Source organism: Argiope bruennichi, chromosome 4, assembly GCF_947563725.1.
Source record: "Argiope bruennichi chromosome 4, qqArgBrue1.1, whole genome shotgun sequence".
NCBI lineage: Eukaryota > Metazoa > Arthropoda > Arachnida > Araneae > Araneidae > Argiope > Argiope bruennichi.
Genome location: NC_079154.1, coordinates 129,675,568 through 129,797,661, shown reverse-complemented (window position 1 = coordinate 129,797,661; position 122,094 = coordinate 129,675,568). Strand labels below are relative to the sequence as shown.

The following is a 122,094-nucleotide window of genomic DNA, read 5'->3' as shown; positions in this document are numbered from 1 at the left end:
AAAAAAAAAAGAACGATTATTAAGCAAAATTAGAAGAAATAAATTTGGTTAAATTATTCTAATATACCTTTGCTGAATTTCATTTTCCTGTGTATGATGTATTCCTTCGTGCGACATAGGATTCAATTAAATTGCATCTGGCATTTTTAAAATTTGAGTACAAGTATGTTCAAACATAATTTTTCGGGGATTTTTGTTTAGCAATTACAACTTATCAAGGAATGTTAACATTTTCTCTTATTTTAAAAACGTGCTAATGCAACAAGAAAGCAAGAAAAACTCAAGGAAATTAATATATCAAATTAAAAGTCTTTTTAACGAATACCATGAAGAAAAGACGTAATTATGCTACTTAATAAAAGAAAACGGAAATAAGAGTATCCATAGATACTTTGTGAACATATCTGAAGTGTTTCGAGGGAAGCGGAGAGAAGGTGTTCTATACTGTTGATAGACATGGAATTTCGATGCAGTGGTCGCCATTTAATCGAATATTTTGCAGTCATCACACAATATTTTGTGCAGTTGTGACCAAAATCAATTTCCTTGGAAAAATTCTGTATGTTTGACAAATTGAACTCGCAGCCCGTTTGTTTTTGAAAAGTATTTTTAATTCCGAAATCAATTTTCTTTATTGAATTGTTATCAAATTTGAGAGAGATGTAGATACAAGCAGAACAAACAGTTTTATTTTGAACAGTTCTACAGATGCCTCCACATTGACTCACGCAGGTGGTTTGTGACACCACTTACAAAATCTGTACAGGCCAATACCGACAAGGATGGCGAGGATTAAGCAGAAGATTCCTACCAAGACTTTGGTTGCTGGGGAGAGAACTAGAAAAAAAAAATAACATTATATAGTACAGGGCGATTCATGAAGAAGTGCATAATTTCCATGCTATAAAACAGTAACCGTTAAAGACACAAACCACCTTAGCGAATCATAAGGTAGATGTTATCTTAAAGTTTGTGTATCGCCTTGGCGGAAGTCACATAGACTGTAGCATGTTTGTCATGCGACTAGTTCAGTCGAAATTCTGAAATGGAGAAGGTTTTTTGTTTTCTTCAATTTAGCAAAATGGATTCTGCAAGTGCTATGTAATGGCATTTCCATGGCAAAAGAAGTTCCAATTACAAAACATCTCCATCAATGGCATGAAATTTTTTAACTACGGGCTGTTCGTGCAAAGGTATAAGTCCTGAACGACTGACTGTGTCGCAAGAGGTCATCATTCAACGAATCCCGGAAAAATCAACGCAGAGGGTGAGTTATGAAACGTAGATTTCGCAGCCCACTGTCTAGAGAATTTTGAAAAAGAAGCTGAAAATGATTTCATACGAAGTGCAGATGTTGCAAAATCTGAATGACTTTGGGGAAAAAAAAAAAATGAACTTTGTGCCGATATGCAACTTTGTTTTGAAAATGATGATTTTGCCGATCACTTAGTTTTCATTGATGAAGCAACATTTCATGTAAGTGGGAGGATACACAAGCTCAATGTTCACTTTAGGGGAAAAGAGAATCACAAATTCACAGTGCAACACATGCGAAATTCCCCTAAGATAAATTTGTTCTGTGCAATATCCTGTGCAAAGTGTACGGCCCCTTGTAAGGGGTCACACATGGAACATTTACGACTGTCTCAAACAAAACTAAAAATAACCCATACAGTTCCGTTACAGGTGACATATAATACCTTATATTGTTCTTGATTTATAGTGCATTGAAACTATATACTTCTTTATGAATCACTCTGTACTTTAGATTAAATAAGAAAGAGCCAGATAATATATAAATATAAAGAAACTAGAATAACAAAAATGCTTATATCGAAGGTATTCTATTTCATCGTATTCTATTTCAGTTTCTAGAGCATAAGTTTGCATATCATAATTCACAATAATTTCAGAATAAAAACGTTTGTATTGTCAACAACAAATAGAGTAATCACTATCAGATATAATGCCAGATAAGCAGAATCAAAATATCAAAGTTCAGGTCACAGTGGATAACAAGTTTGTGTTGAAACAAATTTTAATATCTTCATAATAGTGCGTTTTGGGTATATTTATTTTATATGCTATCCACATTCGAGGACCAGCTCTTCTACCATCATGTGTATATCTAAAATAAGAACATATTTACAAGCATTGCACCGATTTCGGCAATTTTTAATTCTTAGGAAATTAATGCCCCGTAACCATATGAATTTCATATCACAATAATAATACCCTTCTATAAACATTCTCCATTTCCAAGAGATATTTCAAAATCATTATTTTATTGCATATTTGCTATGAGAGAAAATCTTCAGACAGTTCACCAGTCACAATGACTCAATAAAATATCTATAGTTCAGATTTTGCCAATTTTTATTTCGTATGAAAGCTAACGACTCTAGTTAACGTCATTGAGATACGTCATCAAGGATCTTCTGTCCGTACACTTCGAAAATTATAGATAATATTGTTACGAACCTATAATATTGCTACCCGGCACGAATAGAGTCATCGTAAGAAAGACCGTTGTACGATCGGTCCTGTACGTGCTGAGATCAATGAATTTAGAGCTTGGCGACAGACTTGGCGAGCATTTGGCGGCTTGGCAATAAATTTGGCGAGTTTGGCGACTAAATGGATAGTACCGGAAAGTTCGAGAACTTTCAAGATCCATCCACTAACAACCGAGATGCAGCCAGGTACGCCCTGATTGGTCAGAAGATTCTAGCCCCGCCTCCCGGAACTATAAAAGACGGGCACTCAGAAGCTACGTCAGAAATTGATTATTCATTTTTTGAGCATTGATTATTTATTATTCATTATTCGATTCATATTGATTCGTTCAGATGATGCCGGACTAGTAAGATGTCATTTTCAGATTCGTTACTGAGTCAAATGGATACGCCGTACACAGAGAAACTTCTTCTCCAAGTAAAATGCCCCGCTTGCGGGAAGCTTATCCCAATCCACTTTAGTAGAGGATTCTGCTATCATTGCAAGCAACCTTTTCCAAAGAAATTACTAGAAGAAGTCGGATTTGATTTCTCGAAGCTCCAAAAAACCCCAACCCCTGAAATAAACATGGACACCACCCAAGACAACAGCACAAACTAGGCAGATAGAACCACACCAACTAATCGGATCTCCAATTCCCTTACACCCACCTCAGCTCGCCACATCCCGACTGAAAATCTCAATTCTCCTCCTACTTCAAACCCAGATGTCACTATGATTTCTCCTTCATCCCAGATACAAAAAACCCCACAAAACGACTTTCAGTTTGTCTCGCCCAAGAAAGCAGCCAAAAAGCCCCGCACCGAAGAAAACTTCAAAATAACCACGGAAAACTCCTACTCCCATCTACAAGAAGAAAGCGATAGGCCACCTAAATCAATAGCATCGATCAGCTTAGTCATCAAAGAAAACTACAACCTTATCCTACAAGAGATAATGAGAAGATATCCCGAAACAGAAAACCACTTTCAAAGAGGTCATATCCAAATTAAACCTAAATCAGAAGAAACCAGACAAGAAATAATCACCCTACTCCAAAACCAAAAACAAGACTTCATCATCAACGAAGCTCCTGAAGAAAGACCCATCAAAGTTGTAATTAGAGGCCTCCCGATCTACACCACAACAGATGTCATTAAAAAAGAACTCGAAGCAAACAACTACCAAATCCAAAGAATTAATCAGATGAAAAACTTCAGGTTAAAATCCCTCCTCCCATTATTTCTCGTTGAAGTCAGGAAATCCGGCAATTACAAAAATATCTTCAATCTCAATCACCTCTGCTTCCTGTCCGTGAAAATAGAGCCATACAGGACAAAAAATACCGCTACCATTTGCTATAACTGCTCCGGTTTCCACCACTCTGCCAGAAACTGCCGAATTCAACCCAGATGTATCAAATGTAACGGTAACCATCCCACCCGAGATTGCCAAATTAAAGAAAAAATAGAAAACCCTGTCTGTATCAACTGCAACGCAACCGGCCACCTAGCAGCCTGGAAAGGATGTCCGGCAATACCAAGAGCCCAAACCCAAACTGCAAACTACCCCAGAAGATCTTATGCCGAAATCATCAATAAAAGCAATAGCCAAAACACCAATCCTACCCTCCCAAGAAGCCAAGAAGTCACCTCCCAAAGACCAAATAACAGAAGACCCCAGCCTCCCCAACCCACTTTAATTGACGAATTAAACGACATTAAAGAATTGAAAAACCACCTCAACGACCTAAAAGAAATCAAAGAACTCCTGATCGAATTCCCCAACATTCTAAATGCCATCAGACTCAGCAAAAAAGCCAAAAGTAAACAAGAAAAACTTCTCATTTTCATAGACGCTCTCATCGCCGAAGAACCAACTCCTTGAAAACCACGCCCACCGCCGAGACCAAGACGCCTGATTCGCCCGCCCACCCACCCCATCAATTGTACTTAAGCCGATGCTCCTTGCCACCAGTCTCAGGACCCTTCCTCACTCATGTTCAAACCATCTTTCGTCCTGCAGAAAGTATTTGTCGATCGGAGATGGCGCTCCAAATTTTTTCCTTGTGTCCTTGTGCTACGTCAGAAGTTGTTGTTGTGTGGATCGTCCGAGTCGTCGTGTGTATCGTCACAAGTGGTGTGAGAGGAGTCGGAGTCGCCGACACGTAGAGAAACTGGAGGATTAGAAAGCTGCTGAACTACAGCAATTAAATGTGCTGCGCTATTGCAATTGATTAGCGGTATTTGTTGTAGAAGAAAAAATTTTGTAACAATATTTAATAATACAGTACATATAATTTCAAAGAATATTAATACTGCAATATAATGCTTAGGGAGGCTTCCTAAACTTGAACAACAGGACAGATAGTGCTGAATTCAACCCGCTTAATATCCTCAATTTCCATTTAATTTCAATTCATTACGTATTTATTTCAAGACATAAATGCTCTTAAAAGGCGTCATATCTCACTGGCATGGTTAAACAAATAACGTAAAAAGATTCATAAAACAGATAAGACTCAAATGTCAGTTTAATAAATGTCTATAATGTAAACAACTGGTATTCTTTCTAGTATATTATTCTCTAAAATGTTAGGCTTCGCTGTGTAAAAATGAGAATCAAGCTCTCATTGAAGATAATCGCATTCACATTGACTTATTGGGGTGGAAATTGGATGCAGATTTACAACTCAAGTCGCAATTCAAATTTTAGTTTCCAGTCTGTTGTGTTTTCAAATTATAGCCCTCAAATGTAAGTGAAGAGGTAGGGTAAGTCTACAGAATATTTTTTTTTCAAATTATCTATTATTATTTATTTTTATAAGCAAAGCATACCCCTACCTCCAGTCCATTGCCTAAATTTACTCTGCTCCTTTTCCCGGCAACATTATGGGCAAGAACGCTTTAAATCCAAACTTCTCTGCAACAGTTTTTTCTGAAACCCAAATGAGCTGCGATCACGGATGAATGGAATATTTCGAAATGGTGTTTTGAAAAGGATTAAACAGTTCGACATATTGCGTGTTACAAAAATTAATTCCACTTAATATTTTTTATCCGATTATTAGTTCCAGTTATGAGCAATTAATGAAAATTAAAAGTCAATGCGACAATTTTAATTAATGGTTAATGTTTTTGAGATAATTTTAAATAATGGTTTATGGCTTTGCGGTAATTTTAAATAATGGTTAATGGCTTTGCGGTAATTTTAATTAATGATGAATGGCCTTGCGGTCATTTTAATTCATGATTAATGGTTTTGCGATAAATTTAATTAAGGGTTAATGCTTTTGCGGTAATTTTAATTAATGACTAATGATTTTGCGATAATTTTAATAAAGGGTTAGTGTTTTTGCGATAAATTTTTTATCCGAATTGAAAACTTTGCATCAAAAATTATTTGGAATTTATTTCAAACTTTCTTACCACCCCATTGATCTGATGCAATTGCCACTTTTCCTCCACGACCGCCACTGAAACTGAAAAGGAATGGCTTTCATTAAAATACATCAAAAACAGAAAATATTTGAATATTTTTCACTGTCATCCATAATAAAAAAAGGGTATGTGTCAATGTAGGGTTTTAGTTCTATTCATTGGTATTTAAGCAACAAATTTAGTGCAAACAAATTTTAAAGGGCGGGAATATGCGGAATCTTTGAAGTAATTTAAAAACTATTAATTGAAGGTTAATCAGTTAACTGTTTCGAATTCTTTGGAAAATACATCTCTAAATTCTATCGCAAATTTTAGCGAAGACGAGTATGCTCGTCAGACACAGAATATGTACAATATAAAATTATGTTGTAATGAAATGACTTTTATTTTTTTATTTCAACAATCACATTTATTTATTGAAATTAAAATACAGTTTTTGCACATGTACGAAAAGAAACATTAAAAATTAATTTATTATTTTAATTTGCTGTTAGAGAATGGTATTGGGCATGGTACCACGCATAATAATTTTTTATTTGTTCCTTTGATTTCGACTTGACCTCAAAATATTTTAAACAACTTGAAATTTACGAATATGTTTGAGTTTTTACTAAAAATGTAATTCAAACTGCAAATTGTCTCTATTTATTACTCCTGACGAATGAACTCGTCATAACGCAAAATGTTGTACTTTTTTCATGAAGAATATTCTCGTCAAAAACATTTAACTGGTTAAAACAATTTTTTTTCTCTCTCTATAACTTCTATAATTACTATCAAACAAAAATTATTTTTATATTTTCTTAAAATTCAAAATTTTATTTTTCCTTCTGTACCGATTTAATTGCTGAAGAAGTGATTGTATTATTAATTAGTATACTGTCTCTGTTAAAGAGAGTGATAATTAGATTTAGTCTTTAAAAAAGGGAGTTTTAGAGGCATGCTACTTTTAAGGAGTGGCGGTGATACACAGAATGCGATTCTCTTAATATGACTAACTGGGATGTCCAGTTCAGTTATGTTAACGTCCCGTTTTCTAAAGCAACACTAGGGGTATTTTGGGCCGGACTTTGTAATTTTGACTCGCGAAGGGATAACGAAGACGACACCTGAGCTGGCACCTCCCTCTCATAACTTCTGAACAATACTAGCGGAGGACGTTTGGTCCCGACGGATTTAACGTGTACCAAACCCGCTTACACAATGGTTCTTCAGTGGAATCTGTTCTCGAACCTGAAACCCATCCATTCCGAGATCCTTACCACCGGGCCACCGTGGCTTTCTAAGTAAAGGGTATGAGTGAGCCCGAAGAGAATGCAAACTATTTATGATTCCTGTTTTGATCTGTTCTAGACTTTCCAAAATTATATATTTTTTAAAAACAATTTCTTATTTAATGCGGTTTTAGAGGTTAGAGGAATTATCTAATTCCATGCGTATATCCACTCAGCTTTCATGACTTGTAAGGCGTTCTACAAGTCATGAAAGCGTTCCTGACTGAACCTTAAAAAGCATGAATTTCAGTCTGGATTCTTAAAGACTGAAAATTTAAAAAAATCTGCTTATTTTAGTTATACAAGGTTTACAGTGTATGAAAGCAATTTATTTAAACATGACGTGATAGCATTTAATAATGACTTTGAGAGTAGTAATAGTTAAGTAACTTGATTAAATAATATACTATAATAAATAGTTCATATTTATTTAATCTCGAAAAGCATTAAATGTGAATCTGGATTATACTGAAAACTAATTTTGGATGCAGTTTGAATGACAATTTCAATTTAAGGTTGGTTTCATTGATACTAGTGGCTAATTTTCATGAGATTGAACAATTAATTTAAATTTATCAAAAAATAGTTGATTTGATGAAAGCATTTACTTACATTGCTACTCCTCGTGGCTCAGGTGACGCTGAATCCAGTAAGGTCCAGATAAAGTAACCTAAAGAATTAAAAATACTTCCAATGAACGCTAAACTCTTTTACATATAAGAACACATAGGAATCTCTTAATAACGTATTGTAGGAATATGGGATGCATACTACCCCGTTTTCTAAAATATGTTAATACTTTTTTACTGAATTTTTTTTAGTCAAAACAAAATCTTCATAAAAAGCTAGAATTCAAAATAAGACTATTTTTTTATGCTTTGACAATAAAAACTTTAAACGATTATTCATAATACCATTTAGTTAGAATAAACCTTTTTGAGTTTCACTCGAAATCTTCCTTCGTAGGTAAATGCAAAAGAAATGAACTCCTCTTGCTTTTCGTTGATTTTAGTAATTGAACACAAAACGATCGGCTACCTTAGAAAAGTGAGTTTTAAAGAGGCAATTCCTTTAGAAAGCAGTAAAGTTAAACGTTAAATCCCGTTCCGACTTGAATTCAATGCATTTTGCCCTCTTTCCCCTCACTAGTGGTTCATTGAAAAAAAATACAAGTGACAAAATCGAAGTCTTTTTGAAATGCATGCTCAATTTTGTGATACTCAAATTTAGTACTTCAGCATCTGGATCAATCTGGATTCTGTCAGATAGTAGAAGTTCAGTTCTATACTAAGCCATCTGCCATACTGTGAGGGATAATGTGGGAGTGAATATATTCAACCGAAAATGCCTTTCCTTGTCTCATCAGATCCACTTACACTGATTACCATCTCGCGTTGGCAACGAGGGTAATGAGATTGCTAACACCCTGACTAAAGCGGGAGCTAGTGATGTCTCTGTACCTACTGAAATTCTTATCTATATGGAAATTTTCTCGAGAGCTAAAAGCCAAAATAAATGAACTTGACTTGTTCTGCCAGTACATCACTGGTATAAGAATAGTCGTCGGCTCTTGATTGTCGGTTCTCTGGCTCTTGATTGTAGTAGAAAGGATCAGATTACTCTTACTCGCTTTCTCAGTGGGCACCTAAGAACTATGAAATATTCTGAAGGCTCTAAGCACTTTGAAGTCTGCCCCGTGCTCGAAAGAGGCTTCATCTGATCACATTCTTATTTGTGCGGCCCTCACCAGGCAGGGTCTTATTGACAATCCATTGTTAGTATTGGACTTCTTCAGGGTGCCCAATTTCATAGATTTGATATAGAAGTTCTGTTGTTCTTGGGGGTGTGCAACAGCAGTACATCAGCATACAAATTTATCAATTAATTCATTATCATTTCCTCATTTTTGTTTCCTTGCTTAATACATGCATTAATTAATTCTTAATATATTCATTACTCATAATTCATTAATACATTCGTTTTAACATTTTTATAAGTATTAAATCTAGGAATATTTTATGTTGTTATTTTATATTTAAAGAAAAATATGTATGGTGTTTGCAATCATAACCTCGCTTACGAACATCTCCCATAAAGGGAGATTTGTATAAGAAATAAACAAAATATTAAAAAAAAAAAAACCCGACTCTTACCGAACGATATCTAGCTGAACGAGTGACGGAGAGACATCGTGACGACACATGCAGGATTGAACTAATACTGCATGCTACAGTCTGTGATGCGCAGTTATTGCAAGACAATTCTCATTTCTGGATGGAAGAAGCTTTGGGTGGATAGGGTTGTCGAATGCTATTTCGAAAGGTTTGAACAAGTACATGTGAAGTTTTAATCTACTAGATTGAGTCTCTGACCAAGATTGTGGGACTGTAGGTGGATAGCAACGAAATCAATGAGGCCCAGGAGGAAATAATCAGAGCTATCGAAGCGCTTTTGGAGATATATTCTAGGACAGCAAAAAGTTTCCTACGAGATTTAGTCAGAATAGAAGGAAATAATTGCCTCAACAGAGCAACAGCGGCCGAGATGAAAGTAGGTGAAATCAGTGCATTGTTGTTGTTGCAGGTGTTCATTCAGAATCATCATCTTAATAAGGCAGTAGCTGCGCGCTTTACAAATTCATTTGATGATAATGCTACCTATTTTCGCCAAATTTTGAAGCCAAAGATAAATGTCTTTAGAAAACTTTTTTTTAAAAAAAGTAGTATCATTTTAAATAATAACTACGTTATCAGAAATTTGTTTATATATATATATATTTCACTGTGCTCGATTTCAGGTGATAGTGTACTTACAATTCGAAAGTTGCATGTTTAAACAATCAAATGAACGAGATTTCGGTTGCAAATGTATTAATAGCGACAAAACAATGCTTTTAATTCACTGCGGGATAGCTAACAATTGGCATCGTGCCATGGGTATTCTTTTCCGCGTTTAATTCTGTGCGGGGCGGGGAATAAGAAGCATCTTGAGTAAAAATGAAGAAATTTTAAACATTCTTATTCGACTCTCTGTAGTTATTTATCTTATTTTGCTCATTTAGTATAAGTCAGCATTTACGTATTATTCTTTGTAATATACATTTTAAAACTTTATTACGGAAAAAAGAAAGCTGAAAATAAAAATGTTAGACACGTTTTAAGCTAAATTTTATAATCTTTAAGTTGATTTCAGAAAACACAGAATATGCATTGTACTGTACGCCGCTTACACTTTTTTAAATATCATAACAATAATGTAAACATAATGCTATTTAAATGATTTCTCCTTTTTTTATGGAGAATAACGGAGACTGACAGCAGTTCTGCAATTCGCTGACTAAGGGAAATCCGTCAATCCGTCCCTATGTAACACTCAACAATCCAAGGAGCTATAATGGTGACATTTGTCATATGCTCTTATAGTTCACAAATTCTGTGCCTAACTCCGCCATCAGGAGATTTTCTGCCGGGTCGCGTAAGAGCGATGCGATTGTCTAGATTGGTATGTAACGTAACTGAATATTTATAGATGCTTTTGGATAACTTTACAATTGTAGACTTCTATAATGTTTTGGTTATACCTTGTGGTAAAGCAATTTTGAATCCCACTTAGTACCTCATATGTTAATGCATTTTTAACAGTTTCAATCTTTAAATGAAACTGTATCATTGCCTGAGCCCTTCAAAGTATGCACAGAGAAAGTCAAGCACTATTAAAAGTGGACAGTAACTTGTGAGTATAAGAAGAAAAAAATGCAAAGCGAACTCTTTTTATAACCTTTTGTTCTTAAGCATGGACTCTACCTTAGATTGAGTCAATGTATATATTTATTTTTTCCTCTTTATTTATTTATTTTTCATCTATTTTTTTATATTTTCCCTTTCCTTTAAAATTCTTTTATTTTCTTTTTATTTTTCTGTTTTCAAAATTTAAACGGCCAATTTTTGGCAAATTTTATTACTTACTAATTATGTTTCAGTGGTACTGTTACAGTGGAATATTATGTAGATCCTTCTGCTTGAGCCATTTAGACCTTCCCCACTTTTTCTTTTTTATGCTTGCTTCTTTTAATTTTTGTTCCTGCTTTTTTATTTCCTTTGGCTGTTTTGAGCTTCTTTTGCATCTAGTACACATGCGTATGAAAGATTTTTCTTGAATGGCAAGTTCTTTGACGACTATTTAAATTCTATTTTTTATTTTAATTATGAGTTTTTTACCGGTGTGACGCCACTTTTGGCACGCATCTAATTATCAGAATGCATCAGAATAACGTTTTTGGAAACAGATCGAATTTAGTTCAAAGATCGAAAGTGAAAACTGGATTCTCTTCATTCTCAGGTTTCTCGCTAACAGTGCTAAGAGTTTTTTAATGAGTTGCAATGCTTTTGTTAATGAGTGCATTCTCTGCAAACGTATTAAAAATTATACTGAGAAAAATAATTGAACGAGAGTAAATATAGCAACAAAACCCGATTCTTTATTTCAAAGTATAAATGGTAGGAGAAAAAACAGAAAAATAATTGAATGAAAATAAAGATAGCAACAAAATTTAATTCTTTATTATCAAAGTAGTAATGGAAGGAGAAAAGGCATAACATAACGCCATCTTATGCACCCGTTGCCTATAACACTGAGTTATCCAACTAGTTGGATGAGCACAAGGTGGTAAGAAAAGAAAAGGAAAAAATATAGAAAGAAAAGGCAAATCATCCAGGGATCTCCACAGAGAATCCCATCGGTGTCAAATCCTGCACAGCTATATTTAATGTTTTGACGAAGTAATAAACAATGGGTTGAACTTACAGGGAAAAGTTGATGCTTACAGACGCAACCTCTTCACATTTTTGAAGCCGTTAGCTATGAGTAAACTATATAGAATTACTAACTGAAGAGGGAAAAAATGATAAATAACATTGTAAACTTTTATATGATATGTATAAACATATAAACAAACATTGTGGAATCAGAAATCCGTAGCTACTGTCTGGGTATTATAGTTTTGATTTCCTTTGTGAGAGTAGTTCGTGGTTCGCTGGTTCTGTAGAGTATTACAGTTATGAGGGAATAATTTAGTCCCTCTTTTGACATTTTAGCTTTGAGTGGTCTTGAAGAGGTTTTGGCATTTATGAATAGGATTTACTATAGCGTGGATCTTGCTGCGAAAAAGAACAAAAAATTTTATCAAAATATTAAAATTCAATTCGATCTAGGATGCTCAACAATCATTGTAAAGCATTTGAAAAGCACCCAATGAAAAGTTCTAACAATGTAAACATAAACACGTTTCAATGAATTCAGTGTGTGCGAATCAAAATAGAATCATTAGAGATAAAATAAATTACTTCTAATAAGAATTACACAAAATCGGAGGCAAAAAAAAAATCATTTTTGTATTATTTATCAAAAATGCTCTAATATCTAAAAACTTAATATGAGCGCACTTTTGATCAGTTTTTGTCCCAAATAGTAAAGAAAGTTTCTGTATAAGTGTTGAGTAAATAATTAGTGGAACATATTGATTTATTCAAAATATACATACTACCATTTTTTATTCGGTAATTTACTTCCGAATTATATATATTTTTTTCACCAAATGTGTTTTTTAAGCTCATTTAGGAGAAAATGACAAACAAAAAATGTGGGATTTGTAGCATTTTTAATTTTTAAAAAACTGTCACAAAAGTATATTTTTAAGAGATCGCGTGAGTATCTTACAATTATAAACCTAATGCTGCCATTTCAAGGTAACATTTTTGTTTTCCCTTCATACCGGCAATAAAATGTATTCGTTTCGAACTTATCATTCCATTCGATTTCTAGATCTCCAAAGTAGTCAGTTAAAAAGAAATATCTATTGACATAAAATTACAGTGATGTATTTATAGTCCCGACATTTAGGTTCATTTAATTCAGGGTAAGATACGCGTCCAGTCAGAGATTTGCTGGAATCAATTCGAAAACTTGAAATCCAGTAAAAATTAATAACACCAGTGACCCTCCCAGAATTCCAAAGGCACTGTCTTCAGTGCGTGTTGTGATTTGACCCTGTGAAATCAATCAATATGTCTTTCCCACCGGTGCAGGTCTGCTGTATGAATATGTTATAAAAATGTTAGACGGTAAATTTAGTTTTTCTTGTCATGTGACTGTGATGTTATTGTATCTCTACTAAAATCTTAAATCCAATCAAATAGTGTGTGTTTTCTCACTTAGACTATTAACTTCTTTAACATTATTAAGAGACAAATTTTGTGAAAACCCGGAATATATACATATGCACTAAAAATAAACTCAATACTTCTTTGATATGACAAAATAAAGTTACACACTTTTGTTTACAATATGATTAATAACTCTTTATATGTATATCTAAATTTTCAATAGTTACTTGACAGTTTCCTTGCACCAATCAAGCCATTTTTGGCTCTCTTTTTAATCCAATAAACATCCGTATAACACAGAGCATTAAAGAATGATTAATCTTCATTAGAATGAAATATGTCAATTTTTGAAATGATTCTGTCACTAAAAATGGATTGAAAAGTAGCAAATTTTCAGTATTATCATAATTTTCCTTTCCTACCACCTTCATATTAAACATAAATTAAACGCAATCCCTCTAAGAAAATCGCACACTTTTTTCTGATTTATATATCATCACTATACATGCATATATCCCATTCCATATAGAGAGTTTAGTTTCCATTGCCTAACAATAACCAACAAATTCTGCTCACGCTGAAAAACATACACGTCATTAAAAAAATAATACTAAATAAAATATGTTTTTATTACTGTACAAAAAGGTAGATTTTTTTATTGTTACTTCTTTGTAATATTATTTATAATTCCTTATGGAATTTCAAAATCCATATTTAAAATTCATAATCTACTGGTACCTATCGTATGGAAATACAAATTTACCTTACAATGCATCGTGTAGCCATTTGGCTATACATTTTTATTTCCATTTATAAGCTTTATATGACTGTTTTAAAGGGCAACAACAAGTGATTGGAAATCCTTTTTTAAATGCATTTTAATAAACATTTGTAAAAAATACCAATATATGGTAAGAATGGAACTAGAATCAGATTTAAACCAGAAACTTTAAAAAATACCACGGTGTATGTTGTATGAATAATTCTACCATAAAATATGCCATCAAAATATTTTATTCCTCTTGTAAAAAATATATTATTAAAAACTTTTATTTTTATTGCAAAATTGTTATAATATGATTTGTGTCACTAGGATATTGTTTAATTCCTAATGCAGCAAATTCACACATTATAAATGCTTTGTTAAAATTTCTCCAGAAAAAATAAACCATTTTTTAATAATTTTCCTAAATTATATACAGGTATTCAAAACACGTGCATTTTTTTGTTTTGTAAAAAAATATAAAAATCATGCATTCTAGAGTTAATGATAATAAAATTCGGAAAAGATAAAAAGAGCATATAGTTATCGACAGTTCATCGTATACAAAATTTCAAAGCTCTAGTATATTAGGAAGAGTGTGAAAAGTCTGCCATAAAATTTCATTGTTGCTAACATAAATCTTTTTTAGTTAAAGAAAAGCGTGCAATGACTTAAATCTTTTGAACTTTATAGTATGATATTAAATTTTCGTGATGATTTTTTTTTCATAATAACTAATGATCATTTCACAAGTTTAGAAATCAAGTTGAAAAAATTAAAATCACAATATCCCCTAGATTTTTATGGCGTTCTCTTCATTCTTATGTACAAGGAAAAGAAACTGACCTGTAAATTGGAGACTTGGGTTGTACACGACATGTTCCATGATTTTTGGAAGATTCCGCCATCTTGAAACCGGGATAAACAAGACGCTGATAATAATTTTGCTCTGAAAAACTCATCTGAAAGTTCAAGTGTGAGGAAAAAGGGGATATCTGTTAGACCTTCAAGAGTAAAAATAAAACCAGCTGGCTCCTTCTGGTGAGAGTTTTTTTTAACTTTTCTCTCGCCTTTTTACTTTTCTATACTTTTTCTTCTTCTTCTTTTTTTTCTTTTAACATTTTTCACTTGATTTTTTTTCCTGGGAGATATTTATAATCATATCATCTTTTTCAAGGTTTCTGAAAGAGTTATTTTCTTCTTAAGTCAAATGCAACGATTACTTAATATTTTTAGACCGAAAAACAACTCAGTAATTGGAAAGATAAGTGAAATTATATATATATATATATATATATATATATATATTAAATAATACAATAAATAATTAATTAATTATAAATATAATAACTAATCAAATATTATATAACTATAATAATTGTTATTGAATAAACACGTCATGCATTTTCCATGAAGAATATACTCGTCAATAACAGTTAACTGGTTAATATGCTTTCGCAAAAGCATACATGGTTAAAACATGCTCACAAGAGTAGACAGTAGAAGAATTTCTTGTGTGAAATGCTATTGCTCCTATAAATATTTGAACATGCAAAATGCTTCTAATTCAATAATTCTACCATTCAAGACAAATATTTCAGTATAATTAGGTTAAAGGCATGCAAAATTTTTAATTCTTAAAAATTAAATAATATTTTAATAAAATTCCAAAGTTTTTAAGTCGTTACATTAATTTTTTTTAAATTAATTTTTGTCGAAAGTGTCAAAAAAATATAGGAATGTTGAAAGAAAGTTTGGCAGTTAAATTAAGTAGGAATATTTCTTTTTCCGATAAATAGGCATTTTCCTCACTTTGTGATGCTAATTAGGAAAATTATAAATTTGAAACAAAATGTTTCAGGAGCTAGAAAAACATTCGACAAATTAACTAACAGAATTCATTAACAAAACCATCAAAAACATTATAGTTTGAGGAGTTTCAAGCGGATTTTGCTATAATAAAATGCTAATGCAGGAATTTCTTCGTGATCGACTTTCTGGAATCGAAAACATTTCATTTTATATGAAAAACGACACGAACTGGAAAATATTGTCCCACCAATAAAAAATTAGCTTGTTGTTAACTCCGCAAAATGTTGTTATTATTATATTTTAATCAATATAATTTTTGTGAAGAATAAAATGTCAGTTAATAGAAACCTAACCTTAAAAAGCTTTGAAGTTGTGCCAAAAATAAATAAATAAAAGAGCGTTATGTCTGAAATAATTCACATTCAAAAGGAAATTTATATTACTTATTTATTTTGCTCAAAGTTAAAGCCATTGCATTTCATTTGCGTTGTTTTCTTTTTTTTATGGAATATTTATTTTTTTAAATTAAGGGTTAGTGTCCGATTTTCTATAATTGAAAGTATTTTGTTGTACTCTATTTTTCTAAAAATGTGCTCAAACAACTATTCTTTATGGATGCATTGTTTAGAGAATTAATGCCAAAAAAATAATACTAAATTTTGTTTTATATTTGCTAAATTTTATAATTTAAGCTCACCAGCAAATAATCTAAGTCGGAAATTTGTCACTAATTTTACATGTTTCTCGCCTATTTTAATTATAAAGATACAATAAGAATACATCTTATTTCTCATAATTTCCGAACGTGAAATTCAAACAAATAATTTATTAATGCATCCTCTTCCAATACATGCAGATCACATCGCCGTAAGCGATACTCTTCACATTTATTTTCATATCCTCTTTAAAATTTCTGGTGTTCAGAGGCTGTTTTTAAGTTGGTAATGGAATGGGAAAATTCCCATTGATGAGAGATGAGAGTCTTTATACTTTCATTATGAGTTAGATGAAAATAATATAGTTTCAGGAACAGATATTTAATTATTTTTCTAAGTTCCACATTTCACAAGACAAAACAAGCACGACCACGAAAATACACGACTCTCACTTAGAATATCATCTAATAATGGTCCCGAAGAAGGATAATGGGAAATATATCTTGATGTTAATAAAGTAATGCCATCTGTTGTATCAAAAGAAAAGTTAGAGTTATGTAACCGCTACACTATGAAAAAAAAAAAAAAAAAAAAAAACTGTTTCGCATTACGAGTGAAAAATATACTTGTCAAACTAAGGTCCACTGTAAACGCGTAAATCTAAATAAAATATTGAATGTAAATAAAAAATAAATTCTTAAAATGTGTTTGTGCAACTTACTATTCCACTTAAACACCAAATCTATTTTATATCATGACAACAATCTATTAGTTCCAAAAATTGTCCATTAAAAAATCACGCTAACTCATACTCAAGATTGTGAAAAGCAAATGAAAATACCGCATTATTTCGCGTTTTCATGTGTTTCCTCCGTAGAAGAAAGATGCTAGAAAGTTCATTTGGCAATAAACGCATCCGTAACTCCGTTCATTAAATATGACAGGGCTTAATATGCGCGGAGAAACGAGAAAAATAGAACCATATCGCCGAGGATTTAGGAATGAAAAGACTAAATCCTACACAGTGATTAAAGATTTGACAGAATTCCATGAGTCAAAAAAGTTTTCTAACAACGATAAGAAAAGTAAAATTTTAGGGATTAAAAAAAATGAAGTATTTAGAAATAATTATCAAGGATGGAAAGAAAGAAAAAAAGCAAGTAAACTTCAATGCGGAATGAATTCAATTAAAGGTACATTTTTAAAGGTAAGTATGTAGTTAATAAGCGATTTGTTGCCTCTGAAAATGAGGGAGATAAATATCGACTTTGAGATCTATCTCGCGATTGCAAAGTATCATTGATAGAGAGCAATTGTAACATCCTTACTCATAAATTAAATCTAGAAGGCAAAATTGCATTATTTATTAAATAAATTTTCATCAAGCACTTTTCATTAAGGTGGGTTTACACTCAGCCAGCTACAAACTATCTAGTAAGACCACGCATGCGCAGAAACTGTACAGTAGCAAGTACTTGTTCCGTGAAAGAACTTGCTCTCGGCGCATGCGTGACTTAATTGTATCTTATAACTGGCTGAGCGTAAACCCGCCTTTATGTAAACTGGTTAATAAAAGTAATACATCTTTGATCAAAAACTTAAAATGGAATTTGCTAAAGAATAAAAGTTTTTGTTATTTTTTTATTTACTATAAGCTATAAACAAAAAGGAAATGCAAAATTTTAATGAATTATTTGCAGAGATATCTTGAATGACAATTCAGTTTCGTTCTTAAAATATAAACAAGCATTTTTTTAAGTAAGATTATTAAATTAATAATCTTATTTAATTTTCTTTTGCAGATGGCTAACAAATGTCATTATTCAGAAATGAGAACTCTTTCATAGGGAACACTTTTTAATCCTTTATAAATGCCAAAATCTTTCAACTTGTCTTATTTTCCAAAATTAGGAAAATGTTTCTTGACTTCCATTGGTGCAAATTGAAAAGTGTCATCATTTAATTTCGTCAATGCTTTGATTTTGTCCAACAAGGTGCCTTTCTTTGGAGCATTTTTCGTCTCATGAAACAGAGACAGAAACAGCGGTTCATCTAATAGATATTTTAGATAGGTCATTACATCTTCCTTCGTGGTGTACATTTCAAAAATTTTCGGCAGGATGAGGCCCAATTTGTAGAGCTCCACAAGATCTAGTTTAGTTTCTGGATCATCAACATTTGCTTTCTTTTCTTTCTTTTTATTAGCAAGAATGGCATCCATGAAGAAGTCCTTCTTGGCAGAAGCAAGGGCCTCTTTGTACACGTCGGTCATGCCTTTGTAGAAATTTTCAAACTGAGCCAAAGATGCCTCCTTTATCGCCAATTCAGTTCTCTTGACGTCTGTTGTTTTAGGATTCATTAATGTTTTTACACTGGCTGTGTTCATATGAGTAGACCCTGTTTCGTTTGTTTTCACTTCTGCTCGGAATCCTCCCTTGTTGGTCATATACTCGATCAACCGCTTGGAACCCTGATCCTCAACGATACCGTAAATGGCCCCGGCGTCTCCTTCCTTTCCATTATATTGCTGTCCGTGTTTGTACAGTTCAGGCGGGAAAAGCTGCAAACAGAAAAAAGGAATGATTCATTCGCGGTTTGTTAACATGCAGTAAGTATGGTTGATAAAAACCAGTTTAGAAGGAGAATTAGTTTAGTTTAGTTATATTAACGTACAGTTTTAAATCAGCACTAGGACTATTTGGGGACGAACATAGTAATTTTGAACCATAGCCAGATGACGAGAAGGACATTTGAGCTGTCACTCCCCTCTCCAAGCTACCACACCACACTATCGGGAGAACAAATTGACCAAGACGGATTTAACGTGCACCAGACCCATTTACACGACGGTTCTTTGGTGGCATCGAGTCTCGAACCTAAAACCCTCCCGTTCCGAAGCCAAACCTTAGAGGGAGAACCAACGCGGCCTTGTCGGGGCGGAGGGAAGCAGGGAACGGATGAAAACCAAAAAGGGTTGCAGTCCCAAAAAATGAATGAATGAAACTAATTTCGTTGATAATGTTTTCATGTGAAAATTTTGTTCAGCAGTTGAATTAAAATTTAAAATTTTGAATTTTTTTTTAGCTAAAAGATTTTTTTTACAGGCACATAAATTTGTCTTAAAAGAATTTTATACGCACAGATACAGCAAAAACGATCGCCCCGAAACTTTCTAGCATACTCTCCAATAAAGATCTTATCCATCCCCCTTATAACTTTGTGGACATAAGTTAAGGATCAATGCTTTGCAAGGCATTATCGAGCAATAGTTACGAAATAAAGATTTTTTGCCTGAATCTAGTATTTTTACAATGGTGTGAATATGCATTTGGTGTGAATATGAAATATACTGCGCATTTTATGGCTGTGAAGTATTTTGTTCTCAAAAAAAATGTTTTAATTTATCATTCCTTAAGTGGGAAAGAAGGTATTCTAATATATGTGTTAAGAATATTGACACTAATAACTAATTCGACATCAGAACAGTTCAGCATTGCTTCTATGGGAAATATGTGTGCGTTAGTTGAGGATCAAAGATAGATACTTAGATTTAATTTTATTTTATTCCCCTTTTGTATTATAAGCCTTTTTATTTAGATTCCACCCGCTTCCCATTACAAAAGGAGGGGGGGGGGAATTATGCCCAACTATGAAATCGTGAAATGCTCCAATTTCGGCATTTCACGATTATCCAAATTCAGAAAAACGAAGCCAAACGTGAGTGGCAAGCAACACTCTGTTTACGGTTCGATAGGCACTTAAGGTAACAGAAATGGCATTTTCGACCTCAAAAAATCACAGCGAGTGCTTCGTTAAAAAAAGCCTTGCGACACATTTGAATGCTCGCACTGCCTTCATGGGTGGTTGCCGCTTTTCGACATGCACCATGACAGATTGACCACTAGGTATTTTCAACCTAGATAAGGTTGACAGTGAAGGAGATAAAAGGTAAATAAGAGGAACCAATATACCTTTTATATAAATTCTGATTTTAAAATTTTTAAGAATAAAAGATGCGATTTTTCAAAATAATATCTTTTATTTTATCAAAAAATATGGATATCTGAACAAAACCGTGAAATCATAAGACTTATTCTAAGCAAACTGGAATTTTATATACATTTATAATTTATTTTTAGCGAATATTTAGATATTTATTATCTTTACGCTAATGTTTCCTCACCTCAAGAGCTACTCCAATATTTGTCATATTTATAATTTATTTTATCTACACCAAAAGGCAACTTTCCCGTGCTATTACAAATTAAAAATCGAAAACATATTTTTTTCGTTCCACCCTAATGAACATTTCTAGTTCTGTTATGAGAATCTTTTTCATAAGAAGATCACATTTAATACCACGATAAATCTGATAATAAACCCTTTAAAAATTAGAAATACCTTTAAAATTTCATTTGCCCATTTACTAAACTTTAGGGGCACCGAAATCGTTTCATAATTTCAAAAAAATCAATTATTAGAGCCACTAACATATTACTTCGAAAGCTTCGGAGAAACAGGGGTATGGTGTGCTATTCTCACAATTGCATTAATTGATTACCAAATGTCGTATATTGTCAATGCGCCTAATATTACTGACAAAAGTAAAGTTTACAATGTGGTAACCATTCCGACGCTTAGAGCATGTAGCACTAGTTAATGAGATAGCGCAAATGTGACCTTCTTCATACCTCGCATCATTATAAGTGCTGTAAGAAAAAGCAGTAATATTGTGCAACGTCTCAAGTACCGCTAGGATGAGCGATCGAATTATTGTTTTTATTTAATGCTAAAAAATTCATTTATAACTAGTGTTTCAGTAAACTAAATGCCTAAGTTCCTTTTGCAGTTGTTGTACATTATTTAATTTATTATTCATTTACGAAATTATTATATTTTCTTTGAAAATATTGAAGCGATTGACTCCTCACACATGCCACTAAGAAAAACAAGAAAAATATAGCATACTTTAGAAATAGGTTTTAAAAAAACATTCTAATTTTTACAAAGATGAGTATGTAAATTCAAATGTGTTAACAGAACTAAAAGACAGTAAGACATTTCAGATAGTCTTTTTTTACATATATACTTACCTCAGAGACAGGAACTAGTGAAGAAGTCACAACACAGACAAAACTCAGGAGTAAAACCTTCAGAGCGAAAAAGGAATTGTTCAACTTCCAGCTAAGTATGATATGCATCATTATTTTACGTAATATGATTTTAATTCTACAAAAAAATATTACATATAAATTATTTCATACATTTTCTAACATGTTGCAATTTTCTCAAAGTACTTTAAATTCCTTTTTTTTTTTCTTTAAAAAACTTAATATCAAAATAAATTTAATATTTCATTCATTTCAAAAAAATAGTCTTAAAAGATTAAAAGCCTAAAAAATATCCCAAGAATAAAATTTTTGTAAAAGATCAATGTATCAAACTTGGTCCATATACGAAGGAGGAAAAATCGTCTGTTCGTGACGTTGCTTTACTTACCCCAGCTGATGCTGGATTCATGGTGACTCCACTCATTTGCCAAGGGTGCTTCTATGGTATATTTCCAAATGGCTCTTTTTATATCACATCGAAGAAAAAGTAATAAATTCTATTTCCCGAATTTTAATACGAAACGAAACTAAAATGAGCGGCATTTTATTATGAAGTATTTCAGCAGCAGTTGCAAACAAGCGGTCATTGAGAAACTGTGAGCAATTTTCAGTGGCATTACGTTTCTAAATTTTTTTACAAAAACTGCAGTTGTTTGTTTGTTTGGTTTTTATCGCAAACGATTATTTTCGTCAATTTCTCTTGATGAAAGAAAATAAAAGGCATCGGTGTTATTGAAGTCAAAGGACCGTGACAAAAACAGAGTGAAATAATGGGTCGATATTATGCAAAGAATGTTATAATGATTAGAATGACCTAAGAATAAGAAACTCTTTGAAAACGAAAGAATAATTGTTATGAAAATTATCAAAATATGAAAAAATACATAATAACAATGTTATTAGTTTAAATTTTGAATTGGTAGTTCAAAACAAGACTCTAAGTGCACAAAATTTGCAATTTTAAACTTAAAGAAAAGTACTTTTCGTCCAACGCGTATTCGATTTCAAGAAGATATACATTCCATGAATTCCATATCTGGAGAAGTATTTCAGATGCACATTCATTCCATTTACCATGAATGAAAATATTACATATGCTTTTAATTTTTCAATTATTTAGTTACTTTATATTCATAATATTAATAAGAACATTTATATTTTTAATTGTTATTAGAATAATCCTGATGCAAATATAAAATTTTACAAAATTTGTCAATATGTTAATTATTTTAATTGAAAAAAATTACTGCAGTTTCCACATACAGTACATTCCCGAGTATGCGGCCTAATATGCCGGATGATTGGCAGGGTAACAAAAAAGCCGGATTGGCCAGAATTCTATGAATTCATTTCTTTGCCCACCAATACCAGAAGACAAAATTTTTATACCAAAACTCCACTGTTAAAATATATATTTTCTCACTTCTTATTGAGTATTATGCCCACCATTTATCTCAATGTGAATGTAGCTGTGGCTCGGGAAATATAGAAGCAGTTGCCGGTAACATATCGAGTTAAAATAAAAGGCTCTTTACTGGTAGTTTATACATGTTAAGGCAATGCACTGCAAGAATTTATTACAGAAAAAGTAAGTAAAAGAAAAGGTTAACATTTTAATATAAATTCCATAATTGCTACTTAAATGCAGGACACAAACAAATCATTAACGTAAACGTAAATCGTAGACCTAAGTTTTAAGAAAACTGACTGAAACTGATTTAATTTTTTTCTGATAAATCATAACATTGATAAGAAAAATTAACCTTAAGATAAGAGACAGTTTTTAGATTTTGGAAAAGTCCTTAATAGATGACGTAATACACACCTTGCTTTCCACATTTAATTACGATAAAAGAAAACTAAGCCGGATAGTACGGTAGACGGATAGTCGCGAACCGGATACTTATATTTGGCTCAAATCCGCCCTTCCTCCCCTCCTTCGTAAGAGTACTTGAATGAATCAAGATGTGTTTCTCAGTGCTCACGAAAATGCAATTTATTACAAACATTCCTTAAAAAATATGTAATCCTCAAACAGCAATTCTTGAGTCTACTTAGCTAATTATCTGGGTTGATTTTTATATAAGATAATGCCGATTTTGGTAGAATAATTGACTTGATAATTCATTTAGATACCACACGATTTTTTTAAATTTAATTCGGCATATAATAGCTCAATAGGAGGAAATGCGAGATGGATATTTGTATACTAAATAAGTTCAAGTCTATTTAGACCCATCGATTGCTATAATGGACAGCATGTATTTAATAGTAATTTAAATATCAGATCTTCGATATGGTGTTATAATTTTGAAATTCCAAACAGTTGCATCAGCATGCTTTTAGATTTTGATGTTAATAAAGCAAATAATGTGTGCTTTGACATTAAATTCCACAGAAATATATTCATTAAATCTTTTTTTAAAATTAACCCATTTATTATTATGAAATTTATTTAAAGCATATCTAATTATGCTTTCAACTCATTTATTAACAAGGTTAAAACTAAATTATTAGTTTAATTTAGTTATATTAACGACCCGTTTTAAAGCAACACTAGGGCTATTTTGGGGTGTAATTTTGAACAGAGGTCAGATGACACCTGAGCTGTCCCTCCCTCACCAAGCTTCCACACCCCATCAATAGGAGAACGTTTGGCCCCGCCGGATTTAACGAAATTACCTCTTTTGGGATTCTGAATTAAAAAGTTAATGACATGGCATAGTTATTATATGAAAATTTAGATAATTATATAAAAGTATGATTAATTAAGAAATTTTGGAGCAGTCAGAGTTCAGGTTCGAGCCGCAGTGATCACTTGGAGAAATGAAAAGACTTAATTTAAGGACAAATTTTATATTTTTAGAATTCCTGCACGGTAGAAGTTTTATATTCACCATAATGATAAATTTGGCATGATATTTAAATTTATTTTGAAAGTGTAAAAAAATTAAGAGCTATTGATGTTTTAGTATTAAAAAATATCTCATAAACCAAAATTATAATGCATTATCTTAGCTTCGATTGAGGACAGATATTATTTAATTTCAGAAATGTTTTTATTTAAAACAAAATGTTTTTTTTTTCTTCAAAAATCCCAGAATATGGATTAAAGAATAATGAATAACAATTAATAAAAACATCATATGTCCTCAAAAAATATCAGAAAATGTTCCAAAGAATCGGACTTGGAAGGGGGGGGGGCTGACATTACTTAAGCGAATGCTCTACTGAGATGTTGTTTCATTTGAATTCGTTTCTAACATAAAGGAGATCAGAGATAGATTTCTTATTAGGCATTTTATACAAACATATGAAAAATAAATAAAAAATTGATAAAAGAAACGAATTTAATAATTTCTAGAAATAAAATCTTTTATTTCGAAAAATTCAAACTTGAAAGCAGTAAACACCTTTCAACTTACACATGATTTATTACAAATATATACGTGCATTTTTCAGCAACTAAAAGGGTTATTGTTGCAGTAAATTAACTCTTTTGTGTGTATGATTGAACGATAAGAGAACAAGATGAGTATGACGTCCAAGAGCAAGTTCCATAATGCCAGTTTGTTTATGCCATTTGTTATAATAAAATAGGTTGTAGGAATATTACTGTTCCCACTGTGGAATCTAAAATATTGATGACAACTGGGAACGAAAAAAAAAAAGATGATACGATCCTGGATGTCTTACGAATCTAAATGATCTTAGCATATACGGCAGGTGTTCCATGTCATCAGTTTTTCTCTTTTGACGAATTCAGGCTCGACGGAAGTCCACATATCACAATGAAAACACACGCCATCGTTTGCCATTTTTGAGGCAATAACGTAAGAGACACCGCACTTCGGACAGTCGTATGTCAGAGGATCTCTTGCGTGATTTTTCCGCTGTCTTCGACGGATCTTCTTGCTGTTCCTCCTTCCTCCATTCTGAGACCTAGAGGTATCTACAACATCTTCACTCTTTTCGACGCCATCCTCTCTTGTTACTTTATTACTCCTTCCTGCCTGTTCTGGAGTCTTGCTACTTGTTGGTCTCGGATACTGAAATTGGCCTTTCAGCAGCTGTCCGCCGTCGTTGTTGTCCAAGTGCGTGAAAAAAGTATCGCACAAGGACGTCTGCTCGTCCGGACTATTCAGAGTGTTCGAAGAGGAGATTTCAGAATCCGAACAGGTGTAGTTAGTTTCAGATGAGGTTTCTAAAGAGGCACTGGAAGAGTAACCAGCAATGGAATTTGTGAAAATCTCGTTGCTTCTAAATTCAGGGCTGGCGTCGGGACAAGAGATGTTGTAAGTGGAGCAGTCTTCGAAAATACCATCACTTTTGCTTCTGATGGCTAACTTTAGACTGTTTCTACCTGAATATTTAGGTTTTGAAGTAGCATCATCAATACTACCAAGGTCTTCTTGTCTTTTATTACTATCGTTTTCCTTCAAAAATTCCCCACTGGCTTCGAAAGTGCCACTGACCTCAAAATCAGGCAGAGGCAAGTATTTTGATTCATTCTTTTCAGGTGATTCCCTTTCGGGAATTTGTTCTGGTAATTTTGTTTCTTCCGAATGTGATTTTGACGAGCTAAATAAAGAGCAGCTTTTTTCCAGAAATTTCACTTCTATATTAGGTTGGCTGAGGTGAGAAGTTTCTTCTATGTGATTGTATCTTTTCTGATTATTAAGAACCTGTAGAAATAAAAAGAAATTAAGAACATATTATTATAGAATGAATTAGATTTATATTTTAAAAACTTTCTGCTTTTCAATGTTAATAAATAAGAAATGTTGTAATTACGTGTCTCTCAAATTTATTGCCAGATACCATCACTCGTATGAAGTTAAAATTTAATTATACTAATCGATAAACTGATAATTAAATTCTGAAAAGACAAATGAATTATCATCGAAAACACACAAGTGTACTAAATTTAAAGCTTTAATATACTAGAAAGTGAGATAGAAAATTGAAATCCGCTCCAAATATAACCATTACTTCTTTTTTAAAACTCTCCGAGCAGTTGTGAAACATGCTGTTTTCTGCTTGCTCTAACTAAAATGAGAAAAACGGTTGGCAGCATATTGAAAATTTCTTAAGTCGACTACTCTTTCTTGATGGTTCTGTCAGTTTTTGCTTTTTCTATGGTTTTCGGCTGAGAAATAGTTAAAAACCGATTTCATTTTTGCTTTTTCTAAGGTTTTTAACCTAGGGGCAATTAAAAAATTTATTTCATTTTTGTTTTTTCGGCTGTTTTGGTCAATTGAAAACGGATTTTTGTTTGTTTGTTTGTTTCCACTGATTGGATGGCTTTGGACAAAGAACCCCACAACCACATATATCACGTCTTTTAATTACCATCTTATGGCAGGTCAGCGCCAGCTATCGATCAACTTTTGAACTTTTTTTTTTTCTTTCTCAAAACAAATTTGTGTTGCTTTACGTATAACCCAAATAAAATACCATGCCATTCTTACCAGTGTTTCTTTTTTCTACGACCTTTCAAAAGCTCATCTTTAATTATAATCACTTTGTACATAAAAAATAATAAAAAGATAATTATTTTCTCTTTTCCTTAAAAATTATGAGTTGTTTAGTTTTACTGATACAGAATCCTAATATTTCCTCATTGATATGATACCTATTTTTTAAAGGTATGACTCGATCTCTTTCTCAAAAATCAAATTCATTTTTTCAGTACCTACAATGATGCAGGAAAAAAATATGCATCGATGCACAGTGTCATTCAAAACAATATTTTACTTGAGATCAAAATATTGGCAATGATGCACCGAAATTTGATCAAGATTCTTAACAACAATTGTGCAATGATGCGCTATGATTTAAATTTTTTTAATATTCAATCATTCCTGCAATGATGCAGGTATAACAATGAAAAAAAATAAACTCAAATAAATTTTAAAATGTACAAATACAAAAATGATGCATAAATCAAGAGAATTAATTTTGCCACCCTATCTTTGAAGCCATAGCACATCTGCCTTCCTTTCCGCCAATCACTTCGTCCTTCAAAATATTTCTGGCATGCCGATTCATTGCATCGTTGAGCAGCATTTTATATATGTTGTAACATTTTGCAGATGTTGATGCCTAAAGCTATTTCAGTCAACGGGATTTATGAACATCTTTTATTTACGTTATCTTGCTAACCCCCGGGGGACACCTCGAAATGAGGATGAGATGCTTCCAGCATGGTGGTTGGATCTCGCCACCCTGGAGGGTACACTAATAGGTGGGGGATCTGACTCCTCCCATCGATGACGGGATGTACTTCCTTCGGGGAGGGTTGTACCGTGTCCGGTGACGGCACTTAGGACTCAACCACAGTTCTTGCCAATGTTGCTGTTGCGGCGGTCCGGTCATTCATTTTTTATGGTTTAAATATGTGTGCCTTCCTGGCGGGTCGGAGAGTTAGATGGTTGACTTACGTTGTCTTGCTTAAGCTAATATTTTCCATGCACATTTAAATTACTGCAAAGAATTTCTAAATAAATCTAGAATAATAATCATTCTAGATCTGGACATCTCTTTCTTCGTCAGCCTTCGGGAGTTCTACTCTCGTCCTTCATCTCGTTTCTTTGCATCAACTCCTCCCATTCCTCCACCCCTTGTTCTCCACTGAAGTCTGGGGGTGGAGGGAGTTCGTTGATCTCTCTGCTGACGAGCGCGCTTCACAATTGTTAGTTTTTCATTCCTTACTTTTTGGATAAAATTTACTTTGTTTTATCAAAAAATCCGAATATCAGTTTATTACCTGCTGCTTGTAAAAATTTACCCCATTTTTCCCATGGCATACTCTATAGAGTAATTTGTGTAGCAATTGTAATAATGAAATTTATAAAGATTTTATAGATACTGATAAAAGACACATTATGTCAGGGAATTTAAAGATGACCGAACCGAGTACATTAATAGAAATGATAGAAAACTGGAAAAAAGATAGATTGGTGGAAAGGTTAAATATTAAACTGCCAAACTAACTGGTAGCCAAAGGCGGCTAATACAGTGAATAATTCGTTTCAAATCCAATGAAATTTTCTCCAGTTATCGCATTATGTCTATATATATCGTGTTATCAATATGTTTCTTAAAAATATTATCTACGTCTTACACAAAGCCCTCCAGCATGACAAAATGATTGTCACGCTAGAAGACTTCCAGCATGACAATCATTAGTTAGGAGTTACTTTTAGTTAAGAATTAGTATTAATCATTAGTTAAGAGTTAATGTGACTAGTAGCACAAGTGCTGCGTTGATTAATAAAATGGTAATCCTTAGCCCATGCACATGAACTCGCTTAAAATATATATTCTATTGTCAACAATATGGTCAAAAAGCCCAGCTTATAAAATATTGTAACCCTTCAGATAAAACTTATCAGTGTACCAATGTACCACTTATTTATCCAGTAATATCTTATTCCCATAAAAAAAGGTGATTTTTCTATCATTGAACTGTTATTAGGTAAAGAATATGAGCAACGAGCCACACATACACACGCGCGCACACTCAAACCAACAGCTACACATTTACACACACATACACATCAAATTATTCAGTAATGAAATCTCGCAGCTGATTTATTTCCAATCTAATCTAGCCTAAGAAAAAAAATATTTTACGAATTTCATGCAGCATGTTTAATTATTTAACTAATTAGTAGAATTTTCAAATTTTTTAATGGAAACTTTTTTCTATTAAAAAAAATGTCTTAATGCTTAATTAAGATTGTTGGAGGAAATTAAACAATGAGAATGAACATTATTACTTTCCATAACAATGTTTCCATTTTGTTTCAATTTAAATAGAAGAAAATTTTTGTGTTGGTCATTGTTTCCGCAAAAAATGTCTAACCTGAACATTGTTTCACACAACACAGTATTAACACTGTTATAGGTAATAAAAAACATTGCATGTCATTATTTTAAAGACGTATCTTTGTGAGTGATCTTTTGCGTTTCTTGGTTGAAAAAAACTTTTGATATTTTTAAAATGAATCGAAGACTTTTTTTCAAAAGGCTTCGAAAGTTTTTTCGCAGGTACATCTGCTGCACCAGGGCTGACGATTTCTGCTCTAACATTTATGTTGGGGAGGATCTTTATTACTTTCCAGTTCCTCAGCCACCCATTCAACCCTGGTATGAACTCATAACTTTATATAAGGCACCCTCGGATTTACAACTTGAACCAGAACCATTTGAAATAGATTCCTCTTCATCCTCTGAATACTTTACCTGCCCCGAAGATAACAGCTCAACTTCATCTTAAAACAAATATGTGTCTTACATTTGAAAACAATAGTACTTTCAATAGCCCTTACTACCGATCTTACCCAACATATATGTTAGAGCAGAAATGTTTGTTTAAAATGTTAGAACAAGCCAGTCTGATTGAGTACTGACAAGGGAATAGATGGCTATATTTCCAAAGAGACAAATGAAGAATGTCGGTTTCTTGACTGGTTCGCTGAAAATCGTGATGATTTCTGGAAGATAATGAATTTTTTCGACTACAAGTGCCAATTCTGATGCGATAGTACCTTTCCTACTGAAATTCTCTGAATAGTTATCAACAAGAGATGGAAACGCTGTGCTAAAAGCATTGGTCTGTTAGTTGTAACACAAATGTCAACTTTTAAAACTTTCAGCGATCAAGCCTTATGACAAATCCGTGCCAACGTAATGACAATGGAGTTATGTGGTTTCCATCACAAAGAATGCCATAAACAGACAGAGAGGATGGAAAAGCAGTGAAAATAAAATTCTTTTACCCTGCTGTGTTGGTTGTAATCCAAATACCAATATCTGAGACGCATCCTTTCAGCCAGCAAATCTCAAAAGAAATATCTTTCAAGCTTGTAGCGCAAGAATAAAAGAAATCTGCTTTCCATCAAGTCGAAGAACGTCATCTGATATCTGCCGATCTTATCATTCTGCCGACCTATTCTGAATATTTATATGCAAGAGATAGAAAATCAGTGCTAACAACATTGATCTGTTGTTTTTTAGTATCACAAATATCAACTTCTGAAATGCAAACTTTCAGCGAGCAAGCCTTATGGCAAATCTGTTTCAAGTTGTGACATAGGAGTAGAGAAATCTGCTTTCCATCAAATGGAAGAACTTCATCACATCACTGTGAGTTTCCGTGCATGAAGATGTTGAGTACGGAGGGTTGATTGAAACTTAAAATACGTAGCTGAAGTATGTTGACTGAAGATTGCGGAACAAAACTAGCAAAATGTGAATATCATTTCAAGCAAAGGGGATGAAATTGAAATAAATTTTGATTCTTGATTCGTATGCCGAATTTAATTCTTTGAGCAGAAAAAATATTTTCAGTAATAAAATAACAAATGGAACATCAGTTTCATATTGAAGCAGTCTACCTTCTTCAGACATTTGCAACCAAGTCAAGGATTCTTTTAAGAAATTAAAAGTTTTCTAATAAAGCGAGGAAATCTGTTTTCTATTTCTTAATATCATAGATTAAATCTGCTCATATACAGATAACATTATGAGGATGGAATCTTTACTTATGATGCCATTCATGGTCGTCATACGCTGGATACATTAAACTGGGAGGTGGCACTATGTTCTCTTAAACCAAACGAAATCAGATTTCAAGAATTCTTCAAAGATGGCCGAAAGATTGAATTAATTTCTTTTCGTGAATATACAAATTGTGTCATTTGAATTTTTTTTCTGCTGATGTGTTACTTAATTAATATTTATGAATTATCAAGCATATCTTTTTCAAACTATAATGGCTTCGATTCTTTCAAATGAAAACGTCTTCGATTAGACATCTATAAATACACTATATCGTGACTTTGAATTCTTCACGAAACCGAAACGTCTATTATGCAATTCTATCTAATATCTAAAATGGCTCTATCCAAATTCTCGCTTCTGAAAGCGAACAATCATATTTTTTGTCAAACAAATCATTTTTCGCTTCTTCAGGGGAGAAATGAAATATAAACTTTGTTTGATTCTGAATTGATATGAAGTTCATGCTGACTTTTTTGATTGGCTTTCATCGATTCAAAGGATTCAAGATTTGGTATGTTTTACTGAACTCAATGAGGTGCACTTCAATCATTGTGAATTGTTTCCATGTACGATAGCTCTGACTGTTTCCATGGAGATGAAGAGAACTAAATAATCTTCAATATTTTTGCAAATAAAAAAGAAAATATGTATTCAAAATTTTCAATAAATATTTTCAAATGGAAAATATTATGAATAAATATATTCAATAAATATATTCATACCGACGATATTTTTTACTTTTGAAAAAAAAAAATCAATTGTTTTCGCAATTTTTTTTCTCACAATTTCAAGTGTGATGTGTGCTCAATTTCAAGAGTATAAGGGGTTTGAAGTGGTTTCCTTAAAATTCTCGACTATTTAGCATTACGTTAATTTCGGAAACTTGTCTTGAAAGACATGTTTTTATTTTATATTATGAACCAATTTATTCATGATAGAAAATGTAGCATATAAAAACATATGCTACATTTCGCATCTCTTCGCATAAAGAATTGTTCTATTATGCGAATTAAATTAAATTCTTTCTATATCTTTAATAAATTATTCTGAAATTAAATGTGTATATTATTATTTTTTTGTACCTAGAAATTTTCATTTATTTGTTTTTGGATTCGATTTGGAAGTTTATATTTACAAACTGAACCATGAAAAACATGGCTGTATTATAAAATTTTATAGCTAAGAGCCTTTTAAAGATGGGGATGTTTTAAATTTCTCTTATTTGAATTATTGAAGTACTGTAATTGTCGAAGAATTCATAATCCAGATTTTGACGAATCTTCAAATTTTAGATCTCCTTCAGTTCGAAAAATACTTGCTTAGCATAATGTCTGTCTCTCTTTGACACAGATATCTCAAAAATACTTTGAACTAAACAGGTGATATTTCTATATGATTTTTCGTATATTTTTAAATGTCGTAGATATTAAATTCGTTTGTTTCTGTCAAATTTTGAGGAAAATCCATTCGCAGAAAGTCAGTGTGTCCGACTGTTCGAATTTAAGTTAACACAATAAATATAAAAAAAAAGCTAGATGGATAAAATTTGGCATATATATTTAAAATCTATGATGTGGACACCTATCAAATTTTGAGCGAAATTCAGTAAGGGGTTGGCCGTTTGTCTTTCTGTTCTTTCTGAAACAGTATATAAATGCGATAGCTGAAAAACCATGATGACTGAAATATATCAAATTTGGTATGAGATTTTTTTTAACTGCAATTCTAGTTCTGCGTAGAATTTTTATATTTCCGTTGAAAAAAATGGCCTCTAAATCACAAATTCGATTTTTAGTTTTGTTGACAAATTCGATATTTAATTAATCGCATGCCAGGGTGTAATAGAAAAAAATAAACAAATAACTCATCAAGGATCATATGTTAGATATCGTCGAAATGCTAAGTTCCCTCCTCCTCTGTTTGTTGATGTTGTTGTTGTTTGTTTGTTAAGAATTCTTTTTCCGAAAGGGGGCGCTGCGTCGCCTCCCAAATAATCCCGATTTTTAGAAATGTATCATTCGAGTGTGTTTGTGTGTGTCGGTGATGACTAAAATAAAAGCCGTTAGCGGAAATGGTGTTTCCTGTTCTTCCCTCGGTAACTGTTGGGGTGAGTTTTGGTTTCTTATAACTTAATTGCAAATACATTTTTTGGTGTCAGAAGTGGGAAATGTTGAGTGTGGTGTTTTTTCGGTTGTTTGCATTTGAGTTTTGAGCTTGTCGTGGTATAATTTGTTTTGATTTGTGAATTTTAATTGTGTTTTTTAGAGGTTACTGGTCAAATTTATATGGTGATATTTTGAGCGTCTGTTTGTCGGGTAGATTTTAGCGATTTTATTGATAATATTTTTGAGTAATAAGTGTAGAAAATGTCGTTTGGTAATTTGAGGAAGGACGAGTTGAGGTTAGTAGCGGGGGAGATTCGATTGGATGTGACGGGGGACCTAAAATTAATTGATTTGAAAAAATTAATCGAAAGGAGAGAGGTATTTAAGAAAGAACCAGATTTTGTGTAGGGTGTAATTGATAATATAATCAAGGATAAAAAAATTAAAGAAGGAAAAGGGAAACGAGATAAAAAAATGAGGTAAGGAGGGTGGAAATGAAACGGGTAAAATTGGCGCAATTAGAAAGACTGTTGGAGATGTAAAATGGGTTGAATGGATCAGGCCAAGGTGATTTGTATGCATCAAATCAAAGTGTTGAGAATTTGACTAAAAGTATCAAAACGTTGACCATTCCCGTACTTACTAGAGCAGAGACAGCTGGAAGAACAAATTAAAGGACACTGCTCTAGTAAAAAGTGTTTAAAACCAAAAACGTGTCAGACGGTTTGAAAGCGGAGATCTTGTTAAATATGTTAGGAGAAAGGATTTCAAATTTATTGGTTTATACAACTGAGGAAGACATTACGAATTATGATAAACTTAAAGATATCGTTTTGAAGGAATTTCAGCACACATCCCAGAAATGTTTGGATCAATTTCACAACTCGAAAAAATTTCCAACAGAGAATTATGTGCAATACGCATCTCGATTAAGTGCTAATTTCGAATATTACTGCAGCTTGAGAGCAGTTGAGGATTTTAAACCGTTATGTCAATTGATAGCTTCTGATAAACTATATAGTGAACGTGATCGCGAGTTAAGAACTCATGTGGCCTTAAAGCAGGTAGAGTCATGGTTTAGACCTCTGATTTTAGGCAGGGAATGTGATATTTATTTGGCTTCAAAGAGTAAACAAAAAGTAGAGTCTACATCTACGAGACCATATTCAGATGTTGGAGGTGGGAGAAGTGAAGTGTCTTTGGCTAACAAACACCGTAATTATAACAGTAAAACTGTATCCAATGTGTATCTATCTAGTACGAGGAATGTGAAGTGTAGATTTTGTAACACTGGGACCCATCTGTTATCTAATTGTATAGGGTTTAAAAGACTTTCAGTGAACGATAAAGTAAGCTTTGTGAAAGGTAATAATTTGTGCATCAAGTGTTTTTCTTTGGAATGTTGTGCGAGAACTTGCAAATCAAGAAATTGTTTTTGTGGTGGTCCGCATCACACGCTTATTCATTATAAAAGAGATGGTAATGAGGGTAAAAGCACGCAGTCTGATACTGCAAAAAGTACGCAGTGCAATTCATTTGTAACTAGTACAGGTGTACCTACAGTTCTTTTGCTTACATGCAGTGTTTATGCTAATAATTCGGAATTAAATTTGAGTAAAATGATAAGAATATTGTGTGATAATGGTAGCGAAAGATGTTGGTGTACGAGATCATTGGCTAATTGCTTAAAATTGAAATCGATTCGGAAAAAAAGGTTGTCTATTTTTTCTTTTGGTTCTGTCGAACCTGTGGAGAGAGCATATGATGTCGGAGTAATAACCCTCATCGGCCGATACCTCATTTCCCTGATAAGCTAATTTCTGTAGAGGTACTAATAGCCAATGCAATTACTACAGCTCCTGTGGCTATTCCCAACGCAGATGTCTGGAACGGTATGCAGTTGCGAGGCTTAAATCTTGCCGACACGTGTGAAAACAAGGCAAAAATTGAGATTTTCATTGGAGGGGATGGAGGCGGATAATAGATGCATCTCATCTCTCATCTAAAAATTAAACAATTTTTGAGAATTACAGGGAAAGCGGAAGTAGTGGTCTTTGTTCAGCAAATTTTTTAGTGTCTGCGTCAGATGTTCAGGTGCTATGAGACTTGGAAACATTGGGCATCAGAGATGAGACTGAAATGAGTGTAACCGACAGGGAATAATTTGACCAATTTAATAGGGACCTAGAATTTAAAGATGGAAGATATGAGGACAAGTTGTTGTGGAGGACTGATTCTAGAGAATAGGAGAACAACTTTAATCTGGCCAAGAGGCGATTCGTCGAATTGAAAGAGGAGTTCAATAAAAATGAATGGGTAGCTAGTGCTTATCGCGAAATAATTAGGGATCAGGAAACTAATGGAATAATTGAAGAATGTGGTAGGGATAGGAATGAATTTTCATGCCTCATAGAGCAGTGGTCAGAGCGAATAAGGAAACAACTAAAGTTCGCGTGGTTTTCAATTGTGGCTCCAAATCTGGACAAAACTTGTCACTTAACGATTGTTTAGAGGCTGGTCCTATTTGAATCCTAACATTCTTGAGGTAATAATGAAATTTAGGATATTTAAGGTTGCATTTCATGGGGACATAGAAAAGGCATTTTTAATGACAGGAATGGCTCCTGAAGATCATAAACTTTAAAAATTTCTTTGGAATGGAGGTAGCGATCATGAGGACTATAGGATTATGCATATGACTAGACTACTGTTCAGATGCAAAACTTATCCGTTTATTTTGAGTGTAGTAATTAAACATCCCTTGCAAAATTCGAAGTCGAAAGACCCGATTCAGTGTCGATGCTAAATTCTGGTTTGTATGTAGATGATTTGTATTTTGGTTCGGATAGTGTGATGGAAGCGTTTGCGTTATCATCAGATGCTGTGACAATTTTGAGAAGTGGTGGGTTTAATTTGAGAAAATTAAGATACAACAATAGTGAATTGAGAGCTTTGTGGATCAAAAACGGATTTTGTGAGAGTGAAGAAGGCGTTGAGTTGAAAGTGCTGGGGCTAAATTGGAACCCCGACAAAGATGTTTTGTCGTTGGAAGTGAAAAGCTTGGTGGATAGTTTGGGAGGTTTGAACAATACCAAGCGTTGTGTTTTACAGACTGCAGCGAGAATTTTCGATCCTGTGGGATTGATTGTACCCTTTGTTGTAAGAATTAAGTGTTTTTTACAAGAGATCTGTGAAAGGGGTATGGACTGGGATGACAATTTACCAGAGGATTTACGACTTAAGTGGATTACATGGTGTAACGAAATTAGAACGGTGAAGGAAATAGTTATTCCTAGGAATTGTTTATAGGATTTTGAGAAAGGATTGGCAGCAATTCATATATTTTGCGATGCATCGCTCAGGGCCTAAGGGGCAAAATCCTATACAAGGTATGTCGATAACTCTGGGAAACGTAAAGTGTCCTTTTTGATGCCAAAATATAGAGTAACTCCACTTAAAACATTAACGTTACTAGGTTGGAATTGATGGCTGCTGTGATAGGGGTTAGACTTGCGAAATTTCTAGAAGGTGTTTATTATAAAATTGTTGGGAAATTCATATTTTGGACAGATTATCGGTTAGTGTTGTATTGGATTAGAGGAAATGCTAAAAGGTGGAAGCAGTTTGTGGCGAATCGTGTTGCAGAGGTGCAGGAAAAGTCGAATCCGACTGATTGGGGTTTTTTTTTGTCCATCGGCAGATAACTCGGCAGATTTGTTCACTAGAGGAGTTTGTTGAAAATTTGATATCCAGTCAAAAAGGGTGGTATGGACCCAACTGGTTGTTGCAGAATTGCAATTATTGGCCGGAAAAATCAGTCAAGCAATCGCAGGATGTGGGTAATTCAGAAATATTGAGGGAGCAAAAGACAGATTCGGTTGTTTGTGTTTAAGGTGGATGTTATCGAGGAGCTTTGGAATAAAATTTCAGTTTGGAGTAGATTGCAAAGTGTGGTTGCATGGCGTTTGAGATTCGTGGGAAATAGTAGAGAAAATAGGGTTTCGACACCGTATTTGGAATGTTTAAAGATAGGATTATACATTTGGTCAGAGGATTGCATTTTCGACCGTAATTTCCGTACTAGAGGAAGGAAATGTGTTGAGTGCAAGTAAATTAATTCAGCTTAATCCATTTTTGGATAATAGGACTTCTCAGGGTTGGGGGAAGAATTGGAAACTCCAGTTTTCCAGCGAGTGTAAAGCATCTTTTGATATTACCAAAACAGCATCCAGTAACAACTATGATTATAAGACTGTACCATTTAAACTATCTTCATGCAGGAATTCAATCAGTTCATTCTGCAATTAGACAGGTCTATTGGATTTTGGGAGCCAGATCATCCATAAGAAAAATCGTGAGAAACTGTTTAATCTGTGCGCGGTTTCATGGAGAATTCTCGAAGCAAATAATAGCCGACTTGCCTGCGTCCCGTGTCATACCAGGTAGAGCGTTCCTGAGAGCCGGTATAGATTTTTGTGGGCCATTTCTGATCCCTCCTCGTCGTGGAAGATGTGTGAGACCCGTGAAGATGTACGTCTGCGTCTTCGTTTGTTTCATCACGAAAGCCGTTCACCTGGAGCTCATCAGTGACCTGAGTACTGATGCGTTCTTGCATCTTTCAAGCGCTTCGTTGGACGCAGAGGGAAACCCGCCGAGATATTCGGTGACTGTGGGACCAATTTCGTCGGGGCTAAATATGTGCTGAAACTATGGATCTTGGAGGCGATTGGTCGGTATTTGGCCAACGAAGGTGTTGTCTGAAGAACAAATGTTCCATTGGCCCCACATTTCGGTGGACTCTGGGAGGCGTCTGTGACATCGATGAAGTATCATTTTAAACGAGTTGAATCCTGATGGTTCATGGATGTCAAATCCTGACTAATGTAGAGTTTTCAACCATTCTAGTGAAGACCGAGGCAGTATGAACTCCAGACCATTGGTTGCTGCTTCGGATGATCCCGATGATTTTTCAGTGATTACGCCTGGCCATTTCCTTATAGGTTCAGAATTACTGAAAATCCCGGAGCCTGATCTGACGGATCAAAAGATCTCGATTCAAAATAGACTAAAATTGATAAGTCAGATTTCACAGTCCTTTTGGAGATCCTGGTCCAAAGATTATTTAACCCAGTTGCAAGTGGAAAACTCCTTGTGCAAATTTAGAGGTCAGCGATTTGGTGTTGATAAGAGACGGCAATCTACCTCTGATAAAGTGGAAAATGGCAAGAGTCTTAGAGACTTTTGAGGGAACTGATAACTACATTAGAGCAGTTAATTTAAAAACTGCAAATGGAGGGTTAAAAAGACCCATCCATAAACTCGTCAAACTTCCTATTGACATTACTTGATTCATTTTGTGTATTTTTTTGTATTTTAAAATATTTTAATGTATGTTCAATCCATTTTTGTAATCTGTTTAATTATAAGTGTTTGACCTTTTGATCACATTTGTCATCGGGGGCCAGTGTTAAGAACTATTCTTTTTCAGAAAGAGGGCGCTGCCTCCCAAATAATCCCGATTTTTAGAAATGTATCATTCGAGTGTGTGTGTGTCAGTGATGACTAAAATAAAAGCCGTTAGCGGAAATGGTGTTTCCTGTTCTTCCCTCGGTAGTTGTTGGGGTGAGTTTTGATTTTTTATAACTTAATTGCAAATACAAATAGTATTTTTTTAAATTTTACAATTGATGCAAATAAACATATTTTTAATATAAGCATTCAATTATTATTAATTACATATCGATTGAGCATATGATCGAAAGATGAATTTAAGGAAAGTAGTAAAACATCCTTAATTAAGTAGACTTGACGGTGTTCTGTTGAATATGTGTATCTTTATTGTGATGAATGAATGTGTGTAAGTCTATGTGCCTTTGTCTCTCTCCATGTGTCCGTCCGTCCGTTCGTGTGTGTGTGTGTATGTGTATTAGCACTCAATGGACAAGACCGCTTAATCTACGGCGTACCAAACTAAGTACATGAAAATTTTGAAGAGTGGAAATATGCACCGTTGTGTAATTTTTTTAAAATTTTAATCGGAATATTATTTAATTAAAAATTGAACTTAAATTTTGCGTTTTTCACACGAAGAATTTCAGAAATAGTTCAGAGAGAAACAATATTTGCATTATTTATAATCTAGAAAATTGTCGTTTCAAAAATACATTTTTTGTAGTATTATTCTTCTTCTAGTTTTAAGCAATTTTTTAAAATGTGTGTGTATTGTCCAACAATATATTTCATTGCTGAGATGAAACAACTCGAATCGTGTTTATTGCTGTTACTAATAAGAAATCTTAGCTTCTTTTCTATTGTTGATGAACAAAATAGCCCATTCGGCCAATAGCCAAAATAGATTCGGCCCATTTTTTAATGCCATATAGGTTTCTATGCACGGTTTAATAAGTTTCAATAAGAAAAGTTTTTTATAATGACGATTTATTTCAGCATCAGGCAGAAACAGAACTTTAGGGAAACGCATCATAATGAACAAGATTTTGAGGGGCTTTTAAGATAGTATGAGTCATCTGTCTATCAACATTTAAAGTTTGAAAATATTTTTCTGGGAAAGCTATTAGGACACAAATATTATATATAACGTTTCACTAATCATTAATCCATATCACCTGGTCTCTAAAGGCTGCTATTACAACAGATAATTCTATTCAAATGCAATGAGTTTTACTCCAGTTATTGTGCTAACAAGAGATTTCCTTAAAGAACACTATGTCGCCCAGTGCGTCCGAATGAGTGAAAATACAATCCATAAAATTAAAAGCAACATTTTATGAAACTTTCTTTAGGAAATAATTTCTGAGCAAGAAACTTTAAGAGAAAGAAGATAGAAGTTTTAATAAGAGAGGGTTTATTTATATTGAAATTATTTTCACATATGAAGATATGGTTTCTACTCTATTAGCACAAAATGTCAAACATTGTTGCGATATCATCACGATATTAATGGACATCGTGGAGATATCGGAAAATAAATTGTTCCAAAAGGGAATTTTTCTCTTTGGATTTTATCCTTCAATTTAATTCTTGTCATGACGATGCACTTTGACCAAGCGTTGTAGCGTTTTCCTTAAAGGCGGGACTGTTAAAATTGAATAGTTTCACCTGTATACTGGCGTAAGTCTAGTTTTTTTTTTTCCTTAAAACTTTGTGAAAATCCTATTTTAGGATATTTTGATTTAACTGGCAGGCTTTTTTTGCAATTATATTTGATTTTCAAACTGCTCGGTGCTTATTACAACGAAGGTATCTCTGACTTGGATAACATTTGTATTTATAACGAGTTTATGAGTTCAAAAAAAATTTGAATAAAGAAAAGCATAGATTTATAAAACTAAGAGATTTAAAAGAGGTAAAGGTGAATAGGTGGCGATGATGATATTATATTTGAGGAATTTCTTAAATATTGAAATCTGGAACATAACATTATTATAATTACAAAAGATTTTTTGGCCAAATCTATACTTATAATAAAGCAAAGTGTGTGTGTGTGTGTGTGTGTGTGTGTGTGTGTGTGTGTGTGTGTGTGTGTGTGTGTGTGTGTGTGTGTGTGTGTGTGTGTGTGTGTGTGTGTGTGTGTGTGTGTGTGTGTGTGTGTGTGTGTGTGTGTTGGCGTTTTACAGGCCAGACCGTTTGACCTACAACTACCAAATTTGGCACGTGCATACTTTGGAGGTCGGGAATGTCTCAGTACGATTTCTTTAAATTTTAATTAATTAAAAATTAAGCCACATTTTTTTGTTTTTCCGCTATATCTCCAAAAAATATAACCACACAAAAATGAGTTTTACATTATATTGAAGATCAAAAAATTATCTTTTTAATGATAGTAATATCTTAGCCAACAAATTAAACTTCTATTTTTAATGAATTTAAAAAAATTATTTTATTTTATTTTTTAGTAATTCATTTCTCACAAAATAAAAGTAAAATTTAACCTGCACTAGCACGTAAATGGGGAAAAATTAGCTTTTATCAACATGTTCCTATAAAATTGTCATAAGATCAAATTAAAAAAATAAATCAACTATTATTGCAAATTAAACTTATAAAAATGAAATTTCCAGCACGTGTCCGTATGAAATAAAATAAATATGAAATATGATATTTTCTAAACAGTAAATGCAATACAAATTTTTCTATGACTTTTGCAACATCTATATTTTTAATTCAATAAATCTGCTTTAATTTAGATAAACTTAGATTAATATATATCTTTCAATTCAAGCTCAACGGTCAATTTGTAAACCTTTAATAATATAAATACATGTATTAAAATGGTCTAAATGATCATATGATATGTAACTTGAGTCTGTAAATATTCTAATAAATGACGAATGTTTAGCTTTTATCTTGATTCTGAGGTCTGTGAATCATATATAGCAAAACACTCTTGAGACACTAATATTTTAAATAAAGAGTTGCACTCCAGTCAACTAAATCAGGCATGCAGACTGACTGATTTATGAATATTTGAATATCACTATTCAATGAAAACGGATGCTTTTTGACCACTTCATCGACCGTCTCAAAGATCCTAACCCTAATCATCGTCCAGGATTTCTCAAGACTGATTGGTCTAAGGTTTTGAAAATACTGATTATTTTAAACTATTCTGTTCAAAACTTCATAAATCGGTCAGATTTGATAGCAGAAGATAGAAACGTTTATTTATTTATTTAAAAGTTGAAGTGTCAAGAATATTTCGCTGAATATGGTTCCTTAGTACCAAAGGACTGTATAAAATTTAGACTTCGTAATTTTTGGAAGTATATTTATAGATTGAAACAAAATAAAATTTTGTTATTCAAGTCATTTAAATTCGTTTGAAAGTAAAACAAAAAACTAAATCTTATGATGAACCTGAGAAATTTTGTTCAATAATTCTTGAGATATTACATAAATTATGAATGATATTCTGTAGTGCACATAAGATTTAAGCTCTGATTCTGTTTTCAGTACACATATTAAAAAAAAAGGTTTCGTTTCAATAAAAGATGTTTCTATATTAACTGCAATTTAATCATTTCCACTTTCATTTAAAAAAGAAAATTTTATTAGAGCAGACAGAAAATTAGAGAGATACTTAGTACATTATGCTTTAAGGTCTTTATAATAGTATGAATGAATCATTTACTATCAAAACTTGAAGCTTAAAAATATTTTGATGAAGAAGCTATTAAAAGACAAGTTACATAAAATATTTAATTGAAAATTTGAACGAACATTAAGATTGGCGAACCGGCTGGTCACCAAAGGCGGCTAATTAAGAATAAAATTAAACGCTTATTAATAATAAATTTGGGGGTTTAGGATTTCAGAGAGAGCCATTATGACATATTTTTACAAAACATTAAATATAAATTTTCATTAATCTAATTTTAACAAACCAATTGGTCTCCAAAAGCGACTATTACAGCAAATAATTCGATACAAATCTACTGAAATTTACTCCAGTTATCGCACTAATAAAATTTATTTTTAAACAAACTGTCTCCCCCTAGAGAGAGTAGTTCTATATTCTAATTTTTTTTCCCAACTAAAGTTATTCTTTCAAATTTTTCTCTTTAGACTTTATTTAGACTCAACAGATGGCACTGAGGTCATTTAATTTAATTATTGTCATGAGGATGTCCTTTGACGAAGTGTTGTAGGCGTTTTCAATCTTCAAAGTGAAAGAATTCAGATTGGATACCTACCCTTGCATTCAGGAGTACCTTTAGTTTTCCTCCTTGAAATTTTGTACAAATCTTATTTTATGACATTTTGATTTAACTGGCATGCTTTCTTTGCAATTACATTTGATTTTCAAACTTATTAGTGTTTAATATGGCGAATTGTCAGTATTTATTTTTGTGATTTAGATAACATCCGCATTTATAACCAGTTCAGTGTTTTTAAAGTCTTTTTGGGTAAGTCAGTCAGGCATCTGACTCTCCGACCCGCCACGAAGGCGCACGGATTTAAACCATAAAAACTGAATGACCGGACCGCCGCAACAGCAACATTTGCGGGATCTGTGGTTGAATCCTAAGTGCTAACACTGACAACGGTTCGATGGGAGGAGTCAGATCCCCCACCTATTAGTGTACTCTCCAGGATGGCGAGATCCAACCACCATGCCGGAAGCCTCTCATCCTCATTCGAGGTGCCCCCCCCGGGGGTTAGCCTTTTGGGGTAAAGAAAACTCTAGATATATAAAAATAAGATATTTCAGAGACATAAAGGAAGGGGTGGCAATTATGATATTATATTTAAACAATTTCTCAAATATTTCAATCTGGAACAGAAGGGTGATAACATTCTTAAAATTAAAAAGGTTCTTTTTATCCTTAGAAAAAATAAAATTAAATGGTATATTAATAATTTATTTGGAGATTTAAAATTTGAAAACTCTTTCATTACATTTAAAATTGCAAATCTAATAAAATTTAAACTCAAATTAGGAAGTAAACAACACACTACATAAATATTTAAATGAAGTGTATTGTGCAGTCAGATTTTTAACTACTAATTTTGAAAACCTGGAAATACCAAAAATTATGCATAACAGTAAAGAATTTTTTTTCCTTAAAAGTGCAATACAGATGACTCGATAGCTTTTGGTTATCTAGCAATATGAAGAAAACGAATTTGTATGTATAATTACTAGAGCAAAAATTAGGTAAAATAGATAAACGCAGATTGTAACTGTAATAATGAAAATTATAAAGATTTTATAGATACCGATAAAAGACATATTATATGAGAAATTTAAGGATTACTGAACCAAGTACTTTATTATAACTAATGGAATGTGGTAAAAATTTAGACTGGAAGAAAAGTTAAATGTTAAACTGCCAAAGTAACTGGTCGCTAAAGGCGGCTAATATAATGAATAATTCGTTCCAAATTCTATGAAACTTTCTCCTGTTACCGCACTATGTCTATTTGTATCGTGCTATCAATTTGTTTCTTAAAAATAATATCTGGGTCTTACACTATACTTTCCAGTGTTAACAAATTATTGAGTTATTGTGACAAGTAACAGTATTACTGCGTTGATTAATAAAATGAGAATCCTTAGCCCATGCGCACAAAGTGTCTTAAAAATATTTCAGTATCGGCAATGCGGCCAACAAATCCACCTTATAACTGATGTACCCTTCGTATAAAACTTATCACTGTACCAGGAAAATATTTGTTTATCTGGTAACATATTATTTTCATAAATAAGATTATTCTTCTGTCACTGAATGGGTGTTAGTAGAGATTGCAATACCGGTATACCGGGATACCAGTATTATGAGCCATTTGTACAATTTTGTAATACCGATATTCACAAGTTTAAATACCGGTTTTTCGGTACTTACTAGAAATTTTTTTAAATTGTCTCCACTATATGTTCAGGGATCGCGAACATAGCAAAATGTTTTTTTTTTTAGTTAACGTTTTTTTATGTCTCCCTAACGGGCGAAATTAATTAGCTGATTAATGGCTTAATTAACTGCTTAAATCTAAATTAGCGAAACATGGATTATCCTTGGAAGAAGATATTTTATCCATAACGACTAATGAAATATTAACCCATTCGGAATTGCTTTCTATAATTTATAAATTTCGAAAAATTGTTAAGATATTTAAACGTCCCCCTATAAAAAAGATATATTACTAAAATATATACTAACTGAAAATAAAACAGAATATATGTTAATATTAGATTCTAAAACACGTTGGAACAGTTTACTTCTAATGATGGAACCATTTTTGAAACTGAGAAATCCAATCCAACAAGCAATAATCGGCTTAAACCTGTAAATTAATTTTTCAGATAGTGAATTCGACTTAATATCCAGAACTATATCAGCTCTACTTCCAATAAAACTGACTATTGAGGCATTATGTCGGAGAGATTTTAATTTATTAACAGCTAATGCAACAATAAATTTCATGTTGCAGTTATGAAAGAACAGCACACATCACTATCTGAAAAATTATATATTACATTGAAAAATCGCACAGAAGAAAGGCATACCAAAAAAAAAATGTCTTATGGTATTTACATAATTATAATGACTTTAAAAATGAAAATGAAAAAGAAGAAAAGAAAATAATCAATTCAAATCTGATTAAATTTATAGCAAATTTTCTTAAAATTTTTTACCCACAAACCTATCCACATTCAGAAGAATTCGGTTCAGTTATCGAAGATTATGATGACACTACTGTCGATAGTGAAAAGGAATTGTCTCTTGAACAAAAATTAGAATTAGCGATAAATAAATAAAAAAAAAATTCAACGAACCAAAATACAATACAGAAATCAGCTATATCCAAAACCATCCGACGAGAAATCGATTTATTTGAAGATGAGTGATTTAGAGGTAAATACTTGGAACAGTATCACCAACTAGCGTAGATGCCGCAAGAGCGTTTTCGACTGCTGATAATTTTTACACAAAATTACTTTTCAGGCTTAAAGACAGTACAATTGATGCATTATGCTTTTTAAGATCACATTTCAAAAATGTGTAATAGTATCACAGACTGAATAGTGATATTTACACTTTTTTTATGATTTAAATAAATTTGTTCCTTTACTTTTTTGTGATTCTTTATATAATGTTACAATTTATAAGTTACAAATTATTTTTTGTGATATTTACACTCTCTAATAAAAGCTGGCAAATAAAACAAAGAAACAGCTGTGTTTTCTTTCTTTTTCTAAAATTTCTAATACCGGTATTAAAACCGGTATCCTGGTATTAAGATCTAAAAAATACCGAATACCGGTATTGAAATTTTGGTCCGGTATTGTAATCCCTAGGTGTTAGGTATATATCATATGCAAGGCGCCACATACACACACAACCATACATTTACACACGCACGCACACAGGACACACACATCGAGTTTTTCAGTAATGAAATCTCGCAACTAATTTATTAGCAATTTGAACAAGATTAAGAGAAAAAAAATTATTCTAAGAATGATGTTTAATTATTTAACTGGTTAGTAGAATTTTAAAAAAAAATTCACTTAGAAAAATTGCTTTAATGCTTAGCTATGATTGTTGGGGGAAATAGAACAATGAGAATGAACATTATCACTTTCCCTAACAATGTTAATATTTTGTTTTAATTTAAATAGAAGAAAATTTTTGTGATGTCATTGATTCTGCAACAAATGCCTGAGCTGAGTATTGTTTCACACAACACAGTATTAACACTGTTATAGGTAATAAAAAACATTGCATGTCATTATTTTAAAGACGTATCTTTGTGAGTGATCTTTTGCGTTTCTTGGTTGAAAAAAAACTTTTGATATTTTTAAAATGAATCGAAGACTTTTTTTCAAAAGGCTTCGAAGGTTTTTCCGCAGGTACATCTGCTGTACCAGAGCGGACGACTTCTGCTCTAACATTTACGTAGGGGAAGATCTTTATTACTTTCCAGTTCCTCAGCCACCCATTCAACCCTGGTACTACGAACTAATCACTTTGTATAAGGCACCCTCAGACTTACAACTTGAACCAATACCATTTGAAATAGTATCCACCTCATCCTCTGAATACTTTACCTGCCCCGAAGATAATAGTTCAACTTCATCTTAAAATAAATATATATCTCATATTCAAAAACAATAGTACTTAAAATAGCCCATAATGACGATCTTCCTCAACATAAATGTTAGAGCAGAAATGTTTGTTTAAAATGTTAGAACAAGCCAGTCTGACTGAGAACTGACAAGGGATTGGATGGCTATGCTTCAAAAGGACAAAAGAACATCATCGGTTTCTTGACTGGTCTGCTGAAAATCATGTTGATTTCTGGAAGATAATGGATTATTTCGACTACAAGTGCAATTCTGATGCGATAGTACCTTTCCTACCGACTTTCTCTGAATATATATAAACAAGGGATACAAAATCAGTGCTGATAACATTTATCTTTTGATTGCAACACAAATATTTATTTCTGAAACGCAAACTTTCAGCGAGCAAGCCTTAAGGCAAATCTATTTCAGAGTCGGACAAAGGAGTGGAGAAATCTGCTTTCCATCAAATGGAAGAACTTCATCGACAGTTTCCGTTGATGAAGATGTTGAGTACGATTCTTGAAGATGAAACTGCATTATAATTGCATCGCTTCGTGACTTAAACTCTCTAGGAAAGTGATAAACATCAAGAAATACTAAACGTTTATGATGAATTTTTACACATAAGAGTTCTAACAAAATGTCGCTTCTGAAAGGAAACAACTGTATTAACTGGGAAACATGTTATGCATCTTTAGGGGAGAGAAAGAGTATGAACTTTATTGCTTCCTGTATTAATATGAAATTACACACTGCCATTTTCGTTTGGCTTTCATCGATTGAAAAATGTCAAGGTGTTCACTGTGACATTTAGTATGTTTAACTGAACTCAAAGAGGTGTTCTTCTATCATGACGAGTTATTTCCATGTACGATCACTCTGACTATTTTTACACACATGAAGACATATGAAGAATATTCAGTAATTTTGTATATAAACTGAAAAATTTGTGTTCTAAATTTTAAATAAATATCTCCATCTGGAAAATATTAGTTTAAATTGTGAATAAATATATTCATACTGACTAGATTTTTTTTTTAAGCAACTGTCTTTACAGTTCTACTTTTTCACAATTTCGAATGTGAGGATTCAGCGGCTTGAAGTGGCTTAGTATTCCCGACTTTTTAGTATTACGGTGATTTGCAAAACCTGCCTTGAATAGCCTTGTTCTATTATATGATGATGAATGAATTTTTTTTATTTTAATTGTAAGGAAGAAAAACAAATTTAGTGTCTAAATTACTTAACTGTACAAATGAAATTTAATTGTTTTAATAAACTATTCTTTAATAAATTATTCTAAAATTGCTATGTATTCGCGATTATTTATTTGCACCAAGAAATTTTTTAATTTGACTTTTTTTATGTAAAAAACATGGCTGCACTAAAGTCTTTCGTAGTTAAAAGTCAATATAAGTTGAAATGTTTTGATTTCTCTTATACGAAGTATAGAGAATGCATTGTAATCGTTAAAAATTCCAACTTGAGATTTTGAAAACTCGATACGTTTTAGATCTCCGTGAGTTCGAAAAACACCCTTTTTGGCATTTTGCCTGTCTGTAACCAAGATAACTCAAAAACGCTAGATGTAGGAAATGCGGAATACAATATTTACATCTAATTTGAAGATTCTATTCATCTTCGGGCAAAGTGTATTCAGATGAATTCTGTCTGTCCGGCTGTTCGAATATAAGCTAACACTATAATTACAAAACGAGGATAGCTGATGTGAAAAATACTGTATATAGTTTTAATTTTTACATTGTATTGATATCTTTTAAATTTTGAGCCAAATGCAGTAAGTAACTTATGAGCTAGCTTCTTTTCTTGCAAATAGTTTCTGTAGTATGAGGTGTAAACTTTAATGGAGAGTTGCGTTGCTATTATTCTGGTGTTAATTTACTGCTCTTTTAATTTCTTTCTTAGTTATTTCAGCATATGAGAGTCCTTCTTTGTTTTGGAATTTAGAATACTTTTTGCATAATTTCTAGCTGCTATATACTCCTATTTTCATTGCAGTTACTACAGACTGGTTCTTTCACCTTTTCTTAAATTTCACAATTCCCAATGATTAGCGCACCCCCACCCCACCCGCATTTGATGCATTTCCCTGGATCTTACAGTTTCTCGCAGTGTGTGAAAACAAATCGTAGTTGATGATTTCTTTCTAAATGTTTTTCATTTTTGTTCTGAGATGTAGTAATGCTTTTTCATTGTAGATGTTGAAAACATGTGCCATTTTCTTCAATTCTAGGAAGGAATTCTGATTATTGCAAGTTCACGAATGCAGAAATTTTAGTTTATTAAAGATGTCCTTTTTAAATCACCTGGCTGGTGTTTGCACTATGGTGATAAATATATATCTTAATGGCGTGAAGCACGCCAATAGAGGCGACAAAGCTCCCTGTTCACTTGATATGCGATTTCTTTTCCTTAGGTGATTCATGAAAGAGAGAGTCTACATTGAACTGCTTTTTATTATTTGCCAGATACATAATTGAAGAGGTATTACTTCCATTGTTCCGGATTTGTTAAACAAAAAGTGGAAAGAATTGGACTTTATGCTGAATGTGTGCTATACTTCAAAAATTGAACGCATTGAGCATTCCTAACAAAAACTAGATTAGTTTTACCTTTAATTTCATTTATAATTAATCTAAATTAAGTAACTAATCTAAACTAAACTTTTATAATATGCCATAAAACCTGGAATATTCTTCTATAGACATCTTGTAAATAAATCGTTTGCAGTGCTTTAACCAGATAATTAATTTATATAAAATAAATGCAGAAAGTAATATTAAGAACTGTATACTCGTTTCAAAGATAATAATGAATTAAAATGGTTACTTAATTTCGATTGTAAGAGATGGCGACGTCAATCATGTGAAATCAGATCTTGCTGAATTTTAATATCCAGTGAGGGAAGTTCACGCGTATATGATGTCAGGACGCCTAAAAGGTTTCTAAGAAAAGAACACTCGATTCTTCCGTCGGGAACGGACGCTGTTTATGTGCTCCGTTTTAAAGAACAAACGGAAGTAAATCCCTCTTTAGGCCTTGGCCATTTGAGTATCCCCCATGTCACACGCACTCCATGCTCTTCATTTAATTTGTTTTATCCCCTTTCTGTAAACAGTAATATTGTAAACAGTGAAATGTTTAATCTGAATAAATTAATTGTTTGTTTTATTCGATTATTATTTTTTTTCAAAATCCACTTTACCCTTATACATCGCCCTACATAAATTAATTACGTTATGACAAAAGTTATTAATAAAAATAAATTAATACACTTCTCGCAATAACGTCATAAACTTAATTGAAAAATTAAAAATTTCGAAATAAATTATAAATAAATTAATGGCAGTGTCTGAATGGAAAGAGTTCTTACCGAGGAAGAGATGGATCGTAGAATGGACTCCCTCATGAGTTCTACGGAAGAAACGTCCTGCAGTTCCCGGTAAGCATCGCAACTGCCGATGGAATCCCGCCTGGCCACTTCCTGTCCTGTCAAGAGAACTCGATCATCAGGAAAGAAATGAAATATAGAGGAAGCTTTTTGTATGGAATCGATATTTAAAGTGTAAAGGCAATTTTAATCGATTATTAGTTGTAAGATGCACTCAATAGAATTAGTAGAAGCTAATTACATTGAAACGAAATTCATGATAATTATACAAAAACTTATAACTACATTTACAATGTAAAGGAAATTTTAATCGATTATTAGCAAGATGCACTCAATACAATTAGTAGAAACCCAATTAGAATCTACAATTAGTAGAACCAATCCTTACATTGAAAGGAAACTCATGAAAAGTTGTACAAAACCTATAACTACATTTCAATGCAAAGGAGATTTTAATCGATTATTAGCAGCAAGATGCACTCAATGCAATTAGTAGAAACCAATTACTTTGAAAGGAAACTCATGAATAATTGTACAAAAACTTAACTACATTTACAATGTAAAGGAAATTTTAATCGATTATTAGCGGCAACATGCGCTCATTACAATTAGTAGAAATCAGTTGCATTAAAACAAATAAAAAAGAATCCTTCTGAGAAATATTCTGCCGCAATTATGCGTGGTAAATATTTTTAGGAGAGCTTTCGCAACAGCATAATGAATTTGTAATTAATAAATAAATGAATGAATTATAAGTAATAATAAAAAGTAAAAATTAAAAATTCTCAACCTCTCCAACTTTACGGAGACAATCAATAATGCTTTTTAAATTTTCTACCATGTTGATTGAAATACTTCGAGATTTTCAAAAATGTTAAACTTATAAAATATATTGTAGTTTGTTTTCCATTACATATCATGACCAAATATTTCCTATGTGAGATCCTGATTTCTCAATACATGTATATTTTTCCAATATTTTTGCTTTTAATTTTGCATTCGCCATGGATTACTTATAGAACCTATCAAAATCTATAATTCAAAGAATATCTTAAAAACTAGGAGTAATATAAATATTTATTAAAACATTCAATATAGTATGCTAAAACAATTCATAAAAGGACACCCTAGTTTTTTTCATGGGCGAATAATAACTTACCGATTACGGGAGCCATTGGCACCAACTATGAAGTGAACTTATGGTAAATTTAGAAAACGACAGTATATAATCTTCACGATTTCCCAATGAATTCCCATTATCACCAAACGATTCACCTTATCTCTGTTCTCTTATCTTAACGTTGTTCCACATAAAGGAGATTAGTACACAAATGAGTACTTTCTCTGGTCTATTCTTTTCTCTAAAATTTTTGTGATACAAGAATAAACAGAGTTTAGAATCATATGCCTGATTATCATGGCACAAACAGGATTCTGAGTGTATCTGATTAAACTACGAACGGAGTCCATGAGTTTTTTTTTTTTTTATGTTCTACAAAAAGTAAAGTAAATATAATAATAAAATAAATTCTATACTGAGATGTAAGAGAGAAAAAAAAGAAAAGAAAGAAACTAGAACACTATTTGCGCATATATGCGAAATGACGCATGCAGGCGAAATAACATTTAGTTTTCTCTCTCTCTCTCGTTTGTGCTTTTGTGTCCACAGACAGATAACATTCCAGAAAAAATTGTTTTTATTTAGAAATCTCGTGGTTTCGTAATTACAATACTCTATCTTTGCGAACTTCTTGTATGAAATAACTAAACTGTACGTTGTATTTTCGTGTGCAAAGTTATGCACTTCTTAAAAGAAAGTTGTACACACGGCAAGAGTGAAAATAATGCTCCTTCTCATTAATATACATATATAATGCAGTTCTATAAAGGTTGCGCAAATGAAAAGTGGACACTTGCGATTGCGTCAGAATAACTGCAACTATGGAAGCGTCACCAAACAGGGATATAAAAGGCGGAAGGAGGTGTACACTGTACACGGCCTTTAACACTGAAAGCTGTTCGTAGCAGAGGAAATTGATCGAAAGTAAAGTCATACTATACATGGATGCGTCCAGATCGAATAACGCGCATTAATACGGTTTCTGATTCTCCAACTGCCATGGACCATTCTTGATTGACTTCCTGTCCCAAGGGAGCACTATCAATTCAACACACAATACTGCGATACTTTTACGAAACTACAGAAAGCAATCAAAAGCAAACGTCCAGACCTTCTCACATAATAAGTGATCCTTCTCCATGTCAATGCCCCCTCACACGTCTCCAGACGACTTTAAAAAAAAAATCCGTTTGGCCGTATTGGAACACCCGTCGTTCAGTCTGGATTTGTCATTCTGTGACTTCCACATCTTTGGGCCACTTAAAAAGAACACGTTTCCATTCGGACGACGAAGTGAAGGATGCTGTGCAGGAGTTCCTCAAGAATCAGCCACCATCTTTCTACAGCAAAGACATAGACCTGCTACCTAAGCGATGCCACATGTATTACAACGCCCATGGCAATTTCTTTTGATTTCCAACAAAAGTATTATTTTCATTCAACTTGTCCACTTTTCATTTAGGCAACCCTTACACAATGCTAATGAAAATCAAATTTCACACTTTTTAGTCATATAATTATTTACTAGCATTCAAATTTCATCTATTTAACCATTATGAGAAATTGTGTTCACATATATGTGAGCGCAAAAAATTTTAAAGACGAATCCAAAGGAATAGAGAAAATAATTTTATCATCGGATTTGTAATTGTAAATAGAAATTTTGGTCAACAATTTAACAGTCTTGTCCATTGGTGTATTTGTAAAAATGATGATGAAAAAAAAATTAACAAGCTAAATGGAACCATTTTATCATAGTATGTGTTGTAGATCTCTATTTAATTTTGAACAGTCTTCTGAAAAATAAATTAATTGCTTGTTTATATTTTCAAATGTCTTCGAATATGATAATTTCAAGCACAATGAGCTAGATGGTTGATGTTATATCATCGAAATTATAGATGCATATTTGAATGGTGAAACTCGTGTGACATAAAATCCACAGGACATCTACGACTGCGCATATCTTCTGAATGTCACCAACAATTGAGTGGATGAATGGTCCGAAATTAATGTATTGGGTTGACTACATTTCGTTCGCTATTTCAAAAATATGGAATGAATAACTTTTCCACAGTATTTACTACTTATATATTTATAAATATATCTAAATTAAATTTTGTTATATTTTCATAAATATGAGTTTTATTCATTTTTTTTTCTGTGATAGAAAGAGCTTCACTTATTTGTTTTGAATAATACTTTTGCGGTTTCTATTCTTATTCCTTCATTTCCTACTAAAATGCTAGTTAGCTACCAAGTAAGACAAATATTTTTCTTTTCATATTTATATATAAACACTTTACATTTTTATACCATTTATTTCAGTATTTTGAATCGTGTTTATTATTTTCAAACCAAAATGTATTATATAAAATCATAACGATGTTAGTATTCAGTTATTGTTCGAGTTCAGTTTAGTAGTTCACTGTATTATTACTAAATTGATAATTTTGGCGAGTCAAGTTTTTACCGTTAGAAGACATTGTATGCAAGCATACTGTAGAGACAATCCTCATCAAATAAAAACTTTCAACTGAGTGTCTGCAGAAAATAAGTTTTACATTACCCTTTTCATTATTTTTGTTAGTTTTATTGATTATTAAAATCTACATAATATTTTCACAAATATAACTCTATTATATTTTTATATCTATAATCTCGTTTAAATGGATTTTTATATTAATTTGAAGGTAAAAGAAACTTAGATATCACTTTTAATATATCTTTAATCTCTTACCCTGGATACCAATATAAGGTAGGATTGTGTATTAAAGGGCCCTGGCGCACTTCCACGTCTTTCGATGGGAGGAAAATTGTGATGATATTTTAAATCTAATTTAAATTTTAATTGATTTCCTAATCTTTATCTTAAATTAACTCATATTACTTTATTCTAAAATGTTCTCTTATTCTACTTTTTTTTATATTTAATTCTTTCTAACAAGCAATATAAAAAATTGATGCCGTGCAATTCTCACACTTTAAGGGAAAGTTTAAATATCCATAGCATTTACGCATTTTATTCAAAGATACCTAAGATTCCCTCCCCTAAGTTTACACTTGTCAAACAAATCCTCATCGGAATCTCGTAATATGATCACTAAACGGAAAAATTTTTCTCTTTTACTCTTGTAAAGTGATGTAAATGTCGGTTTAAAATTTTTTCCTACGAATCGATCTTTTGGACTTGGTTTGAATTGGTGTTCAATCCAAGGGGGATAAGCAGCAACGCAATGTATGAATGGAAACCAGTTATTATAGCGTAAATATTCTCTACACTGCCGGTTTTGTACAGACTATTTGTAGAATGAGGTGAGGGTAACTTGAAAAGGAAACTAAAATCTAAATTTCTGCATCACAGGTGTATTGCTTCATCTTTCTAAACCTGACCAGAAAATAATATTTGTAACCACTAAACCATTCTGTATACACATTTTCTCAAAAGATGCCAGAAATGTTGAAAACGGAGTTTGCATTGTTCTGCCAATAGGCAGGAATTTCGATTCCATGCAGGATAAATCGCCAACATATCCAGACGTTCTTTGTTACTAAATATGTCATTTTTTTTAAGCACAGAAGTGTCGGCAAAGAATTTTATTTTCTTATTGGGTGTTAAATATTTTTTTTCTTTACCAATGCGTCACATTGACGAGCTCCCGTTCTAGGATTGCACTTTTTATAATTACGAGGGTCATGACTCACCAGAAACAGAATTGGAGTATGAAATCGATCATATACGGTTGGTAGTGGGGCTATTTCATGCTGCACTGCAATTGGTAATGTTCATTAGCATTGGCTTTTACATGCGGCATTCCAGCAAGAAAATAAAATTATTTGTACTTCGATATATCTTAAGACCGCGGTGGCTTGGTGATAAAATCTCGGATTCGGAACAGGATTTCAGGTTCGAAACTCGATTCCACCAAAGAACCGTCGCGTAAGCGGGTCTGGTGCACGTTAAATCCGTCGGGACCAAATGCCCTCCCGCTGGTGTGATGTCGAAGTTTGGAGAGGGGAGGGGCTATCAGCTCAAGTGTCGTCCTCGTCATCTGATCCCGGGTTCAAATTTACTAGGTCCATCCCAAATAACCCTAGTGTTACTTTAAAATGGGAAGTTAATATAACTAATCTAACCCAAGATATCGTGATTTTCAGTTTCTTCTCCATTATTGAAAGTCAAAGTTGCAACTAACAAAGATAAAAGCATTAAGCGTGATTAGTGAATTTTTTTGAAGTCATTATAATTGGATGATGTAGACAAATATTTATATATGAAAATTTTTCTGCATTCAGTAAACTTGTTTTAATAAAATGAATGTTTTTATTTAAATTTACAATTAGTTCTAAACACGAAAAAAACTTTTATCTCAGAAATTCTTTAAATAGAAATGTGAAGTTTTGTGAAGGCATAGATGAATGTTAATATTTTCATAACTGACACTTTTGCAATACGGTGCATAAAAATTATATTAACTTTTTTTTTTGTTATTTACTTTTTTAAAAGCCAGTTTTTCATGCAGTTTCCCACTTTATTTAATGAAACACTTTGTACATTAGTGCTCATAGTTTTGGAGCGGGCGTTTAATCTAAGATTGCATCATACGTAAATGACAATGTTTTAAAATTGCACGATTTAAGCAATAGCTTCTACGTTGCTTCTAAATAGAGCATTCATCTACCTTTTTAAAACAAATATCAGATATTTATTATTGTTTCTCAAAAAGGAAAGGAGAAAATATGGGTATGTATGCAAAATTCAATGTTTATGCATTCGTATACATTGGATTTATTAGGTAGTATAATTGTACTTTAATCATGTGCAAAATAAATCAGTACATCCAAGAAAAATATTAGAAAAGAGCAGGTAAGGTAAGATACTATATCAGATGATGCTTTGTATCAAGTATATAATACGCCACTCAATAAGTCTGGTCTGGCAAAAAAATGTGGCAACACTGTTGGCAGACCCATAAGATTTTTGGACAATAACAACCTTCAAAGATTACATGTCAAAATTTCATGACATTCTGGCAATTAGTTTGCAAGTTACAGAGGTTTCAGTGGTATATTTTGTAACTATGGGGGGGGGGGGAGATTGTGTGTTGATTAAACACTTTTTTTTTTTTTAATGGAGAAAAATACCGTGGAAGCCAAACATTGGCTGGGTAAGCAATATAAAGTCTGTGCCAGGGAAATCAACTATTTTTGAGTAGTATGCTAAATTGAAATATGATCTTAAAAACGCGAATACTCTGATCGCGTAGAATAGGCAGTTGTTCGGGGGGGGGGGAGTGCTCAAAATAATTTTGAAGGCTATAAAGTGAATTAGCGTGTGGATAAAATACCATGGATGGAAAATTTTCGATAAAATCTTGATTAATAGAGTCTATAGAAATTAATAAATCTAAAACCTTACACGTTTTTGTTTGTAGAAAATAAATATTTTATGATCTGCTCAGGATACAGACTATTCATTCTCAAAGATGTTTCTTATAAAATCTTTTATTATTTTACTTTACAGTAAGTTGTTGCTATATAGTATTTAATTTCAAGTACATTTCATTGCCATGTCGTTAACTCTTGCACTTCAGTTCTAAATGGGAAATAAAAAAAATAAAAAAAACTGCCAAGTCTAAGTGCTCCAATCCAGACTCCCAAGTCATTAGTTGTTTATTATAAAACAACCCAAATAGTTACACTTTCAAAAGTAGATACATAAAAGAAAGTGAAACAGAATTACCTAGTTTTGTCAAAACGATGTCATTTTTAATCTTCTTTGAATTTGAATACTTCAACCCAAAAGTTCACAGCATCAATATTTTCAATTCCCATTTAAGATCACTGAATAATTATTTGATAGTTTGTTTTCTTTGTCTAACAAATCCTCATTAATTAAAATTATATTTAACAATTATCAAACTACTTCATTAAAATGATGAAAATAGTTGCTTCACAATGTACAGCAGGATTTAAACCATTAAACTTAACGAAGATGTTTCTTTAGAGATCAAATTTGAATAAAAAATTGCAAACAAAATTTGTCCAATTCTATAAAGAATATTGTTTTTATTATACATATCACATGACTTGCCATATTACATTTCAAATTAATTAAACCATTTTATAACAGATGAATTACATTTTTCAAAAATTATAGTTTTTAGCTAAAACATTATTGAATTGTCAAGTTAATATTTCAAAAGCCATAAAAGAAGAATTCTAAATGGTCATTATTGTAAAAGTTGTATGGATTTGAGTTTTTGATATTATTGTAAATGTTTACATAAATATATTACTATGCAAATGTAAAAATTAATAAATGCTTCGTTATTCTTTGAAGTGTTGTTCTATTCAGATTACAACTTTGTAAACTGTGAAATAATAACAGGAAACTATTTGAAATTAATTTAATGGAATATAATTTCAAATACAAATAAATAAGATGGAGAACAATATATTTTCTAGAAAACTGAGCATAATTTCTTGCACAATTACTTCTAGAGAAAATACTGTAACATTAAACTGCAAAAAGAACAAGATCATTTAAACATTTCTCATCATTAAAATGGGTTGCAATAACAATATCCGAAATTGTACCAGTTTTAATATTTGAAAATAGTGCAATAGATTCATAGAAGCAAGTAAAAAGAATCATTTTTTTTTTTTTTCGTTCCAAAATGTATGAAAACTTACAGGCGACGTGCACTTGATTGTATAAGATGCAATATCACAAAAGTATTAATGCAAAATTAGAAAAACATTGGTAATAAAATTATTAAATGTTTCAAATCATGCTAAAAGAAGTCATAAAATTTCTCAACAAGAATATCAAGTACAAAAGGAAATGGTTTGTCAATGCACTGCATTTGAAAACAGCCACCAATCATTGATAAATACTAAATACTGTTCTGCAACACTCAAAATACCCGATATATATTAATCTGCAAATGTAAAAATCAAACAAATGCTTCTTTAATCTTTGATATATTCATCTGTCCAAGATTTGTTCAATGCCTTACTTACAGCCCTTGTAAAAAAATAAACAAAGAGAAAATTTTCTCAAATAAATAACTCTTACATAGCAATGAACAGAATTATCACAAAATCTCATCTCGATCCACTGTAACAAAGGTATTTACAAATATTCATTATAAACCAGTACTCTAGAATGGAGACAACACATGTTTCATCTACTATAAGTTAGTCCTCTGAATTACATGAATTTCATCTACTTGAGTCTTGACAGCTGAAAATTATAAAATGATAAGTTAGGAAAAATATAGGTAGCCATTATAAAATCTATGCAGAACACATATCCCACAGTTTTGGTCAGTTTGCAGGCAGTGACACCCTGCGTGGAAATGAAAGAGCAAGCTTCAGTCCGTGGCCACTTTAGGGACCGATCTGTGTTGCCGCTTCCACAGACGCTTGTGGTGGCTCTGGGCCATGGAATTCACGATTGACAGCACATAATATAAAATCATTAAGATGACAAATTTCTCAAATATCCATGCGATCCAAGTGCCTTCCTGATAAAAGAAATACAATCATGATTATGAAGTAGACAACAAAAGTCAATATAACTCTTTCATCACAAAAGAAGATGTGTTTTTCAAAAATATGCAAACATTAGAGATAAAATATTTTTCACATAATAAAAATATGATAGTATGTAAAAAATACAGCTACATAAATATTTTAGCTCAATAAAAATTTATCCAGATAATTCTAAAAATAAAACAATCTGAAAGCTTAGAAAGGTAGTTCTTTTGGAATTATTCAGTTTTCTAGTGATAAAACAAATGAAAAAAATATATCTGAAGAAAAATTCCCTTCGATTAGAGTGATTGAATTTTAGTATTTACCGGTTAAGTTAGGAAACTCCTGATAATTCTCACATGATATTTCTACATCTGAAGCAGCAATTACTTAAACTAATGATTATAATTCTTGTAATAAGTAAGTGATCTGCTAATGCTTTTATGAAGACAAGAGTTGAATACACAATGTACATTTAAGTAGCAAGCAATATAATTTATGAAAATAATTTTAAATTATTTATATTAAAAACAGGATTTTTCTTAAGGTCTTCTTTAGTAATTAAACAAAGAAACTGAGTATTCCTACAATGAATTTAATCAAAAAGCATGATACAATGCACAATAATCTAAATGAATTTTGGAAGTTATTCACTAAAGTCAAATTTTGAAAGCAATCAATGAATATAAAATTTTGCTCAAAAAAGTAAACTTGGATGTTAAAAATAAGAAAGCCACTTCATTTTATATTCTCTTTTTTCTTTTTCTTTCCTTTTTGAAATAAATTTACATTTTAGAGAATATTGAAAGTAATAATATTAAAAAAAAAAAAAAACTTTTTAATAGTAAGAACCAGTATTTCAAGCAACATAAAGCTTTAAATAACTAGATATTCAATACATTAATATAATGAACAGATTTTTTTCCTCCTAAACTAAAAAACAGCATAATTACTGATTAATGCATCAATGAAATATAATATAACTTACTGATACTCCAGGTGTTCCAGGTTTTCGATGTAAGTTAGCCTTTTGCTTAGCCAAAAATTCCTCCAAGGGGTACTGGAGATATTTCCCAACATATGGTATGTATCTAGAAGAAAGAGAATAAAAGCAATCAGTAATAACATTTTATAGCTTTTAACTTCATCTCGATATTAAGAAAAAATGATGAATGTAATAAAATAGAACAAATCCTTTTATCTCAAATTAGCAATTAAATGCACTCTGTACATTATCTAGGAGAGATAATTTTCATATTTTTGAAACCTATATAAGTCATGAACTGTTGTATCTTATAATCATAATTTACCACTTTAATACTATGGGAGATATTTCCATATTTTCTAAGAAATATGATAATTTTTAATGACTAAAGAAATAGTAAAAGCTATAAAACTGAAGAACATTTCACTCAAAATGAGTAAAATGTTAAATTATGCAGGTTAATAAAATGAAGATTTTTTTCAGAATGAAATTTAGGATGCAAGTTATAGAAAAAAGTATTAAATATTAGTTTTCAAACTTAATATCATCATACACAATGTAGCTTGTTATTGCTAAATGAAAAGAAAAGTTATATCCCCACTTGATAACTGAAGATTAAAACAACATTGGCAGCATCTTAATTTTTTTATATCTTAATCACAAATTTCTTATTCAATATTATAAAAATTTGAGACGTATTGTTTCCCACAAATTCATTTTCAGTTGGTGCCACACTTCTGGAATCAAAATTTCAATAAATTAACTGATAATTAATATATTTTCATGAAAAAAGTGCACAAAATCTTAAAACTTTATATCATGAATAATAAAAGGAGCAAATAATTATAAAATTTTATCTTTTTTTTGGAAATAAGTAAAAAAATAAATAAATAAAACATACATTCAAGATATATCATACAAAAATTGCATATAACAATTGCTAAATCTACCAAAGTCCTAAAAGAGAAAACACCAGACTGTGTGTATAAATAAAAAGTACTTAAAATTTAAACACTTCCAGGAGCAAAAAAGTGATATTAAATATGCTATTAGTTGTGATATATCAAACATTTCCTCATAAATGCTATGTTTAATATATTAAAAAAAATTATTAACTGCAAATTATCAAAATCAAATGAAATTACTTTTAGAAAGTTACATATATATAGCATCAAATAATGAAGCTCGACATCTTATTTTAATTCCTAGGTCGCATTTTTTTAAATAATATAAAAATTAAAAATTTAAGATAAAATTAGTAAAAATTAAATTAGATAAGAGGAGTTTCGTATTTTTAAAAATTAATAAATAATAAAAGGTGCTTTTCTTTTTCCCACAAATGCCAAAATAGTAGGAATATGAATGTGCACCTACATTAAAAATGTTCCAATTCTTAATTTGTTACCTATTTAGCAGAAACTGCAATTATTTCATGTTAACTTAAACCAATAATTCTAAAAAAAAATGTTATCTGATTTTATAAATGAAATTTACATCTCACTATAAATTTAAATATTATATATAAAGTTATGATATTTCAAAAATTCTATTTATTACATCTCACTATAAATTTAAATATTATATATAAAGTTATGATATTTCAAAAATTCTATTTATTACATCTCACTATAAATTTAAATATTATATATAAAGTTATGATATTTCAAAAATTCTATTTATTACAAAAATGATGTTATATTGAATAATAGTCAAGGACAAATTTACAACAATTTTCCCAGGTTTCTACAAAGACGTAATCCTTCTAATATAAACTATGAAGCAGGACCATTTTTACTATAAAATGCAAATAGTTAAGAAAACTTCATACTATTTAAAGCACCCCCCCCCCCACAATACAAAAGTTTTCAATGAAGCATAAACAATTTGGAATTTTTATGAATAGCTTCAAATCAGTTTACATTACAATAATATATATTATATGATTCTACAAAAATATCTAAACTTGTAATTAATGAATGTTTTTTTTTTTTTTTTAATTTTTACTACTAATACAACAAACATATTTATTGCATGGTTTTTTTTTTTTCAAATTTTGGAAACAAATGCCCTTTTTCTCACTTATTACCAAAAATACACTAGTTCAATATTCACTAATTAGACCAAAGAGAAAAAAATGATAAATATACATTTTTTAAAATTCTTAAAAATTGCTTTAGTGTTTTCTCAGTTTTCTCAGTCTTATCTTCAAAAAATTTCATTATTTGATTGGCATTATATTCATATGGAATTTAAAATTTAATTTCCATCTCGCATTATGCTCCCCAAAATTTAAAAATTTTTTACACACAAATTGTATACTCAAAAATTCACTCACTTCATTTTGAGGACCAGGTCATGAACTTGGCGCTCATTGAAAGCAACAATCACGAAAAGCTTTTGAATATGCATTTTTATAATGGCTTTTCCTATGAGAGTGGCTCCAAAAAACGTCCAGAAAGGAACTAAGAAATGGCCACAGGTGATGCCAGCCAAGTCAAACAAAGGGTTTGGAATCTGCAAAAAAAAAAAAAAAAAAGTTAATCTGTATGTCATAACTGTATGTCATTTGTCATAAGCATCTGTTTAATATTTTATCAAACAAATATAGACATTTTCATTGCAGCAATTACTCACTATTCATTAAATGTGATAGCTTTTAATATCTTTAAGACATATCTTTATTGTCAAGTTACAATATTTACACTATACTTATTTATTATGCCTCAAATGGAATATAAGTATAGAAATTAGGGATCATGAAAATATCAATTGCAAAGACTTCAGTCAGATTCCTTAATGCTATAAGCAGAAACTATTAAAAAACCACCTTGATTTCAAACATTTGATGAAAATCAAAATAACAGCACATTCATTCAGGGTTTTTTTTTTTTTTTAAATCATTAATTTAGGCTCCATTTTTGCTTTTCGTTTCACACGAACACTTAGAATATGGGAAATTTTAGCATTCAAATTAAGCATGAATTTTTTTTAAAAAATCTGCAATTTTAAATTTTGATATATGAAGTTCTTATATATATATCCATAAAGATAATTTTAATTTAATAATTATAAGATTTTGATTTTATAATATTTTTTCAAGAAATAAAACCAGACAACAGAATACAGCATATGACATTATCATATAAAATAATGCAAATTTCAAGCATATTTAAACAAGCTAATTTTTACAAATAATTGCTTCAAAACACTGAAATATACTTACGGATGCACATGCCAGAATACCAAAAAAACCAACTCGTTCAACGAGATTCTGTATAGTCAATTTGGCTCTGTCATAGAATGACTAAAAAAGAAAAGGAAGAGAAAGAGTTACAAAAACCAAAATGAATAGATAAATAAAAGAAATGGTATAATAAATTGCAACTGGAAAAAAACATTTTTTAATATATTTATTACAGCATAACAGTATTCATTGCCATTCATTCATGCAAATTCACATCTGGATTTGACATTTTGCATTACATTTGGCTACATATTAAGAACAGAGTCAGAAAGATAAAGTAGATAAATTCTTCACATATAAATGAAAAAAAATTCAAATATTAAAAACAATAAACATCAATAATCAAATAAAATTTTACATAAAGGAGAATTTATACGCATTATTCAAAATTACTTCCAATAATACCTATTGACCACAGTCATTTCAACTTGTGAATGAGCAGTAAATAAATTTCAGAAGGAATATAATATATATCAGAAGAATTTCCTCAAATTATACACTAAATATATCCAAACAATACACTGAATAGCATACTGAATATTTACAAGTACACTGAACAGCAATATTTTATCTAGGTCTTAAAACACTATTATAGGCACATTATTGGGTGACAGATACAAAAGATGCAGGATAACCTAGATTGAATCTATCTGAATCTGAATTATGCATTCAGATTCACATAGCATGCCATTTATAAGAAAAATACTCAAGGCAGCAAGATTTGCTGTTGTTGGATTCTAATTTATTTATTGATATAACTGAATTAAATATTTGAATCATAAGCATGCTATGCTAAGTGCAGGTAAAATAATCCAAAAACTTTTCACAAAATAGAAATTCTAGTTACTTGTTCTCCTGGTTTATTTCTCTTCAGTTGCAACAGCTCTTCAAAATCTTCATCATCAGGGTCTTGACCAGATAGTCTTGCTGCAAAAAGGTTTAATATAGATAAATGAAAGTGTATTATAACTTTTAGTATAAAATTTATGTAGAAATGCAATTGACAGCTATGTAGAAAATACAAGACATGAAAAATACCAAGTAAATAAATAGTACCTGCTTTTGCCATGAAATAAGGAGGTAATTCACCAAGGGCAGTACCAAGACCCTAAAAAATTAACAATCTAAGTATCAAATAAATGATTATTTTGAAATTAGACATAAATGAAAGCAGATAATTTTAAATGTCACATAAAAGTGTATAGAACAAAAATTTATTGTAATACATCAAATGAAATGTGTTACAATTCAATTTTTGAAAGCGATTGAAATTAAAAATGTTTACGCTTAAAAATCTAAAGTTTCTCAAATTAGTTAATTTGCTAAAAGCAACTTGTGTATGTATTTTATAAGCTTGCATTGTTAGAAAATTTCAATTTTACAGGATTTTCAATACTACAATTAGAAGTTATTCAATTCAGAAATCTCAACAAAAAAAAAATTAACAGCAGAAATATGGTAGCAGTAGCGATTATTTTCTTAAGACATGTATTCAGTTAAGTATAAAATTTGCAGCTTTAGATACATATCCCACAATTAAATAAAAATCCTATATGTTAGAATGTTACTGCCATTCAAATTACTGGGTTTTAACAAATGTCAATGAAACCTGTATAAAGAAAAATGTGACTATCAATTTCTGAAAGCAAGTAATTTTAATGGGCAATGAATAGCTTGTAATAATGCTTATAGATTTTTTTTAAAAAATATTACATTCACAAAATTAATCTTCAATGCATTTGCAAAAAGAACAAGTAATATTCTGAAGCTAAAAATTAGATACAAACAAAACTAATGCTTGAAAATCATTTCATGATACAGTTATAATAAAATAATCTTAATGAAATTTCAGTCTGCAAATTATATATAGATATGCCTTCAAAAATAGTATTAGTAATATCAAAATGAAGTAATGATCTCCAAGATGAATATTTGGAAACAGCATTTACAAAAAAATTTCAACTTGAGAGCAATTTTTTTTTTTTAATTTGATACTTTGAAGAAAGTGGCAAGCACATAAGTGGCAAAATTGACAGAGTTAACAAAAAGATAAAACACTACAGATCACTTAAAATTTGAAATAGTTAAGGAAGTTTTAAAATTGCAATGTAGTAAACCATTTATTTTATTTGCTTATTTGCAAAGATTTGTTGAATACTTTATCAAGCATAAAAGACTATACACATTATGAAACATTTAAATAAAATATTCTTGATAAAAAGAGCCATATTAAATTAAATTAAATAAGATCATCATGTTGGCTCGCATAAGAACTTTTCAGTAATTTTGGTGCCTGGAAACATGTCAAAGAACAAATTTGAATTGTCTTATAATTTAATTTCTCTGCATACACATCAGTTAGGCACTGTGAACTTGTCAAAATATTGTGAAGATGCAATGAATTATCCAGCAGCATTATTTTAAACTATTCAGTCAGTTGAAGATACCATGATAATTGCGACAAACTTGTTTGCTTTTCTGCTCTCCTCCCAAAAGAGAAAAGACTGGTGATCAACAACATTTTTATATCAACATCCTTTTTTTGTTGGTGTAATTCTCAAGTTAAAAAAATATATATATATTAACTTTTATCTCAAAAAGTAATGAAGGTATACATCTATTTCTCAAGGACGAAAAATGTAAGACCTTTTTGAACAAACAAAATAATTTATTTGTAAAAAAAATTAAATACAAGGAATGTTCAAGGCTTATAGAAATCGGGCTGCAATGAAAATATTAAGAGAAAGAAAAATGGCACACTCAAGTTAGCAAAAATATAAAATAGTTGATTTAAATGGCACTTTATTATAGTAAATCCATATTTTATATTAAGGAAACATTTCATGTACATATTTGATATACTATATCAATATTCAATTTTAAAGCAACTGCTATTTGTATCAAACAGATGATGCAAGCATCTCTCTTTGGAATGTTTCCCCCATGATAGCAGACTTATTGTGAATTGTGCAGTTACAGAACTTCAGGTTACGATTCCAAAACTCCTTTTGTCTTCCGAAAATCATCTTTTGTCAGCAGATCACCACAGGTGGCAAGAATTATATGTATTAGCAACAAACTTCATGAATCATTTGTATTCAACTTAATCTTTAAATATATCTACATGAAGGAGATATATTTTAAAGATTAAAAGTAGAAATAAGATCACCAGAAAGGAGTACTGTAGATTCAGGTAATATTCTTTTTAATTGAATGGGACACTTAATTATTTTTTGTTATATCATGGCTATTAAATTCGTATTTTTAAATCATTACGCTATCAAATTCCAGATTTTCACTCTACATTCTTGCTATTCAGAGGTAAATTTTAAAAAATAAAAATGCTGAATCAGTCAGCCACATTCTTTTTCTGATATTTTTTTGAAAACTTTTAAATAAAGCAAATTTTTGAACTTTACTCTTTTAAATATTAAACAATGCCAATTATTTTTCAAAAAGAACACTGTAACAAAATGAGTTATTTAAATGTTACCTAAAAGTTTAAAAAAATAATAGAAAATTAAATTTTGCATTATCTTATGCATAAAGTAAAAATTAACATTTTAATTTAAAATGCTAGCTCATATTAAGAAAATAAGATTTGAGTACATAAATAAAAGAAATTTTTTAAAGTTTTTTTTTTTTAAATAAAATTTTTTGAATGAATAATAAGACTCACCCACATAAATGCTTCTAACCTCACTTTGCTCATGATGGCTAAAATTGATATTATATTATTGCTAGAATCGCCTTCTGGACAAATGATTCTAAAATAAATATAAAATTCTTTATCAACTCCCTTTAAAAGAAAATGCATTTAAATAACAATATCATTTAAAAAGAAGAATCAGTGATATTTTTACAATATCTTGCACTGAAGAATTTTTCAACACTTTGAATTTAAACACTGTTTATATACCAATGGGTTCTGCAAGACAAATTTAAATTGGATATATTTTACTATGTTGAAGTCTAGGATGAATGAGGAAGCATATTTAAAAACTGAGGGAATTAAACCAAGAATTTCAGCAATAAATAAATGATAATGAATAACAGGCATTCAAGATTAACAAATATGAAGACATCAAAAATTAAACATTATGAAATAACACATCAGTGCTTTAACACAAATATCCAATCATGAATTAATCACTATTAAACAAATTTTAGTTCATTTCTACAGGTTATATCTAAAATGCAATTACTCCTTCAAAATTTCAGGAATTTTTCATGTATAATTTTATAGGTATAAATTCTTAAAACAAGTATAAATTCTTTAAATAACTGCAAACCTTTTTTTTAAATAATTATAAAACGATAATAAATTCTTCCAATCAGTGAATTTTAAAATATTAGATACTTTCTATCTTTGATTACTTTTTGAATTAACACAATACTAAATTTAAATAATGACATGTAATTTTTCATTCATAAATCATAATTTCAGGAATTTTAAGCTCATCACTCATCATCATATAATTTGGTAGCATTTAAATATGGAAGTTGATTATTGTTTTGAAAAAGTCAGTTTTCATAACATTTTACTGTACCATATATTTTTCTTAAGTTCTCCAAGAATTAAATGGATAAATTAAGGTTATAGTGGTGTAAGTAACTTTTTTTCCCTAGAATTAATGCATCACAAACAGCAATATATTACATAATGTATTATTTTAAAAGTCTTATGAGTCTATATTAAACATAGAAGTTGAATTATATAGAATTAGTATGTTAATTGCAATTTTAAACTTATTTTTTTAAAGTAACATCACTGACATCAGAAAAAAAAAGTTAAATAATCAAAAGCTAGATTAAATCAAATTTTATAAAATAAGAAAAGGAATAAAAAATTTAATATACATGAAAAAAATAAGCAATGAAAAAAACTACAAATTAAGAAATATTCACAATTAAACAAATTAACTTTAGTTGCAACATTTGATATAAGAAAACCTCATATAAAAACAGAATTGCAGTGATTCAAATAGAAGATACCACCACTTACTCATCAGGATAAGGAGGCTGAGGGAAATCGAGACTGTTGCATTCATAAGCTGCTAAAGTAACAGCTGCTATGTGGGGGCCCTAGAATGATAATAAGTATTTTTGAAAAATAAATATTTTGAAATTCATTTCATCAATCAAGCAAATAATTATTTTCCTATTATTACAATATTTGATATAAAAATTAATAAGCATCACATGACATTACAATAAAAGAATGTGAAAATGTAATTTCTTGCAATTTTAAAAAGCAAATTATAATTTTGAGAAGGTGGGGAAAAATTTCTGATGAAAATATTACTTTTCTCATTATTATTCATACTTTATAAAGGTCCAATTAAATAATATAAAACTTTTATAAAGGTATGCTACATATATAAAATTCATGAAAAGATGTTAAAAAAGAAAGAAGATAAAAAAGGAATATAAGATATTTTATCAAAAAATACTATACTCAAAAACAGGATAATAATTTAATTCTTTATAGTTATATTTAACTTTTTACACTAGAAAAAAATAACTGCATCATCCATATGATTTGCATTTGTTAGCAAAAAATATTCATTGCAAATTTATAGTCAGAATAATATTTTTCAATTAACACAAATGAGAACCCCCTCCCTCTTTTCTCTCTCTCTCTCTCTCTCTCTTATAGAAGAAAATTATATATCCAGTATTAAAAAGGGGCATTCTTTTTAATACTGAATTTACAAACTACATTTGAAAGAAAATGAAAGCTACAAACTCTTCCATCTAGTCTAAATATACAGAATATTAATAAAGAACCAAATTTTTTTTTAAAGGAATTAGAATACAAGAGACAGAAGTGGACAGAAAAGGAGAAGAAATCACAAAGAACTAAAAAATAAAATAACATGTTTTGAAATGAAATTAATGGAATTGACAAGAAAAACAAATAAATATTGGTAACAATGCTGTAGAATAGTAATTGAAAATAGCTCAAAGACCAGCATTAAAAATGTATTAAAGGGCCATGAAATTTCCCCTTAAATCAGAAAAGAATAATTATTTTGAGGCATAATAGAGAAACAAATTGCTTAAAGTTTTAAATGTAAAAGAAAAAAAGGATTTATTGCAAAAATATGAGGAAAAATTGTAAAGAAGTAAAAATGCAGTTATCATTTACAATCAGAAACTTCACAAAGAATACAAATTTCAGCCAGTACTTCAAAAGATATTTTTAATTTAAAAGAATGTTATTCAACAATTTTTGAAAAAAAGATGAAAATAACAGATTTGCTCCAAAAAAAAAAAAAATGCCATAACTAAGCAAAAAGAAAACAACAACAAAAAAGTTTTTCAATAATGCTTTTGAAAACCTTTATATGAAATTTAATTTAGAATATTCACATTTAAAAATATCCTATTCATTATTTTGCCATGGTGGACCATTTTGGACTGTTACTTAAAATTTTTTTTTTCATGTAATGAGAAATAGAAGCTCAAATAATGAGATGTATATTCAGGCACTGATTCAGAACCAAGCTTAGATATTAATGAAGACAAAATAAGAAATGATGCAAGCTGGGCAAAAATAAATCCAAAAAACTATATGACGATCAAATTAGCTGCTAAGAAAAGTTTCAAATCTTATGTAGCTTAGATTATATTACAAAAATCTTCTAATGAATTTACTGTTAAATTCATGTAGTAATGCTCTAATGACACTTAGGTTTTCTTCAAAAAGAATGATATAACAGAAGTATATTTAAGTGATGGATAAAAGAGAAAATTACAGGCACACAAAAATTTTGTGTGCCTGTAAATAAGCTTGTTATATAATACAGAAAACAATATAAAGATGATGACAAAATCTGATATTTTTCACTTATTAAATATGTGGAAAATGTATAATTTTTCCCATGAAAAAATAAATTGTTGCCCCTATATACATTAAAAGGTGCATGGTGAATTGTGTAAATCAAGTTATTCCAAATTGTTTTAAGTTTTGAAAAAAAATAAGCAAAACAGAAACCAAGGTGAGATTAATTATGAAACAGAATAAAATATTTAAGAAGACTGATCTTTTAGAAGATATTTTATAGTTATATCAGATCCTGCAGAACAAGAAAATACTTTAAAAAAAATTAACTTACTAAGTAAAGCACAAATGTATGAAGACCAGTACCTAATCCTACTGAAGACAAAACACCAAGGCCTATCCAGTAGGCACATCTTAAAATTTCTTTCTCTACACGAACAACATACTGAAAAAAATATTTTGATAATTTATTACTCATAAAACAGCCATTATTCAAAACAAATCATAAAACAGCAATTTAAATATTTCAACCTTTAAACAAATAGCACATGGATATCAATTAAAGATATTTAATTTTTTAATTACATAGTACACTCATTTTACTCTTAACAATAGTCGAGGCAAAATAATAAAAATAAATAAAAGCATTGTTAAAATTTCTCGAGAATCAATTACTAAAATGTAAAACTCCTTTTCTTTTTTAAATTTTATTTTCACAGCCTTTTTTTTTTTTTTTAACTATTATTATAACACCATTTGAAATTGAAGAAAAATTGTTTTAAGGTGAATTTTTATTTTCTTTCCTCAAATGCCAATTGATAGAAGTATTTATAAGCCTTTTTTGACAGACATTTTTAATCCGAGATTCGAATATGCATGAAATAATGCAAGTATTAATCTTAAATTTTTTTATCAGTTCTTTTCTTTTATATAAAATGTACTTAAATGGAATTTCCAAAATTTCTCATACTAAAAAAGGGGGAAAAATGCTTTTCCCAAATTTTCATTTATTTCAAATTTACATATGATCTCATTAATTTATCATTATGTTTTATAGTTTATTTTATAATATAGATTCATTTTAAAGGCCTGTAATATATTTTCCTCTAAATTTAATAGCATTTTATTTACGCCCAAAATTTGATATAATTCTTGTCTGATAATACTCAGGGTAAAATTCAGAGGCCAGTTATAGATAGATTGCTAAACATTATAAAACAATAAAACTGTAATATTTACCCAAGGGAAAAGTATAATTTGATTGAACTATTTAAATGTAAAAGTCTAAAGAGAAATTATCTCTTAATTTTTTCAAAGATTTTTAATATTGTTAAATATGATTAATGCTATTAATAATTTTTTTATCATACTGTTTATGTTTAAGAACTATTATATTATATATATGGAAGTCCTACTTTATTTGTACATTTTAGGCTATCATTGTGAAAAAAATTCAGGGTTGCAACTAAAATCCCTGTGTGTATATGCAATATAAAGGGAAATGCAAAAACAGCACTTATGTATTAGTTATAATGGAATAATAACAATCCATTAATTTAATTAATAGGAAAAGGCAAGGAAAGGAGGCAATAATTTAACATTACTCAAAATAATAATATGTTGTTTTTTTAAATTTATATCATAAAAAAAAACAATTTTTATTTATTGCCTAGAATTTAGCAAGAAAGACTTATAAAACAAAAATATTACAGAGCAAGATTACTTTTTATTTTTACTTTAGTTTTTCCAATTCAAATATTTGGGTATCAACTTCTGCAGATTTTCCAGTCATCAGTTTCATCCCCCCCCCCTTTTTTTGTGACAATTCCATTCGGAATGCTGCATTGTGTTTGTTGAACTTCTTTTCTTTACACCCAACATTTTTTTTGGGGGGGGCTTTTTTTAAAGCTATTTGATACATGCTAATTTAGCATAATGAAGCAAATCTTTTGGAATCAGAACCTTAAAGAACACTTCCATAAAAGTTTATGACCTTGTACACAATTTTTAGTGAAATTTCATACTTTCCACAGTTGCATTGCCATGTGACATCACAAGAATTTTTACAACTTATCCAAAATCAGAAAATTCTTTAGTAACAAGAGGAATTACAAAATTTTAGACAAAATTTCTGACAAAAAATAAGTAACAAGATAACTTTCAAAATCTTATTTGTCACAATTGTTGCATTTTTTTAGTTATCACATTTATATGCAAGTAAATGTACAGTTTGAGTTAAGAATCTGAGAAGTATCCATACTTATGCTAAGTTTTATCAATATTGTTCTTTGCAATTTGAGATTACTGTGTTTACGTACATTGAGACAGATAAACTTCCTGTGAAAGGACTTTATTTAAAATTTGATACAATCTGCAAATTTCATGAAAAGGCAAAATACAAAGTTTCCTTTTTCTGACTTTTTTTTTTTAGTTATGTTTATGAAAAGATATAATAATAAAAATGTGTCTTTTGGAAGTTTGAATCACTAAGATGGGACAAAATCTTGAGCTTGAATTTTTAAGTGGAGCAATTTTTCTTCCTTGAAAACTTCCAAGAAAACAGAAAAGGAAATTTATTAACATAAATCTATTTTTGTAACTTCTCTCCGAGAATAACAAATGATCTGCCATTAACCTTGAAGAACCATAAACATTTTGCTTTACAATTTATATTTAGAAGACTCCAATTTATTAACATTTAAAAGTCCTCAGGGAATTAGATGCATATCTTGCCAGTATATTGATAAGAAATTCTAAAACTACTTGTACGAAAATTACTAGTAGTAAAAATAAGTAATTCACAAAGCAAGCAACATGTGCCAAACTGAAGTTTTTGTTGAAAACTAACTTGCATGGATACATAAAATTATCCCTAAATTGAAAAATGAATTTCTCCCCACATATACAAGCAAAAGAAAAAAGTTAAAGACAAATGAAATTAATAAAAGGGTTATATTTTCCCCATATTAGCACTTCCCTAAACTGAGATAAATATCATTCAACTGACCTCTGGATTCATCGAGACCCACTGAATACTAAAAGATCAGACATGGCAAAGAAAATGCATTCATATCATTGGGCAGATACAGTGTGATGAAATACCATCTCCTTCTCTCCCCCCCCCCATTAAAAGGAAAAATAAACACCTTTAAATCCCTTATATCAGAACCCTTAAAATAAGCAATTTTTATGGATTTTTAATGATGTTATGTACCTAGTGAAGTATCTCATTTACTTCTTCTAAACCTACTACAAATACAACTGGCTAGGACTGCGTGCAAAACTTATGTTTGAGAATAAGAACAACATATGATTATGGACTGAAGTTTTGGCTAATAATCATGAACCAAATAACTTGTGCTGTTAGATGAATATGACATTTAATTCTTTTCAAATCCAGATATTAAACAAATGCTGCCTAAAACACTTCATGTGTAGCACAACTCTAACAAGCGTATTTAAATTGTTATAAATAACTTTCTATATATAGTTTGCTCACAACAGAAAATTCTTGGGTATTTTTTCATCCAAAATGTTGTGAAATGCATGTTACATTTAAAGATTTCCTGCCAATTCATTATTTTTTTTAATTGTACTATTATGAAAAATTACATACATAGAAAAGATTTTTTAATTATTGGAATTTTCATTACATAAACATTAGAAACATTTTAAATCATTGTATTTATTTTCTTATGCATTCCAATCAAAATGTTTGGCTCAATTTTGTCTCATTATTTAAGAACCATCCAAGTAGAAATTATCTTTTGATGACTTTTAAAAATCATTTAACATAACTGATAGTCTTATTGTTTCTAAAGATAAAGAAAAAGGGTTTTGAGGTAGGATTTTGGGTTTGGCAATAAATAATAAAAGTATATTGTGCTTGATTATTTAGATAGAATATTTTTTACAATAAATGTATTAGATATATGAAAGTACTTTTTCACAATAATCAAAATAAAGGGTAAAAATTACCTTTTGATGAGGGCCTTCAAAATGATAAAAAATTACACTAATGGCAATGACAAGTAGACTAGTTAAAACAAGCTTTTGGTGCTTTAGAAGCCTGAAAAGAAAAGTAAAAAATAAAACTAAACATGCACTAAAAATTACAAAAAAAAAAAAATCAAAGTATTTCACAAAAGTATACAGTAAAATTTAATTCAGCTTTAGTTTAAAAAAAATATTAGAAGTGGTATTAATCAGTCAGTCAATTAATTGAAAGCTGGAGGTCCCCAGAACTAGAATTTAACTGGGATAATAGATAAACTCAAAGAATATACTACAATAAAAATAAATTATCTTTTTTTATATTAATATTAATTGTTGTTAGTATTATTATTTATGCAAAAAACGATGTTATGTATGTTATTTTTTTATTTTACGAATATTTTTAAGTTTTTATTTATTTATTTACTTTTTAATTACTATCTCCTCTACCCATTGATTATTTTATCTGGAAGTTCAAAGTGTTATATTGAACATCCGAGTCAGATCAATGTTTGATGAAATGCTCCTTACCAAAGGAAAAAAATTTTTTAAAAATGCAAATGTGTACACTATTGTTTTAAATTAGGAAAAAAGATAGAATAAACAAAAATTATAATGCATAATCGTACTATAATTTTTAAAGATGCAAACAAATCCTTTTGAATTAGCTTATGCAAAATTTTATTTGTTTCAATTATTTGCAAATTCCATGAGCCATACTAATGATGTAATTTCATACTGATTTGCATCCGATCTTGAAGTAAGACAAAAAGACATTTGGCAATGAAGTTCATTATTTTGCCCAGATAGAAAGGGAATTACAAGGTGTAAAAAAACCCTATTCTCTCCATAACACTGAGTATAAACATGTAAAATATTATTCAGAATAACAGATACAAAGTGCACCAGGCCTATATTACAAAAGATGCTTAATGGAATTGGATTTCATATCATGAAAAAACTATCAAACAAATGCAAATTCATATGGTTTAATATTTCAAGTTCATTTAACAATGATATTTTTCATTCTGTTAATAATTAGCATCTGATTACCCCTAACAGTTTGAACTGATACCATAAGGTCAAATTATATGTTTGATATGTTTTTATTTATTTATGAAATCAAATTGTAGTACCTCTTAAAAAATTCAACCATAAAGCGTTTGATGAATTTCTGTTTAATAAGTTTCCAAGCTCAAAATTCTTTTAGAATTGTACACATATGTGAATGTAACAATCCAAAAAGCAGAATAAAACTAACTAGATCAATGAAATTTTATATTGGTCATGACTGATCCAAAATGTAAACTCCATTTTCTACACTACACTATTTAATTTAGCACAAAGTGTGCTATGAATATTCTGATGATATACAAAGTTGATGGATGTATATTTCTTCTGATAAAAGTCTACACACATGGTTAACCTAATAAATTCATTTCCAACGAAGCTAAGTTATTCCTATTGTTAATGAAACCTCCAATTAAAATATAATTTGCATTGAAATCATCTCAATTCTATAAATAAAAATGTAATAACTACTTTTTTATTTATAGAAAAACTATAGCTATCTCATGACTGCATAAATGCATCATCTGTAAAATTTCAAAAGCGTGAAAAAAAAAAAAAACCCATATAATTAAAATATCACCAGACAGAATAAAGTTTACAAACTATAGTTCACAGATTTTTTTGTAATGCTCACAACAACAAGCACATTTCTTTAAAATAATTCAGTGACATACCTTCTAAAAGTCTATTCATATTTATCTTTTTTTTATTATTATTATTTATTTAAAGTTAATGAAATCCAAGTTTTATAGATGCACTTGTAGGATTTTTAAAAAATTTTCTTATAAAAATTGAAAAAGAACATATAAAACAAAGTTTTAAAACTATAATTTTCTATTATTCTATTCGTTCAAATTGGTTTAAGTTAGCTTTGAAACCATAAAATCTAGTACAAAAAAAGAATTTAATTTTACAATATTCTTTCTGATGGATACTATAAAATCTTCACATTTAAGAAAAGTCAATAGATTCAAAAATTAATACATAAATATATTGGAACGCAAGTATTTTATTTTGTTAAGTCTCTCATAAAATGCTTCATAAAAGAAATCTAAATATTCTTATCAGTATGATTTTATTTTTCTCCCATAGACATTTAAAAAAATATTGCATGCTGAAAACAATGAAACCAAAACAAGTTTATATTAAAATGGCAACTTTAGTTCTTTGCAAAATACATGTCAAAAATATCTATACGATACAAGCATTACAAAGAGCACCAATTCATATGCATTGGGTCCAAAACATTTAATTATTGATATTTAATATTAATTGGAAATTAATTTCTCCTTTTTAGAATAAATAGATACTAAGTAAGCATTTACAAGGAAAGAAAAAAATTAACAAAATAGATAGCTTTTAATTTTGACAACTCTTTCTACTCAAATAATATATAACAGTATTTAAAAGAATGACTTTTTTTAAAGTATTCTCTTGTAATACAAATTCATTCTAATATCCAAATGGAAATTTATAATCTGATACACATGCAAACTTTACAAATATAAACATTAGCATTGCTGTAGTGAGAATCTTATAAAGTAATGGATGCCATTCCAATAAAATTTAAGGCAATGTGGATTAACCACAAGTCAATGATTAATCACCAATGGAGTTGTCAGTATTGTAACCAGTAATTAATTGCTAAAAAAACTCAAAGATGACATACTAGTCTATCAGCAATGCTAGCCAATGGCATGCTGTTAAAACATAAGTATCAAATTCAGTTTTAGGAAATGTCTTTCTCAGTTTGGAAAAGAAAAAAAAATCTTGAAAATAAATAGTCTCTAAGTTATTAACATCAAGTTACTTATAAAATAATAATATCTATTATTGGATATAATGACAATTATAACAGAAAATTACAATAGCTTTTATAGTTATAAGAAAACATGTTTTTAAATGGAAAACTTTACAAAAATTATATACATAACACACAATGTAAACACAAAATACACATAATACAGAAGACAACACAGAAATGTACAATACAAACTTACTAAGAAGGGGGGGGGGGGGATTCATCTATACAATCATGAAGCAAGTCAATAAATATAAAGGCTTATTAAAAGGAATTATAATAATTTAAAATTTGGATTGGATAAATGAAGAAAAAGAAAAACTTACTGTGTTCCATATTCGTAAAAATCTAGAAATAATTCTTTTACAAAATACTGTAAAGTGGTAAAAGGTCTCTTCCACAAGACTAAATTTTTTCTATCTTCTCGACTCGCTATCCATTGTTTGGTCTGAGTGGAGAGAGAGCTAGTGTCATACTGCATAGAAAATGCATTTTCAATTCCACCATTTGTTGCAAGATTCTCATATGACTTTCTAGCTTTCAGATTCATATCAGTTCCTTCAGACATCTTCTGCTTATCAAACTTTTCTAAACGTTTCACCTATGAAATAAAATAAAATGTCAGGCAAATATTTTTCGCAGAAGTGCAATTTCATTTTAACTGTGTGGGTTATTGTGTATATAAATATTATTATAATTGCAAAATTTAGATTCATTACAAAGCAAGCAAATTTGGTTACAAAATTATGTTGTAAAGAATAAAATGCATAATATAATAGTACAGGTGTTTAATTACAATTTTGTTATTGCATTTAAAAATAGACTGATGACAATTGGTTTGTTTAAAATAAAAATCATCAATATATTTTCTCAGTTTTATTTCAGTAGATAATCTGTGACCAATCTAATTAAAACTTCAAAGTATGGCAAAAAAAAAAAAGTGCTAGGGGTATCAAAATTTTACATTTTGTTTTAAATTTTTTAAAAGGAACAAAATTAGTTTAAAATATTTTTTCTTCATACTTGTATCCATGATTGATGGAATAACATTTTAGACTAACATAAAAGAAATCAAAATTAATTACAACAATACATATTTCTTACTGAATAACACTACTAAAAAATATATTTAAAAAAAAGACATACTACTTATGGTACTTCTTTGTATCAAATAATGCAATAATATACACATAAAATAAACACTAACAAAGTACTCATTAAATATGAAAAAAATATTGAGCATTTATGATGAATGAAGGAATTTACATTCGATGATTTCGATTATCTGAAATAAATTAATTCCTTTGCATTAATCGTGCATAAAATACATGACGTAAACAAAATTGCTGACAATTAAAAACACGTCACGGTAAGATAACATGCAACAGCTGTTTATCAATAATTCATATGAAAATAAAAGGAACACACCATTTAAATAAATCATTTTGTAATCATAAAACATATTACATTGATTAAATCATAAATAAATTAATGTGAATATTAAAGATAAGTAAAAGTTTTAAAATTTTAAACAAGTTTCATAGTTTATATTCTCGTTAATTTTAAAAAATAGGCATTAAAATTAGTAGTTAATAGATTTTCGATTATAAAAATTTAGCTTACAGATCAAAAGGAAGAGACTATTCTTCCAAATATAAAATACAATCCTTACCTTACAATTAAATTAACAAGTGGCCGGGACATACAAAAAAAATTACAGAATAACTACACTCACACTACGTTTCAATAATAGATAAAGATAATTTTTCTAATTAAATTTAATATTTATAAAAATATAATAAACCTGAGTATATTTCCCCATGAATTTGTAACAATCATATTCGACACAATGGGGTTCGCGCTCGCAAGATTTTGAAACACGATTGTATCCCAACTTCCTGCTACAAAATTAAGCATTCGTTACTGCCTGCATAAGCTGTTGGTCTGAACTGGCAATCGTTCGTTGCTCGCCAAATGCGCCCGCTACGCCGCCCTGCTGGCGACCGAACTGACACGTCACCTGACGTGACGTCACATTGACGGTCATTCAGCTCAACAAGCCGAAAAGACGAAAAAAGGAATTAAGAATCATTGATAGATTGATAGATGCGAACTTGGTACATAGTAAGAGATAAAAGAGAATTTCTTTTACGCTGCAGAATTGTATTGTTTATGTAGGAAGTAAAACATTTTGGAGAAAATTTGACTTACATTATTTTTGTAAATTTGTCAATAGGTAATGATTTAATGAGTTTCGTAAAAATTTTGATCCTTAAGAAATAATTATAAGTTATCCAAAAAATCTCATTAAAATAAATAATTACAATAAATTAGCAAAGTGTCCATGAAATTTGTAAATGCCACTAAAAAACTTTTCTTTGATTAATACATGACCAAAATACGAAATCCTGGAGACACTAACAAACAGATTTAAATATTAGCAATTATTTTTTATCTAAGAATTATTATATTCATATAGGCTTATGCTTCACTTATGGCTTATTACTTACTAATAAAAAAAACTGCAATCTTGAAAGTAGTATTGAGCACATTATCTTATTCTATTCTAAATACTCAATTCAAAGATCAAAACTTAATTTTTTCGATCCTCATTTTTTTTTTTTTTCACTCAAGGCTTTTATTCAAAAAACTTTGTAACAATTATAATATATCTCTCTAATTTTCAGTCATCTCACCTAAAATGTGAACGTTAATTTTTAAAATGAAAGTGATTGAACTTCAATTATTACAACAATTTTCTTGCTGAAGTAAACATTTTTATTTAAAATATGTGTGAAAGCAGAATCGTACAGCATTGAAATTTTATCTGTAATAAGGAATATTTTTTTATGATTTGTGTAATATCTTAGAGGATTATTCAATTAAAATTTTTCTGCTTCAGCAAAAAAAAAAAAAAGAAAGAAAGAAAGAAAGGGGAAAAAATCAGAATAACAATAAAACATTTATTTTCAAAAGATAAGAGCAATAATATAATTTATATATTACAGGAAATAATATACCAAATATGTATGATAATATTATATTACAGAAAAGAATAGGAATCTATAAAAATGAATGCACTTAAAAAAATAGCTCTTCGTTGCTTACTTGTAAAGCTAAATCATTAAGACCAACAAATTTCAAAAATGTACAGTACACTCCCGATTATCCGCGGAATTGGGTGGCGCGGTCGCCGCGGATAATCCGAAAAAAGCTAAAAACGGGTATAGCAAAAGAGAAAACAGTCATTCCAACTTTGAAAAATTGTTTTATGTACAATAAAACGTAAAATAAACAGCAGAAAATGTTTAACTAACGCTTAATATTTTAGTACATCGCTCAAAACTAACCTAAAATGCATTTTGTTAATGAAAACAGAAAAATGCTTTGTACTTACGAGAGGCGTCAAGGATACACAGAAAAATGAATACATATGTACTGTTTTAATACTGTAATGTATTATGTAATTACAAAAGCATAACTGTAAAACTGCACCTTTTTGAAGAAATCAGTCAAAAAAAAAAAAAAAAAAAACTTTGTGCAGCAGGCGCGGATAACCCGCCCGCGGATAATCGGGAGTCTACTGTATATTAAAAGTGAATTTTAAACGGAAACCCACTCATTAAGAAAAAAATAAGCCATGCATTCATATCTTCATCTTCAACAATGGAAGAAAAATCCAGAATGAAACGATTTGAACTTCTTTACAATACAGTGAAATAAATTGTTATAAAACATGCTTTAAATATTTTTTTCAAATTAATTAGAAATTTGGGAAAAAATTATTTTGTAAATAAACAAGTACCGTTGAAAATATAATTTTTTAAATTTTAAGATAATATAAAAACCAATTTTGTACTATTATAATTTCGGTAGTTACAGGGGTAAAATACAGCATTCGATTTAATTTTTAATTAAAATACTAATTAAAATTTCAAAAAAAATCACACAGAGGTGCGCATTTCCACTTTGCAATATATATATATAAAAGACAAATTTTATAGTTCTGAGTCTAACGACCTACCTTGTAAAATGCCAACAAATATATATTTGTCTTTATTATTTATAGATACTGATTTGTATTTGCATTTGAGCAAATGTTCTAAATAACGCAAATGATAATATTTTATTTTGTTTCAGTCAATAAATTTATTGCTGAAAAAAATCATGCACCAATTTTATATAGTCCTTTGATCCTACGATTAATATCCAGTAAAATATCATGACGCTCTTAACTTTTAAATCAAAAACCTTTCAGTCTCCTCCAGCCGAATCAGCATTTTCATTCTTTTCGGCTACTTATCCTTGGTGAAATTCTGGGCGCTGACAGATTATTTTACTCGAGGCGATCAATGGAGTAGTTTGTAGAAGAGCGATACTCAGATTTTCATACTTCAAATCAATTTCCGTCGAAGAAAAAAAAAAAAAAAAAACTTTTTTTTTTTTTTCCCCTTGTATACAAAGTATACAGAATGTGTTGTAACCATCAAAAAATTCGAACTCGAGATTTTAACAGATCTCCACGTTTCAGACCTTCCTGGGTTCCAAAAACTCATTTTTGGCAACATGTCTATCTGTCTGTGAATCTGATAACTCAAAATTGATTGCAGTTAGACAGATGAAATTTGATACACAAGTTGTTTGTAGATTTCTATCACATTTTATACGAAATCCATTAAAAAGAAGTCTGTCTGTCTATTCAATAAAGAGTGAACTCGGTAACTCCAAAACACGAAGAGTTAGGTAGATATAATTTGGTACATAGGTTCAGTAAAAGTTTTAAAAATTCCAGTAAAAATTTAAAAAAAAAAAAAACCTCCTGAAGTTACATATTTGCCTTCCAAAGTATATATGTGCAAAGTGTGGTAGCTCTTCGTCCCGTAGGGATCCAAAACACAGAGACATTCATTTTTATTATAAGTAGAGATTTAAATCGGATGACTATAAAATGTTAAATCGAAAACCTGTTTTCCCATATCCCTTGGATAAAAAATTATTTTAAATACTCAAAGGAAGTATATATGACACTGTAGCAAATATAATTAATTGCATTTTAAATGGTTAAAAAAAGCTGACTTATTAAGTAATGAAAACAAGATGTCATTTATTATAAAACTTTGTTCAGTGTTTCACAGACAATATACTTTATACCAGTATTTCAACAGGTGATATAGAAAACTGGATGAATAATTTTGAACTATATACAATTTTTTACATAAAAATAATTAACATACCAACCATATCAGCACGAAATATTACATGATATCTCTAATAAGTTGCCTGACATTCTAAATATCTGAAAATAACAAAAGAATATGACAGTGTTGTTGAGTACTTTTTGTCAGTAGAGAACTTTGCTACAAAATGGAAAATTCGGACAAATCGCAGACACCATATCACAAGATGTTATAAAAAAAAAGAGTGAGCGTTCTCTATTCTAACCTTTCTCTGTGTTATATAATATCTTGCACGTCTTATTTTTCTAAATGTGTTGCCTATGTATAAGAGCTTAATGTCTCTTGAATTTGTCTTCAGTTAAGAAAGAAATAAGAAATATTTGAAATCATCTTCGATTGCATGCATAGGATTATTGATCCTTGATTCCTTTGATTTTTCATGCCTGTTATTTCATATGTATATCAGCGAAAAACCGCATTTAAATATTATACAATCGATTTTAAAAATGCTTTTTAAACTATCTACTTGATTTGAAAATAATTTTAATTATAATGGTGGCATTGAACATGTGAAAATGGAACTTAGTTTGCTTTTGTTTGATTTGATTAATCTTCATAGACGTTTTGCCTGGTAGGTGCATGGGGTTTAAAAAATGAGAAAACAAGCATCAAAAAGAATTTCGGAGGCAGGGCAACTATATCAATGCTGCGGTTGAGTGACTGTTTAGGATAAGGACTATGGAATCCTCTTTGGGTTTTGCAAATGGAACCATCCAACTGAATTCGACTGGAAGAATGGTACCCAGAGACTTACAACAAGAACTCTGTCCTTTTTCTGAGAAAAGCAATCAATTTTGAAACCAAATGACCAGAAAACAATATGCAGAATACTTGAGTTCGAATTTGTTCTTAATGGGATTACTCAAATAGGCGATTTAGGGAGCCTAACTTCCAAACATGGTACCTTCAACCTTCGAAATCGAATCACAAATATGTAAACGCAATAGGGTATGTAATCGCAAATAGGTAATGAAACATGATTATTAGCTCACCGTACACAAAAAATTAATAAAAGCACTCAGAGAAAAAACAGTAGTGGCAGTGATTACTTGATTTAAACTTCTTGAAATGGTGTGTTCTGAGACGTCATTAATTATATATCAGTACAATTGAGACAAAATTGACAGGAGTGATATTTACTAAGAGCCTCGGCTGCTGAAATAATAAAAACACTCAACAGTAACTTAATTGTACAATAATATACTGCCACTTATTTTTGTTGTTTTATTTTATTTTGTTTGTTCTTCTTGTTTAAATAAAATGCTATTATTTCTTAGCAGACAAATTAAAATAGGAAAGTTAAAGATATTAAAAAGCTTAAACAATGAGCGTTCGAATGGTAAGGGGAGTTTAATTACATTAGGAGTAAATAAAAAAAAATAAAAAAAACACCCAAAGTCGGAAAAATATTTTCATTTTTCTTTTCAGTTTCAGTGAAATGTTCGTGATTCCGTTTGAATACGCGTTACAGAGAAAGAAATACCTGGTAAAAATTTCATAACTATATCTTCATATATTGAAACATTCAACTTTGTCGGGAAAAAAGAAGTGTCGTGAATACTTGAAAATACTTTTCAATCTGTATGAGTTCGCGAACAAAAAAAAAAATCCTATTCCAAATGTATTATTTTGCGATTTCATACAGCATTATAGTAGATGAGTGTTTAAAAAAATGGTGAAAACTAAATATGAATTTTTTTCCCTTTTTTGTGACAGGTTTTCTGAAAATTTTAACGCTTTGCACTCGAGAGGTGACTCATGATCACCATTCAAGACGGTGCATCATTTTGACGTTTTATTTATTTATTTATTTATTATTTTTTTTTTTTTTCAATTTTGATTATTAAAAATACTTGTAGAATGGTAAAAAGATGTAAATTTTTTCGGGGAAATTCAACTTGAAACAATTATATATATTTAATTTTCGGAACAATAACAAGCCCCTGTATTAGGTGCATAATTTTGCATCGAATTACTTTCCTGAGTACAAAGGGTTAAATAGTATTGTTCAGGAATTGTTCTTTATAATACTATATCCTGCCTATCTGATATTGTAGAACACCCTTTTTGAAGAAGGATGGTTTTGGGGATTGAGAATTCAGATAGGCAGAAAGTACTCATAAGCATTTTTCGGCCACTCCGTTTTCGCTCACAAAGATGATTAAAAATGAATGTGACTATCGACCAGACATTCTTTCTAAATGACGCGTACTTGCGTACTTAAGGGAAAATGAAATAATTTTACTTAAACTAAAATAAATACATAAATAAAATTCTTTAAATTTATGCTCTTAAAAAATTGCTATTGATCTAATAAGTTATTTTAATATTCGACTGTTCATTGCATAGGTCTTTTTAATGAATATAACTGTCCTATTTTAACATTTTTCTTTCAGATTAATAGCCTTTTAATTAAACGAGAAAAATCGACGCTGCAACTTTCCTACTGTTCCTCCCATTATCCAGTCCGATATCCAAATATGTTACGAATAACTAAGCCAAAAACTTTTTTAAATAATTCTGTGATATATTTTTTTCAATGTCAAATTGCAGTTAGACTGTATTAAATGCTATCTCGGTTAAATTTAGGGAAGATTCTCTCTTGAAAAGGTATAAAGTTTAATTATGTTCCCATACCTTCCTGTTTATGTCTGTGTTGCATCATTCATTGGCCCTGGCTTTAAGGAAGAAATCTTAATAATCGCTAAAAATTAAACTCCTTCCTTAGCAGACACAACAATTAAAATGTCATCCCAGAAGAGTTAAATTTTTGAATTTTAAGTAGAAGCAAAAATTATATTTGTGTTGTAAATTTTTCGGAACTTATTACATAAAATCTTTGATACTTCACTTCATTCTTAATTAATTAAAATTTCAAAAAACGTCGCACCAAAATGCAGATTCCAAACCTCCAAAATACAGATTTGTCAAAATTGACAGTCTTAGGTCAAATGGTTTGGCTTGTAGAGGGGCAACACACACAAACACACATACATTCATCTTTATTATTAACTAGTCCTCTCAAGCGACCCATTGCTTCTCCGTGGATATTGATTACCTTTAATTTCAGTCAAATCGTGTAGATAAGATATGATGTCTGACATTAATGTCATTTTATTTTAATTGCCTAATTTAAGTTCTGTTTATTGTGTACATGAACTTTTCTAATGGAGACTAGTACTATGATATCATGGTGCTATCAAAAATTTAACTTTCCTGTTCATCTATCTTCTAAACATCTTGGTGCTGTAACTTCACATTTTTATCCGTCTGGTAGACTACACATATATTAAATAGAATCTTTCTACATCAGCTTTCAAACCGGAAGAGAAGCATGCTATTCAATATTTGATGAAACAATAAGGTTCGAATTGCAGAACAACAATGTATTGCTTGAAATTAGGGGAAACAATCCAAATTACTAAAATTCAGGACAAATTTGTACGACTTTTTAAATTGGTATCATTGAAGAAGAAAGCAATCTTTTGATTCCTTACTAGTCGCCTTTGCTGACCAGTTAGTTCATAGGGAATATTGGTCCTTTAGACGTAATTGCATGATCATGATTCTGTTAAATTGTCAAACAGTGAGGCAATCGTACTTAAATACACTTATATATGTTCTGGTCATTGAGTACATTATGCCATTTAACTTCAATTTGTATTAAGTTGCATTAACATTGGAATAAAAGTTGGTTGTAACAGAGAAAATTTTTTAATTATTAAACAATTTTTTAAAATTTTAATTAAGTACATCTGTGTTACAATAAATATCAACAAAAAAATCAGAAAATCTTGCTTTGCCGAGATAGTCAAAATTTTTGAATTTTTGTCCGCGCTTAAATAGACTTCACTCTTGCGACAGGTGACATACAGTTTCGTTGTCCAATCAAGCTTTATACTTCCATTAAAAACGTTTCGATATAAATCAGCAACGTTGAATTATTTAACATCTCAATAATTTGCAACAACTATTATAAATATCATTATTGAAAATATTCATTTAAGAGAACGTTTGCAGTCAATGGAAAAGGGGGGTGGGTGCTTAATTGATAAATCGCTTTCTCAAAAAAAAAAAAAAAAAGCGAAGGGGCTTGGGGACCTGGTGGTAAGTTGTCGGCTTCGAAGCTAGAAAGTTTCAGGTTCGAGGCCCGATTTCACAGAAGAACTGTCGTATAAGCGAGCCTGGCGCACCGTAAATCCGTCGGGGCCAAATGTCCTTCCACTGGTGTGGTGTGGAAGTTTGGAGGGGAGTGCCAGCCCAAGTATCGTCCTAGTCATCTAATCGCGATTTAAAATTACGTGGTTCGTCCTAAAATAGCCCTAGTGTTGCTTTAAAACGGGACTTAATATAACTAAACTATACCTAAAAAACCTAATAGTAACTAAAAACTTTCTGAAGAGCTAGTTTTTAAAAGAAAGAGGCATGTGTTGATATTATTCAATTTATTTTAAATGTTTACCATTAAACTTCAACATATTTTATTCCTAGTATTCCTAGTGGGACAGAGAAAAGGAAAAGAAAATATCAGTTAAAAGATATAATACGGCTTTTTCTTTTAATTTTCTTTTCCTGTTTTCAGAATAATAAAGCGAAAAATCAAAAATATAGAATTAAAAAAAATCACCTTACAAGATGGGCAGCATTACGATTACGTTTCATAAAATAATTGCAAACATAATAGTCTATTTCCGTCACTTTAATCCGTTTTTAAGATAGTTATTGGCATGTGTTATTAATTTCAGTTTCTGAAAACGGAAATACCTGTAATCGATTTGTAAATAAATGTAATCTGTAATAAAAATAAACTTATCTGTTTCACAGATACGAATGAAACTTCGAAGTGCGAGAAGAAAAAAAATTTATTTATTTAATAGTTGCATTCACAAGAAATGTAACGCGAAATGATAAGGAATGGCAACTGTGCCCTATCATCAAAGTCAGGGAGGGAAAAAAATCACAATTGGTCGGCGGAACGGGAACAAAAACACTTGCGGATTCTTTGTCGATAGAACATGGGAACTAGCAGGTGAAGAAATGTGGTTGCGACATAGAAAATTATATGTTAAATACTAGATGTCCGAGAAAATTCCATAGCAATAAAGCGAAAGTTTGAACAGTGAGACATTGCTACACCTGCGTTTGTTTCCGAGTTCTAGATTCAGTGATATTGATTATTTACGTAATACAATGTGTATAGAACATAGAGGAGCATTTTAAAATTCAAGCACACATTGAGATATGATTTTCCACAATTTTTCTATTTCAATATTTCTGTCAATTATTATGATTAAATGATAAATGCTCACCTACTACATATTTTTAACCAATTGTTTTGTATATCAAACAGATATTTTGATGTTGTTTTTCCCGATAGTGAAATAAAAGAAAACGTTGCAACTAGTTTTATCTTTGTCAGTTCAAGCTATAATGCAGAAATTAATTACTTGTTACTTGATCACATTAGCTTTCTGACATTCAGCATTTGTTTAAAAACATTTGCAAATTTGTAAAGGAATGAAAGCGACATTTTCGAAAATAATTAACGCATTTGAGAACTAAAAAATATCATGAAAGGTTATTTACATACTTTTAAGAGTCAGACAGACAGACTGATATAAATTGTGTAAAATAAGGTTGCAAATGTAAAGGGCGGCCTCTGTAGGGGTGCAACACAGGTGTAATGAAATACAAATTTCTAACTGCACAACAAGTTGTGCAAACACCAATGTGAGAAGCTCCGGAAGGTGAGTCTTTGACACATACTTTAAATATTCCACACGTGAGCTGTCGATACTGCTCGGTCATTGTATCTGCCATGCTATGCATAACCGCAATATATTAAACATGTAATTATGCTGCCTCACTACTGTGTCCCATTAGACCTGTGTTTTCAATTGTGTCTTTTCTTCTGCTTAATTCATTGGCAAAGAGACTTCCCTGTGCTTTCCCGCCCCGGTACTTAATTACAAAAATGAGTTCAAAGTGAATTTGTTCTTGAAGTTTGTAAACGACCTTTCTGGGCACAATTGTATAAAGAGTCTTGTTGTATAACTTTTCCATTTTAACTATTTTCCGTATCAAATACTTTATAAATTCACATACACAAGAAAGGGGACGCGTTTTATCGAGCAAAATGTATCGGCAGACGATTAACTCTTCGAATTATTACCTGTTAGATCGGAAATATTTAAATAACTTATTTTCACATGAAACGGTTTTGGAAACAATAGAATACTTTATTTGTTTTTTCAAATCGGTGAATTTCCAAAAACTTAACTCAGAAATTTACCAGGTCATCAGAAATTATTTTTTAATCTAATGTTCTTTTTTATTAAATTATTATTTTCATTCGCTTATTTTAAAAATGCAATCTCATTTTTTTATCCTCATTTTAAAATTTTTTTTAATCAATTACTTTACAATACACAAAAACAGATTTTGCTATAATAATGCCGAAGTTCTAACTACTGAAATATACCAAGGTCGTAGATAGATTTGATTTGTTGATATATATATATATATATATATATATATATATATATATATATATATATATATATATATATATATATTTGATTTGTTGATATATATATTTGTTGATATATATATATATTTCGAAATACTACAAGTACTGCTTTGTAATAAATAGCGAAAACTTGTTAAGTGGAGGTCAAACGATGTAATTAATTACTAAAATATGTATCCATCATTCGAATTTTCACTCATCAACAAAATGGAAATATTCGACCCATGAAGTGGCCCTCAAAGATATGAATCTTCAATGAAATCTGTGTTCTTTTAATGCATGTTGCTCTTCTAGTATATCTGTATAAAAGTTACTTTTCCCAATATGCACACAATTTTCTAGAGATATTTTTTTAATAAAATGTAGAAAATAATTATCTAAGTGAAATTGGGCGATTAGTTGATGATTTCTTTCTGGCAGTACCAGCTGTTTGCTCTGGGGGCCCCATCAACTTAGTGCAGGGGGAAAAGTCAACAAAATATAACTAAAATACAGATTTAAGATAAAACGGCTTCACCACTGAGTAACCCAAAACTTTTATTTGCGATAATTTTAATTGCATTTAAAAAAATATTACCGACTTACCTTTTTTTAATGAACGACTTCCAACTAAAGAAAATGAATTTGAATTAAACAAATGTGATTCTGTCGGAGAAATACGAAAACAGACACTGAAGCCATAAAATAGTGAACAAGAGAGCAAACGAAGCAAGGAAAATAAATTCAAACAATACAGCAGCTCCAACGAACGAATAATCACTGGATTAACTCTCTTGCATTAAAACATTTAACCAAATCAATGCAATGTCTTTAAGAAAAAGCTGACGCTGTTCCAATCGAAATAGGGTCCCTTTCTTTCCTCTCAATTTAGTATCAAAAAGCTAATCGATTATTTTCGCACACTAAGCTTTTTAGTAGTCAGCAGAGGACACCTAAGTACCGAACAATTCATTCACCTTCTGAAAAATATCGATTTATAATAAATTATAAAGCAACGAAACACTTGAAAAGATTTTGTTGCAACTAATAGATCGGCCCGGGACAAGACTTCTCGCCAAGATTCGTTCCTAACAAAGTTTACGAGGCATCGCTCTTTTTAATGACAAACAATTTTTGTTTTAATAACTGAATCAATATTTATTAAGATATATTAAAGATAAGTCTTAACCATTAAATGTGCCAATGTTCAATTCATTTCACATCTCGCGAGAGAAGACATCTGATCATCAGCAATATACATCTGATTATCTAAACACATAAAAAGGCAGTTAACATTTCGATTCTAGATGACATGCGCAGAACAGTCTCATTTGTTTTGTGAATGCCACGCTACGTGAAATGATTTCATTTCTATTAGCAGAAGATATTGCATATTTCCTCGACGCAGTTCGTTGATCTGAAAGTCGGGAAGATATCGTAACAATATTTTTCGGCGTTTTGTGCTAACAGGGATACGAAATCAGAAAAGGATATATTCAAAATATTGTATTCGCCAAAGCTTTTACTAAAAGAAGTTTTTAAACTGCACTAATGAGAAAGGATTCAGTAATTTAGTTTTCTCAATGTAAATCGATAAAATTCGAGCGAAACTGTATTTACATGAAATAACCGCCGCATTAAGTCACACCGCTTCTACGGTTACTCTTACTGAAGAACCAATTTTGTCACTGCCGCGTTCATTTGATGAAACACTTGTTTAAATGAAAATAATGGGATTGTTCCCTATGCATGTTAGGAAAAAATGTCATATCACTGTTTTAAATATGGAATATACATGGAGGAAAGTACAATAATTGTCAATTTCGAGATATTTTAGGCTTACAGCGGTACACTCCCGAGTATCCGGATCACGATTACTCGGCTTCCGTACTATCCGGTCTAGATTTCTTTTGTTGTAATTAAGTAAGGGAGGCAAGCCTTGTATTGGCAACATTGCCAAGCCAATGGAAGCGGTCGTCTGTTAAGATCCACCTACGTGCCGTGTGCAAAATTCAAGTTGTAACAGGAAAAGAGCAGTATTCTGCCCGTTGTTCATTGTTTCATCAGTGTGTAAATAACATAGTACATACAATATTCGTAAATTGTTCTTGGGTTGTTTTTTTAAAGTATACCAGAGTGAAGATTTCAAAATGAATGATAACCGAAAAAAAGTTGTAGTGACTATGGAGGAGAAATGACGTACTACATAGACTCTGCGGTAGCAACAAAAACCGGCAACTGCTTCTATGATTCACCGGGTCAAGTTCACATTTTACTTGGCTTTAGTATTCAATAAAAAGTGAGTAAATACTTATTATAACAGTGAGTTTTGGTATAAAAACTTTGTCTTCTAGTATCGGTGGTCAAAGAAATGAGTCCATAGAACTCCAGCCTATCCGGCCTGCCATTCCACCAAGTTAGGCAGGATATTTGGAAGTGTACAGTATTTTAGATACAAGTAAAAATTTTCAGGTTTGAGAAGGCTTTTTTTTTTTTTTTTTTTTTTTTGAAAATATTAGCAAAATGATGTTTTTCAGAATTAAATCTTTAAGGCGATCAATATAAGTTTTTTTTTTTTTTTGGTTTCCAATTTATTAATTTAAATTTCCACAGGCATTAATAGGAACACTTTAAAAGATAATATATAAAATTTCATTATTTTATGTTTTTTTATTTCTGAGTTACGAGTATAATTATAATATTTAATACTAGTTAATAGTATCCTTAATAAACATTCTAGAATATCTAAAATTATTTGAAAGCAATTTAATTTTTTTCTGTTAGTTACTTTAGCCATTTTCAAGCAACAGTTGGCAGTAAATTATGTGTTTGAAAAAGAAACTTCAAAATAAATACATATAGTAACGCAAAACTATTGTTTTTGAAGGGAAATGTGCCCAATATTTGATATTAAAGGAATAACTTAATCTCAAAATAACTTCAGTATGGATGCCGATAATGTCTTCTCCGCAAGTTTTATAAACTTGAATAAAATTGAAGTAACAGAATTTTTTTATAAGTAAAAGCCTTTAAGTTAGAATTCAGTCAATAAAATATTTTCCTCGTGTATTTAAGTATTTGCGTGCATTTAAAATACAACATACGCATTTCTACAGTACAATCCAATAAATATATAATTTTTAAATAAGATAAAAATTATGAAACTTATTCTCAGCCAGTTAGCTCTAAGCCACAAAAATGCTAAAATATTATTAAAAAAAATGTTAATACACACCTTCTCCAGATTTAAATACCATTATATTATTAAAAATACTTTCAAAGTAACAAGTCATTAATTTTTTTTAATACCAAAAAGTGGGCGTGGTTCACAAATTTGCTTATAGCTCTTCCAAATATTATAGAAATATAATTTCTTTTTTAATATTTACTTACAAACCGCCCTAACTTTTAAATTAAAAAAAAAGGGGAAAATCAATATTTTTTAGCTAAAACTGGTCCTGGTTCCCTTAAACTGATCATTCTGAAACCATACCAACGAGTTGATGCCTTATCGCTTATAAACAAACTTTTAGACGGAATGAATGACGAACAGAATTAGAAGCACCACATAATAGAGCATTTTAAAAATGAATGAACTGGATATGAACTATATAGTAACAAATTTGTATGGATTGAAAAACACAGTTCGAAATTCACACTTGTGCATGATGTATTTTTTTATTCACATTTTTTATATAAAAATGTTATGTAAAATATGTATGTAATTAAAGATTGTATTTACATATTTTTCTTCTAAAGATATCGCAGGAATCTTAATGATTTAAGTAATAAGGTATTCAGGCGAATGCCATATTATTTCTATCTTTATCAACATAAAATTATTTCACTAGAAATTCATTTCTAATAAAATGCAGTTATCATGTTGAAACAAAGCGATGTTTTCTGGAAGAAAGAAATAAAGGTTTATTATCATTATTGCGGAGTAGTTCATTAAAAAAAGAATGACCAACATTTAACGAAAAATAATACCTTCGTTAGTTCGGAGAATTTTTTTCATGTTCAGATTGGAGTTATGTTGGAAATCAGGAAGTTCTGTTAAGTCGACCTAACTAGAATTTCAGGTTTCGAAACAGGCGTTTGATTCTTCGAAGAAAATCATTTTACGAAATTGAAGAAGATTGATTGCGTAATTGTTCAGTAACCTGCAGGACATTTTATGATATCTTGTAAAGTTAAGTGAGAAAATATAAAGTTGGCAACAAAAATCGATGTCGAAAATTTGATGAATTTCAACATAATGTGAATAAAAAAGTTAAAGAAAGTATAAAATGTAAACGACTTCAGGCGTGATCGTCTGTTGTGTTTTCGAGCGCTTGAGAATGACTGACTGATGCAGAAAATTTTTATTAATATCCACTCTTTAAATTTTCCTAAAGATAAATAAATAAAAAGAACTAAAATATTTGGCGACCGATTGACCCAGGCAATCTGGTTATTGATTAGTTGGTTGTTGTTCAATTTTTTGGCGCAAGAGCCAGGCTTGGCCATGCAAAAGTACAAGAATGTACAATGTTAATGAATTTAAATGAAAGACTGATGCGAAAAAATCGTTACAATGAATCGATGTAAAAAGTCAAACATGAAAAGAAGTTAAAAAGTGCTAAATACTAGTATAAAAGTCAGTAGTTTTTAAAAATTTAATAATGTTTGGGTGCAATTTCTCACCCACCAGGTCTTGTAAAGTTAATGACGATGACTTAAAAAATAAAAATTCTGTCTGTATTAAAAAATAAAAATTCTCAGGTAAGCTGAGAGATCGTGCGTATCTAAAAGTAAGTAATGGATACAATACAAAAACCTTAGTAATCCACTATTCTTCGTTTGAAGAATTTCAGCTTTCGACCTGATTTGTCCGTCACGGCTTCAATAGGGACATTGCAACTCATGTTTCCATCACGTTTATCTTTTGTTTCAAAAATGACGCACTAATGGCACAAACGGACATTCGTGACATTCGAAAACTTGCCTTTGAAAAGCAATAAACAAAAAATTTTTAATGGAAGCTCAAAATAATTTTTTAATAAAAGCTTATCGATTTTAATGATAAGCTTTTATTAACCAGTTGTCTTTTAACGCCCAACCAATATAGTTGAAAAAGAAGTCACATCCCTAATATTAAAAATTGCCAGCTTCTAAATAACATATGCTCCTATTAAACACATCCGAGCGTAATACGAACATGTAGCGAGCGGTAATACTGGCGAACCGGCTGGTCGCCAAAGGCGGCTAGTTATTAAATAAAAACAAACAAACGCAAAAGTTTAAAATGTATTACAGGTCTCTTACATTTGTGAGTTCAAATTCTCTGAAATGCTATTAATAATTAAGGATGATGAATTTATTCGTTTTCTATTAATAAAATGTTATTTATAGTTTTGCATATACAGTATACTGTCGAGTATCCGGCCTAATGTGGCGGAAGGGCCAGCGCTATAACAAACTTGCCGGATAGGATGGAGTTCTATGGACGCATTTCTTTGCCCACCAACATCAAAGACAAAGTTTTTATACCAAAGCTCACTTCTTATTGAGTACTAAGCCCTCCCTGCATCTCAAGCCACGTAGAATGCAAACGCGTCCCGGTGAGTCATAGAAGCAGTTGTCGGCAACGTGTCGAGTTGAAATAGAAGGCCCTGTATTGGTAATTTATATATGTTTATATACTGCAGTACATGCTTCGAGAATTTATTAGAGAAAAAGTAAGTTAAAGGATATGAACTGCTCACATTTTAAATAAATTCTGCCTAACTTAAACGCTGGAAACATAAACAATGTTGCCAATGCAAAGCCTTGCATTCCTCATTTAATTACCATGAAAGAAAACTACGCCGAATTGTATGGAAGCTGGATAGTCGCGAACCGGATACTCGGGAGTGTACTGTATATGTTACGGCCAAAGCCCGAAGTTCGGCCAATTCGCGTTTGGGCCAAGAAGTTTGGTCAATGTCCGAAGTACTTGCAATTAATATTGTGTATTCTACTTTGGCTGGCCATTTCGCGAAGTGGCTGAGAATCCTTGGCCAAAGCCCGGTGTGACAATAGTAGATTTACCGGTAGGCTGAGCATTAACCCTTATAGTGGCAAGATTGCTTTTTTGAAGAAAAGCAAAAAAATGTATATAGGTATGTACATATAAAAATGTGTAAGAACAAATATTTACTTATTATACTATACAAATATATGTATGGTATACTATACAAAATGAACATAAGGGTTAAACAGAATACTTAAAAACAAGTAAAATGTACTGATTCTTGAGTACTTCATGTAGTTATACCTCCGAGTACAATAGACTTAAATTTGAGAAATGCATGTACTCACTTTTTGAATACGTACAGGGATTCGAACATGAGTATGTGTCTTTCCAAATTTGTAGAAATTATGCAAATCTAAATATGCAAAAAGCAACCTCGACTGACATGGTTAGACTCAGGGGAATTCGAACACAGACCGTTCGATCTGCAGCCAAAGGCACTGCCAATTGGCTAACTCGCTCAAAAGCGGTGTATTCCAAGAAATTTTTTAAGGGTGATCGTCAGTCTTTTTCTGTCCCATATACCTAATGCTAAATTTTCCAGATTTCGTTCTCTTCCGAAATATCGATGTATAAAATACGAACTTTTTTACAAGGGAAAAAAACAATATTAAGAGTAAATTAAAATAAATATAATGACATTTATGCGTAAAATATAAATAAGGACATATTGTAGGTGAAATTCGACAGCTGGCGCCAACAAAGAAATGTCTTTAAATAATATTAACAAGAAAACTATTTTTCCTTCATATTTGTTTTAATCAGCCCTTATATTTGCTATTTGCCTTTGCAAGAAATTTCATATTTTTTAAGCGATATTTCAAGAGACAATGTGATCTGGGATCTTTAATATTAGGTCTATGGAGCAGAAAAAGACTAAGAATCACCCCTAAAGGTAGTTGACAAATTGAGTACTCAATCTGCCTTTGTATTCATACAAGATACGCAACACATTTGCTCAAGATATAATTCGTCATTTTGAAGGGCGCAAATCTAATCTTCACGCTATCGCGTTGTTACAGCATATACGTTCACTGAATAATTTCTATTATGGCTTTAATATGAGAAGAGAATAACACGAGATCATATTTTTATTTATTAAAAACTTATTTTTTAACTCAGAGGTGTCACTTATATTTGAACTCGTTTCTGAAATAATTGCACTTAAAAAAAAACAGAACACAGAAGTACTCATTTTTAAATACTTCATTTTTAACAGTGTGTAAAACAATCTGCTCCTTCTCCTACTTTCTTTCTTCCTACTTTGGTCGATCGTCCCAAGCCACTTCGCGAATTGGCCGGCCAAAATCCGAAATCAAGAAAAGATCGGACATTGGTCGGTAAGTTTACAGCAATGTTGGTCAAAACGCGAATTGGCCGGCCAATTCTCGAACTGGCCGATTTCGGGCTTTGACTGTAATATATATTTGATTCCTCTCTTATGGAAACAAGAACATGTACTTTATTTAATAAACGATATTTAAACTGTCCTTTAGTATTTAGAATCTTAAATAATTCTAGATGGCATATCTCAGGGCACTTCAGCGTCCCGGAGAATAAAATATGTGTAATTGAATGTTCCGTTGAGTATTATAAACTATTGCTTTTTCACCGAGATTTGATTTTTTTTTCTTGTAGAAACAAGATTATGTAATTTTATTTAATAAACGATATTTAAACTATCCTTTACCATTTAGAATCCTAAATAACTCTAGATAGCATATTTCAGCGCTATTCAGCATATTAGAGAGTAAAATATGTGTAAATGAATGTTCCGCAGAGTATTATAAATTGTTCTTTTAAACAAGCACTTAGTCAAAACATAGACATTATGGAGAGAAATTTTAATGAATATTTTTAAAAGTTGATATTATGTTTAGAATTTAAAAAAAAATATATTGGTTGAAAAATGTTTTAAATCATAAACAGATGATAGTTCTAGAACAAAGCGATAATATCTTGGAGGGGGGGGGGGTCTTAAAATAGTTTTACTTACAATTCCATTCATTTCCGGGCAGGAGCCGTTCCGCTCTATCCATTGAGACCTCATGATTCGCTAATACGAGGTAATGGCTTAGCAGAGACCGAGCGAAAACAGGCACCAGCACAAACAATGCACATCGCAGTTGTGCGAGCCAACAACGTGGTGAGTATTTGAACGGATGCCAGGCTGTCCTGTTGCGCAGAGGCAAAGGGTTGCGAATGTGGGCCGCTGGCACCGCTGCTGATGACTTGCCCAATTCTTGAAGGGATACAAGGAGAGCGAAACAATTCGTTTTATGTCAGGTCGGAATAGCAATATCTACGTTATAAATATACTTTAATGGAGAGGAGAGCGAGCAGATTAACCTTGGCCGCAGAACTGTTGTTCAAAATTATTTTTAATGGGAATCGGACTCGTTCGGAGAATAACGAAGTCAATAAACAGTGCATAATCATTTATTTTAAGTACACGCACACGCACACACAAAAAATCCAGTCACAGCGGTGGCTGATACGAAATGGATATCAATTGACCAATAAGGAAAATATCAAAACACCTAAAATTAAAAATTAAAGATATCACGAAAATTAAATTTATCGAGAATTAAAAAAAGATTTTAGCAATCACTAACTTTATTAAACTAAATTTAATGTTTAGAAACTAAATATAATATTTTGTCCAACTGCTTAATTCTTTTGTTTCCGGCAGAGAACTAAATTTTTACAGGAAACAATGCTTTTTAAAAGAGGAATCTATTTTCAAATAAACAAAAAGACATGAACTGAATCTTTAAAAGACATGAACTGAATCTTTAAAAGACATGAACTGAATCTTTAAGACATTTTAAAGGGTTTCGAAATGATAATACATTCCAGCTCTTCAAGGTGAATGTAATTTTTTAAAGCATCGTGCAATTTTTTCCTACTTGTTGACTAAATGAACACTCCTAACAAAAATATAATAACTTTAAAATGAAGTGAAATATTCTACATCCAATTAACCGATTTCCGATTAGGCAGTTGCCTAGGGCCGCTAGGTTGAGACAAAGCCGCAAAGAGATGAATTAGAAAATTTTATTTTCCAAATTGCCAAATAAATAAGTTTGTAAAAGCAACACATTCAACGATTTATACGATATTTAGATAATACTAACACTTAATCAAATCTAATTGGTCAAATTCTTTTATGTTTTACTATATTCTTTTAATTATTAGAATATTTATGTACAACAAATGTTTGCCTCAAAAATATTATGTACAAATGTAGATGTTGGGCAGTCTAGAGTCCTAGTAGATAAATAAAAGCGAACACATATTCACAAAGTTCATAAAATAAAAAATAAGAAAGAAAGATTAACTTGAAGTGCAAAACTAAATTGTCTAGTTAATGAAAAGAGGGGGCCCGTAATGTGCACTATCTACGGCTGAAATACCCTCCACTTCAACCAAGAATAAATTTTCTCTAATTAAACAATCTAATAAGAACTAAAGAGCATGCATCCTCGCCTAGGGGTAGCGTGTATTCCCCGTGATCTGGACGTACCGGGTTCGGCCATGGTTGTTGTCTACCCTGTGCTCTATCTGCGAGTTGTGCGAAAGAGCCCCATTGTAAAAAGGGGTTGTGCAAGCAAGTGTGTGAGTGTCATCTTCATATGAGCTAGACTTCTGCTCTCGGTGCTCAGGGACCTTTACCCACAAAAGCTACAGCACAAAACTCGGCTTAAAATCGCTTTTGTCAGCGGGCTTGTCTATGATAAGTGCCATAAGTAACAACAACAATGGCAGATCAGCAAATATAATCTTTGAGCTGATTGAATACGTTCCAAATATACTCATTATCTTAAAGGCCTTTGTTTACAGGTCTCGCAAAAAAATGGATGAAATGTACACAATCTCAATCGTAAAGAAGTTATGGGGAAATGAGCGTTGCAGCCACCATCGTTTTTATATATATACATACGTTACCTTTCAAAATTTCCAAATTGAAACATCATTATCCATCATACGTTGTTACATGTTTGTAACTAAATTGCCTTCTCGAGAAGTTGCTATGCAACAGCAAATCGTAAACAAACCACCCGTGCTTAACAGGTTTTCTAATATTTAGTGGTACACACTTAACATTTGCTTCTTTTTCCCTATTTTTTTTTAAGATTTATCTGTACTGTAGAGGTTGTATTATTTTCATCTGAAAAAAATCCAAATACGAAAATTCTTTGCAAGATGTGTTTTTTTTTTTTTTTTCCCTCAATCATGGGCTAAATGTTGCTATTTTTTCTAGCAAATAGTTTTTTTTTTTTTTTTTTTTGTCTCTGTTTATGGTATCCTACCTTTCTTGTCATACTACATACTGTTTTAGAATTGCATAATATTCCAACTTAATTTCAATATATTATTTCGAGCATTCTGTTTTATTTATCATGCAGACATTTATTCCTTTTTCGATTCTTGAATATGAACTATCGTCCTATTGTTGGCTTGTTTTTAATTTTCCTATAAGCTTGGAATTTTCCAAAAGAAAAAAAAATATTTTGCACAAATTCAGGATTCTTCTAAAGTATTTTAACAATTTGCTGTGTATATTTGCTCTCCTTAAAGTTCTATTTAAATCTCTCAAGTCCAGGAATAGTTCATGGCCATGTCTCTAAATATAATGTCGTTTCGTACTCCCACAATGCACCAGAATTTTATGGTGTGAATTTTACAAATGGAAATGAAAATAAGTTTAAAAAATGAAAAAAAAAACATTTATTATTATTTAAAACAAAAAGGTTATTTAATTGAATGCTATCTTTAAGCTGTATACAAAACAATGAATAACCTTCTCTAGAACAACTTTTTGTTGTTGCAAAAGTTTGAAAAATTTGGAATTTATGACTTTGTGGTGAAAGCTTATAAGCCAGATAACTGCTACGAGACACGAGCATTAACTTTTGTCTTGTGGTTTTGTTACTCGGCTGTGAACCACAAGGTCCCAGGTTCTATCCTCGCGCATATCAATCCGCCACATTGTCTCGTAGCTGTTATCTGGCTTATAAGGTTCACCACAACTTCAGATTTAAAGTACATACTTACTTTCGTGACTGAGAGAGTATATTAATGGAATAACCGCCTTTGGAGACCAACTTGTTTCTCTTGATTATCAAATTTTTAAATGATTAATATAGAATAGTTAAATCATAGCGACTATCCATCTGGTGATGGTTAAGCCAATTTTAGCGCTTGATAAATTTTCTGAGTGATGACTATTTTCCTTCTGACTTAATGGAATGCCAATGCTCTCCAATGCATTTCAAATAACATTTTGCAGCTTTATTAATTAGCAAAACATCTAATCAAAAGCAGCTGTTGAAACATTCCATTCAAAAGCAATTTGAAACGCTCATTAAGTGATTTGGTCACTTTTCACTGTACCCATTGAGCAATAAATAATAAAAGCGATTTCTGTGCCAGTATGTGTTCTAGCATTATCCAGACGGTTAAATTTTGATAAACTTGACTCCGATGTTACGCATTTTGCACCTTTTGATTCTTGAAGTCACACATTATATGTCATGATGAGCAAAACTAAAATTCATGAGTAATTTATTTCATTATTGGGTAAAAAATCTGAATAGATTATATCAGCTTCAATTAATCCAAATATCCAATATATAAAAATGACTTTTTGTTTGTTCGTATTTTATGCGCTGAAGTACCGTTGATCAGATTGCGATAAAACTTAGCCAACTTATTGCTTGAACTTGCCAGAAGATTACGGCATAATACAATTATTATATCTAATATATAAAAATGAATGTTCGTATTTTATATGTTGCCATACCATTTATCAGACTGCGATAAAATTTAGTCAACTTATTACTTGCATTTGTACGAATGCTATAGGCATAGTGCAACTATTATATTTATAGTTAATACACAAAAATGAATTTTTGTTTGTTCGTATTTTATGCGCTGAAGTACCGTTGATCAGATTGCGATAAAATTTAGTCAACTTATTACTTGCACTTGCGCGAATGTTATATGTATAGTACAACTATTATATTTATAGTTAATATACAAAAATGAATTTTTGAAATAATTAGAAAGAATTTAAGGATTAGAGAAAGCACTATATAAAAATAAAAATGATATCACCGAAAGACTACTGTTTTGAATTTTAAAATGGGCTTTTAAACATTCCTGTGAGGTAGCACTCAACGAAATTATTCAGAAAAAAATATAAAATGTTAATTTTCTTTTTATTTAAAAATCAAATTGAAATTCCTCTCTTAGTGAACATCTATTGCCTAAGAAGTAAGTATCTCCAAAATTTAGTATCTCTCAGCCCGGTGGGGGGGGGGGAGGGATCTGTTCTGTGGAGCATCCTGAATGATTCCCCCTTCCCTCCTCCCATCACGCGTGTCCCAATTCACAGATCATGAAGATATCATCGCGTTGAAATGAAATCCCTGCCAGTCAGCTGGAAGTGAAGATAGATTACATTTGCTCGGAGGTCTAAAGAAGAGAAGATTTCGCACCCCACCCTCTCTAACATTTCTTCTTTAACTTGACGGGGGCTGCAAAAAAGATTAGAAAGAAAAGCACAGGAAGAGATTTTTTCGTATCTCAAATTTATTTTAAATCAGCGGGAGTAGTTTTCCGGAATCTTTCTCTCATACTCTTGAATAGGTGCATACTTGTGTATTATTTACATACACTATTGGCAATAATAGTTGCATAAGAACCTACCAGCATGCGATTAATCGCTGAATGGCGGTTAATACACAAGCACTGGAAACTGAATGTGCATTTTGAACATTTTTTCTGATCGATAAAAATCAAAACTGAGCAAGGAAGTGTAATTTTGAGTTATCGTGTTTGCATACCTATGAAAATATAGATCGACAATTTAATGGATTTGTTTCACGATTTTATATACATCAGGATTTTAGATATTAAATTTGCATATTAAATTTTATTTATTTAGCTTTCATTGTTTTATCGTTACTGAGCTCATTTATATTCGTACAGCAGCAGAACAGATAGATTTCCTTTGAATGGATTCGATCAAAATTTGATAGAAATCTATAAATTTGAAGTAAGAACCATACACAAAATTTAATTCGTCTAGAACTAAGTCTTTTTGTGTTATCATATTCATATACCGGCAAACAGATGGACATATAGACATAATTGCAAAAATATGTGCTTTTGGATGGAGGGAAGTCTGAAACAGGAGATTTGTGAAAATCACGAGGTTTTTTGAAAAAGTCAATTTTGAAAATCACGATGTGAAAAAGTCAGTTTTGGTTTTAAAATGTCCTTTCAGGCTCTCCTTTCTAAGCAGATGCAGCCATGAATCAGTGGATTGAATAATTTTCAATCGAAAGCTTTCCTTTATGATTAGATAATAATTCACCACTTTGAATTTTCTCTGTATCTTCAATAAGAAGAGAATTAAGGGGAAGGTAATTTTTTTTAACTGAATGCTTCACCTAAGATGCATTCAGTTCACGGCTCCCGCACAACTTCTCGTGCCTTCAAATCCAAATTTACTCTAGCTACAATGCTCACAAGAGCAACGAAAGGAGAAACTGTGAAGAATATTTCAAAGTGGTGTCACGAGAAACATTGTCTGACTCTAGAGGCGATTATGGAGTTACTTTTCTGGTAAAAAGATTGTAGGAGTGCAACTGCAAGTGACTTAGAAGTAGGGCTATACCAATTTTCGATTTATAGAAAAAATATCGATTTTTTGATGCCCGGTTTTGAAAAAATATCGATCTATCGAAATCACGATCATGAATAATAGTTCACGATAAATCGCGATACAATAAATCGATATTCACAATTAATTTGTGTTTTCGATTTTGCTTTGGTTACCGGTTAGTGTTTATTTTTGTTGTTTGTCATTCTAATTGACCTTCATACAGAATTTTTGTTAATATTTATTTAAATACTGTCATATTCTAATATATAAAAATACTTGTTTTAAACGCAGTGTTATAAATTGTGACATGGTGACATTGCTTTGGCATTGACAAACTTTGTTAAAGGAGTTTTAACAAAAATATTTTCTGAGTGTTTTTATTCAAAAGAAAACAAATATTTTCATTATATAAATTGAAACTTCCTTCTATTTGTTGTCGTTCGGATCAGTCAATATGTTAAGAGATGCTATTTATAACTTATCGTCATCTCCCAGCCCTACTTAAAAGTGCAGCAGATATCAGCAAATATTATAGGAACAAGGCTACATAAATTTTGGATTAATATGCTGCATACTCAAGCTGTCACAATTTAAATGTTGGGACTTCACTGCTTCTTTTTCAACAGACGCTCACACACAGCAGGCGTTTTATTGAGGACGGGCTAGCCGCCTTCGTGCATACACACTTTGCATGATCACAAAATGGGGCCTGGCAATAGGTTGTATTTGGCATCTACTTTAAAAATACATTTTATATTTCGAAACATGTATAAGTTTAATTATTATATTTTATTATTATAATTAATTTTTTATTATTATTTATTTCATTTTTTTTCTCTGTTTAGTTTTGTTATATTGAAGTCCCGTTTTAAAGCAACACTAAACCTATTTTGGGACAGACCTCGTAATTCTGAACCGTGGGCAGATAACGAGGACGACACCTGAGCTGGCATTCCCTTCGAAACTTCCATACAATATCAGCGAGAGGACGTTTGGCCCCGACGGATTTAATGTGAGCCAGACTCCCTTACACGACGGTTCTTGGGTGGAATCTAGTCTCGAACCTGAATCCCTCCGGTTCCGAAGCCGGGACCTTACCACAAGGCCAACGTGGCCCATTTTTTCTTCTTTGAAACAGTCAGCTGCAAAAGTATCGCCAATATTAATTTTCAAAGGAACTTCGTTGTTGGTCGATTTTACTTATTTTTTACTGTTCATAAGCTATTTAATGATACAAACAAACCTCTTAAAATGTGGTCTAAGTTTACAAAATATAACTCTTAATACGCCATCGTATGCGCAGCGATTATTAAAAAGTTATTTCTGTTCTCTCTCTCTCTCTCTATATATATATATATATATATGTGTGTGTGCGTGTATTGTTTGAACCATTTTATCCGATAACTTTCCTGGTTATCTGTGCCAGTCGGACGGAAAGCGATCGTTGGATAACAGCTGTTTTGTGAGCCCTTATGTAAGCGGAAGTGTTTATCAGATAGCACTATCACTTTGTTCGTGCATCGTCATGTTTTGCTTCTACATCTGCTACTTTTCCGCACCCGATTGACAACAAAATGATGAATACATGAAAAACATTTCAGAATAAAAACTTCATTGTCAAAATGTTCCCTATTACTTGTGGAAAACGGCACTCGGAATTAGGACGCATGAATGCAATGTTCATGAGAAATGGCGAAATAAATCTTTGCATCTGTTGGTGCGTTATCAAGAGAAAAGAAAGAAAAATCCGAAAGGTTTTAAAAGAAAATTAAACCTTTCAAGATGAAGCAAGGTTATTTTCTTAATATTCATATATATATTCGTGAAGTTGAAGATCGATTCATTAAGTAAGGAATTTTATAAAGACTTTTACAATTTCAAATTTGCCATATTGTATCTGCAGGATATATTGCATTTTAATGTAATTGTAATGTTCTTATGTAATTGTAAGAATTCCTGTCAGTTCCCCCCTTCAAACCGTGACCCCATGCTATACAAATATATATATTTAAAGAGAAAATTTGTAACTTCGATAGATATTTTTTAAAAATAAGTTAAAGTTATGTTGTCTTCGGGTTCTATTCTGATCATGGAGTCGGGATTAGATATTGTCCCTCTTTGTGGATATAATACATTTAAGTCAGCAATTCCTATATTGGTGTGACGTGAAAGTTCAGAGTGTGGAATGATGGCTTAAGTTAGTTAATACTGGAAAAATATTCTGAAAAATGAGATTATGTAAAAAATATTTGGAAAGGCAGTCATTCGAATAAAATTAGGCCTGTAACTTTGACAAAAATTTCATTGTTCTCGAAACGGAAAACAAATATCGCCAGTCAGAATAAAAAGCAATTTATTTTTAGTCGGGGAAAAGCCTCTCGCCAAAATGCGTGCGATTTTTCTCAACTTTTTGAGCCATAGTGGTGTGACGTCATTCATATCGTCTGTGTAATCCCATTCTGTTTAGAAAAGGAAATTTTATCATGCAGATCGTGCCAGAACTTAAACTGAGTGCATGAAATGAGATGACCAAACTGCCAAAATCTATTCAGTTTCTCCTTTAATTAAATTCTCCACTTTCGAAAACGGCCCGCATGGCATTAATTAAACTACTCGATTCATGCAAACTAAACTGTGTAAATATGAATTTTGTTTAATTTAAATAATGACGTAGAGGTCAAAGGAGCACTTGAAGTAACCTGTCCAAATGAAACTGTTATTTGCTCAGAAGCACTGTGGCAATTTCATTTTGAAGTCCATATCGCATCTTGCAAATGGGCACAGGATGTAACGCAATCGCGCCATTAACACTATCAGGATTGTTACACGAGTCTATAGCTTCTATGGAAAAAAAAACGGATGACAGGTTAAAATTAATGGTGATAGAAATACTTGCTTCGATAAAGTGTTAGGCTAATAATAGTCATTTTATCCAGAAAATACACCTTTACTTCCAGGTGATGGAGTGAAAACGAACGAGCACAAATAATATTTCATTTTTCTAGGTATCGTGTTCACGTGCACGTCAACCTGCAGACAGTCGATGGATTTAGCCTAAAATTTGAAACAATTATGGTGATGAAAACCACATGTATGATTTCATTCGTTTGGTTCGCATTTTTTAGTTGTTGCGTTCAAACCAATGGACGGGTCGAAAGCCTTCATAGATTTGGTTTAATTTTAGTATAGTTATATAAACGTCCTGTTTCAAAGCAACACTAGGTCTATTTTGGGACGGATTCGTAATTTTGAAACGCGGTCAGATGATGAGAACGACACCTGAGCTGGCACCCCCTCTCCAAATTTCTATGCTACTCCAGCGGGAGGGCGTTTGGCCCCGAAGGATTTAACATGCAAAAGACCCACTTACACGACGGTTCTTCGGATGAATGGAGTCCCAAACTGAAACCCTCCGGTTCCAAAGACGAGATCTAATCACCAGGCCACCGCGGCATCAAGAATTAAATTTTATTACAGAATGATTCAAAATTCAACAACAAATATAGAGACAAGGGAGAGGGACAAGAAATACGAATGCGAACCAAGAGCATAGGAGGAAAAAGGTCACTCAGACGAGATTGAGGACACCGTTCGCCAGGATTGTAAATATAAAATTCAAACAAAGATTTAGGAGAGATAAGGAACACAAAAGCAAACTAAAATAACATAATAAAGCATGGCCAAAAAACCTCCCAGAAGAGCATGGCAAGGACGTTCGTTCGTATCATAGCAGAATTTCAATTCTAGTCATTCATAAATAGAAGCCGGTCTGTCAGTACAGAACTATTATACTACCCAATCGCTAGTCATTTGAACTTGCGGTTCATCAGTAGAATAACAATTCTGAACTGATGAACCGGCTTCTTCTAGTTAATTATTTTTTTTCACATGAATTCTATTATAAATGCTCTGCGATAGAATGTAGCTGCACGCGGTTAATATGAGATCAAGTCAGTTCACTTTGAAAAAGTTCATACATTAAATGTGCAGAGACGCATGTAATCAGAAAAATGTGAGCTCCTTTCATAAATCAGCCGTATGAGCTCTTTTTGAGCAGAGGCGCAGTAAAGATTAGTTTGATGAGGTATCATTTAATTAGCCAAAAGGAGGTACAACAACCGATAGCCTCGGTCGACAGCGTTATTGATCGACTGGGGAAGGAGAGCAAAGTCGGCATCGGACGTTTTGACCTATTCAATAGGAAAGAAACTCCAAAATGCACATTTTGAGATAGAGCAAAGTTTTCGAAAGATTTATTGGTAAAAAAAAATTAATATCGCATTTTTTCAAATTTCATTTCGTTTTAAATATTTTGCTGTACAATGGAATGGAACGAGCATTCAATTTTGCATACAAAACTGCAAATATGTAAAATAGAAAATATATTTAAATGCCAGTTTTAAATGCATTTTCAACACACACAAAACAAATACAGTGTGGGTGATCTGCATATCAGTACAGTACACTCCCGAATATCCGGTTCAGGATTATCCGGCTTCCGTACTTTTATCGTAATTAAATGAGGAAAGCAAGGCGTTGCATTGACAACATTGCCAAAGCATTGGAAACCGGCCTCTACTCCGATCCTCATGTGCAAACTACAAGTTGTGATAGGAAAAGAGCAGCGTTTTGCTCGTTGTTCATTGTTTCGTCAGTGTGTCAAGGACATAGTACATACAATATTCGTAAATTAATTTTGGGTTGTTTTTTTATAGTATACCACAGTGAAGATTTCAAAATGAATGATAACCGAAAAAAAGTTGTAGTGACTATGGAGGAGAAATGACGAGCTATAAAGTTACAAGAATCTGATATAACAGCAGAAACCGGCAACTGCTTCTATGATTCACCAGGTCACATTCATATTTTACTGGCTCCCGATAGATGGAAGGCTTAGTACTCAATAAGAAGTGAGCAAATACGTATTATAGCAGTGACTTTTGGTATAAAAGCTTTGTCTTCTGGTATTGGTGGGCAAAGAAATAAATTCATAAAACTTCGGCCTTTCTAGGTTTTTTTTTTTTTTTTTTTTTCCGGCATACCTTTCCGCCACATTAGGCCGGATACTCGGTAGTGTAATACATATTAAATATGTCAGTTTAAGTTACTGAATCCCAAATTCATAAAATGGAGCAGATTTTGATTGTATAACCGCTTCCATTTTTCCCCTCATTTGCACACTGCATGATTTAATTATGGAGGATTTCGTTCTAAAAGCTCCCAAAATTCTTAAGAAATTACAATAAATTTTTCATATTATTTTCTTATTAATTATTCTTATTATTAAATTCTTATTAGCTTAAGAAAGCAGGTAGCGGGTTTATGTAGCTCAAACCGGATAAGAGGCAATGCATGACATTTGAATATTTTCTGTAATCCTTTTATAATTCTTCGTTTAAAACTTTAATAATAAGAAACACAAATCTTAGTGTTTTTTTTTTAACGTTTGTTTCTAAGTTGACTTTAGTTTCTAGTTGATTTAATATGGTTCGTGACAACCAATTATTTAAAAGCTTCAGATATTACTGACAGAATTTATTTTTGAATAAACATTTGCGATTCAAAATCGAAATACTTACGCAGTCATTAAGAAGAGCGTTTGCTAAATAGCCAAACAGCAAAAATAATTTGTAATATTTTTAATATATCACAATTCTACAGCAAACGAAAATAGTGTCTCCGTGCATTACTTCTTCAAAAGCAAACATCTTTCATCTCACCCTAGTTTTTGTGAAATCGTAGTCAGCTGGCGCAATCATAAAAAGTTTTAGTTTCTGAAAAAGTCAATATTGCATGAAAAAGCATCAATTGTGGGATCGTGAATTTTAATTCAGATTTTTTATACATTTTTCCTTGTTAACAAAGAATTTACTTTTCATTATTTAGCTGTGCTGTACTTGAATAATAAGTGAGATGGCTCTGTGCGGAACTTTTGTGGCGAAATGATTTCAAAAAACTTCTTGTTGCACAGCTATAATTCATTCAAGAGAATTCATTGATGGTTGGAAACACTTCCGCTAACGATAAAAACAAGAAACGTCGCATTTTTTTTCCGTTCGATTCTAAGAAGCACTTAAATCTATCGGTCAAACTGAGTTCGAATACATTGATACTAGCATTTTATACGCAATCGCAGATAATATTTTTAATCGATCGCTCTAAAAATCTGATAAGGGCGGTAGCAGTTCGAAACTATTTTTGCAATCGAATGAATTATGAATATTATAGGAAAACAGATAAAATTGGAACAATCTGACAAAGGGAGAGCACAGGCAGGAAAAGTAGTAGGAGTCCAGTATGAGATTTAATATAATGTTAGTATACCTTTAGGATGTTCATTCCTTAAAATATTAAAGCGCAACAACCCGCCAATTTAAGAAAATGCCCTTCAAACTTTTATATATTAATAACATGTCACGAGGCTAAGCATCTAGACAGTGCAGTTGGTAAGATATTGGCCAAGCGTGAAGGAGACTCGAGCTCGGTCTTGAACTAGTGTTTTATTTTTTTATTTGATTTCTTTTAAAATGATTTCAAATAAATTTAACAATGTACAAATAATTTTAATATGTTTTTCATATCATATGCAAAAAATAAATGCTTATTCCTTTAATTTTTGAAATATAATTTATTTTTTAGAATATTCAAAATTATTAAATTACCAATTTAAAGATAGTTTTAGAAAATATGTTACTCATTTTTGTATGCAAAACTAAAAGTTTTGAGCCGGCGCCCTGCCATAGGGGTAGCGCGTCTTCTCAGTCATCTGGGCGTCCCGGGTTCGAGCATGGTTGTTCTATCTGTGAGGTGTGTGAATGTGCCCCCTTGTAAAAAGGAGTTGTGCAAGCGAAGTAGCTGCATTGTATTTAATGAAGTCCTAGTTGACGCTACTGAAAAAATAAGAGACGCTCGCTCGGCTCAAATCGCTGACAGATAACTGCCAGTGGGCTTGTAAAGTGCCACAACACGAAAGTTTTATCTCTTAACACTTGAATTATAATTTAATTTATAAAAAAATAATTATAAAAGATGCATTTTTCAACAAAAAATTATAAAAACTATTTAAATTAAATTAATAACTTACAGATACTTTCAATTAATATGTTTCTAATTTTTTTAATGCAGAAATTATGTTCATTCATACGATACTTGAATTAGAATGAAATTTTTAAGTGTTAAAATAATTGTAAATATAATTTTAACGATAGAAAATGATTTAAGTAATTATTATTATCTTAAAACCATTAAAAATTTTATATTTTTGGATTTTAACGAAGCCGTATCTATATCGAAACGAAGTATATTTCTAACTTAACGAAGCCGTATTTATATCGAAAATTAAAGAGAACAGCTGAAAATTTATTAAATATAACAGCAAACGTTGTCAATATTAACACTCAAAAAGGAAACGAAGAAAACACTTGTTAAATTATGGAATGCATAGGCAGATGGTCCAAAAATTTTACATTATGATATCGTTTGCTTTGTACACTACCCAATTTACTGAATAAAGGCAAACCATTTTGAAAAAAAGTGAAGTTTGTTTTTTAATCGATATCTGTAATGTTTCTCTAATAGGTAATAACTATAATTATAAAAATGTATCAAATCTCGTACTTAAAAATGCAGCATTAACATCGATAATTATATATGAAAACTTTATCTTTTCAAGCAAATATATCTTTTCAATTTTTTTTTTTTAATTTTAAGATAATTTGCGTTTGAAATACCTTTATTTTTGAGCGTTAATATTTTTAGGTTATCGCTAAAAAGGCAAAATTTGTTTAATTTTTAAAAATTTAATATTAAAACTTCGAAATTTTTTTTCTAAATTTCACATTGTTTCCTCAAAAATATATTTATACTAAATTTAATAATCAATCGCTGAAAGTATATTCAAGTCATTGAACACGAGTATTCAAATCGGATGACTGAAGAAAATATTCAAATATGTCGTTGCCGATTAAATGACAAATCGTAATCAAGCAAACAACAAAGAAAAATATTCACCTAGTTAAAAATTAAAAAAAGAAAAATAGATTTAATAAATCTGGAGTAAAAGAATGAATAACATACAAAATGGAAGATATTGGAGAAATATCCTTCTTACTTTGCAAGGTGAATCAAAAACGGGGAAAAAACACACGTTATTTTATTGAAATGTGATTTTTTTAATTTTTTTTAAACAGATAAGTAACATTTTACTCCAAAAACTTACCTAAAATGTGGACTATTTTTCAATAAAAGAACTTTTTAGACAATAAATCTATGGTATTTATGTATGCAATGGTAATTCGTTTGAAAGCAGTGTAGTTTTGGGATGATAGAGAAAGTTTTACTTATAATCGCCTTTTATCCAGCCGGTAAGGAGACTACTATGCATTTGTGCTTACTATATTCCATATACTAAATGAGAAAGTGTATAACCAATAAATAATTAATTCTTATCAGATTACAAATTCAAAAAAAAAAATGCAACAGCATTGAGCCTATAAAGAGAACCAGAAAAGTTTAAATTTGTGATAGTACTGCTATTCTTTAAATTGGTGTTTTAAAGTTGATTTAACCCTTTAAAGGGCCATTTTTTTCTAGTCATATTATGTAAAAATATTTTTAGGCTTGAAATTAGAATAAGAAAAGGGATTCATTTAGCTTATTAGATAAATTTAATTTGATTAATTAATGATTAAGTATCAAATCAAGACACATCATTTTGTGTAAAACAAAGAACTAAAGCATCCAAGTTTCTGTCTTTCTAAAAAAATTTGTCAGAACTTATGCCAACCTACATAAATTCATACGAAGATTGATAAATTTGGTGGGAAGCATACTTCCCACGGCCCTAGAAAGGGTTAACAGCCCATCTCATAAAAGCATAACATCCGCTTTTTGGACTTTCTCTAAGTTAATTTTGGTATTTCAAAACTATCTCTTTAGCAATTAACACTTTCTTGTAACCCATTTCAATACCAATGATCTCACTTAACTATATTTAAAGTTAAAAAAAAAACAAAAAAAAAACTTTTTTTTTTTTTTTTTTAAATGATTATAATAAAATACCAAATATTTTTGTGTTCGCAGTTATTGAATTAAACAAAGGAATCAAGAAGAAATATGAAAAAACTAATGAAACTCAATGACTTTCGAATAATGAAAGCTGCTATATTTCAAGAAAGTTACGAATTGATAGTTCAAATATTAGTTATGATTATTATTTCGACATAAGTATAATATTTTATTAAAAATATTATATTTTGTAACATTTTTTACATACATTTTTGTAAAAATCCATTGAAAAACAATTCTGGTCTCATTTAATACAATGTAGAAATTATTCATGGCATTAAATATCATGACGCATTTCTCCAAATCTCATTCTTGTAGATAGCGTTTAAAATGTTGTAACCTCTTCTTGGAAAAATTCTTATCAGTAACACAACCGGCTTTCGAAATGTCTTCGATTGACAGTTTTATGACCGGTATCGGCCATGCAATCGATTTTCGATGCCTAGGGCCCCCCAGGTTGAAAAGGAGCCGCAGTTTGGTCAGTTAAAAAAAAATACATAAATAAATTTATAAAAAATAACACATTCAATGAATTATAGACTTTATTTATTTCATTTTGATTGTTAAAAATACCTGCAGAGTAGTAGGAAGTTGCAGATTAATCAAACAGGAGAATTCAGTTTCAAACAATTATATATATTTATTTTTCGGAGCAATAAACAAGTCGTTGTATTAGGTGAATAATTATGCACCGCATTATTTTTCCGAGTACAAAGGGTTAACATTTGTTGAAGCGTAATCATTGGTTATTTCGTTGCGAAATACTTCATTTAACAGGTCTTATAAAATAATTAATAGTGTTATATTTCTTTAATTTTTTTTTTATTTCAGTATAATAAAGAAGAAAATATTTGTGTTTATGTCTGTGTGTTGACGCTCCACAGGATAGATCGTTTGACCTACAGCTATCAAACTTGGCAGGGCTGGCTGCTAATATTTTAGAGGGGGAATGTGCAACCTCAGACCGATTTTCAATACTTTTGAATAATTAAAAATTAAAAGAACATCAAGAGTTCTTTGGTCATAATGTTGGAAATTATAACAGTGTAAAAGCAATTTTTGTATCACATTAAAATTCATATTATCTTTTCAATGATACATATGGTTTTACCGTATAATTTTATCACAATTTCTCATAAATCTTTAAAAAATATTTCTGGTATATTATCTAAAAGTAAATTTCGCACAAAATAAAAAAATCTACACGTACATGCTATGCTTGATTGGGAGAACGTGTTGCCATCATGCTGACAAAAGCTCTAATTAAAAGATTAAGTTAAATTAAATAAGATCGAAGGAATACATAAAATGTAAAATTTATAACTTTCCAAAAGAACAATTATTAACTGGAAGCAATACTATATGCCATTTAAATCCTTTTAACTTAGAAAAACTGAATTTTTAATAAATGAGAAATTTTTATTGACTAATCCCTTGACATATTGAATAAATTATATTAAAAAAATTCTTTATTACACAAAAGACTTCAATGTCTAACGATTCTCTTTTCTAAACGATTCGTTTTGTATTAATTGAAGATTAAGCAGTTCAGTTTCAAATTCAAGTAAAAATGTTAAGGAAGATGACAGAAATGGAAGGTAATGTGTAGTGCAATCAATAGAACTGTGTAAGGCTTCTATAAATAATGCGAGTTATATGATTATGGAAATTTGAAGTTTAAAAATATTTTGATAAGAAAGTCATTAAAACAAGAAACATCAAGTATTTAACTGAAAATTAAAGCGATCATTGATCCAGGATGATCGGCGAAAGCCACAAATACCTGAAAAAATTTCGGAGAAATATTTAATTTTATAAAGCCGCAATCAGCATCTCCCCTTTTTTTATATATATATATGTAAACAAAACTGTGGATTTCCTTTAATTCAAAACTATTTTTTTAATGCATACACCTCGATCTATGATAAAATTTCTTAAAGCTGTCACTCATCCTATTAAATAAATGTCATTCTCTATATTTAAAATTTCCAATTTATCATAAATGATAATGGTAAAATTCAATACATCAAAAATCATTGACTGCAGCGGCATCTATCTTTCGAAATAGAAACTAATCGACTAGCACAGAATGCCAAAGTATGGTATGGCACATCTCAATAACAATCAATTCCCTACACACAGCTTTAGAACTATATTTCTGATTTGTTTCCTCCAAAAATAAATTTTAGAAAATAATAAACTATCGAAATTTTGTATAATTTAATCCGTGTTAAAAATTCAAAACAAAATTAAACAATAAAACACAAAGTTAAGAATTATTAATATGTTTCTTCAGTAAAATGCATTACTAATTTTGCAAGATAAAAATGTTTCTCCTAATAGAAAAAAAAATATATAATATGCAACTTAATTATTTTTTAAATACTTTTAATATCAATTCAAAACTATATGATTAAAATAAAAGTTTATTTTAAAAATAATTTTTTCTTTGCTTGCAATATTATAAACTATAACACTAAAATTAAGTTTCTCAGGTACAATTTTAGTAAATAAATGAATGAAATAAAAGTATGTTTAAAAAGCAGAAAATATAAAATTAAAAGAAGTACTACAGAAGTATAAAAAAAGAAATAATATAGACTTTTTTGAAAATCAAGCAATATCATCATAAAAAAAAAGTCTTGGATATTCATCAAAAGTTAAAATATATTATAAATGTGAATAAAATTACAATTTATTAACAGGCATTTCTATATGGGTGCTCTTTTTTTTCAGTTTTGTTTTGACACTCATATTTTCAATAGAAAAGTTAATTTAAGTAAGAAACTGAGCATATTAAAAAAGTTATAAATCAAAAAAGTATTCTTAGATTAGGAATGTTACTAATTATCCTAAAAAATATTATTAATTCAAATTAGAATACTAACTATTTAAAAAGATTGTATCATATTTATAGATTATATGTGCATTAGAACATTTATTCTTTAATATCCAGAATAATAAAAGAAAGCAATTTCTTCACAATGAAATTTTATATGACTGATTATTCATAATGAAATAAATGTAAGTAGATGAAAACTTAGACGAATTTGGTAGAATAATTGCAGCATGGTGTGAATACATTCAATTTCTGGATATGGCTTAAATGTTTTGCATCTTTTTTTTTATCTCACAATTAATATGCATCTTTTTTTTTATCTCACAATTAATATCATAAGAAATAAAACTTAAAAACTGGAAAATAAAAAAAAATATTGTTAACAATGCATTAACAAACACTGCTTTTATCATTCAATCATAAACATGGGAGACAAAGAAAACAACAGTTACTATCTAACAACAAACCCCTCACCTACATTAATAATTTATTACATTACAAATGTGATTGCAATTTATTTACAGCTTTCCTATGTCTCATTTTTATTTTTAATTTGAATTCCAGGAATTTGATTATTTAAAAATTCCTTTTCAATGCATTGATAAAAATGAATCTTTAAAACAATTTTTCATATTATATAACAGGATATCCTCACCACCACCAAGTATCCAGTTTATTGATCAACAGCTACATTTTATTATTAGACAACTGCTTTGAATAGATGGAATGAGTGTATTAAATCAACTAAAAAAATTTTTTTTGTTAACCCAATTGCAAATAAATTTGAAAAAAAATCAAAAAATTATAAAATATTAGAATAAAATTAAACTGTGTTAAATATAATTATGTATAGATATGATGATATGCAATCACGAGCTATAATAAATTAAAACATTTACATTTTCACACAGTTACTAAAGTAAAAAATTAATCTAAAATAAATTGTTACCATTAAAGTTCATAAAAATAAATCGGATGAATTGAGCCACTCATGTATTTAGAATGGATGATGATTCCATATTTTAAAAAATTCTTTTACATAAACCTCTAATAAGAAAAAGGGTAGATCCAAAATGAGATGGATGGAGTCTGTGGTGACAGACTTCATGGCTATCCAAGAAAGAAACTGGTTCACAACTGTCACAAATTGTAGAATGCAGTGTTACAGAATTCAGAGGAAAGCACTGGCCCACCCTAGGCTGTCTAGCCAAATATGATGATAATGAAATTGTTAACATGTTGAATGAGTTAAAAATAGCCACTGAAAAAGGAAAGCAAATTTGCCAATTTTTTAAAAAATGGAGTCTTATGTCACCACAAAAAGATTAAATCAGGTACTGCTAATCGAATGTATTATAGCATTAATAGAAAAAATACATATATATTTTAAATGCAAATCTACTTGTGAATTATATGCAAATTTTTATTCTCTCAAAAGTAATAAAAGAACCTTTTAAATTAATAATCAAACCTGTCTCAGGTAACTGTTTATTTTCTACATCAAAAGTGCAAACTCCTTTTAATTTCTATTTATATAAATCATTTGCAGATAATTCCAAATACTTTTTCATTAAAGATTTTTTTTTATTTAAATGCAACTCTACAATAAATAAGTCAGCCAAATTATAAGGCAATAGCAATCAATATATAATAAAAGCGAACTATAAAGTTGAAAAATTCCAAGTCATTATGAAAGCTAATGTAATGCTTCCTTTATGTATTTTTTAAATAATTTATTTGGATTAAATATTAAAATTTGAATTAAATACATTATATGGTTATATTTACCAGAACAAAGTACTAAAAAAAATTTTAAGTTAGTCTTTCCTTACTAATAAGGGATAAGACCAGCTTTCCAAAGTTCAATAAAAATTTTTTTTAATTAAACTTAATTTAAATTGATCATGCTACTGTTGCCTCCTCCCCCTTACACCCATAAATGTAAATTAAAAGCAATATAAAAGCAACACACAAAAGACATGATTCATCAGTAATTCTTCTTCCCACTCTTCATTGTTTCACACAGGAGGGAAAATAAAAAAAGGCAAAGATGAAAACAGCATATAGCCATTTTATAGGAATGTTATTATTTTTGATTAAATAATCATCTGACAGATGAATTTTTCCAAAATGTATTAGTTCTTCAATATGATTTAAATTTAAATACAGAAAGTTTTGTTTCTGATAATTCAAAAAGCTAATTTGATTATTTTTTTAACTCAATTTTAATTGCTAAACCTAGATAGCATTGAACTGAATGTAACTAAGTGTAACATTTTCCATCAAACTAAATTGGTCTGAAAGAAGAAACAGACAAAAATAGACAACCTCATACATGCTGATATTATAATAAAAAAGAGGTTAGGGGCTTTAAAATGAATGTATTTTCCTAATTCAAACGATCATCTTACACAAATATTTTGTAGTTCGCTTATATGAAATCTAAAAGGATCTCATTTGTCATGCTCCACACAAAAACCTACAAAATCTTTTAAGGTAAATCAGCAGATTTCATCTTGAATATTGGCACTATTGGGATAAATACTCATTAGATATTTTGCAAAATGACAGTATCTCTAAAGATTGAACATTTTTCTTTAGTTTTAGCTTTTAAATAATAAAAAAAAAGCACTCAATCGTTTTAGCAGCTTTACATAACCCATAAACTAAATTTCACACAAAAATAAAAGCAAAGAAAATAGTAAATCCAATAAAAATAAGAACAACTTGGGATTATCTGAAACTTTAGAATTTGAAAAATATGTTTTTACTAATATTAAATGTCTCTTTCTATCAACATATTTCATTATGTGAATAATAAATCTATTACTATATCAGCAACAGACTTTTAAAAATTTACATAAAATAGAATTCATTAGATAAAAAGCCGAATCTATAAAAATGAATGCTTTTGTGAATCTACTCATGTATGTATGTTGTTATTCTACAAGCCGAGAAGAACCAAACTTGACACATATATATTTGGGAAAGTGGGAATATACACCTCTGAGTGAGTCTTTTAAAATTTCATTTAGAATTTTTTTTTAAGTTCCAAAACATTATAGCAAAAAAGAATGATTTTTATGTCATCTTTTAAAAAAAAAATTGTCTTTTTAATTTTCTAATTTCATAGTTGTGCAAATTTTTATCAAATTTCAGCAATTTTTTAAAAGTTTTTTGTTTAATTTCCAACAACTCTGAAAATTCAACTTTGTTTTTACCGATTCTTCAAATATTTGATTTCATAACTTTCTTCCATTGCTGAAAGCTAGAAAGGAAGGATTCTATTTAATCTGTGAAGTTTATAAGACAAATAAAAAAAAGTGAATTTACGATGTTGTGAAAGCTAGAACATAAATAAACTAGAAATATATATTTTAATAAAACTATGATATCATAGACCTGGTCTTCATTAAAAAGATTCATGTATACAAAGAACTGAGCATAAGTAGGACAATTACAATAATATGGCTTTAATGTCTGACAATTAGACAGAATCAAGAATGTGAGGTTATATTAAAAGATTTAACTGATATCAAATATAACTAACATCTTGGTTGTGTTAAATAAACATATAAAGTCCTGACTAATATTAAACAAATAAAAGGAAAATAGTACTTTTCTGATAAAGTCACAGCATTTGTTACCTAGCAAAGTTTCACATTGGTATGAATGCCACATTTCTTTCAATAGCATAGTGAAAAAAAAAAAAAAACAATAACACTTTTATTAATATTTTAAAAAGCACTTTTTAATTATTTTCCTAATAATAAGTTCTTAATCTTTAATCCAATATAAAAATATTAAGCAAATCAACAAGTTAAGATTTAAAACCAGGTAGTGTCACTTACAAAAATCAAAATTTAGGTAAATCAACCAACTAAAGCATAATTAAGTATTAAACATGTAAATGAAAAATAAAATAAAGTACACAGCACTGATGTTTTTTTGTTTTTTTTTTCAATATTGGCTAACATTAAAAATTCAACAAATATATGTCATTTTAAAACTTAGGATTTTTGTATAGAAAACTATGATTATATTGCAATAATAACAAATTGGACGTTATCACTAAGAAAACAAATTTTAGTTTGATGAAAACACTGTATACTTTAGTCTAATCAAATGAAAAAACTGCAGTTGGTGTAAAATTCCATGTTTCCCTAAGTACCAATATTAAACAGTGTGTATTTTTTCTATTTTCAAAAAGAAGGAAGCATATTACAGAAATAATAAGTGATATAGGATTCCCCAAATAACATTAACATTTAAAGTGTAATCCTTTATTTAATACCATATAATGATTAATTATTAGATCTTAATTGTATTAATTCCAATGCCACGTTTTATTTTGCTTGGATGCTATATAGTGTGTTTATTTTTAAATAAAGTAAAAGACATACAAAAAAAAAGTAAATTTATTTAACTATTCAATTTATAAATTTGTTTTAAAATTTAGAATCTTGCAAATTAGCATTTAATTATTACAGCATGCATAAAAATTTTCTGTAAATATATTCAGCAAAATTATAGATTAAAACAATTTTATGTATAGGAGACTCGCATGCAGTAAAGCAGACTGATGAAAATTAACATTAATTGCTACAATAAATGAGCCAGACATGCTTAATTTTTTTTTCAAATTTACATATAAATTACATTCAATTTGAAACTATATAAACTTGAGTCTGCTGTACTATACCACTCACAACAAAATATAACAAGAAATAAATGACAAACGAAAAAAGGCAGTAAAACTTTTTATTATAACTTTAAATACAAAAATACAAGCTAGTAAGCAAAACATGCATGTACAGAAACTTAAAATAAATAACATAATTTCTGAATTTTAAAAAACAAAAAGCAGATTCAAACAAAATTTAGCTTTTAAAACATATAATTGCAAAAGAATAAATGTACTAAAAAGCATGGGATAATATTTTCGAATATAAAATTAAATAATGCGAGTATTTGAAATTAATGTAAGGTAAAGACTTTAAATTTTTAAGACTTTTTGTTAAAATATCACAGAAACTAAAACTTCTCTTTTCACACTGCAATAGGTAAAGCATAAAAATAATAATTTTATTATTGCAACACAAGAAGGTAAATTACAATATTTTAAGAACTCTTATGTTAATTTTAGCATCGTAATTATATTTTCATATTTCACCGTATTTACATTAAAATCCTTACCGGTAATAGTAAAATTTTCTGAATAGTAAAAATTTCATTAAAACATAGTAATATTCACAAAGTTCCAGATAAGATTATTTTTCAAAATTTACATGATATACCAAAGAGTATACTAAGTTTTAAAAAAAAAAAAAATCCTACAAAGTAATTTTTTATCGAATTCGAAGGAACTGTCAAAAATCAACAAATTAATTTAATTAAGACTTTTAGATATTTAAACAATTGCATACATACCAAATCAATTTTTTTCCCACTTATTTTTATCCCTCGTTTCCGCAGTTCTTGACGTAAATCGTCTTTGGACATTCCTTTATAATCCCGTGTTATATACTTCTGCTTTGTTTTGCTGGGCTTAGATGCAGGAACATTCATTTTAGGACGTCCACTTGTACTTTCCATTGCATCTAAATTAAGAAACTGCGTATTCAGATTGATGATATTCTACACAAAGAACTTAAATTTTGGTTTCTTTGGAGCGATTCTTTTGCTGATTCAAATATGATCTTGGAAATTCAATAATTATCGATTTGTTTTTCAGATTAATCTCCATTTCAGAACAGGGCAACTCACGAAGCAAACAAATTATAAAACAATAATCACTCACATCACAATAATAATTTCAACTAAAAAAGAAAAAGACTGTACTAATTAAACTCGAAAACTCCATTAGTTTTCAAATGTAAACAATATTAATAGGCATCACTTCGACAAGACGCCAAGAACTGAAAAAAAAAATTTTTTTTTCATTATGAAAACGATGATGCCAAATTTCAAAACAAATGTCAAATTTTAATGATAATATTTCTATGAAATATTTAAAAAAGGAAATAAATGTTTAAAACCATCAGAAGAATTTTTCGATTTAAAATGGTTTCAGTAAAATTTTTTGAATGTTTCTAATCGAAGAGTAAAATATTAAAAATTCGCTTTCCATGAACTAAAGATTTAAAATGCAGATTAAATAAAGTAGTTGCTTCTGGTATGATTAACCAATAAATGAACAGAATAGGGAGGCATTAACCAATGAGAGAATTATTAATTCTGCCATAGTAGAGGGAAATTAGAACTCAGAAGGGAAAATGACATTCGTTTCAACATATGAGAACGGAAAAGGAAAGCAAATATCGCTTTATACGAATTGTCATTTTTTGGATGTGGCAGAACGCTTTCCACCCGATAAAATGCAGAGGAAAAGATTTAAAAAAAAAATCCTTTAATATAGTTCTGTGATATAGAAATATTTTTTTTTTCTTTTTCACCTAGAAACTCTGTTTTCAAATAAATATCTATGTATGACAAAGATGATTGATAATAAATGCTTTTTTAATCAGATGTTATCACCAGCATTAAATCGACAAAATTAATTCATTAGTATTTTAATTTTACTTTCTATATTGTGCCCATGGGAAGCATATAAGTTAATTATAATAAAACTTGAGTCTTTAGAATAAGCTTCAACAGCGAAAATTTCTTGATTACTATTATGTGGGAAGCTATTTGGAATGATTTTCAGAAATATATTTTTTGGAATACCGGTAATCAAACCTTCTCCACTCCGGTTTTGCCTGTCTAAATAAAATAAATTTTGAGCTGAATACTGGAAGTGATCTTTGAAGAATATTTCTTTAAGACTTTGAGCCCTTTTTTTCTATTATTATTTTTAAGATTTTTATGGAACCAATAAACAAAAGCCATTGCAAAAAATAAACAAAAACCAATTAAAAACTAGAAATATAAGAACTAGCAACATATTCATTTTGTCCAAGACGTAGAACCAATTCATTCATAGATTCGTCCAATTCACTCTTGAAAAATTTTTCTGAAGATAGTTTCATATTATTTTCGAAGCCGATAATAATTTTGTAAAACGATTGTTCTAAATTTCTGTCTTTTTATAATGTACTCTTGAGGTGTTAACCAGTTAACTGTTTTTGACAAGTGTACTCGTCCCGGAAAATGTACAACAATTTGTGTTATGACGAGTTTATTCGTCAGGAGTAATAAATAGTAAATATAGGTAAATTTTTCCGACACAATTTAGATGCGCATTTTCCGAAGAGGTCGAAACAGTTAACTGGGAAATAGTTTTGCAAAATCAAATCTGAATAACTTTTTAAGATTCTGTTTCCTTCTTCTTTTGGGGTAAAATCATTACTATTTTTATCAAATCTTAATCAAAAAGAATCAAATATCTTTTTAATTTTATTTAGTTTGTCATCTTTTTTAATAAATATTTTCTTAATTTTATTCAAATTATCTGTTACATCTAAGTTTAGTAAATCTACTAAAACATGTTTATATTCTCCTGTTTCCTTACTATATTTAATTAAAAATCTAATTAATTCATCTTTTAGGTTGTTTTATTTTCAATTGTTTTAAAACATTTCTGAGTTTGTCTCCATTTTTTTTTTTTTTTTTTTTTTTTTTCGTATTTCAACAATTTTATGATTTTTCTTATTTTTTCTTTTGTCTTTAAATATTTTTTTAAAATTATTTTAGATCCATTTTTTGGCTTCGGAAATAAATCATAATCAAAAGGGAATAAATTGCTTTCTTTGAACTTGATTTTTGAGATCAAGATTTT

At 30.5% G+C, this 122,094-nt stretch overlaps 3 protein-coding genes across 6 annotated transcripts; all 3 read right to left on the bottom strand.

The window, feature by feature from the left end:
* Positions 1-18,412: 18,412 nt before the first annotated feature.
* Positions 18,413-21,803, bottom strand: LOC129966448 (uncharacterized). Its single transcript, XM_056080873.1, has 2 exons — positions 21,696-21,803; positions 18,413-19,162 (listed from the first exon to the last, which is right to left on the bottom strand). The coding sequence occupies exons 1-2, from the start codon at positions 21,801-21,803 to the stop codon at positions 18,497-18,499; spliced, it is 774 nt and encodes a 257-aa protein (XP_055936848.1). The 3' UTR covers positions 18,413-18,496.
* Positions 21,804-25,088: 3,285 nt separating this feature from the next.
* Positions 25,089-51,666, bottom strand: LOC129965585 (uncharacterized). Its single transcript, XM_056079609.1, has 3 exons — positions 51,551-51,666; positions 50,374-50,489; positions 25,089-26,398 (listed from the first exon to the last, which is right to left on the bottom strand). The coding sequence occupies exons 1-3, from the start codon at positions 51,564-51,566 to the stop codon at positions 25,424-25,426; spliced, it is 1,107 nt and encodes a 368-aa protein (XP_055935584.1). The 5' UTR covers positions 51,567-51,666; the 3' UTR covers positions 25,089-25,423.
* A 6,269-nt stretch (positions 51,667-57,935) lies between these two features.
* On the bottom strand, positions 57,936-120,202 carry LOC129965583 (vacuole membrane protein 1-like). 4 transcript variants are annotated; one of them, XM_056079603.1, is made up of 12 exons: positions 119,745-120,202; positions 77,261-77,535; positions 74,048-74,138; positions 70,404-70,514; positions 68,288-68,367; positions 66,962-67,049; positions 64,339-64,390; positions 64,130-64,209; positions 63,262-63,342; positions 62,374-62,552; positions 60,042-60,144; positions 57,936-59,043 (listed from the first exon to the last, which is right to left on the bottom strand). In XM_056079603.1, exons 1-12 carry the CDS (start codon positions 119,907-119,909, stop codon positions 58,891-58,893), a joined length of 1,458 nt encoding a protein of 485 aa, XP_055935578.1. In that variant the 5' UTR covers positions 119,910-120,202; the 3' UTR covers positions 57,936-58,890. The 4 variants fall into 4 exon arrangements, with proteins under 4 accessions (XP_055935578.1, XP_055935579.1, XP_055935580.1 ...); XM_056079604.1 differs by lacking the exon at positions 119,745-120,202 and adding an exon at positions 96,731-96,888 and having other exon boundaries at positions 57,938-59,043; XM_056079605.1 differs by lacking the exon at positions 119,745-120,202 and adding an exon at positions 78,739-78,894 and having other exon boundaries at positions 57,938-59,043.
* Between the last annotated feature and the right edge of the window lie 1,892 nt (positions 120,203-122,094).

What these genes read in the sequence shown, in the direction of transcription:
- LOC129966448 (XM_056080873.1), bottom strand. Translation starts at nt 21,803, where the DNA reads ATGCATATCATACTTAGCTGGAAGTTGAACAATTCCTTTTTCGCTCTG. An exon ending in CACTAGTTCCTGTCTCTGAG is followed by an intron (nt 19,163 to 21,695) that starts GTAAGTATATAT and finishes TTCTGTTTGCAG; the next exon opens with CTTTTCCCGCCTGAACTGTA.
- LOC129965585 (XM_056079609.1), bottom strand. An exon ending in TACGATCCATCTCTTCCTCG is followed by an intron (nt 26,399 to 50,373) that starts GTAAGAACTCTT and finishes TTATTTCTACAG; the next exon opens with GTTCTTAATAATCAGAAAAG.
- LOC129965583 (XM_056079603.1), bottom strand. Translation starts at nt 119,909, where the DNA reads ATGGAAAGTACAAGTGGACGTCCTAAAATGAATGTTCCTGCATCTAAG. An exon ending in CAGCCTCCTTATCCTGATGA is followed by an intron (nt 67,050 to 68,287) that starts GTAAGTGGTGGT and finishes TATTTATTTTAG; the next exon opens with AATCATTTGTCCAGAAGGCG. An exon ending in GAAATAAACCAGGAGAACAA is followed by an intron (nt 63,343 to 64,129) that starts GTAACTAGAATT and finishes TTTCTTTTTTAG; the next exon opens with TCATTCTATGACAGAGCCAA.